The sequence below is a fragment of the Oncorhynchus mykiss genome, chromosome 5 (assembly GCF_057628025.1).
Source record: "Oncorhynchus mykiss isolate SJ-2025 chromosome 5, ASM5762802v1, whole genome shotgun sequence".
NCBI classification, from domain to species: Eukaryota; Metazoa; Chordata; class Actinopteri; order Salmoniformes; family Salmonidae; genus Oncorhynchus; species Oncorhynchus mykiss.
Window position 1 is genome coordinate 90605394 of NC_143026.1, and position 144179 is coordinate 90749572.

Consider the following 144179-nt stretch of genomic DNA (forward strand, 5'->3'; position numbering starts at 1 on the left):
CATGGGAACGAGTTTGGGGAAACACTGCACTAGGCCCTCCATGGAACGAGTTTGGGGAAACGCTGCACTAAGCCCTCCATGGGAACGAGTTTGGGGAAACGCTGCACTAGGCCCTCCATGGGAACAAGTTTGGGGAAACGCTGCACTAGGCCCTCCATGGGAACAAGTTTGGGGAAACGCTGCACTAGGCCCTCCATGGGAACGAGTTTGGGGAAACGCTGCACTAGGCCCTCCATGGGAACGAGTTTGGGGAAACGCTGCACTAGGCCCTCCACATGGGAACGAGTTTGGGGAAACGCTGCACTAGGCCCTCCATGGGAACGAGTTTGGGGAAACGCTGCACTAGGCCCTCCATGGGAACGAGTTTGGGGAAACGCTGCACTAGGCCCTCCACATGGGAACGAGTTTGGGGAAACGCTGCACTAGGCCCTCCATGGGAACGAGTTTGGGGAAACGCTGCACTAGGCCCTCCATGGGAACGAGTTTGGGGAAACGCTGCACTAGGCCCTCCATGGGAACGAGTTTGGGGAAACGCTGCACTAGGCCCTCCATGGGAACGAGTTTGGGGAAACGCTGCACTAGGCCCTCCACATGGGAACGAGTTTGGGGAAACGCTGCACTAGGCCCTCCATGAAACGAGTTTGGGGAAACGCTGCACTAGGCCCTCCATGGGAACGAGTTTGGGGAAACGCTGCACTAGGCCCTCCATGGGAACGAGTTTGGGGAAACGCTGCACTAGGCCCTCCATGGGAACGAGTTTGGGGAAACACTGCACTAGGCCCTCCATGGGAACGAGTTTGGGGAAACGCTGCACTAGGCCCTCCATGGGAACGAGTTTGGGGAAACGCTGCACTAGGCCCTCCACATGGGAACGAGTTTGGGGAAACGCTGCACTAGGCCCTCCATGGAAACGAGTTTGGGGAAACGCTGCACTAGGCCCTCCATGGGAACGAGTTTGGGGAAACGCTGCACTAGGCCCTCCATGGGAACGAGTTTGGGGAAACGCTGCACTAGGCCCTCCATGGGAACGAGTTTGGGGAAACGCTGCACTAGGCCCTCCACATGGGAACGAGTTTGGGGAAACGCTGCACTAGGCCCTCCATGGAAACGAGTTTGGGGAAACGCTGCACTAGGCCCTCCATGGGAACGAGTTTGGGGAAACGCTGCACTAGGCCCTCCATGGGAACGAGTTTGGAGAAACGCTGCACTAGGCCCTCCATGGACTGAGTTTGGGGAAACGCTGCACTAGGCCCTCCATGGGAACGAGTTTGGGGAAACGCTGCACTAGGCCCTCCATGGGAACGAGTTTGGGGAAACGCTGCACTAGGCCCTCCATGGGAACGAGTTTGGGGAAACGCTGCACTAGGCCCTCCATGAAACGAGTTTGGGGAAACGCTGCACTAGGCCCTCCATGGGAACGAGTTTGGGGAAACGCTGCACTAGGCCCTCCATGGACTGAGTTTGGGGAAACGCTGCACTAGGCCCTCCATGGAACGAGTTTGGGGAAATGCTGCACTAGGCCCTCCACATGGGAACGAGTTTGGGGAAACGCTGCACTAGGCCCTCCATGGGAACGAGTTTGGGGAAACGCTGCACTAGGCCCTCCATGGGAACGAGTTTGGGGAAACGCTGCACTAGGCCCTCCACATGGGAACGAGTTTGGGGAAACGCTGCACTAGGCCCTCCATGGAACGAGTTTGGGGAAACGCTGCACTAGGCCCTCCATGGAACGAGTTTGGGGAAACGCTGCACTAGGCCCTCCATGGAACGAGTTTGGGGAAATGCTGCACTAGGCCCTCCACATGGGAACGAGTTTGGGGAAACGCTGCACTAGGCCCTCCATGGAACGAGTTTGGGGAAACGCTGCACTAGGCCCTCCATGGAACGAGTTTGGGGAAACACTGCACTAGGCCCTCCATGGAACGAGTTTGACACCCCTGGTCTAGACCATGTATTTTCACGGAAGATTTAATGAATGTAGTGGCCATTACAATAAACAAACCGTGGCCCTACTGCAAATGTTAAAACTTCCAGGATATTTAGGAAACGAGTAAAAATAAATAAACACATATCCTTTGAAATAACACACAAAATTAAAAATGTACAAATCACATTAACCGACAACCAGTTAGCTAGTTACCTTCCCAGTTGAAAGTTAATCATGCTGGGAAATATGAGATGATAAATGGTTGTGTTCATGTGAGCCCAGTAATCCATACGTAATAAACACTTAAAAATCCCTAGCAAATAAAACAAACCCACAACACATAGTTTGAAAAACATTTATTCCTAAAAAAGCTGATTTCTCTAAGGCAGCAGTTTCATGCTTCTTTTAGGTCTCTACATCCGACGGTCAACAAACTACAACGGCACAGTAAAATCATCCTTGCTGTGTGCTGCTACAAAAAAGACTAAATAAAGACGGAAAGCGATAGATAAAAGTTAGAACCAACCTCACATTACTAAGCATTATTATTAAGGACATTCATTTCCCCTTCAAGTATGCTACTATCCAAAGTGACTCGTGGTAATTGGCAGTACACAACATGATCTTGGTTCTTTATGAATTACGGATCATCATACTTGTATCTGTAGAAACACACAAGCAAGGAAGTAAAACAACTTCTAGAAACCTTTCAGTTAGGCAATATTGATAACATTGACGGGGGTATTCTTTCTCTCGCTCTCACACACACACACACACACACACACACACACACGGCTCTCTTGTTCGAGTAAGACTCAAACTCAGATTCCAGTAGAGCTAGAGGAAATGTAAGACTTTAGAAATGGTGACATCTTTAAAAACATGGACCTCAGATGAATCATCTCTCAGACCAGTGACATCACATCTTTAAAAACATGGACCTCAGATGAATCTTCGCGTCATCTCCAAAAAAATAACATTTTCATATCAGTTTCAATAAGACACCATAAAGCATTAGGTCAAATATGAAAATGTCTTTGGTGAACCAGGTGAAATGAAATGTAAAATAAATGAGTCGCCAACTACTGCTACACAACGTCGGTGATATAACGGCAAAACAATGATTAGAGTACCAGTTCTTTACAGAACAAAAATATAACATGCAACATGTAAAGTGTTGGTCCGATGTTTCATGAGCTGAAATAAAAGATGCCAGAATTGTTCCATTACGCACAAAAAGCTTATTTCTCTCAAATGTTGTGCTCAAATGTGTTTATGTCCCAGTTTGTGAGCCCTTCTCCTTAGCCTAGACAATCCATCCACCGGACTGGTGTGACATGTCAGGAAGCTGATTCAAACGGCATGATCATTACACAGGTGCACCTTGTGCTGGGGGACAATAAAAAGGACACTAAAATGTGCGGTTTGTCACAACACAATGCCACAGATGTCTCAAGTTTTGAGGGAGCGTGCAATTGGCATGCTGACTGCAGGAATGTCCGCCAAAGCTGTTGCCAGATAATTAAATGTTCATTTCTCTACCATAAGCCTCCAACATCATTTTAGAGAATTTGTCAGTACGTCCAATTGGCCTCACATCCACAGACCACGTGTAATCACACCAGCCCAGGACCTCCACATCTGGCTTCTTCACCTGCGGGATCATCAGAGACCAGCCACCCGGACAGCTGTTGAAAGGAGTATTTCTGTCTGTTATAAAGCCCTTTTGTCGTAAAAACTCATTCTGATTGGCTGGGCCTGGCACCCACCCATGGTTGCACTCCTGCCCAGTCATGTGAAATCCATGTGAAAATGGTATTTCAATGTACTGATTTCCTTATTTGAACTGTAACTCAGTAAAATCGACGAAAATGTTACATGTTGCGTTTATATTTTTATTTAGTATAAAATAAGAGCCAACTTTGCCTTCATCGTTTCCAAAAAAACACAGGTTAAGAGATAAAACATCTGTACCACAAAACTGAATTATAGCTTATTCTTTTCTTGTGGAGTTATGAAATGTCACCGGAATCAGAATTAGGCCGGTGGTCCAATAGCTTTACATGTTGCTAACTCAGAGCACCAGGACTATCCATCACCACCCTCATGTATACTCAATGGCTGTCCATGCAGAGAATATACAGGTACCTGCCCAAATAAAGAGGTCCTGTTCTGTGAGACTGTGTGGCCTACCACTTCGCGGCTGAGCCGTTGTTGCTCCTAGACGTTTCCACTTCACAATAACAGCACTTACAGTTGACTGGGGCAGCTCATAAACTTGACAAACTGACTTGTTGGAAAGGTGGCATCCTATGGCGGGTGTCACGTTGAAAGTCAGAGGTTTTCAGTAAGGGCATTCTACTGACAATGTTTGTCTATGGAGATTGCATGGCAGTGTGCAATTTTTTTTTATACATCCGTCAGCATGGGTGTGGCTAAAATTGACGAAAATCCAACTATTTTGACATACTTTTGTATATATAGTGTACTTAGTATCCCTCATTTACTCAAGATGTCCTTTGTTTCGGCAGTTACCTGTATATCAGAAACACAGGGTCCAAAACAGAATGCACTTGAACAAGACTTGTTCCGAAAGGTCCGGCTAACAAGTGATCAAAATGATCACGTACCACTCAACCTGTCAGGGAATGCTTTGCCTTCCCCTATTAGAGACATGTATTTCACCACACACACACACACACACACACACGCGCCCAGCTATACAGACACAGAGGTAACTAAATAGTTAGTTTAGTAAAGAAACAGGGGAAAACGAGACACTCCTGCATGAGGCCCACTGCCTTCTTCAGACTAATGACCAGGCTGAAGGACATGTGTGGAAACCACGTTGTGATTCAGGACCTGCTGCTAATGCAAAATCACACCAAACTTAATCAATAAAAACTGAATGATACATCTTACATTTGTAAGATACTGGCTTGTTTAAACATGACTTAAAATGGTTTAACAGCTTTACAGTATAATCAAGCTTTGAAATCCTTCAGTGTCCGCACTACTGCTTATCTAACCATTCTGTGACACCCCCCCCCCTTCCATATTGTCATTATGTATGAAATGGTCCGTGTGCCTAGACATAAATTAGGAAGGGGATGCCATGAGAGTGGCCCTCGCCCTGGGACCCAGGCAGTGCTAGGGAGACGTCTAAACCAGTGTCACAGCATCCCTAAGTCATTGTTGGTTATACAGAATGGCTTCATGTTCAAATCATCTTCGCTACACAACAAGGTTGGTTGTATTTACACGCGTTGTATACAATTACAATGGAAGCGTTTAAAAAAAGCCGTCGATTCAAAATCTGGTATGAATTATAATGATGACGTTCTAAATAAGATAACTCGTCTATGGCTAGCGGTATTTAAAGTCAATTCTCTCAAATCAAATCAAACATTCTGTTTACAGTGAGATTAAAATAGAAAATAAAATGTTATTTTAAATAAGCCCGTCTGTCCCAACAGTGGACCGAACCAAGACATCCTCAACAAAAGGAGCCAATATCAATTACAACAACTGTTCAGTCTTTTCGAGAAACACATGATTAAGGGAAGAAAAAAAAACAACACTGAAATAAAATTAACCCTTCATAGTTACAACTTAATTGATGGGTCCACCCAAAGTCCAAAGCATCACAGTAACGTCACGTCGGCCTGTAAAAGGAGTATTTGGACTGTGCAAAATAAAACAACACACAGGACATTGAGCGATGCCATCAGTCTGACGCTTCCTGTGGCTCCACTGCTTCCAAAAGGTGTACATTATGTCAGGAGACTCTCCTCCTCTCTCTACCCAATCCCTCTCCTCCTCTCTCTACCCAATCCCTCTCCTCCTCTCTCTACCCAATCCCTCTCCTCCTCTCTCTACCCAATCCCTCTCCTCCTCTCTCTACCCAATCCCTCTCCTCCTCTCTCTACCCAATCCCTCTCCTCCTCTCTCTCCCCAATCCCTCTCCTCCTCTCTCTCCCCAATCCCTCTCCTCCTCTCTCTACCCAATCCATCTCCTCCTCTCTCTACCCAATCCCTCTCCTCCTCTCTCTCCCCAATCCCTCTCCTCCTCTCTCTACCCAATCCCTCTCCTCTCTCTACCCAATCCCTCTCCTCTCTCTACCCAATCCCTCTCCTCCCCTCGCTCCCCAATCTCTCCCCAATCTCTCCCCAATCTCTCTCCAATCTCGCTCCAATCTCGCTCTCCAATCTCGCTCTCCAATCTCGCTCTCCAATCTCGCTCTCCAATCTCGCTCTCCAAACTCGCTCTCCAAACTCGCTCTCCAAACTCGCTCTCCAAACTCGCTCTCCAAACTCGCTCTCCAAACTCGCTCTCCAATCTCGCTCTCCAATCTCGCTCTCCAATCTCGCTCTCCAATCTCGCTCTCCAATCTCGCTCTCCAATCTCGCTCTCCAATCTCGCTCTCCAATCTCGCTCTCCAATCTCGCTCTCCAATCTCGCTCTCCAATCTCGCTCTCCAATCTCGCTCTCCAATCTCGCTCTCCAATCTCGCTCTCCAATCTCGCTCTCCAATCTCGCTCTCCAATCTCGCTCCCCCCTCTCCTTTCTGGATTTGTCCAGAACGTCACGTGACCCCTTCATGTTTAAAATAAACCTTCATATTAATCATAGTCGTCTTTCTTCATATTCAACAATCGGCGGTTCAATAAAACAAATGATTCAAAACAATTATTGGAATTAGTTTTAGGGAGACGTGATTATATAGATTCTTCTAAGAATGAACAGAGTTATCTTTTTTAAATGTTTTAAATGACATTTTTTTTTTAAAGGAAACGTGTTGCGTCCCAGATCTGAACGGTTTCTAGAGATGTGACATCACAGGCCTCCCTTTGGTCCTTGACTGCCGTGGGGGGGGGGACGGGGGGCTCAGAAGAAGATTACATCCTCAGGGATCCTGCATGGCGGGGGCAGGCTGTGGCTGTGGACAGGGGCCTGTGCTGGAGGGGGGTTAGGGCTCTGGGTATGGAGGGGGTTAGGAGCCTGGGGCTGGGTGTGAATGTGCAGGGGGTTGGAGGCCTGGCTGGGGGGCTTCTGTAGGCCGGCGGGCTGGTTCTCTGGCCCCCTGTCTGGAAGGCTCGATGAAACTGCGGGGAAGAGAGCCAGAGAGATAGCACTCAGCCATTTGGTTTTAGATAGGAGTAGTGGTGTGTGCGTGAGTGTGTGAGAGTGAGAGAGAGCGAGAGTGTGTGTGTTACCTGTCAAGTGCATGGACTGGGAGTGGACTAGGGTGTGAGGAAGCTGCTGGTTAGGGCTGATGGAGCGCTTGGCTTTCAGAGTGCCGTCCTCTTTGGCTGACAACTTCATAGGCAGCATTTGCTTCATATCCAGAGAGGCTGGGAGAGGGGGGGGGGGGGGGGGCAGAGATGAGGGGGTTGGTAGAAAAAGAGCGCAACAGCGAGAGGGTAAGAGAGAGAGAACAGATACAGAGAGAGAGGGGGGGACAGAGAGAGAGAGGGGGGGAGGGAGAGAGAGAGAGGGGGAGAGAGAGAGGGGGGAGAGAGAGAGAGAACAGAGAGAGAGAGAGCGAGAGAGAGAGAGAGAGAGAGAGAGCGAGAGAGGGGGGGACAGAGAGAGAGAGAGGGGGGGACAGAGAGAGAGAGGGGGGGACAGAGAGAGAGAGGGGGGGACAGAGAGAGAGAGGGGGGGACAGAGAGAGAGAGGGGGGGACAGAGAGAGAGAGGGGGGGACAGAGAGAGAGAGGGGGGAGGGAGAGAGAGAGGGGGGAGACAGAGAGAGGGGGGAGACAGAGAGAGGGGGGAGAACAGAGAGAGAGGGGGAGGGAGAGAGAGAGAGGGGGAGAGAGAGAGGGGGAGAGAGAGAGGGGGAGAGAGAGAGGGGGAGAGAGAGGGGGAGAGAGAGAGGGGGAGAGAGAGAGAGGGGGGAAGGGGAGAGAGAGAGGGGGGAGAGAGAGAGAGGGGGGGAGAGAGAGGGAGGGAGGGGGAGAGAGAGAGGGGGAGAGAGAGAGGGGGAGAGAGAGAGGGGGAGAGAGAGAGGGGGAGAGAGAGAGGGGGAGAGAGAGAGGGGGAGAGAGAGAGGGGGAGGGGGAGAGTGAGGGGGGGAGAGAGAGGGGGGAGGGGGAGAGAGAGGGGGGGAGGGGGAGAGAGAGGGGGGGAGGGGGAGAGAGAGGGGGGGAGGGGGAGAGAGAGGGGGGGAGGGGGAGAGAGAGGGGGGGAGAGAACAAAGACAGAGAGAGAGGGGAGAGAACAGAGGACAGTCCCATTACATTCCATTCCATTCCAATTACTGTGGTATTGGCTAGTTCACAGCAGCTAATGTGATCATGATGGAGCACCATTAAGATCAGTAAGGCCAGAGACGTGTTTTCAGAAGCCAGGGTGTAGGTATCACACTGTTCGACCAGAGGCACCAGGCAGGCTTCGATTTGTACGGTCTTCTCACGTAGCAGAAAGTCCCACCTGATCCTGAAGTAACTAGCCTCACAGTGGTGTGTCTGCTTAGGATGCTTCAGGAGAGAGGTCACGTGTGTTTGAGAGGCAGACTTTCACCTGCATAGTCAGCCTTTAACCTACATAGTCAGCCTTTAACCTACATAGTCAGCCTTTAACCTACATAGTCAGCCTTTAACCTACATAGTCAGCCTTTATCCTACATAGTCAGCCTTTAACCTACATAGTCAGCCTTTAACCTACATAGTCAGCCTTTAACCTACATAGTCAGCCTTTATCCTACATAGTCAGCCTTTATCCTACATAGTCAGCCTTTAACCTACATAGTCAGCCTTTAACCTACATAGTCAGCCTTTAACCTACATAGTCAGCCTTTAACCTACATAGTCAGCCTTTAACCTACATAGTCAGCCTTTAACCTACATAGTCAGCCTTTAACCTACACAGTCAGCCTTTAACCTACACAGTCAGCCTTTAACCTACATAGTCAGCCTTTACTAGTGCAGGGTGTGGCTACCGTTTAATTTTATTTACATTTCCTGAGCTCAACAAAGAAAATACTTTTTTTTTTATTTATTTCACCTTTATTTAACCAGGTAGGCCCAGTTGAGAACATCTTTATTTAACCAGGTAGGCCCAGTTGAGAATAAGTTCTCATTTGCAACCTGGCCAAGATAAAGCAAAGCAGTGCGACAAAAACAACAGAGTTACACATAAACAAACACAGTCAAAAACACAAAAGAAAAATCTATGTAGTGTGTGCAAATGTAGAAGAGTAGAGAGGTAAGACAATAAATTGGCCATAGAGGTGAAATAATTACAATTTAGCATTAACACTGGAGTGATAGATGTGCAGATGATGATGTGCAAGTAGAGATACTGGGGTGCAAAAGAGCAAGAAGATAAATAACAATATGGGGATGAGGTAGTTGGGTGTGCTATTTACATATTGGCTGTGTACAGATACAGTGATCTGTGAGCAACTCTGACAGCTGAGGCTTAAAGTTAGAGAGGGAGATATAAGTCTCCAAGCTCAGTGATTTTTGCAATTCGTTCCAGTCATTGGCAGCAGAGAACTGGAAGGAAAGGCGGCCGAAGGAAGTGTTGGCTTTGGGGATGACCAGTGAAATATACCTGCTGGAGCGTGTGCTACGGGTGGGTGTTGCTATGGTGACCAGTGAGCTGAGATAAGGCGGGGCTTTACCTTATAGATGACCTGGAGCCAGTGGGTCTGGCGGCGAACATGTAGCGAGGGCCAGCCAACGAGAGCATACAGGTCGCAGTGGTGGGTAGTATATGGGGCTTTGGTGACAAAATGGATGGCACTGTGATAGACTACATCCAGTTTGCTGAGGAGAGTGTTGGAGGCTATTTTGTAAATGACATCGCCGAAGTCAAGGATCGGTAGGATGGTCAGTTTTACAAGGGTATGTTTGGCAGCATGAGTGAAGGACGCTTTGTTGCAAAATAGGAAGCCGATTCTAGATTTCATTTTGGATTGGAGATGCTTACTGTGAGTCTGGAAGGAGAGTTTACAGTCTAACCAGACACAAACAGTTGAAGTCGGAAGTTTACATACACCTTAGCCAAATACATTTAAACTCAGTTTTTCACAACTCCTGACATTTAATCCTAGTAAAACTTCCCCATCTTAGGTCAGTTAGGATCACCACTTTATTTTAATTATGTGAAATGTCAGAAGTTTACATACACTCAATTAGTATTTGGTAGCATTGCCTTTAAATTGTTTAACTTGGGTCAAATGTTTTGGGTAGCCTTCCACAAGCTTCCCACAATAAGTTGAGTGAATTTTGGCCCATTCCTCCTGACAAAGCTGGTGTAACTGAGTCAGATTTGTAGGCCTCCTTGCTTGCACATGCTTTTTCAGTTCTGCCCACAAATATAGGATTGAGGTCAGGGCTTTGTGATGGCCACTCCACTTTGTTGTCCTTAAGCCATTTTGCCACAACTTTGGAAGTATGCTTGGGGTCATTGTCCATTTGGGATGCCCATTTGCGACCAAGCTTTAACTTCCTGACTGATGTCTTGAGATGTTGCTTCAATATATCTACATAATTTTCCTTCCCCATGATGCCATCTATTTTGTGAAGTGCACCAGTCCCTCCTGCAGAAAAGCACCCCCACAACATGATGCTGCCACCCCCGTGCTTCACGGTTGGGATGGTGTTCTTCGACTTGCAAGCCTCCCCATTTTTCCTCCAAACATCATGGTCATTATGGCCAAACAGTTCTATTTTTGTTTCATCAGACCAGAGGACATTTCTCCAAAAATTACGATCTTTGTCCCCATGTGCAGATGCAATCCGTAGTCTGGCATTTTTATGGCAGGTTTGGAGCAGTGGCTTCTTCCTTGTTGAGCGGCCTTTCAGGTTGTCGATATAGGACTCATTTTACTGTGGATATAGATACTTTTATACCCGTTTTCTCCAGCATCTTCACAAGGTCCTGCTGTTGTTCTGGGATTGATTTGCACTTATCGCACCAAAGTATGTTCATCTCATGGAGACAGAACGCGTCTCCTTCCTGAGCAGTATGACGGCTGCGTGCTCCCATGGTGTTTATACTTGGGTACTATTGTTTGTACAGATGACTGTGGTACCTTCAGGCGTTTGGAAATTTCTCCCAAGGATGAACCAGACTTGTGGAGGTATACACATTTTTTTTTTCCTGAGGTCTTGGCTGATTTCTTTTGATTTTCCCATGATGTCAAGCAAGGGCCTGGGTTAACCTCTACATCACCAGAGGAACAGAGGAGGAGTATGATAAGAGTACGGGTAAAGGCTATAAGAACTGGTCGTCTAGTGTGTTCGGGAACAGAGTAAAAGGAGCAGATCTCTGGGTGCGGAAAAATATATTCAAGGCATAATGTACAGACAAGGGTGTGGTAGGAAGTGAGTCCAGTGGAGGTAAATCTAGGCACTGAGTGACGATGAGGGAGGTTTTGTCTCTAGAGGCACCAGTTAAGCCAGGTGAGATCACCGCATGTGTGGGGGGTGGAACAAAAGGGCATAAGGCATATTGGGCAGGGCTGGAGGCTCTACAGTGAAATAAGACAATCACTAACCAAAACAGCAATAGACAAGGCATATTGACATAAGGGAGAGGCGTGTGTAGCCGAGTGATCATTGGGTCCAGTGAGTAGCAATATATGAGTCAGGGAACCAATTCAGTAATCGCTACTATTCTAGGCGAGCTGGAGACACGACGATTCAGACAGCTAGCGGGCCGGGGCTAGCAGATGAGCCTCTGGGGACGTCGCAACAGAAGAGCCTGTTGAAACCACCTCGGACGGTTACGTCGGCAGACCGGTCGTGATGGATCGGCGGGTCTCCGTGTCGGCAGTCCAGGCCAATTGGCAAAAGAGGTATTGTAGCCCAAGAATTGGCTGATGGACCTCTTCGGCTAGCCTGGAGATGGGTCTAGCTCGAGGCTAGCTCCAGGCTAACTGTTGCTTGCGTCGGGACAGAAACGTTAGCCAGGATTAGCCACTCCTAGCAGCTAGCTATCTGCGATGATCAGGTGTGAAGGTTCAGAGCTTGCGGTAGGAATCCGGAGATGTGGTAGAGACAAGGCAGTCCGATATGCTCTGGGTTGATATCGCGCTGTGCAGACTGGCTGATGTTCAACGGTGATGACCGCTAGGTAGTGGCTAACTGACCGCTAGGTAGTGGCTAACTGACCGCTAGGTAGTGGCTAACTGACTGCTAGGTAGTGGCTAACTGACTGCTAGGTAGTGGCTAACTGACTACTAGCTAGTTAGCTGGCTAGCTTCTGGTGGGGGTTGCAGATCCGTACCACATTGGGCGAGGAGGGTTGCAGGAGAGTATGTTCAGTCCATAGATGGAAATTGAACTTAAAAATATATACGAAGAAAACGATATATACACGGGACGGGACAAGACAAAAACAGAAGTCCGACTGCGGCGCCATCTTGGATTCAACATTAGATCATCATCATTACATCATAGATCAACATTAGATCATCATCATTACATCATAGATCAACAGTAGGGAGTGACCTGCTATCCTACTGTAGGGTGGTGATGTGTTGTGGCTGGTCTTACCTGTGCTGTCGGTGCGGTGGGTGGCCTTGGCACTCTTCGAACTCTTTGAGCTCAGGGCTGCCAGCTTGGTGGGGATCTGCTGCTGGACACCCACCTGCTTGTGCTGCTGGTTGGTGGTGCTGCACAGGTGGAGGGGCACCTCCTTCTTCACCGGCAGCGCCGTGGCGTTGGCGCTCTGACCCCGAGCCAGAACCTCAGGACGCTCCAGGTAGTCTGCGGGCGCCACAGAAGGGCTAGAACGAACCAGGGCCTTCTGGGGGAGGGAGAGGTCTGAGCCGACGCTGCAGCTACTGCCCACGCCCAGAAGGAGATCCCCATTTAGACTGCCAGAGAAGGGCATCACCTGGGAGGGGGAAAGAGAGAGCATTCATTCATTCAGCAAAGACCAAGCCATGAGGTCGAAGGAATTGTGTCGAGGCACAGATCTGGGGAAGGGTACCAAAAAAATGTCTGCAGCATTGAAGGTTCCCAGGAACACAGTGGCCTCCATCATTCTTAAATGGAAGAAGTTTGGAACCGCCAAGACACTTCCTAGAGCTGGCCGCCCGGGAAACTGAGCGATCGGGGGAGAAGGGGCGTGGTCAGGGAGGTGCCCAGGAACCCGATGGTCACTCTGACAGCGCTCTAGAGTCCTTTCAGAGGAACAACCATCTCTGCAGCCAGAGCCCGGACTTAAACCCGATCTAACATCTCTGTAGAGACCTGAAAATAGCTGTGCAGCGACGCTCCCCATCCAACCTGACAGAGCTTGAGAGGATCAGCAGAGAAGAATGGGAGAAACTCCCCAAATACAGGTGTGCCAAGCTTGTAGCGTCATACCCAAGAAGACTGGAGGCTGTAAATCGCTGCCAAAAGGCTCTTCAACAAAGTACTGAGTAAAAGGTCTGAATACTTGTGTAAATGTGCAAAAATGTCTAAAAACCTGTTTTTGCTTTGTCATTATGATGTATTGTGATGTAATTATGGGGTATTGTGATGTCATTATGGGGTATTGAGATGTCATTTCCGGTCACGACTTGCAGACTTGTTTTTGAGTTGCTGTGCGTTTTGTTGCCAACCTGTTTTGCTACCTGACAAATTTACGGTTTTTACTTTTTAATTACCGTTTATATTTTTGTTTTTTCCTACTCAACTTTTTCACTCCGGACGCTTTATCTGGACACGGTTCGTCAGGACCTCCAACAGCCGAAGCTAAGTAGTAACATTAACATGATGCCTTCTAATTGCAGTCGCTGTACTCGCCTTACGGCGAGGATAGCTGTGCTACAAGCCCAGCTTCAGACGCAATCGCTAGGCAAGGGTAATTTCAGTGTAGGAAAGGATGAGACCGCGTCTGTGCCACCAGTAAGTACAGATAGTAGTATAAATCCCCTGGCACAGTCCCCGCAGCCGGACAACTTTCTCACTGTTTCTGGAAGGAAATGCTGTAGGAACGCTCAACCGGTGTCGCTCATTCAGCCGACAGAAACTTTCAACCGGTTTTCCCCATTAAGCAGCGGGTCGGAGTCAGAGGCCGAGTCTTCTCTGGTCTCTACTCCTCCCGTTACGGGGTCTGAGACGCCGAAGCTTCCCACCATTAGCTCTGACAAATTGAACACCCTACTCATTGGCAACTCCATTACCCGTAGTATTAGATTTAAAACGAATCATCCAGCGATCATACACTGTTTACCAGGGGGCAGGGCTACCGACGTTAAGGCTAATCTGAAGATGGTGCTGGCTAAAGCTAAAACTGGCGAGTGTAGAGAGTATAGAGATATTGTTATCCACGTCGGCACCAACGATGTTAGGATGAAACAGTCAGAGATCACCAAGCGCAACATAGCTTCTGCGTGTAAATCAGCTAGAAAGATGTGTCGGCATCGAGTAATTGTCTCTGGCCCCCTCCCAGTTAGGGGGAGTGATGAGCTCTACAGCAGAGTCTCACAACTCAATCGCTGGTTGAAAACTGTTTTCTGCCCCTCCCAAAAGATAGAATTTGTAGATAATTGGCCCTCTTTCTGGGACTCACCCACAAACAGGACCAAGCCTGACCTGCTGAGGAGTGACGGACTCCATCCTAGCTGGAGGGGTGCTCTCATTTTATCTACCAACATAGATAGGGCTCTAACTCCTCTAGCTCCACAATGAAATAGGGTGCAGGCCAGGCAGCAGGCTGTTAGCCAGCCTGCCAGCATAGTGGAGTCTGCCACTAGCACAGTCAGTGTAGTCAGCTCAGCTATCACCATTGAGACCGTGTCTGTGCCTCGACCTGGGTTGGGCAAAACTAAACATGGCGGTGTTCGCCTTAGCAATCTCACTAGGATAAAGACCACCTCCATTCCTGTCATTATTGAAAGAGATCATGATACCTCACATCTCAAAATAGGGCTACTTAATGTTAGATCCCTTACTTCAAAGGCAATTATAGTCAATGAACTAATCACTGATCATAATCTTGATGTGATTGGCCTGACTGAAACATGGCTTAAGCCTGATGAATTTACTGTGTTAAATGAGGCCTCACCTCCTGGCTACACTAGTGACCATATCCCCCGTGCATCCCGCAAAGGCGGAGGTGTTGCTAACATTTACGATAGCAAATTTCAATTTACAAAAAAAAAAATGACGTTTTCGTCTTTTGAGCTTCTAGTCATGAAATCTATGCAGCCTACTCAATCACTTTTTATAGCTACTGTTTACAGGCCTCCTGGGCCATATACAGCGTTCCTCACTGAGTTCCCTGAATTCCTATCGGACCTTGTAGTCATAGCGGATAATATTCTAATCTTTGGTGACTTTAATATTCACATGGAAAAGTCCACAGACCCACTCCAAAAGGCTTTCGGAGCCATCATCGACTCAGTGGGTTTTGTCCAACATGTCTCTGGACCCACTCACTGTCACGGTCATACGCTGGACCTAGTTTTGTCCCATGGAATAAATGTTGTGGATCTTAATGTTTTTCCTCATAATCCTGGACTATCGGACCACCATTTTATTACGTTTGCAATTGCAACAAATAATCTGCTCAGACCCCAACCAAGGATCATCAAAAGTCGTGCTATAAATTCACAGACAACACAAAGATTCCTTGATGTCCTTCCAGATTCCCTCTGTCTACCCAAGGACGCCAGAGGACAAAAATCAGTTAACCACTTAACTGAGGAACTCAACTTAACCTTGCGCAATACCCTAGATGCAGTTGCACCCCTAAAAACTAAAAACATTTCTCATAAGAAACTAGCTCCCTGGTACACAGAAAATACCCGAGCTCTGAAGCAAGCTTCCAGAAAATTGGAACGGAAATGGCGCCACACCAAACTGGAAGTCTTCCGACTAGCTTGGAAAGACAGTACTGTGCAGTACCGAAGAGCCCTTACTGCTGCTCGATCATCCTATTTTTCTAACTTAATTGAGGAAAATAAGAACAATCCGAAATTCCTTTTTGATACTGTCGCAAAGCTAACTAAAAAGCAGCATTCCCCAAGAGAGGATGACTTTCACTTTAGCAGTGATAAATTCATGAACTTCTTTGAGGAAAAGATTATGATTATTAGAAAGCAAATTACGGACTCCTCCTTAAATCTGCGTATTCCTTCAAAGCTCAGTTGTCCTGAGTCTGCACAACTCTGCCAGGACCTAGGATCAAGAGAGACACTCAAGTGTTTTAGTACTATATCTCTTGACACAATGATGAAAATAATCATGGCCTCTAAACCTTCAAGCTGCATACTGGACCCTATTCCAACTAAACTACTGAAAGAGCTGCTTCCTGTGCTTGGCCCTCCTATGTTGAACATAATAAACGGCTCTCTATCCACCGGATGTGTACCAAACTCACTAAAAGTGGCAGTAATAAAGCCTCTCTTGAAAAAGCCAAACCTTGACCCAGAAAATATAAAAAACTATCGGCCTATATCGAATCTTCCATTCCTCTCAAAAATTTTAGAAAAGGCTGTTGCGCAACAACTCACTGCCTTCCTGAAGACAAACAATGTATACGAAATGCTTCAGTCTGGTTTTAGACCCCATCATAGCACTGAGACGGCACTTGTGAAGGTGGTAAATGACATTTTAATGGCATCGGACCGAGGCTCTGCATCTGTCCTCGTGCTCCTAGACCTTAGTGCTGCTTTTGATACCATCGATCACCACATTCTTTTGGAGAGATTGGAAACCCAAATTGGTCTACACGGACAAGTTCTGGCCTGGTTTAGATCTTATCTGTCGGAAAGATATCAGTTTGTCTCTGTGAATGGTTTGTCCTCTGACAAATCAACTGTAAATTTCGGTGTTCCTCAAGGTTCCGTTTTAGGACCACTATTGTTTTCACTATATATTTTACCTCTTGGGGATGTCATTCGAAAACATAATGTTAACTTTCACTGCTATGCGGATGACACACAGCTGTACATTTCAATTAAACATGGTGAAGCCCCAAAATTGCCCTTGCTAGAAGAATGTGTTTCAGACATAAGGAAGTGGATGGCTGCAAACTTTCTACTTTTAAACTCGGACAAAACAGAGATGCTTGTTCTAGGTCCCAAGAAACAAAGAGATCTTCTGTTGAATCTGACAATTAATCTTAATGGTTGTACAGTCGTCTCAAATAAAACTGTGAAGGACCTCGGCGTTACTCTGGACCCTGATCTCTCTTTTGAAGAACATATCAAGACCATTTCAAGGACAGCTTTTTTCCATCTACGTAACATTGCAAAAATCAGAAACTGGCCCAGGAGTGGGAGGGTGAACGGAAAGGCTCTGGAGCAACGAACCGCCCTTGCTGTCTCTGCCTGGCCGGTTCCCCTCTTTCCACTGGGATTCTCTGCCTCTAACCCTATTCAGGGGCTGAGTCACTGGCTTTACTGGGGCTCTCTCATGCCGTCCCTGGAGGGGGTGCGTCACCTGAGTGGGCTGAGTCACTGATGTGGTCATCCTGTCTGGGTTGGCGCCCCCCCCCCCCCTTTGGGTTGTGCCGTGGCGGAGGTCTTTGTGGGCTATACTCAGCCTTGTCTCAGGATGGTAAGTTGGTGGTTGAAGATATCCCTCTAGTGTTGTGGGGGCTGTGCTTTGGCAAAGTGGGTGGGGTTATATCCTTCCTGTTTGGCCCTGTCCGGGGGTGTCCTCGGATGGGGCCACAGTGTCTCCTGACCCCTCCTGTCTCAGCCTCCAGTATTTATGCTGCAGTAGTTTATGTGTCGGGGGGCTAGGGTCAGTTTGTTATATCTGGAGTACTTCTCCTGTCCTATTCGGTGTCCTGTGTGAATCTAAGTGTGCGTTCTCTAATTCTCTCCTTCTCTCTTTCTCTCTCTCGGAGGACCTGAGCCCTAGGACCATGCCCCAGGACTACCTGACATGATGACTCCTTGCTGTCCCCAGTCCACCTGGCTGTGCTGCTGCTCCAGTTTCAACTGTTCTGCCTTATTATTATTCGACCATGCTGGTCATTTATGAACATTTGAACATCTTGGCCATGTTCTGTTATAATCTCCACCCGGCACAGCCAGAAGAGGACTGGCCACCCCACATAGCCTGGTTCCTCTCTAGGTTTCTTCCTAGGTTTTGGCCTTTCTAGGGAGTTTTTCCTAGCCACTGTGCTTCTACACCTGCATTGCTTGCTGTTTGGGGTTTTAGGCTGGGTTTATGTACAGCACTTTGAGATATCAGCTGATGTACGAAGGGCTATATAAATAAATTTGATTTGATTTGATTTGATATTGTGATGTCATTATGGGGTATTGAGATGTCATTATGGGGTATTGAGATGTCATTATGGGGTATTGAGATGTCATTATGGGGTATTTGGATGTCATTATGGGGTATTGGGATGTCATTATGGGTTATTGGGATGTCATTATGGGGTATTGGGATGTCATTATGGGGTATTGGGATGTCATTATGGGGTATTGGGATGTGATTATGGGGTATTGAGATGTCATTATGGGGTATTGGGATGTCATTATGGGGTATTGAGATGTCATTATGGGGTATTGGGATGTCATTATGGGGTATTGAGATGTCATTATGGGGTATTGGGATGTGATTATGGGGTATTGAGATGTCATTATGGGGTATTGGGATGTGATTATGGGGTATTGAGATGTCATTATGGGGTATTGGGATGTCATTATGGGGTATTGAGATGTCATTATGGGGTATTGAGATGTCATTATGGGGTATTGAGATGTCATTATGGGGTATTGGGATGTCATTATGGGGTATTGGGATGTCATTATGGGGTATTGGGATGTCATTATGGGGTATTGGGATGTCATTATGGGGTATTGAGATGTCATTATGGAGTATTGAGATGTCATTATGGGGTATTGGGATGTCATTATGGGGTATTGGGATGTCATTATGGGGTATTGGGATGTCATTATGGGGTATTGAGATGTCATTATGGAGTATTGGGATGTCATTATGGGGTATTGGGATGTCATTATGGGGTATTGGGATGTCATTATGGGGTATTGGGATGTCATTATGGGGTATTGGGATGTCATTATGGAGTATTGGGATGTCATTATGGAGTATTGGGATGTCATTATGGGGTATTGAGATGTCATTATGGGGTATTGAGATGTCATTATGGGGTATTGAGATGTCATTATGGAGTATTGGGATGTCAATATGGGGTATTGGGATGTCATTATGGGGTATTGGGATGTCAATATGGGGTATTGGGATGTCATTATGGGGTATTGAGATGTCATTATGGAGTATTGGGATGTCATTATGGGGTATTGGGATGTCATTATGGGGTATTGGGATGTCATTATGGGGTATTGGGATGTCATTATGGGGTATTGGGATGTCATTATGGAGTATTGGGATGTCATTATGGAGTATTGGGATGTCATTATGGGGTATTGAGATGTCATTATGGGGTATTGAGATGTCATTATGGGGTATTGGGATGTCATTATGGAGTATTGAGATGTCATTATGGAGTATTGGGATGTCATTATGGAGTATTGGGATGTCATTATGGAGTATTGGGATGTCAATATGGGGTATTGGGATGTCATTATGGGGTATTGAGATGTCATTATGGAGTATTGGGATGTCAATATGGGGTATTGGGATGTCATTATGGGGTATTGAGATGTCATTATGGGGTATTGAGATGTCATTATGGAGTATTGGGATGTCATTATGGAGTATTGGGATGTCATTATGGGGTATTGGGATGTCATTATGGGGTATTGGGATGTCATTATGGAGTATTGGGATGTCATTATGGGGTATTGTGTGTCGATTGATGAGAAAAAATGAAATACATTTTAGAATAAGGCTGTAAAGTAATTTTTTGGGGGTGAAAAGTCAAGGGGTGCGACTACTTTCCGAATGCACTGTGCATACACACAATTAATAACATAAAAGTGGAGGATGAGAAGCCATTTTGAGTCACATGTGCAAGTAGTTTCAACAAGTTCAACTCAAGATATAGATATTTCAGTTTCAGTTGGACACCAAAAATGTGCAGGACAATTACATCGCTTTAGATTGAGGTTGTCATGGAACCTATGGTAACAACATAAAAGAGAATACTGTTGTCATGGAACCCATGGTAACAACATAAAAGAGAATACTGTTGTCATGGAACCTATGGTAACAACATAAAAGAGAATACTGTTGTCATGGAACCCATGGTAACAACATAAAAGAGAATACTGTTGTCATGGAACCTATGGTAACAACATAAGAGAATACTGTTGTCATGGAACCTATGGTAACAACATAAGAGAATACTGTTGTCATGGAACCTATGGTAACAACATAAAAGAGAATACTGTTGTCATGGAACCTATGGTAACAACATAAAAGAGAATACTGTTGTCATGGAACCCATGGTAACAACATAAAAGAGAATACTGTTGTCATGGAACCTATGGTAACAACATAAGAGAATACTGTTGTCATGGAACCTATGGTAACAACATAAAAGAGAATACTGTTGTCATGGAACCTATGGTAACAACATAAAAGAGAATACTGTTGTCATGGAACCTATGGTAACAACATAAAAGAGAATACTGTTGTCATGGAACCTATGGTAACAACATAAAAGAGAATACTGTTGTCATGGAACCTATGGTAACAACATAAAAGAGAATACTGTTGTCATGGAACCTATGGTAACAACATAAAAGAGAATACTGTTGTCATGGAACCTATGGTAACAACATAAGAGAATACTGTTGTCATGGAACCTATGGTAACAACATAAGAGAATACTGTTGTCATGGAACCTATGGTAACAACATAAGAGAATACTGTTGTCATGGAACCTATGGTAACAACATAAGAGAATACTGTTGTCATGGAACCCATGGTAACAACATAATATAATAGTTTGATGATCTCTGTTCTATGGCTTTGAGCGAACTTGGTTTGCCATGTAAATTGGAACCCTCTTGCTTTGGAATTTTATGTTTGTGCACGGCAGCCGCGGTTTGCAGTGCACGGCAGCGAGAGAGAGAGAGAGAGAGCACTGCTTGTTATGTTTAAATGAGTGTTGAGGTATCTTTGAACCATGCTTCTAAAGGGCCAGCCCGGCACCCGGCGCCGTGCGACAGCAGCGTCTTAACTCAGCAGAGAGCCGCTGTACCATTAAAGGAAACACAATCCGTTGAAGAGCAATCAGAAACACATGCTGCTCTTTCTGCTGAGCAGGCATTTTGGCTTTTACAACACAATCCCAAAGCAACAAAAATAAAACTCTAAAAACTGTCTGCATTGTCACACTAATAACCACCTTCGAAGAAAGTTGAGTGAAGCAGCAAAGTGTAGGAGGTCGATCTCCAAAAAAAAGTGTATTAAGTCAAGAAACCACATCAGTTTATTGTCCTGCTGGCATATATCTGACACCCTGTGCAGTGACAGACAGTCCAGCTCCAGAATGATTGAGGAGTGTGGAGAAGGAGATGGGATGCTAGGGAGGGCCTGGGTCCCAGAGGGCTGGGAGGGTTTGGGTCCCAGAAGGCTGGGAGGGTCGGGGTCCCAGAGGGCTGGGAGGGTCGGGGTCCCAGGGGGCAGGGAGGGTCGGGGTCCCAGGGGGCAGGGAGGGTCGGGGTCCCAGGGGGCAGGGAGGGTCGGGGTCCCAGGGGGCAGGGGTCCCAGGGGGCTGGGAGGGCCGGGGTCCCAGGGGGCAGGGGTCCCAGGGGGCTGGGAGGGCCGGGGTCCCAGGGGGCTGGGAGGGCCAGGGTCCCAGGGGGCTGGGAGGGCCGGGGTCCCAGGGGGCTGGGAGGGCCGGGGTCCCAGGGGGCTGGGCCCGCGGGTAGGTCAGGCTGAGCGAGTGGGTAGGCCAGGCTGAGCGAGTGGGTAGGCCAGGCTGAGCGAGTGGGTAGGCCAGGCTGAGCGAGTGGGTAGGCCAGGCTGAGCGCGTGGGTAGGCCAGGCTGAGGGAGTGGGTAGGCCAGGCTAAGCGTGTGGGTAGGCCAGGCTAAGCGTGTGGGTAGGCCAGGCTGAGCGCGTGGGTAGGCCAGGCTGAGCGCGTGGGTAGGCCAGGCTGAGCGAGTGGGTAGGCCAGGCTGAGGGAGTGGGTAGGCCAGGCTGAGGGAGTGGGTAGGCCAGGCTGAGGGAGTGGGTAGGCCAGGCTGAGGGAGTGGGTAGGCCAGGCTGAGGGAGTGGGTAGGCCAAGCTGAGGGAGTGGGTAGGCCAGGCTGAGGGAGTGGGTAGGCCAGGCTGAGGGAGTGGGTAGGCCAGGCTGAGGGAGTGGGTAGGCCAGGCTGAGGGAATGGGTAGGCCAAGCTGAGGGAGTGGGTAGGCCAGGCTGAGGGAGTGGGTAGGCCAGGCTGAGGGAGTGGGTAGGCCAGGCTGAGGGAGTGGGTAGGCCAGGCTGAGGGAGTGGGTAGGCCAGGCTGAGGGAGTGGGTAGGCCAGGCTGAGGGAGTGGGTAGGCCAGGCTGAGGGAGTGGGTAGGCCAGGCTGAGGGAGTGGGTAGGCCAGGCTGAGGGAGTGGGTAGGCCAAGCTGAGGGAGTGGGTAGGCCAGGCTGAGGGAGTGGGTAGGCCAGGCTGAGGGAGTGGGTAGGCCAGGCTGAGGGAGTGGGTAGGCCAGGCTGAGGGAATGGGTAGGCCAAGCTGAGGGAGTGGGTAGGCCAGGCTGAGGGAGTGGGTAGGCCAGGCTGAGGGAGTGGGTAGGCCAGGCTGAGGGAGTGGGTAGGCCAGGCTGAGGGAGTGGGTAGGCCAGGCTGAGCGAGTGGGTAGGCCAGGCTGAGGGAGTGGGTAGGCCAGGCTGAGGGAGTGGGTAGGCCAGGCTGAGGGAGTGGGTAGGCCAGGCTGAGGGAGTGGGTAGGCCAGGCTGAGGGAGTGGGTAGGTCAGGCTGAGCGAGTGGGTAGGCCAGGCTGTGCGAGTGGGTAGGCCAGGCTGAGGGAGTGGGTAGGCCAGGCTGAGGGAGTGGGTAGGCCAGGCTGAGGGAGTGGGTAGGCCAGGCTGAGCGAGTGGGTAGGCCAGGCTGTGCGAGTGGGTAGGCCAGGCTGAGGGAGTGGGTAGGCCAGGCTGAGGGAGTGGGTAGGCCAGGCTGAGGGAGTGGGTAGGCCAGGCTGAGGGAGTGGGTAGGCCAGGCTGAGGGAGTGGGTAGGCCAGGCTGAGGGAGTGGGTAGGCCAGGCTGAGGGAGTGGGTAGGCCAGGCTGAGGGAGTGGGTAGGCCAGGCTGAGGGAGTGGGTAGGCCAGGCTGAGGGAGTGGGTAGGCCAGGCTGAGGGAGTGGGTAGGCCAGGCTGAGGGAGTGGGTAGGCCAGGCTGAGCGAGTGGGTAGGCCAGGCTGAGGGAGTGGGTAGGCCAGGCTGAGGGAGTGGGTAGGCCAGGCTGAGGGAGTGGGTAGGCCAGGCTGAGGGAGTGGGTAGGCCAGGCTGAGGGAGTGGGTAGGCCAGGCTGAGGGAGTGGGTAGGCCAGGCTGAGGGAGTGGGTAGGCCAGGCTGAGGGAGTGGGTAGGCCAGGCTGAGGGAGTGGGTAGGCCAGGCTGAGGGAGTGGGTAGGCCAGGCTGAGGGAGTGGGTAGGCCAGGCTGAGCGAGTGGGTAGGCCAGGCTGAGGGAGTGGGTAGGCCAGGCTGAGGGAGTGGGTAGGCCAGGCTGAGGGAGTGGGTAGGCCAGGCTGAGGGAGTGGGTAGGCCAGGCTGAGGGAGTGGGTAGGCCAGGCGGAGCGAGTGGTATGCATGTCTGTTTGTGAAAGGTAACACTGAGGCCTCTTCTGAGGCTGCAGCCCGCTCAGCTCTGGAGGATAGAAGTGCCCCGAGGTGATTACTCAGTTATGCAGTGGGGTTCTGTGCTGGCTAGCGCTCTCCCCTCTCTCAACACTCGCACACAGACGTTCCATTGTTTCCTCCCCAAGGTGCCCATGGTAAAGACATAGTAAATACAGGGAGCACAAAGACTTGACTGACAGCACATAAACAATTAGGCCTGACTGGGCTCTAGCAGCTCTATTAATGAGAGGGTGATGGGTTGCCTGCCGAATGGCTAATTATACATGGTGGCTTTTTCTCATCATCAGGCTCCTTGGATACTCATCACCAGCTGAGACAGGTGGGTTTCCTGTTTCCTGTTTACACAATGCCTTGGGAAGGGGGCTGCGAACCCATAACCCAAATAGCTAACAGGGTTCATTCCTGTTCAAGCAGGTGGGCCTAACTTGTCTGCTCTAAGAAAAGAAAACAGAAAAGCTTGTGGTACTAGCACCTCCACTCCAGCCGAAAACAAAACTTTATTTTTTTTAAAAGACACAAAATGCCTCAGAAATCATCCTCTTCTCAGTCTCAACGTAAGCTAGGGTCAGAGCACTGCACTGCACACTAACATGGGATTCCTAATACTCAAGACAACAGAATGTGTGCTCTGAGGATAGCAGGTCTGGTGTGAGTGAGTACAGGTTTACAGGCCTGATGTGAGGAACATAAGTTATTACCTGGAGGAGAGGAAGTGACTAAGAGCCCTGGCTGACCCCAGAGGCCTTGACCCCAGAGGCCTTGACAGAGTTAGCCGTAAAACCACTCCGACTGTCTGACAGACCACGACAACACTGCCAGAAAGCTGTATTATATCACAGAGGGCTACCAGGAAGTGCAGAGGATTTCAATCCCAGCGTCCACCCTTCCAACTGTTTCTCCCACCTCCAATTTCCTCACTGTCTGGATAAATGTCAATATGCCAAAAAACAAAATATATAGAAAAAGCAGGATCAAGAGACAGACAGGCAGAAAGATGTGGAGTTGATGAATGGCTTGAAAATGGAGTGGATATTGTGATTGAAACATTGTCTAAGTCCTTTTACATAGTAAGAAGAGTGGACTCATTGCAAAGGAGTAGGTGGTGAAGCACTCTGACCCACCTGAGTGATGCCACAGCAGTGTTTGTATGCCAGCAAGCTCATCACACATCACCTAGCTACTGTGTTATAGTGGGAAGGGTGAGAAGGAATGAATTATTCCATTTACAAAACATCATACAGTGACACTGAATGACTAGGATACAGTGAGACGTCAGACACGTGACCAAGCCTGGGGGGGGGTCAGGGGTTAAGAGGCACAGTTCTGGCCTCCCGGGTGGCACAGTGGTTAAGGGCACTGTACTGCAGCGCTGTGCCACCAGAGACTCTGGGTTCGCGCCCAGGCTCTGTTGTAACCGGCCGGTCCGTGGGGCGACGTACAATTGGCCTAGCGTCGTCCAGGTTAGGGAGGGTTTGGCCAGTAGGGATATCCTTGTCTCATCGTGCACCAGCGACTCCTGTGGCGGGCCGGGCGCAGTGCGCGCTAACCAAGGTTGCCAGGTGCACGGTGTTTCTACGTTAGAGTGCAGAGCAAAGTGTGCAGTGATGCGGAAATACTGGTAACCTTTACAGCAGTGGAGGAACGGGACAACAGAAGAATTTTCATAGTAAATAGATAACCTATTTAAAAAAAGCTGCTGGCTTGCTTCTGAAGCTAAGCAGGGTAGGTCCTGGTCAGTCCCTGGATGGGAGACCAGATGCTGCTGGCTTGCTTCTGAAGCTAAGCAGGGTTGATCCTGGTCAGTTCCTGGATGGGAGACCAGATGCTGCTGGAAGTGGTGTTGGGAGAGCCAATAGGAGGCACATTTAGCTTTGGTCTAAAAAAAAAAAAAAAAAATGATCCCAATCCCCCAGGGCAATGATTGGGGACACAAGATTCACAACTGTTTGGACTAATGCTTACAGCCCAGATCAGCTAGATGCAGGCTAGGCCGTATCGAATGTGTCACCCACCTTGATTACTCCAATTGGTCTCATTGACCTGTGCACCTGTGTCAAACTTCCATTCGTAGGCTAGGTTGTAGCAACCTCATGATGTATATAGGGCAAATTAGAGTATCATGTAGTATCCTAAACCTATCGCTGTTACACGGAAACTGGGTGAATGGAATATGAATGACAGTCATCCAATATGCTGTAATAGAAATAAGGCCACGCTCATTTAAATGAAGAAAAAAAAAAAAGATTCCTCCCTCATCTTAAACAGCACTGACCTCCACTGTTTCACAGGTTCTCAAGCCATACATGGCCTTATTAAATAACTTATTATTATTAGAATGTGGCAATATTTGTATTTTAGATAAGTTTTTCCTTTAAAAATGTTTTTTTTATTTTTTTTTTATCATTGGAAACGATTCCCATTCAGACCTGTGGTTTTACAACGGCATCAGCAGCCTTCACTGCAGAGTTCAGAGTTCAGACCCAAGGCCTTTTCGTGTTCCAAAAAAAGCACATGGTCCTGATAGTGGAGTGGGCGGAATGATAATTAACATATGCATTCCTTCTGGAGAGGTAACACTTCCCCCATTTTATCCAACGAACATTGTGAAGGGCCTGTGGGCCAAACCTGCCGGCTGCTGCTGTGGGTGATGGGATAGCTAGCTAGCTGGGACATCCCTACCTTAAATCCTAACCCTTAACCCCAACTCTGAACCAGAATCTGGGTTCACACAAGACGTTCTCAGGAAGCAGCCGTTCAAACTTCCCGTTAACCAGCTTTTCAAGCTTAATAATGTCAAATTAAATTTGGTGCTCATGAAAAGAACGGAGTGTTGCTGAGCAACGATCATCATTACTGCAATCCTGACTGTATGTACTTCCAAAAAAGACCTCAATAAAAAGTTACACACAGCTGGAAAAAATGCCTTGTCTGGAAATAATCTTAGTATAAAGCAAGAAGGAGACTTGCTTAGCAAGAAGGAGACTTGCTTGGGCCAAGAAACACGAGCACTGGACATTAGACCGGTGGAAATCTGTCCTTTCGGTTCCAACACGGCAGTTGGAACCAAAAATGTCAAATTTGGACTCATCAGGCCAAAGGACAGATTTCCACCAGTCTAATGTCCATTGCTCGTGTTTCTTGGCCCAAGCAAGTCTCTTCTTCTTATTGGTGTCCTTTCATTAGTGGTTACCTTGCAGCAATTTGACCATGAAGGACTGATTCACGCAGTCTCCTCTGAACAGTTGATGTTGAGATGTGCGTTACTTGAACTCTGTGAAGCATTTATTTGGGCTGCAACCTGAGGTGGAGTTAACTAATGAACGCATCCTCTGCAGCAGAGGGAACTCTGGGTATTCCTTCCCTGTGGCGGTCCTCATGAGAACCAGTTTCATCTTAGCGCTTGATAGTTTCTTCAAGTGCGGTCGCAGAAACATTCAAAGTTCTTTACATTTTCCGGACTGACTGACCTGTACATGTCTTTAAGTAACGGAGTGTCATTTCTCTTTGCGTATTTGCATAATTCCTTGCCATAATATGGACTTGGTCTTTTACCAAATAGGGCTATCTTCTGTATACCACCCCTACCTTGTCACAACACAACTGATTGGCTCAAACACATTGAGGAAAGGAATCCACAAATTAACAAGGTACACCTGTTAATTGAAATGCATTCCAGGTGACTACCTCATGAAGCTGGTTGAGAGAATGCCAAGAGTGTGCCAAGCTGTCATCAAGGCAAAGGTTGGCTACTTTGACAAATCTCAAATACAAAATATATTTAGATTTGTTTAACAATTATTTAGTTACTACATGATTCCATATGTGTTATTTGTTAGTTTTGATAGTTAGCTAGCTGGGTGCTGTGTATTGTGATAGTTAGCTAGCTGGGTGCTGTGTATTGTGATAGTTAGCTAGCTGGGTGCTGGGTATTGTGATAGTTAGCTAGCTGGGTGCTGGGTATTGTGATAGTTAGCTAGCTGGGTATTGTGATCGTTAACTAGCTGGGTGCTGTGTATTGTGATAGTTAGCTAGCTGGGTGCTGGGTATTGTGATAGTTAGCTAGCTGGGTATTGTGATAGTTAACTAGCTGGGTGCTGTGTATTATGATAGCACCGCCTAAGTGTGATCAGTTGAGATTAGATTTTAGACCTTTGAAGAGCAGACAACAGTTGAAATAAATACACATTTGAGTATCAAAATATGACAATATGGCCTCCCAGGTTTCGCAGTGGTCTAAGGCACTGCATCACAGTGCTAGCTGTGCCACCAGAGATTCTGGGTTCGAGTCCAGGCTCTGTCGCAGCCGGCCGCGACCGGGAGGCCCATGGGGCAGCGCACAATTGGCCCAGCGTCGTCCGGGTTAGGCCGGCAGGGTTATCCTTGTCTCATTGAGCACTAGCAACTTCTGCCGGGCGCAGTGCACACTGACCAGGGTGATAGGTGTATAGTGTTTCCTCCGACACATTGGCGCGGCTGGCTTTCGGGTTGGATGTGCATTGTGTCAAGAAGCAGTGTGGCTTGGTTGGGTTGTGTTTCGGAGGACGCATGGCTCTCGACCTTCGTCTCTCCCGAGTAAGTACGGGAGTTGCAGCGATGAGACAAGACTGTAACTACTACCAATTGGGGAGAAAAAAGGGGTAAAAATAAATAAATAAATAATAATAATAGATAAAAAGAGGGCTAAAGGATAGGTGAAGAGCAGTGATGTTATTGGCTTGACTCAGAGGCCAGCCTAGAGCAGAGTCTGTGTGTCACTGCTTTTCAAATGAAAAGGCTGTTGTGTTTACTGTCATCTGCCTGGGAGAAAAAAGCCAGGCCAAAACAAGCTCTTACTCAGAGCTGAAAAACATCACACACACAGTACATACCAGTACAGACACACAACAAGTAGGTCACATGGAGGAGAGGCGTGCGTGAGGCGTTGCTTTATTAGTTTATTAAAAACAGGTTTGCTGTTCTCTTGCGATACATAAGATGGAAAGGGAGTTCCACTCACTCACGGCTCTGTATAATACTGTACATTTCCTTGAATTTGTTCTAGACCTGGAGACTGTGAAAAGACCCCTGGTGGCATGTCTTGAGGTGTGTGTGTGTGTCAGTGCTGTGTGTAAATTGACTACGCAAACAATTTGGAATTTTCAACATTCATGTTTCTATATAAAAACAAGAAGTACAGTCAGCCAGTCTCTCCTCAGCTCTTAACCAGGAGAGACTGGCAGCATAGTATTTATATCAGCCCTCTGATTACAATGAAGAACAAGACGAGCCGCTCTGTTCTGGACCAGCTGCAGCTTAACTAGGTCTTTCCTTGCAGCACTTGACCACATGACTGGACAATAATCAAGATCAGATCAAACTAGAGCCTGCAGGACCTGCTTTGTGGAGTGTGGTGTCAGTAGAGCATCTCTTTATCACGGACAGACCTCTCCCCATCTTTACAACCATTGAATCTATATGTTTTGACCATGACAGTTAACAATCTAAGGGAACACCAAGTCATTTACTCTCCTCCACTTGTTCCACAGCCACACCATTCATTACCAGATTCAGCTGATGTCTAGCACTTAAGGAATGATTTGCACCAAATACAATAATGCTCTCATCACTTCACTCACTAACAACAAATTGTGTCACTCTGTCACTCTCTGCATTACACCACCACAGAGAGACCTGTTTCTAGCCACGGACATTGCCAAAGATCCTTATCATTAGGGACTCAAGGGAGATTCCCTCCACTTCCTGTGGAGTTGGCCAGGTCTTGATCTGACAAGTAGCCAGCCAGAGATGCCATGTCATACCTGAACAATGTCGTGGTTGTGGTAGTCAACTCCTCACTTCAGATGGCTAACCCAGTCAATTCAAGTCAAACCAAATAATACCCACAAGGCAGCTCTGGCTATCAGGGGCACCCGTCTGTCTGCAGAATGTTCCGGGTGAAACACAGTCCCGCCTGCCGGCGTGAAAGACCAGATACATTTAATGATATTTGGCTGTAATGTAGCAGGTAATTCACGTCAGCTGCATGCTAGTACTGTTCTGTGCTCAATGGCATGCTAGCTGTTCCTATAGACTTCCACTAGTTGAACAAACTCACACAATTCAAGTTTTTGTTGAAGAGTAAAAAGAGATGGAAAGAGAGAAGGAAAGAGAATATTTCCCTGTGTAGGTGGCTTCCTGGTTGACTAGTTAGAACTGTATTCAGATATGTGGGTGTGTTTCCCCCATTACTGTGCTACTGCTGTGGTTATCACACGGCCCATCAGTAAACAGTCTAAGGGAAGTGGCAGGTGTGTGTGTGTGTGCAAGTGTGTGGGCTGTTATAGGAATCCAGACAGACAAGGGGGGAGGAAGGATGGATGAAGGGAACAAAGGATGAAGGGAACAAAGGAGGGAGGGAACAAAGGAGGGAGGGGAGGGAACAAGGGAGGGAGAGAGTATCTTCAGTATTCGTGTGTCTGTTCTCCTGTTGGCATAGGGACAGAGCATAGGTAACACTGAAACACAGCAGAGGTGTTTGCTATGCTGGATGGGGAAGGATATGAGGGGCAAACAGAACACGATAGAGGCCTGTAGTGGACAAAAGGCAGTGTTAGCACAGGCAGCGCCATTAAGGGCTTCCGCCATTTTAATGTTGTCAACTGGGTGGGGCGTCCAACTTCCATTGGCTGATCCCTCCTGGTGACCCTGTTGGGAGTCATGTCCAACCGGGTCATCAGGAGGGATCAGCCAATCCCGAAGAAGAAAATGAACTACTTCAAAATTGAAGTACTAGTTACCACAGCCACAAAGTCATAAACACTGCCTATTTCCACAATTTATCGTCTAAAAAAAATGTGATTTTAAAACTAACCTTAACCCTAGCCACAATGCTAACCTTAAAAGAAGACCAAAAATATCAAAGAAAATCAAGTTTAGGATATAGCCCATTTTTACTTTGAGTTTGTGCCATCGAGTGGAATCCCTCATTCTTGGGTCTTGGCTTGATACTGGGACATGGCTTGGTGAAATGGGTTGGTAGGTCACCAGATAACTTCAAAGCTTTAGTTGTTAACCACCAATGAGGTGTTGGGTTGGGGCAAGTCGTGTTTTAGCCATATGCGACTGGTGCTGGTACGGATAGCAGAGCGATACCAATGGACACCGGGTGTAAGTGTAATGTGTGTGTGTGTGTGTGTGACAGAGAGAGAGACATCATCCCCACCTCAATGGTCTTCCTCTTGATCTTCCTCTGCTGCTCCAGGCGTTCCTTCTCCTTCTCCACTGTGCGGGTCGACTCCCTCAGTCTCTCCAGATCCTGTTGGTACGTCTCTCTCTGTCTCTCCAGGTCCTCCCTCTCTTCCGCCAGCTTCTCCTCCAGCCTCCTGCAGTCGTCCTCTCTCTGCCTCAGCATCCCTTCTGTGACCTCGGCCTGCAGCCGGTGGCGCTCCCGCTCCCTCTCCCAGCGAGCCTGGGGACAAACACAAGGTTCATCTCTACTTCATGCAGACTGGTATAATACAGTTGTTCTTCGAAGTGGCTGCGGTTCAGGATTTTCGGGAACCCAAAAGTTCAGTGGCTAAATATTTCTTTGCATATGTGTGTGTGTGTGTGTATATATATATATATATATATATTTTTAAAGACATCAAATTGTTTACTAAAAGTCCCCAAATGATCCAATGATGATCTTGTAATCCATTTGAAGGAATAGGCCCAGCCTATTTCAGCACCGTTTCACCCTGCTTTTAGACAAGCGTGGGGGAGGGGGCTCGTCTTTAATAAATCAATAAATGTTCTTTTCACTAAAATCTCCGTTTAGATATTGGTTAGGCTACAATACAATTAGGTTGTGGAAATGCTACGTTGATGTGAGTGCTGCTCATAATAGGTGGCTCAATTATCAGCACTGATCAGAACATTTCGCCAGAAATATTTTGTAGTTTAACAAGTGGATTATTTTGCTCTTGATTTGTAATTGCTTAGTAACCTAGGCCTACTCTTGACCAAAAGCCTGAAACTAGTCTTAAATTAACCATTGTGATTTTGCTTAACTGAATCTCTGTCTGTGTATTTGGTAAATTTAAGGCTACATGCCCAGAGCTCTAACCACTAGGCTACATGCCCAGAGCTCTAACCACTAGGCTACCTGCCCAACGCTCTAACCACTAGGCTACATGCCCAGAGCTCTAACCACTAGGCTACCTGTTCAAAGCTCTAACCACTAGGCTACCTGCTCAATGCTCTAACCACTAGGCAACCTGCTGTATAGCTCATCTATTCGTTTACTCATCTATTACTGAACAGAAGCATTTAGCTTGCGATAATGAAGCCTAAATCAAGTGTAGGTCTATTTTGCTTAATCTCGTAAAAGGCAACTCCAAAATCCCGCGGAGGTTGTGAAATATGAACACGAGACTCACACATCATGATGAATCACCTTTTAATTGAAAGACCCTACGACTGCTCCCTAACAAAGCAGAGTGAAGGTAGGAAACACACACATCATGATGAATCACCTTTTAATTTAAAGACCCTACGACTGCTCCCTAACAAAGCAGAGTGAAGGTAGGAAACACACACATCATGATGAATCACCTTTTAATTTAAAGACCCTACGACTGCTCCCTAACAAAGCAGAGTGAAGGTAGGAAACACACACATCACAATGAATCACCCTTTAATTTAAAGACCCTACGACTGCTCCCTAACAAAGCAGAGTGAAGGTAGGAAACAGATGAAACGGAAATCAAAAGCATGGCCTCGTCTTGGGCTCAGTTTAAAAACATCATCATTTATTTGTTAAACGACAGCGGTTCCACACGTTGCCATGACGCAAGTTGTGTGGGAAGAAATATTTGTATTTGATGATTCCGTTATATTTCATTATATTCTCAGCCTACTATAAAAATATACTATACTATATACTATAAAATATGTGTGTGACTGATCAGGGCAGACTAAAGGTTTCTTGTCAGTTGAACTATTGATTTCATTGGCTCAGCCATCTGACCTATCGGCTGCACACACCAATAACATCAACTCAAAACATGACTTTCTATGTTCTCTCTCCTTCTTATGGTGTATATTGATTGGATTTATTAAAATAGACATCCACCCTCATAAATGCATGTAGTTCTGTCCTTGAGCCGTCCTTGTCTATTGATGTTCTGTATTAAGGTTCTGTTATGTTTTGTGTTGGACTACAGGAAGAGTAGCTGGCCCGACCAACCAGTGCTCCTGCACATTGGCTAACCCGGGCTATCTGCATTGTGTCCCACCAACCCCTCTTTTTACACTACTGCTACTCTCTGTTTATCATATATGCATAGTCCCTTTAACCATATCTACATGTACATACTACCTCAATCAGCCTGACTAACCGGGTCTGTATGTAGCCTCTCTACTGTATATAGCCTCGCTACTGTATATAGCCTCTCTACTGTATATAGCCTCTCTACTGTATATAGCCTCTCTACTGTATATAGCCTCTCTACTGTATATAGCCTCTCTACTGTATATAGCCTCTCTACTGTATATAGCCTCTCTACTGTATATAGCCTCACTACTGTATATAGCCTCACTACTGTATATAGCCTCACTACTGTATATAGCCTCGCTACTGTTATTTACTGTTGTTTTTATTTCTTTACTTACCTAACACCTTTTTAAACACTATTGGTTAGAGCCTGTAAGTAAGCATTTCACTGTGAGGTCTACTACACCTGTTGTATTCAGCATTTCACTGTGAGGTCTACTACACCTGTTGTATTCAGCATTTCACTGTGAGGTCTACTACACCTGTTGTATTCAGCATTTCACTGTAATGTCTACTACACCTGTTGTATTCAGCATTTCACTGTAAGGTCTACCTACACCTGTTGTATTCAGCATTTCACTGTAAGGTCTACTACACCTGTTGTATTCAGCATTTCACTGTAAGGTCTACTACACCTGTTGTATTCAGCATTTCACTGTAAGGTCTACCTACACCTGTTGTATTCAGCATTTCACTGTAAGGTCTACTACACCTGTTGTATTCATCATTTCACTGTAAGGTCTACTACACCTGTTGTATTCAGCATTTCACTGTAAGGTCTACTACACCTGTTGTATTCAGCATTTTACTGTAAGGTCTACTACACCTGTTGTATTCAGCATTTCACTGTAAGGTCTACTACACCTGTTGTATTCATCATTTCACTGTAAGGTCTACTACACCTGTTGTATTCAGCATTTCACTGTAAGGTCTACTACACCTGTTGTATTCAGCATTTCACTGTAAGGTCTACTACACCTGTTGTATTCAGCATTTCACTGTAAGGTCTACTACACCTGTTGTATTCAGCATTTCACTGTAAGGTCTACTACACCTGTTGTATTCAGCATTTCACTGTAAGGTATACTACACCTGTTGTATTCAGCATTTCACTGTAAGGTCTACTACACCTGTTGTATTCAGCATTTCACTGTAAGGTCTACTACACCTGTTGTATTCAGCATTTCACTGTAAGGTCTACCTACACCTGTTGTATTCAGCATTTCACTGTGAGGTCTACTACACCTGTTGTATTCAGCATTTCACTGTAAGGTCTACCTACACCTGTTGTATTCAGCATTTCACTGTAAGGTCTACTACACCTGTTGTATTCAGCATTTCACTGTAAGGTCTACTACACCTGTTGTATTCAGCATTTCACTGTAAGGTCTACTACACCTGTTGTATTCAGCATTTCACTGTCAGGTCTACTACACCTGTTGTATTCAGCATTTCACTGTGAGGTCTACCTACACCTGTTGTATTCAGCATTTCACTGTAAGGTCTACCTACACCTGTTGTATTCAGCATTTCACTGTAAGGTCTACTACACCTGTTGTATTCAGCATTTCACTGTAAGGTCTACTACACCTGTTGTATTCAGCATTTCACTGTAAGGTCTACTACACCTGTTGTATTCGGCGCACGTGACAAATAAACTTTTGATTTGATTTGATCCTAATAAAACTGCAAAAACACCAAATCCATGTTTTACTCCTCAACTTGCCCGACATGGGAGATATAACCAAAGGCTCATCCCAGCAAGAATGTGCTAAAAATGGGGATTCTGAATTGGGTTCTAAAAGAGAACACTGACAGATCTTTTTTTATATTTTAAACAAGCAAAATACAGTAAAGTCTGTCTGTAAAGGGTACGCCATTCACCCTCTGTGTAGAGCTACGTGCTGCTCTGTTCTGGACCAACTGCAATTGAACTAGGTCTTCTATGCCACAACCGACCTCTGTGTTCCGCTGCTGCTGGCGGCTCCCCTGACGCTTCCTCCCTCTACTCGATCGCCCATGAATGTTGTACACAAAATACATGGTAGACATGCTCAAACTACTATAGATCGTGCCTACCAAAACACACCATTATTATGGCTCTCTATTGACGGGGGAAATAGCAACCTGTGATTGGTTAAAACATTTTATTTTGCCCCAATGCTAAATTCAAGTGGGGAGTTCCATGCAGCTATCTAGACAGCATATCAAACACAAGCAAGAGGCAAACAGCTGTATTACAGATGTAGTCATCACTCTAAACGTTGGCTATAGCAGGAGGCAGATAGCCAGTCTAATTAGAGATGTGATCATCATTGTAAACGTTGACTATAGCAGGAGGCAGACAGCCAGTCTAATTAGAGATGTGATCATCATTGTAAACATTGGCTATAGCAGGAGGCAGACAGACAGTCTAATTAGAGATGTAATCCTCATTGTAAACGTTGGCTATAGCAGGAGGCAGACAGCCAGTCTAATTAGAGATGTGATCATCACTGTAAACGTTGGCTATAGCAGGAGGCAGACAGCCAGTCTAATTAGAGATGTGATCATCATTGTAAACGTTGACTATAGCAGGAGGCAGACAGCCAGTCTAATTAGAGATGTGATCATCATTGTAAACATTGGCTATAGCAGGAGGCAGACAGCCAGTCTAATTAGAGATGTAATCCTCATTGTAAACGTTGGCTATAGCAGGAGGCAGACAGCCAGTCTAATTAGAGATGTGATCATCACTGTAAACGTTGGCTATAGCAGGAGGCAGACAGCCAGTCTAATTAGAGATGTGATCATCATTGTAAACGTTGACTATAGCAAGAGGCAGACAGCCAGTCTAATTAGAGATGTAATCCTCATTGTAAATGTTGACTATAGCAGGAGGCAGACAGCCAGTCTAATTAGAGATGTGATCATCATTGTAAACGTTGACTATAGCAAGAGGCAGACAGCCAGTCTAATTAGAGATGTAATCCTCATTGTAAATGTTGACTATAGCAGGAGGCAGACAGCCAGTCTAATTAGAGATGTGATCATCATTGTAAACGTTGACTATAGCAAGAGGCAGACAGCCAGTCTAATTAGAGATGTAATCCTCATTGTAAACGTTGACTATAGCAGGAGGCAGACAGCCAGTCTAATTAGAGATGTAATCATCATTGTAAACGTTGACTATAGCAGGAGGCAGACAGCCAGTCTAATTAGAGATGTGATCATCATTGTAAACGTTGACTATAGCAGGAGGCAGACAGCCAGTCTAATTAGAGATGTGATCATCATTGTAAACATTGGCTATAGCAGGAGGCAGACAGCCAGTCTAATTAGAGATGTAATCATCATTGTAAACGTTGACTATAGCAGGAGGCAGACAGCCAGTCTAATTAGAGATGTGATCATCATTGTAAACGTTGACTATAGCAGGAGGCAGACAGCCAGTCTAATTAGAGATGTGATCATCATTGTAAACATTGGCTATAGCAGGAGGCAGACAGACAGTCTAATTAGAGATGTAATCCTCATTGTAAACGTTGGCTATAGCAGGAGGCAGACAGCCAGTCTAATTAGAGATGTGATCATCATTGTAAACGTTGACTATAGCAGGAGGCAGACAGCCAGTCTAATTAGAGATGTAATCATCATTGTAAACGTTGACTATAGCAGGAGGCAGACAGCCAGTCTAATTAGAGATGTGATCATCATTGTAAACGTTGACTATAGCAGGAGGCAGACAGCCAGTCTAATTAGAGATGTAATCATCATTGTAAATGTTGACTATAGCAGGAGGCAGACAGCCAGTCTAATTAGAGATGTAATCCTCATTGTAAATGTTGACTATAGCAGGAGGCAGACAGCCAGTCTAATTAGAGATGTGATCATCATTGTAAACATTGGCTATAGCAGGAGGCAGACAGCCAGTCTAATTAGAGATGTAATCCTCATTGTAAATGTTGACTATAGCAGGAGGCAGACAGCCAGTCTAATTAGAGATGTGATCATCATTGTAAACGTTGACTATAGCAGGAGGCAGACAGCCAGTCTAATTAGAGATGTGATCATCATTGTAAACGTTGACTATAGCAGGAGGCAGACAGCCAGTCTAATTAGAGATGTAATCCTCATTGTAAACGTTGACTATAGCAGGAGGCAGACAGCCAGTCTAATTAGAGATGTAATCATCATTGTTAATGTGGAGGGGGGGGGGGGGGGGGGGGGGGAGTAAAGAGAGAAACGTGGAGGGAGGGGGGAGTAGAGAGAGAAACGTGGAGGGAGGGGGGGAGTAGAGAGAGAAACGTGGAGGGAGGGGGGGGAGTAGAGAGAGAAACGTGGAGGGAGGGGGGGGAGTAGAGAGAGAAACGTGGAGGGAGGGGGGGGAGTAGAGAGAGAAACGTGGAGGGAGGGGGGGGAGTAGAGAGAGAAACGTGGAGGGAGGGGGGGGAGTAGAGAGAGAAACGTGGAGGGAGGGGGGGAGTAGAGAGAGAAACGTGGAGGGAGGGGGGGAGTAGAGAGAGAAACGTGGAGGGAGGGGGGGAGTAGAGAGAGAAACGTGGAGGGAGGGGGGGAGTAGAGAGAGAAACGTGGAGGGAGGGGGGGAGTAGAGAGAGAAACGTGGAGGGAGGGGGGGAGTAGAGAGAGAAACGTGGAGGGAGGGGGGGAGTAGAGAGAGAAACGTGGAGGGAGGGGGGGAGTAGAGAGAGAAACGTGGAGGGAGGGGGGGAGTAGAGAGAGAAACGTGGAGGGAGGGGGGGAGTAGAGAGAGAAACGTGGAGGGAGGGGGGGAGTAGAGAGAGAAACGTGGAGGGAGGGGGGAGTAGAGAGAGAAACGTAGAGGGAGGGGGGAGTAGAGAGAGAAACGTGGAGGGAGGGGGGGAGTAGAGAGAGAAACGTGGAGGGAGGGGGGGAGTAGAGAGAGAAACGTGGAGGGAGGGGGGGGAGTAGAGAGAAACGTGGAGGGAGGGGGGGGAGTAGAGAGAGAAACGTGGAGGGAGGGGGGGGGTAGAGAGAGAAACGTGGAGGGAGGGGGGGGGAGTAGAGAGAGAAACGTGGAGGGGGGGGGGGGGCAGCTACATAGAAAACATTGTGTGTGTAAAATAACATGCGCAGAACGTGCTCTGGGTCCTTAGCATTGAGAAAGAGGCTTGGGGGGGGGCACAGCTTTTTGTTTGTGCAGAATGAATCATGATGCTCATACTAACGTGGTGCCTTTCTCCGAGCATTGTGAAGTTTAATCACCTGCACGCGGAGTTGGAATGAAGACAACCCGGGAAGGCTAGGATAAATCACATGAAGGACCATTTCCACTGAGTCCCACCTGCTCCTGACGGTGCTGTGACTGCAGCTTGTGGAAGCTGGCCAGCTCCTCCCTCTGCAGGGCCAGCGTCCTCTGTTTCTCCTGCTCCAGGAGAACGTTGCCGCGGTGACGGCCAGGGAAGGAGGCGCGCTCGGTGAGGGAGGCGCGTTGTAGCTCGATGTGGCTGTCCTGCTTGGCGATGATGGCCTGAAGGGAGGGGAGCATGGGATGGGAGGGGAGCACGGGAGGGGAGACAGGAAGGGAGGGGAGCACGGGAGGGGAGACAGGAAGGGAGGGGAGCACGGGAGGGGAGACAGGAAGGGAGGGGAGCACGGGAGGGGAGACAGGGAGCATGGGAGGGGAGCACGGGAGGGGAGACAGGGAGCACGGGAGGGGAGCACGGGAGGGGAGACAGGGAGCACGGGAGGGGAGCACGGGAGGGGAGCACGGGAGGGGAGCACGGGAGGGAGGGGAGACAGGAAGGGAGGGGAGCACGGGAGGGGGAGGGAGGGAGGGGCGAAGGGAGGGGGGCACGGGAGGGGAAGGGAGGAGAGATGTGGGTCAACCTTTTGAAAGGATAAGGCTTGTGGTCACAGACCATAACCAATCAAAAGGTGAGTCTAGCAGTCTCCATGTGATGTAATTTTAAAATGTTTTGTTCACATGCAAACAGACTAGTATTTGGGGTCTAGCCCTGGTAAGAAGACTGCAGTCCTGTTGACTGTTCATGGCCCAGTCACACACACAGACAGGACAGGACTGGACAGGAGGAGAGCTACATGTCATGTGGAGTATGTTGAGAGGGTACCTAGGAAAACGTGAGTGTTTACCTGCAGGCTGTAGAGTCTCTGGGACAGCATCAGCACCCGGTCAAAGAACTAGTTGAGGCAGAAACAGGAACGTTAGGAAAGAGCAGGTCAACAGACAACTGTAGGTTAGCGCCATAGATACACGACTGTTTTATACCGATGGTTTGGACACTCTGGGCACACCTTATAGAGGCCATAATAACGCATAAGGATTGAAGAAGCTTAACAGAGGTTAAAATACCAACTGAAATGAGCACATCTCCTACCTCAGCCTCAGGGAAGGTGTTAGACCAGATGGGGCTCCAGGTGGCTGGAGAGGCCTCTTCCTCATCATCATCAGCCTGTACATCACACATTATACACACCACGCCCACCATTACACACACACACACACACACACACACACACACACACACACACACACAACCCCCATTACACATATACCCCCCATAACACACCCACCCCCCCATCACACACACACACACATACATATCCCCCATTACACACACCATTACACACCCACACCCCATTACACACACAAAACCCCATTACACACACACACAAACCCATTACACACACACACAAACCCCATTACACACACACACAACCCCATTACACACACACACAACCCCATTAGACACACACAACCCCATTACACACACACAACCCCATTACACACACACAACCCCATTACACACACACACCCCATTACATACACAATTACACACTGTTGTGTAGGGTGTGTGTTTGTATATTTGACCCACCTGTGGCTGCTCCAAGGTCTGACTAGCCTGGATCTTCGTAAGCTGGGGGTCAGAGCAGCCTTTCTGGGTCTCGTCTCTGGCCCTGTCCCCTCCACTGTGGTTCTTCTTCTTCACAATGCCTTTTAACACGCACACAAACACAGAGTCAAACACCTTTTAGATCATAATACATGATTCTATGGACAGAGTTTAGATCAGCATTCGTACTCTAAGATGCTTTGTGGATACGGGGCTCAGAACAGGCAGACGGAGTGGACTCACTCTTGTTGAGGATGATGGGCCTGCTGTCATAGCCCCCGAAGGTGTCTGCTCTCCTGGGCAGAGCCCCGGATCCTGAACCCTCCTCTAGACGTGAAGCTGGCTCTCTCACACCAGACAGCAACAGGTTCTGAAGACTCTCCACTGTGGAGGGGGAGGCGGGGGGAGAGGAGAGAGAGAGAGATTAACAATGTTTCAAGGCTGTTTTTATGATAGGACAAGATTTGCGAGGAGCCGACCCTCCTGTAGTAACAGATGGGTGCAGCAAGGAGTCGACCCTCCTGTGGTAACAGATGGGTGCAGCGAGGAGCCGACCCTCCTGTGGTAACAGACGGGTGCAGGGAGGAGCCGACCCTCCTGTGGTAACAGACGGGTGTAGGGAGGAGCCGACCCTCCTGTAGTAATAGATGGGTGCAGCGAGGAGCCGACCCTCCTGTGGTAACAGACGGGTGCAGGGAGGAGCCGACCCTCCTGTGGTAATAGACGGGTGTAGGGAGGAGCCGACCCTCCTGTGGTAACAGATGGGTGCAGCGAGGAGCCGACCCTCCTGTGGTAACAGATCTAACACACCTGATTAAACTAATCGAGGTACTGTTCAGTTATATATATATATATATATATATATATATATATATATATATATATATATATATATATATATATATATATATATATATATATATATATATATATATATATATATATATATATTTTTTTTTAGATATATAAACCCTTGGCACTGTTATTATTAGAAAGCAACGCATTGATTTTCACCGTCACAGAGACGATACACAACTTAAAATCATCTGGTGACACAGTAAACGTTATCTCCACGGATAAATAAAAACTGCATTAAGTGATTTAAATATTTAAATGGCTCACAACTTCATCCAGCTGAATAAAAAAATAAAAAAAAGTTTCTTATTGCTGGAGTCAAAGTACAGAGAGAGAATCTGGCAGCACATTTTAATTCATGGGAAATAAAGATAAGACCAGGTAAAAAAAACAAACCTAGGCCTTATTTTAGATTCCGAACTAAATTTCAAATCACACATTAGGAATGTGACCAAAATAGCTTTTACCACCTGAGGAACATTGCCACGGTGTGGCCATTTCTCTCTCAGGCTGATACAGAGAGACTCATCCATGCTTCTATTACAAGCAGGCTTGACTACTGTAACGCTCTCCTGTCTGGTCTACCCATGAAAGCCATCAGCTGCAAAACATACAGAATGCTGCAGCACAGATACAGACCAAGACCAGACGGAGAGCACATATTACACTGGTTTAAAACACTGACTGCCTGTGAGTTTTACAATACATTTTAATATTCTTCTATTGGTTTTTAAATCAATCCATGATTGTGCACCACAATACATGTCAGACATGCTTTTATGTTATGTACCCAGTAGGTCCTTCAGGTCCTCTGGCCTTCTAACTATCCCAAAGCCTAGGACCAAGAGGCATGGAGAGACAGCCTTCTAACTATCCCAAAGCCTCGGACCAGGAGGCATGGAGAGGCAGCCTTTAACTATCCCAAAGCCTGGGACCAGGAGGCATGGAGAGACATCATTTTAACTATCCAAAAGCCTCGGACCAGGAGGCATGGAGAGACAGCCTTTTAACTATCCCAAAGCCTCGGACCAGGAGGCATGGAGAGACAGCCTTTTAACTATCCCAAAGCCTGGGACCAGGAGGCATGGAGAGACAGCCTTTTAACTATCCCAAAGCCTGGGACCAGGAGGCATGGAGAGACAGCCTTCTAACTATCCCAAAGCCTAGGACCAAGAGGCATGGAGAGACAGCCTTTTACCGATCCCAAAGCCTCGGACCAAGAGGCATGGAGAGACAGCCTTTTACCGATCCCAAAGCCTCGGACCAAGAGGCATGGAGAGACAGTATTTTAACTATCCCAAAGCCCAGGACCAAGAGGCATGGAGAGACAGCCTTTTACCGATCCCAAAGCCTCGGACCAAGAGGCATGGAGAGAGCAGCCTTCTAACTATCCCAAAGCCCAGGACCAAGAGGCATGGAGAGACAGCCTTCTAACTATCCCAAATCCTAGGACCAGGAGGCATGGAGAGACAGCCTAGGAACAAGAGGCATGGAGAGACAGCCTTTTAACTATCCCAAAGCCTCAGACCAAGAGGCATGGAGAGACAGCCTGGGACCAAGAGGCATGGAGAGACAGCCTAGGAACAAGAGGCATGGAGAGACAGCCTAGGAACAAGAGGCATGGAGAGACAGCCTTTTAACTATCCCAAAGCCTCGGACCAGGAGGCATGGAGAGACAGCCTTTTAACTATCCCAAAGCCTGGGACCAGGAGGCATGGAGAGACAGCCTTTTAACTATCCCAAAGCCTGGGACCAGGAGGCATGGAGAGACAGCCTTCTAACTATCCCAAAGCCTAGGACCAAGAGGCATGGAGAGACAGCCTTTTACCGATCCCAAAGCCTCGGACCAAGAGGCATGGAGAGACAGCCTTTTACCGATCCCAAAGCCTCGGACCAAGAGGCATGGAGAGACAGTATTTTAACTATCCCAAAGCCCAGGACCAAGAGGCATGGAGAGACAGCCTTTTACCGATCCCAAAGCCTCGGACCAAGAGGCATGGAGAGAGCAGCCTTCTAACTATCCCAAAGCCCAGGACCAAGAGGCATGGAGAGACAGCCTTCTAACTATCCCAAATCCTAGGACCAGGAGGCATGGAGAGACAGCCTAGGAACAAGAGGCATGGAGAGACAGCCTGGGACCAAGAGGCATGGAGAGAGCCTAGGAACAAGAGGCATGGAGAGACAGCCTAGGAACAAGAGGCATGGAGAGACAGCCTTTTAACTATCCCAAAGCCTCAGACCAAGAGGCATGGAGAGACAGCCTGGGACCAAGAGGCATGGAGAGACAGCCTAGGAACAAGAGGCATGGAGAGACAGCCTTTTAACTATCCCAAAGCCTGGGACCAAGAGGCATGGAGAGACAGCCTTTTAACTATCCCAAAGCCTGGGACCAAGAGGCATGGAGAGACAGCCTAGGAACAAGAGGCATGGAGAGACAGCCTTGGACCAGGAGGCATGGAGAGACAGCCTTTTAACTATCCCAAAGCCTGGGACCAAGAGGCATGGAGAGACAGCCTAGGAACAAGAGGCATGGAGAGACAGCCTTTTAACTATCCCAAAGCCTGGGACCAAGAGGCATGGAGAGACAGCCTAGGACCAGGAGGCATGGAGAGACAGCCTTTTAACTACCCCAAAGCCTCGGACCAGGAGGCATGGAGAGGCAGCCTTTTAACTATCCCAAAGCCTCGGACCAGGAGGCATGGAGAGACAGCCTTCTAACTATCCCAAAGCCTCGGACCAGGAGGCATGGAGAGGTAGCCTTTTAATTATCCCAAAGCCTGGGACCAAGAGGCATGGAGAGGCAGCCTTTTAACTATCCCAAAGCCTGGGACCAAGAGACATGGAGAGACAGCCTTTTAACTATCCCAAAGCCTCGGACCAAGAGGCATGGAGAGACAGTCTTAACTATCCCAAAGCCTCGGACCAAGAGGCATGGAGAGACAGCCTTCTAACTATCCCAAAGCCTCGGACCAGGAGGCACGGAGAGGCAGCCTTTTAACTATCCCAAAGCCCAGGACCAAGAGACATGGAGAGACAGCCTTTTAACTATCCCAAAGCCTGGGACCAGGAGGCATGGAGAGGCAGTCTTTTAACTATCCCAAAGCCTGGGACCAAGAGGCATGGAGAGACAGCCTTTTAACTATCCCAAAGCCTCGGACCAAGAGGCATGGAGAGACAGCCTTTTAACTATCCCAAAGCCTCAGACCAAGAGGCATGGAGAGACAGCCTTTTAACTATCCCAAAGCCTAGGACCAAGAGGCATGGAGAGACAGTCTTTTAACTATCCCAAAGCCTCGGACCAAGAAACATGGAGACATCCTTTAGTTACTGAATAGCCTGCCAGAGGGGGGCTGAAACTGTGGACGTAGGGGATTGGGCAGACTTGATACAACATTTTGAACAGTGATGTATTGTTGTCTCTACCTTCTTGCCCTTTGTGCTGTTGTCTGTGCCCAACAATGTTTATACCATGTTTTGTGCTGTTACCATGTTATGCTGCTACCATGTTGTTGTCATGTTGTGTTGCTACCATGTTGTTGTCATGTTATGTTGCTACCATGTTGTTGTCATGTTATGTTGCAACCATGTTGTTATGTTGCTACCATGTTGTCGTCATGTTGTGTTGCTACCATGTTGTCGTCATGGTATGTTGCTACCATGTTGTCGTCATGTTGTGTTGCTACCATGTTGTCATGTTATGTTGCTACCATGTTGTTGTCATGTTGTGTTGCTACCATGTTGTCATGTTATGTTGCTACCATGTTGTTGTCATGTTATGCTGCTACCATGTTGTTGTCATGTTATGTTGCTACCATGTTGTCGTCATGTTATGCTGCTACCATGTTGTTGTCATGTTATGCTGCTACCATGTTGTTGTCATGTTGTGTTGCTACCATGTTGTTGTCATGTTATGCTGCTACCATGTTGTTGTCATGTTGTGTTGCTACCATGCCGTTGTCGTCGTCTTAGGTCTCTCTTTATGTAGTGTTGTCTCTCGTCATGTGTGTTTTGTCCTATATTTTTATTGAATTGATTTTTAATCCCAGCAGGAGGCCTTTCGGTAGGCCATCTGGTAGGCCATCATTGTAAATAAGAAGTTGTTCTTAACTGACTTACCTAGTTAAATAAAGGTTCAATAGATAAAAAAATAAATACAAATAAAAATGTATTCCTTGGATCAGTCTGAAACGTTACACATACACTGCTGCAACCTGGTGGCCAACATTTAAATTGCACCTAGACTCCTAAGTGATATAATGGCCCATCTCTTGCATTTCAAAGATGGAACAAAAGAAATAGAAAACCTGCATGTTTTTCTCTTTATATTATCTATTACCAGATCTATTGTGTTATATTCTCCTACATTCATTTCACATTTCCACAAACTTCAAAGTGTTTCCTTTCAAATGGTACCAGGAATATGCATATCCTTACTTCAGGTCCTGAGCTACAGCCAGATAGATAAGGGTGTCATTTTAGGTGAAATGTCCCACCCAGCCTAGTGTGACTCGCTTCCCCATTTATTTATTTGTAGGCTATAGCCGTTAAATAATACAGCCTAAATAATTACATTTTCTTTCTTAAGCTCCCTGTCTGGCACCTGACCTATTTAGACTGTTAATTATATATATATATATATATATATATTTTTTTTTTTTGTTTTTCCTTTTTTAAATTTGTTTTATTAGATTTTTTATTAATATTACATTTACACAAGTATTCAGACCCTTTACTCAGTACTTTGTTGAAGCACCTTTGACAGCGATTACAGCCTCAAGTCATCTTGGGTATGAAGCTACAAGCTTGGGACACCTGTATTGGGGAGACATTTAGAGACTTGTCCTGAAGCCACTCCTGCATTTAATGTTTTCATTTCACCTTTATTTAACGAGGAAAGTCAGTTAAGAACAAATTCTTATCTACCAAAAGGCAAAACGGGTTCCTGCGGGGACAGGGGCCTGGGACTAAATAATATAAATATATTGGACAAAACACACATCACGACAAGGGAGACAACACAACACTACATAAAGAGAGACCTAAAGACAACAACATAGCAAGGCAGCAACACATGACAACACAACATGGTAGCAACACAACATGACAACATGGTAGCAACACAACATGACAACACAACATGACAACAACATGGTAGCAACACAACATGACAACACAACATGACAACAACATGGTAGCAACACAACATGACAACAACACAACATGACAACAACATGGTAGCAACACAACATGACAACAACATGGTAGCAACACGGTAGCAACACAACATGACAACAACAGGGTAGCAACACAACATGACAACAACAGGGTAGCAACACAACATGACAACAACATGGTAGCAACACAACATGGTAGCAGTACAAAACATGGTACAAACATTATTGGGCACAGACAACAGCACAAAGGGCAAGAAGGTAGAGACAACAATACATCACCAAAGCAGCCACAACTGTCAGTAAGAGTGTCCATGATTGAGTCTTTGAATGAAGAGACTGAGATAAAACTGTCTAGTTTGAGTGTTTGTTGCAGCTCGTTCCAGTCGCTAGCTGCAGCGAACTGAAAAGACGCGCGACCTGTTTAATATGACACACAGCCTATTTGAAATGAGAGCTTCCTTTACATGTTGTTTACTCAAATACTTTCGTTCAAATCACATGTTTTTCCTTTCAATAACATATGACAATGTGTGTGTGTGTGTGTGTTACCTTGTGTTTGTGTAAGTGTGTGTGTTACCTTGTGTTTGTGTAAGTGAGTGTGTTACCTTGTGTTTGTGTAAGTGTGTGTGTTACCTTGTGTTTGTGTAAGTGTGTGTGTTACCTTGTGTTTGTGTAAGTGTGTGTGGTACCTTGTGTTTGTGTAAGTGTGTGTGGTACCTTGTGTTTGTGTAAGTGCGTATGTGTGTGTGTTGTACCATCAGTGATGGTCCCCTTGAGCAGTGTCTCCCCCTGGTGGAGGTCTGAGGCGTCACCTCGCAGCATTAGGCGGGAGCGAAAGCTCGTATCCTCGTGACCAGACACCAGACACATGTCTGAAAACAGCTGCAGCTTCTCTGTCAGCAACGTCACAATCTGAGAGTCCTTCTGTCTCAGACGCTCTGGGAGAGGAGAACGGGGACAGAAAGAATTAACAGTTCATTACATGAAATGCCAGGAACAGAAACATTAAAGGTGAATGTTGACTGGAGCATGACCACCACCTAGTGGTCTAAGCATCAACATGACACTATTACAAAGACGAGGCCATTGGTCCTGTAAGTTACCTTGGAACTCGTTGAATCTGGCGGCTCGAGCCTCCTCCTGCTCACTGAAAAGTCTCTCCTCAGTGTGTGGACAACTATCGAGAGAAACAGAGAGAGAGGCGAGTTAGCTAGGACTCGAAGCCTTGGGTTTAGATACAAAGCAGAGTTTCAACTCCAGTACTGGGGACCCAACTGTGTATCGAGGTTCTCTTTTTAACTACTTAGTCCCATTGAGGAGCAGTATTAAACCACCTGATGTTCTACAATATGTTCAGCTGGAGTGAAAGATAGTGTGGCGCCGTGCTTAACAACCGTAGTTGACAGGCTGTGTGGTGGTGCTGGGAGAGGGAGACCCAGACCTCCATTAATTAGAAAAGTCCTTTACACAAGACAAACACTGCCAGAGTTGTTGAGTCTGTAACCGGGTCTGTAGAAGGTCATGGAAAATGAAAAATGAGAACGAAATGTGGACATTAAAACGACACAGGTCAGGCAGAGTAATGTGTTTTAATGAGCTGGGCCACGTACTCACAAAAGCATTTCAGAGTATGAGTGCTGATCTAGGATCAGTTGATTTTACGATCTTAGTAAGTAAGATAAATGGACAGATCTTAGATCGGCACTCCTACTTTGAGGGGCTTTGTGGATACGGGCCCTGGAGTGAAACACAGCATACACAAAATGGGTCCTCAGTGCTGCAGCAATACCTGTAAACGAGCTGTACGGCCGAGAGGAGGCGTACGTACGGCCAAGAGGAGGCGTACGGCCGAAAAAAGTAAGAGCGTTTATGTCCGCTTCCTCTGGACTTTTCTCTTCTGCTGTGACTGTACACCTTCCCATTTACTCTCTCACGCCAAGCCCCTCCCCTCCCCACACACGCCAAGCCCCTCCCCTCCCCACGCCAAGCCCCTCCCCACGCACGCCAAGCCCCTCCCCACGCACGCCAAGCCCCTCCCCACGCACACCAAGCCCCTCCCCACGCACACCAAGCCCCTCCCCAAGCACACATTAAACGTTTCATTCAATTTTGGTTCTATCAGGGCAGTCCAACCCTCTTCCTGGAGATCTACTGCCCTGTGGGTTCAGTCCAACCCTCTTCCTGGAGATCTACTGCCCTGTGGGTTCAGTCCAACCCTCTTCCTGGAGATCTACTGCCCTGTGGGTTCAGTCCAACCCTCTTCCTGGAGATCTACTGCCCTGTGGGTTCAGTCCAACCCTCTTCCTGGAGATCTACTGCCCTGTGGGTTCAGTCCAAACTTCTTCCTGGAGATCTACTGCCCTGTGGGTTCAGTCCAAACTTCTTCCTGGAGATCTACCGTCCTGTGGGTTCAGTCCAACCTTCTTCCTGGAGATCTACTGCCCTGTGGGTTCAGTCCAACCCTCTTCCTGGAGATCTACTGCCCTGTGGGTTCAGTCCAAACTTCTTCCTGGAGATCTACTGCCCTGTGGGTTCAGTCCAAACTTCTTCCTGGAGATCTACCGTCCTGTGGGTTCAGTCCAACCTTCTTCCTGGAGATCTACTGCCCTGTGGGTTCAGTCCAACCCTCTTCCTGGAGATCTACTGCCCTGTGGGTTCAGTCCAAACTTCTTCCTGGAGATCTACCGTCCTGTGGGTTCAGTCCAAACTTCTTCCTGGAGATCTACCGTCCTGTGGGTTCAGTCCAAACTTCTTCCTGGAGATCTACCGTCCTGTGGGTTCAGTCCAACCCTCTTCCTGGAGATCTACTGCCCTGTGGGTTCAGTCCAAACTTCTTCCTGGAGATCTACCGTCCTGTGGGTTCAGTCCAACCCTCTTCCAGGAGATCTACCGTCCTGTGGGTTCAGTCCAACCTTCTTCCTGGAGATCTACTGCCCTGTGGGTTCAGTCCAACCTTCTTCCTGGAGATCTACCGTCCTGTGGGCACAGTCCAACCCTCTTCCAGGAGATCTACCGTCCTGTGGGTTCAGTCCAACCTTCTTCCAGGAGATCTACCGTCCTGTGGGTTTTCAGTCCAACCCCTTTCCAGGAGATCTACCGTCCTGTGGGTTTTCAGTCCAACCTTCTTCCTGGAGATCTACTGCCCTGTGGGTTCAGTCCAACCTTCTTCCTGGAGATCTACCGTCCTGTGGGTTCAGTCCAACCCTCTTCCAGGAGATCTACCGTCCTGTGGGTTCAGTCCAACCCTCTTCCTGGAGATCTACCGTCCTGTGGGTTCAGTCCAACCTTCCTGGAGATCTACCGTCCTGTGGGTTCAGTCCAACCTTCCTGGAGATCTACCGTCCTGTGGGTTTTCAGTCCAACCCTCATTTAACACAGCTGATTCTACTTATTAGCTGCTCAACAAGACCTGAACTAACTTAAATCAGATATGCTAAATTAGAGTTGGACAGTATCTAAGGACAGTATCTCTCCATGAAGAGGGTTGGGCAGTCCTATAGGCCTGGCATATTCAAAGGTTCAAGGACCTTGATTGGGTTATTTGGCCTAAAAACCGTTAGGTCTACCTCTAGAAGAAAAAAGAACTCCTCTGCATCTCTTCCCAGCCTGGCCAAAACAGTGTTTAGCATCCCCAGTGGCTCTGCAAGCGAGAGGAGAGGATATTCTCCAGAAACCATCGCATGAGACTGCAGCCACAAACTACCCAAACTCGCGTTTCCAGAAATGAATTCAAAGTCATTTTTAGCTTAATTTGTATTTACTTCTAAGTAACTCAAAGCCTATATGCATAACTTATAGACTGTAATGATTTAATACAACAAAATGCTATTTAAATGCGGAGGACTTTATGTTCCTTCCAGCCTATTGTCGTAAATGCTTCACAATGTATTTCTTTGTAGGCTATAGCCTTGAAATAATTCATTTTCCTTCTTAGACTCCCTGTCTGGCTCCTGACCTATTTACAGTGTTTATATGCTGTTTAATATGACATGTGGCCTATTTGAAATGATAAGCACTTCCTACAGTCACCTTTTCATGTTGTTTATTAAAATACTTTTCATTACAATCATATGGTTTGGTTTCAGTACTTCAAAACCAAATGGTAGGTCCCAGTAGTCACAACAATAGATGGGTGTTGGTTAAATGGTAGGTCCCGGTAGTCACGACAATAGATGGGTGTTGGTTAAATGGTAGGTCCCGGTAGTCACAACAATAGATGGGTGTTGGTTAAATGGTACGTCCCAGTAGTCACAACAATAGATGGGTGTTGGTTAAATGGTAGGTCCCGGTAGTCACAACAATAGATGGGTGTTGGTTAAATGGTAGGTCCCAGTAGTCACAACAATAGATGGGTGTTGGTTAAATGGTAGGTCCCGGTAGTCACAACAATAGATGGGTGTTGGTTAAATGGTGGGTCCCAGTAGTCACAACAATAGATGGGTGTTGGTTGAATAGTAGGTCCCGGTAGTCACAACAATAGATGGGTGTTGGTTAAATGGTAGGTCCCAGTAGTCACAACAATAGATGGGTGTTGGTTAAATGGTAGGTCCCAGTAGTCACAACAATAGATGGGTGTTGGTTAAATGGTAGGTCCCAGTAGTCACAACAATAGATGGGTGTTGGTTAAATGGTAGGTCCCAGTAGTCACAACAATAGATGGGTGTTGGTTAAATGGTAGGTCCCAGTAGTCACAACAATAGATGGGTGTTGGTTAAATGGTGGGTCCCAGTAGTCACAACAATAGATGGGTGTTGGTTAAATGGTAGGTCCCAGTAGTCACAACAATAGATGGGTGTTGGTTAAATGGTAGGTCCCAGTAGTCACAACAATAGATGGGTGTTGGTTAAATGGTAGGTCCCGGTAGTCACAACAATAGATGGGTGTTGGTTAAATGGTAGGTCCCAGTAGTCACAACAATAGATGGGTGTTGGTTAAATGGTAGGTCCCGGTAGTCACAACAATAGATGGGTGTTGGTTAAATGGTAGGTCCCAGTAGTCACAACAATAGATGGGTGTTGGTTAAATGGTAGGTCCCGGTAGTCACAACAATAGATGGGTGTTGGTTAAATGGTAGGTCCCGGTAGTCACAACAATAGATAGGTGTTGGTTAAATGGTAGGTCCCGGTAGTCACAACAATAGATGGGTGTTGGTTAAATGGTAGGTCCCAGTAGTCACAACAATAGATGGGTGTTGGTTAAATGGTAGGTCTCGGTAGTCACAACAATAGATGGGTGTTGGTTAAATGGTAGATCTCGGTAGTCACAACAATAGTTGGGTGTTGGTTAAATGGTAGATCTCGGTAGTCACAACAATAGATGGGTGTTGGTTAAATGGTAGATCTCGGTAGTCACAACAATAGATGGGTGTTGGTTAAATGGTAGGTCCCGGTAGTCACAACAATAGATGGGTGTTGGTTAAATTGTCATTTGAAATGAATGGAGCGAATTTCAAGTTTTTTTGTTTGTTTTTCCTTCTTCCTGTGAGCACGGAGAGGAGCATTTCCAACCACTCAACTCTACTAACATGCTCTGGTGTGTGTGTGTGTGTGTGCGTACCTCTCCACGGCCTGCCGGATGTGTGTCATCCAGGAGTTGCGCTCCTCCTTGGAGGCGGTGTGGATCTCGTACATCTCCGGCTCATTGGAGGAGGCGCAGATCAGGAACATGGCCCTCTCCTCGTGGGCCACCTCCCTCACTATCAACTTCTGGAGGGAGATCACTGAGGGCTTGTTGTCCTAGGGAGTGGGGAGGGGGGGGGAGAGTCAAGGCAGCTACAAGTCCTACACCAGGGTTCTCTAACCCTGTTCCTGGAGAGATACCCTCCTGTAGGTTTACACCAGGGCTCTCTAACCCTGTTCCTGGAGAGATACCCTCCTGTAGGTTTACACCAGGTCTCTCTAACCCTGTTCCTGGAGAGATACCCTCCTGTAGGTTTACACCAGGTCTCTCCAACCCTGTTCCTGGAGACCTACCCTCCTGTAGGTTTACACCAGGGCTCTCGAACCCTGTTCCTGGAGAGATACCCTCCTGTAGGTTTACACCAGGTCTCTCCAACCCTGTTCCTGGAGACCTACCCTCCTGTAGGTTTACACCAGGGCTCTCCATCCCTGTTCCTGGAGAGCTACCCTCCTGTAGGTTTACACCAGGGCTCTCCAACCCTGTTCCTGGAGAGATACCCTCCTGTAGGTTTACACCAGGTCTCTCTAACCCTGTTCCTGGAGAGCTACCCTCCTGTAGGTTTACACCAGGGCTTTCCAACCCTGTTCCTGGAGAGCTACCCTCCTGTAGGTTTACACCAGGGCTTTCCAACCCTGTTCCTGGAGAGATGCCCTCCATACCCTTTACACCAGGGCTCTCCAACCCTGTTCCTGGTTACCCACCCTCCTGCAGGTTTACACCATGATGAGTAGTTCTCCAGGATCAAGGTTGGAGAGCCCTGGTCTAGACAGATAAACAGAAGCAGCTGTGTCTGACTTTCTGTTGAGAGTTGTACGACAGATTTGTTCAGTCGTTCCAGAGTGGAAAACAAAGCTTAGTCGGAATGAACTGACATTAGAATTCCCGACTCACCACTGTGGAGAAAACATATCTCTGGTCCTTGTCCTGGAGTAACAAAAGCACGTCGGACAGCAGCACAGCCACAATATCTGAAATGGAACAGGAGTTACATTTTTAGACCTGTGTGAGATCAACACAGACAGAAGAGAAAACAGAAGATCATTTTAGATTATCGGAGGCAGGGTTGGGGTCAATTTCATTTAAATTACAGTCAATTCAGAAAGAAAAACTTTTTCCCAAATGAAAAGCATTTGAATATAATTGGAATTTCTGCGCACTTCCTGAATTGACTGGTTTAAATGAAATTGAACCCTGACCCAAGGGTCATCCTGTCACCTTTGAGTCTGCCGGAGGCGGCCTTGTGGTTGGCCGTCCCCTCGTGCAGCAGCCTGCGTCGACCCTGGGACAGGTCCTCTCTGTGGAACACACGGCCATCTTTGATCTTGCCGAGGGACTTGGGCTCCATCTTGTGGGCGATGTCTCGGAGTCGCGAGGCCTTCTCATGCAGGTTGACCATGGCATCCACCTGGACGATGCAGTCTTTAATCAGACTAAGAGACCTGGTCAACTCCTCGTGTTCCTCCGTACCCACTGGAGGGAGGAAAGACCCAGACTGACTTCAGACCAACAGAATGTTACGGATAACTTGTATTCCTCTCAGCTCTTTAGGGTTTTAGGCTGGGTATCCGTAAGGCACTTTGTGACGACTGCTGATGTAAGAAAGGGCTTTCTAAAAATACATTTGATTGATTAGGTAAGGGAGATATCGTGTTGTTCTTTCTATTCCATTAGTCTAACAGAAAGTTGGGCCTAAACCTCAAGCGGTATCAGACAGGAGAGGACCAAGTACATAAATGCTCCGTCTACTGCCGTCTGTACCTTCTGTATTCTGCACAATACGTTCTACCAGCACAGGGTACTTGGTGATGCGTTGTGTCACCAGGAGGATACACTCAGTCACTCCTAATCTTCTCACAACGGACAAATTATTGACTTTCTGGAAGAAGAAAAAAAAAAGACCATTTAGTGCAATCACCAAATGTTTCTGGTTACACACAGGAGGCCACAATATCTGGATGTGAAAAAACCTCACCTTCATAAATAACCCACTGTCATGAATGTTTCACTTCCTCTTTAAAAAAAAAAAAGAGGCAATTCGCAGTTGTTGCATACATTCGTGGACTTAATGATATACTCATTGATTTTGAAGAATATAACTTGCCTCGTGAGCTTAAGAACAACTGTTGTACCCCATCGGAAACCAAACTATAAGCTTGTTTTTCTACATTGTAAATGTAAACAAACACTGTAGAACCTCAAATAATGCATAAAAAATATAAAATGTTGATTTCATGGATGGGTCAGTCCTTGCATCAATAGCTATTGTCTATGAATTCAAGAGTGGTTACATTTCTCCAGGCTCACCCCTCAGCTTTTGACCCAAAAAAAGGAGGCGGGGGTGACTGCTTTGTATCGTTTCAACTGCAGATAGTCCCTTTAAGTTAGCAGATGGGTCGACCATTTTTTGTCAATTTCTCAACTCCAGTAATGGAATCAGTAACAACCAACCCGTATGAGGTTCTGGAACTTCTTGTTGTTGTGTAGTTGCTCCTTGTAGTAGCTGACAGCCTCGGTGTGGTGGCTGCAGAAATCACCATAGTTCTCCTTCATCCGATCCCCTTTCTCACCTGAAAACTGGAGAGGAGACAGTGATGAGATCTGAGGAGACCTTATTCAGCTGATTACAACTCTCAGCACCGTTACTGTCGATAGTCTGCTCTGATCTCTCTTTGACAGGTTCAACCAAAGCAAAATATGGTTTGAATATATAGTATGCATTATCCTTTTGAATATATACAGTGCATTTGGAAAGTATTCAGACCCCTTGACTTGTTCCACATTTTGTTACGTTACAGCCTTATTCTAAAATGTATTAAATAGTTTCCCGCCCGCATCAATCTACACACAATACCCCAAATTGAAAAAACAAATCGTTTTTTTCAGAAATTGCACATTTATAAAAAATTCAAAATAAAACTTTAAAAAAAAAACTTTAAAAAAAAGTAAGTTAAGAACAAATTCTTATCTTCAATGATGGCCGAGGAACATCAGGTTAAATGCCTTGTTCAGGGGCAGAAGACAGATTTTTACCTTGTCAGCTCAGGGGGTTCGATCTAGCAACCTTCTGGCTACCTGCCCAACGCTCTAACCACTAGGCTACCTGGCCAACGCTCTAACCACTAGGCTACCTGGCCAACGCTCTAACCACTAGGCTACCTGCAGCCCCTCCGCCCCAACCACTAGGCTACCTGCCGCCCCTCCGCCCCAACCACTAGGCTACCTGCCGCCCCTCCGCCCCAACCACTAGGCTACCTGCCGCCCCTCCGCCCCAACCACTAGGCTACCTGCCGCCCCTCCGCCCCAACCACTAGGCTACCTGCCGCCCCTCCGCCCCAACCACTAGGCTACCTGCCGCCCCAACCACTAGGCTACCTGCCGCCCCAACCACTAGGCTACCTGCCGCCCCTCCGCCCCAACCACTAGGCTACCTGCCGCCCCTCCGCCCCAACCACTAGGCTACCTGCCGCCCCTCCGCCCCAACCACTAGGCTACCTGCCGCCCCTCCGCCCCAACCACTAGGCTACCTGCCGCCCCTCCGCCCCAACCACTAGGCTACCTGCCGCCCCTCCGCCCCAACCACTAGGCTACCTGCCGCCCCTCCGCCCCAACCACTAGGCTACCTGCCGCCCCTCCGCCCCAACCACTAGGCTACCTGCCGCCCCTCCGCCCCAACCACTAGGCTACCTGCCGCCCCTCCGCCCCAACCACTAGGCTACCTGCCGCCCCTCCGCCCCAACCACTAGGCTACCTGCCGCCCCTCCGCCCCAACCACTAGGCTACCTGCCGCCCCTCCGCCCCAACCACTAGGCTACCTGCCGCCCCTCCGCCCCAACCACTAGGCTACCTGCCGCCCCTCCGCCCCAACCACTAGGCTACCTGCCGCCCCTCCGCCCCAACCACTAGGCTACCTGCCGCCCCTCCGCCCCAACCACTAGGCTACCTGCCGCCCCTCCGCCCCAACCACTAGGCTACCTGCCGCCCCTCCGCCCCAACCACTAGGCTACCTGCCGCCCCTCCGCCCCAACCACTAGGCTACCTGCCGCCCCTCCGCCCCAACCACTAGGCTACCTGCCGCCCCTCCGCCCCAACCACTAGGCTACCTGCCGCCCCTCCGCCCCAACCACTAGGCTACCTGCCGCCCCTCCGCCCCAACCACTAGGCTACCTGCCGCCCCTCCGCCCCAACCACTAGGCTACCTGCCGCCCCTCCGCCCCAACCACTAGGCTACCTGCCGCCCCTCCGCCCCAACCACTAGGCTACCTGCCGCCCCTCCGCCCCAACCACTAGGCTACCTGCCGCCCCTCCGCCCCAACCACTAGGCTACCTGCCGCCCCTCCGCCCCAACCACTAGGCTACCTGCCGCCCCTCCGCCCCAACCACTAGGCTACCTGCCGCCCCTCCGCCCCAACCACTAGGCTACCTGCCGCCCCTCCGCCCCAACCACTAGGCTACCTGCCGCCCCTCCGCCCCAACCACTAGGCTACCTGCCGCCCCTCCGCCCCAACCACTAGGCTACCTGCCGCCCCTCCGCCCCAACCACTAGGCTACCTGCCGCCCCTCCGCCCCAACCACTAGGCTACCTGCCGCCCCTCCGCCCCAACCACTAGGCTACCTGCCGCCCCTCCGCCCCAACCACTAGGCTACCTGCCGCCCCTCCGCCCCAACCACTAGGCTACCTGCCGCCCCTCCGCCCCAACCACTAGGCTACCTGCCGCCCCTCCGCCCCAACCACTAGGCTACCTGCCGCCCCTCCGCCCCAACCACTAGGCTACCTGCCGCCCCTCCGCCCCAACCACTAGGCTACCTGCCGCCCCTCCGCCCCAACCACTAGGCTACCTGCCGCCCCTCCGCCCCAACCACTAGGCTACCTGCCGCCCCTCCGCCCCAACCACTAGGCTACCTGCCGCCCCTCCGCCCCAACCACTAGGCTACCTGCCGCCCCTCCGCCCCAACCACTAGGCTACCTGCCGCCCCTCCGCCCCAACCACTAGGCTACCTGCCGCCCCTCCGCCCCAACCACTAGGCTACCTGCCGCCCCTCCGCCCCAACCACTAGGCTACCTGCCGCCCCTCCGCCCCAACCACTAGGCTACCTGCCGCCCCTCCGCCCCAACCACTAGGCTACCTGCCGCCCCTCCGCCCCAACCACTAGGCTACCTGCCGCCCCTCCGCCCCAACCACTAGGCTACCTGCCGCCCCTCCGCCCCAACCACTAGGCTACCTGCCGCCCCTCCGCCCCAACCACTAGGCTACCTGCCGCCCCTCCGCCCCAACCACTAGGCTACCTGCCGCCCCTCCGCCCCAACCACTAGGCTACCTGCCGCCCCTCCGCCCCAACCACTAGGCTACCTGCCGCCCCTCCGCCCCAACCACTAGGCTACCTGCCGCCCCTCCACTCTAACCACTAGGCTACCCTGACGCCCCTCCACTCTAACCACTAGGTTACCTGACGCCCCTCCACTCTAACCACTAGGCTACCCTGCCGCCCCTCCACTCTAACCACTAGGCTACCCTGCCGCCCCTCCACTCTAACCACTAGGCTACCTGCCGCCCCTCCACTCTAACCACTAGGCTACCTGCCGCCCCTCCACTCTAACCACTAGGCTACCTGCCGCCCCTCCACTCTAACCACTAGGCTACCTGCCGCCCCTCCACTCTAACCACTAGGCTACCTGCCGCCCCTCCACTCTAACCACTAGGCTACCTGCCGCCCCTCCACTCTAACCACTAGGCTACCTGCCGCCCCTACACTCTAACCACTAGGCTACCTGCCGCCCCTACACTCTAACCACTAGGCTACCTGCCGCCCCTCCACTCTAACCACTAGGCTACCTGCCGCCCCTCCACTCTAACCACTAGGCTACCTGCCGCCCCTCCACTCTAACCACTAGGCTACCTGCCGCCCCTCCACTCTAACCACTAGGCTACCCCATAAGTATTCAGACCTTTTACTCAGGACTTTGTTGAAGCACCTTGGACGGCGATTAAAGCCTTGAGTCTTCTTGGGTATGACGCTACAAGCTTGGCACAACTGTATTTGATGAGATTCTCCCATTCTTCTTTGCAGATCCTCTCAAGCTCTGTCAGGTTGGATGAGGAGTGTTGCTGCACAGCTATTTTCAGGTCTCTCTAGAGATGTTCGATCGGGTTCAAGTCCGGGCTCTGGCTGGACCACTCAAGGACATTCACAGACTTGTCCTGAAGCCACTCCTGCGTTGTCTTGGCTGTGTGCTTAGGATTGTTGTCCTGTTGGAAGGTGAACCTTCACCCCAGTCTGAGGTCCTGAGCGCTCTGGAGTAGAGGTCGACCAATTAATCGGAATGGACGATTAATTAGAGCCAATTTAAAGTTTTCATAACAATCGGAAATCGGTATTTTTTGGGCGTCGATTTCCGATTATTAATTTTTTTTGTATACCTTTTATTTAACTAGGCAAGTCAGTTAAGAACACATTCTTATTTTCACTGACTGCCTAGGAACAGTGGGTTAACTGCCTTCTTCAGGGGCAGAACGACAGATTTTCACCTTGTCAGCTCAGGGGTTCCAATCTTGCAACCAGACAGTTAACTAGTCCAACGCTCTAACCATTGCACTCCACGAGTAGCATGCCTGTTACACGAATGCAGTAGAAGCCAGGGTAAATTGCTAGCTAGCATTAAACTTATCTTATAAAAAACAATCAATCATAATCACTAGTTATAACTACTAATCCAGTTTAGCAGGCAATATTAACCAGGTGAAATTGTGTCATTTCTCTTGCATTCATTGCACGCAGAGTCAGGGTATATGCAACAGTTTGGGCTGCCTATCTAATTGCGAACTAATTTGCCAGAATTTTACGTAATTATGACATACATTGAAGGTTGTGCAATGTAACAAGAATATTTAGACTAATACAAGAATATTTAGATAAAATACAGACGGTTCCGTGTTTCACTGAAATAAACGTTTTGTTTTCGAAATGATAGTTTAGAGATTCGATCATATTAATAACCAAAGGCTCGTATTTCTGTGTGTTATTATGTTATAATTAAGTCTGATTTGATAGAGCAGTCTGCAGCAGGCCCGTAATCATTCATTCAAACAGCACTTTCGTCTGTTTTGCCAGCAGCTCTTCGCAGGCACAGCGCTGTTTATGACTTCAAGCCTATCAGCCTAATGGCTGGTGTAACCAATGTGAAATGGCTAGCTAGTTAGCTGGGTGTGCGCTAATACTGTTTCTCTGTCACTCGCTTTTAGATTTGGAGTAGTTATTCCCCTTGCTCTGCAAAGGGCCGCGGCTTTTGTGGAGCGATGGGTAACGATGCTTCGAGTGTGGCTGTTGTCGATGTGTTCCTGGTTAGAGCCCAGGTAGGGGCAAAGAGGGGGACGGAAGCTATACTGTTACACTGGCAATACTATTGTGCCTATAAGGACATCCAATAGTCAAAGTTATATGAAATACAAATGGTATAGAGAGAAATAGTCCTATAATTCCTGTAATAACTACAACCTAAAACTTCTTACCTGGGAATATTGAAGTCTCATGTTAAAAGGAACCACCAGCTTTCATATGTTCTCATGTTCTGAGCAAGAAACTTAAACGTTAGCTTTCTTACATGGCACATATTGCACTTTTACTTTCTTCTCAAACACTTTGTCTTTGCATTATTTAAACCAAATTGAACATGTTTCATTATTTATTTGAGGCTAAATTGATTTTTATTGATGTATTATATTAAGTTAAAATAAGTGTTCATTCAGTATTGTTGTAATTGTCATTATTACAACAACAAAAAAAAATGTTTTAAAAAAAATGTCAGATTATGTCAGATTAATCGGTATCGGGTTTTTTGGCCCTCCAATAAATTGGTATCGGTGTTGAAAAATCATAATCTGTCGACCTCTACTGCAGGTTTTCATCAAGGATCTGTACTTTGCTCCATTCATCTATCCCTCAATCCTGACTAGTCTCCCAGTCCCCACAGCATGACGCTGCCACTACCAGGCTTCACCGTATGGATGGTGCCAGGTTTCCTCCAGACTTGACGCTTGGCATTCAGGAAAAAGAGTTCAATCTTGGTTTCATCAGACCAGAGAGTCTCGTTTCTCATGGTCTGATAGTCCTTTAGGGGCCTTTTGGCAAACTCCAAGCGGGCAGTCATCTGCCTTTTACTGAGGAGAGGCTTCTGTCTGGCCACTCTACCATAAAGGCCTGATTGGTAGAGTGCTGCAGAGATGGTTGTCCTTACGGAAGTTTGTAACTTTAGGGCTCTGTCAGAGTGACCATCGGGTTCTTGGTCACCTCCCTGACCAAGGCCCTTCTCCCCTGATTGCTCAGTTTTCTGGGCAGCTAGCTCTAGGAAGAGTCTTGGTGGTTCCAAACTTCTTCCATTTAAGAATGATGGAGGCCACTGTTCTTGGGGCACTTCAATGCTGCAGAATTGTTTTGATACCGTTCCCCAGATCTATGCCTCGACAGAATCCTGTCTCGGAGCTCTACGGACAATTCCTTCGACCTCATGGCTTGGTTTTTGCTCTGACATGCACTGTCAACTGCAGGACCTTATATAGACAGGTGTTTGCCTTTCCAAATCATGTCCAATCAATTGAATTTACCACAGGTGGACTCCAATCAAGTTGTAGAACATCTCAAGGATGATCAATGGAAACAGGATGCACCGGAGCTCAATTTCGAGTCTCATAGGAAAGGGTCTGAACACTTATGTAAATAAGGTATTCATTTATTTTTAATACCTTATCCAAACATTTCTAAAAGCCTGTTTTCGCTTTCTCATTATGGGGTATTGTGTGCAGATTAAAGAACATTTGTATGTATTTAATACATTTTAGAATAAGGCTGTAACGTAACAAAATGTAGGAAAAGTCAAGGGGTCTGAATACTTTCCGTGGGGCACTGTACATTATCTTTTTGTCTTATAAAAGGGGAAGAGGAATTCAGAGAGGAACACTGTTGACGTAATTGGGACACAGCGTCTGATTTGTGGCACTCAACCTGCAAAGTGAACCAAAACACAAGCTAATTCAGTCACTGTGTGTGTGTGTGTGCTTGTGTATGACTGTACGAATGTGTGTGGAGTGCGTTGTCTGTACCTGTGTGGTGAGGATGTCAGCGAGTCTCTGTATGTTGTAGTTCCTGTCGCTGCCGGGCTGCGTGGAGTCTCGGCGCCGCTCTTTTAGGCGGGACAGGAAGCTTGTGTGCAGCTCCAGCAGGCTCTCTAGGCGCGGGAACAGCTCGTCCATCTGGAGGTGCTCCTTCAGCTCCCTCATGTAAACACGCAGCATGATCTTCAGGGTCCGTACGTGGTGCATCTCTGTCTGCATCAGCTCTGTCGGGAGACGGACGGTTCAACATCTAGTTTGTCTTTAAAAAGGCATTTCCCTTTCAACCACTGGACCACCATAATTGACTTTAGGTGAAAAATAAAACAATGGCAAGTCCAGACAAACAGAAAAATGGTATGAGTTCCTCCATATCTCTACTGTAGCTTAACCACGGAAATGTAACTACATAAACACAACGAAAGCCTAAATATAAAAGACTAAATGTAACATGAAATGTCTAAAAACATAGAAGACGGTGAACTGTACCGTAGATAACGTCTTGTCTCTTGACCGTCTCCTTGGTGTATTTCTTCAGGTAGTGCTGGTCCACAGCCAGACTCCATGACTCCACCTATAATATACAATATATTAGATCATTCAATAAATAATAACATTATACACAAATATACAATATTAACATACAGTACCAGTCAAAAGTTTGGACACCTACTCATTCAAGGGTTTTTATTTTTTACTATGTTCTACATTGTAGAATAATAGTGAAGACATCGAAACTATGAAATAACACATATGGAATCATGTAGTAACCAATAAAAAGTGTTAAATCAAAATATATTTTATATTTGAGATTCTAGGGATTCTAGGTCTAGGGCACTGCATCGCAGTGCTAGCTGTGCCACCAGAGACTCTGGGTTCGCGCCCAGGCTCTGTTGCAGCCGGCCGCGACCGGGAGGTCCGTGGGGCGACGCACAATTGGCCTAGCGTCGTCCGGGTTAGGGAGGGTTTGGCCGGTAGGGATATCCTTGTCTCATCGCGCACCAGCGACTCCTGTGGCGGGCCGGGAGCAGTGCGCGCTAACCAAGGTCGCCAGGTGCACGGTGTTTCCTCCGACACATTAAATTAATGATGGACTGTTGTTGGCTTCTGGGTGGTTGGTTGTGTTGTGTTTCGGAGGACGCATGGCTTTCGACCTTCGTCTCTTCCAAGCCCGTATGGGAGTTGTAGCAATGAGACAAGATAGTAATTACTAACAATTGGATACCACAAAATTGGGAAGAAAAAGGGGGTTAAAAAAATTAAAAAAACATTGGACAGGCCATCACAAAGCCCTGACCTCAAACCTATAGAACATTTGTGGGCAGAACTGAAAACCCGTGTGCGAGCAAGGAGGCCTACAAACCTGACTCAGTTACACCAGCTCTGTTAGGAGGAATGGGCCAAAATTCACCCAACTTATTGTGGGAAGCTTGTGGAAGACTACCTGAAACGTTTGACCCAAGTTACACTCAATTAGTATGTAAACTTCTGACCCACTGGGAATGTGATGAAAGAAATACATCACTCTCCACTATTATGCTGACATTTCACATTCTTAAAATAAAGTGGTGATCCTAAATGACCTAAGACAAGGAATTTTTACTAGGATTGAATGTCAGGAATTGCAAAAAACTGAGTTTAAATGTGTATGTAAACTTCAGACTTCAGCTGTGTGTATATATATATATATACACACACACACACACACACACACACACACGGGACCAACGCTTTACATGATGCGTTTATATTTGAGTGTATCATAATATAATACCTCCAGGTCCTGGGCATCAGACTCCAGATCAGCTCGAAATGCAGAGTAGTACGCATCTGGTGAAGGGGAGGGGCACAGAACAACACAGCTCAAATGATTAGTGTGTGTGTGTGTAGCACAAAGCAACTCAAACTGTATTTTGAATGTAATCAATAGGTGATGTTTGTAATTGTCGCATCATATGATTTACCAATGTGTGCAATTCAATGTTAACAGTAATAATCCGAGCCACGCACCGGTCGGTAAAACCCATACTGATCTACCACGGTCTGTGTGGATGCCTGGTTGTCTTCCCACTGTATCAGCTCTAGGAGCTACAGGACTCCCAGACAGCCTAGGCTAGCAGTCTCTCCCCCACACACAACCAACCCCCCCCTTCCCTATTAGAGCTACCCCCCCTATTAGAGCCCCCCCCCCCCCCCCCCCCTATTAGAGCTATCGTCCTGCAGGCTCTCTCCAACCCACCTAATTCTACTAATCAGCTGCTCACCAGGATATTGATCAGCTGAATCAGGTTAGTTACAACAGGGCAGCAGTTCCCTCTCTAACCTACTCACCTTCTACAACGATGGAGTCAGTGGTGGATGGGGCCAGGGAGACGGCGTCCTCATTGAAGCGCCTGAGACCGGAGCGTAGGCTGTCCGGTTCGTCCATGTCCCCTGAGAGGGATCTGAAAGAGGAGCGTCACAGGTCTAGAGTGGCATAAATACTGAACATACTGAGAGAGACTGATGGACTTGTACAGACGACAGACTACTGTACACTCGCACTACAAACACAGCTGAAGACACAGAGAGACTACATTAACAATACGAGACCACGGGAGACAGGGACGGACGGCTAGGGCTAGACGGACGGCTAGGGACGGACAGCTAGGGCTAGACGGGCGGCTAGGGCTAGACGGACGGCTAGGGCTAGACGGACGGCTAGACGGCGGCTAAAGACAACAGCAGTCCAGGGGGTCATAGTCTACATGCTAAGAGAGACTACATTACAACCACCACTACCACAAATGACAACACAGCTTCAAGCCTCCCTCCTGCAGCCTGTCTACGACAGAGCTGGCTGTTTTCAGGGCCGTAGCTGCTGCATGGCATATCCCCATCAGACTGTTAAACAGCCATCATTAGCCGTGATGTAGACTTACACAAAACACAAGCTATCACACCCCCATCATACACCCACCCACCCTCACACACTCCTGCTGTAGAGACATTGAAACTCTGGTCACTTCCCATTTCACACTGCGAATTTAAACACTGTATCCTCGACGTAGCTCATCATAATATCTCTACTGGTGTACATTGTATTTTAATGACACTATTTATTACACTGGATTCTTAACATGGCTTAGTCTAATATATTGACTGCAGTACATATTCCTAGCTGATTATGTAAATTCTCCCGGTGTACAAACGCCGGCTTCCCTCTGGCCAGAGCAGACCGGGATCTAACCTTTACAGGGTAACAAGACGGGGTCGTCTGCCTGCTTGTCAGGGACCAGTGGTGTAAATGGATCCTGGTAAGAGAGACACTCTGTACCCCCCCGACATTGAACTGCTTTCTGTGTCACTGTGACCTTACTATCTGCTCCGTGAGTTCCCCCAATTCTTTGTTACAGTGCCTTGCGAAAGTATTCGGCCCCCTTGTACTTTGCGACCTTTTGCCACATTTCAGGCTTCAAACATAAAGATATAAAACTGTATTTTTTTGTGAAGAATCAACAACAAGTGGGACACAATCATGAAGTGGAACGACATTTATTGGATATTTCAAACTTTTTTAACAAATCAAAAACTGAAAAATTGGGCGTGCAAAATGATTCAGCCCCTTTACTTTCAGTGCAGCAAACTCTCTCCAGAAGTTCAGTGAGGATCTCTGAATGATCCAATGTTGACCTAATTGACCTAAATGACTAATGATGATAAATACTATCCACCTGTGTGTAATCAAGTCTCCGTATAAATGCACCTGCACTGTGATAGTCTCAGAGGTCCGTTAAAAGCGCAGAGAGCATCATGAAGAACAAGGAACACATCAGGCAGGTCCGAGATACTGTTGTGAAGAAGTTTAAAGCCGGATTTGGATACAAAAAGATTTCCCAAGCTTTAAACATCCCAAGGAACACTGTGCAAGCGATAATATTGAAATGGAAGGAGTATCAGACCACTGCAAATCTACCAAGACCTGGCCGTCCCTATAAACTTTCAGCTCATACAAGGAGAAGACTGATCAGAGATGCAGCCAAGAGGCCCATGATCACTCTGGATGAACTGCAGAGATCTACAGCTGAGGTGGGAGACTCTGTCCATAGGACAACAATCAGTCGTATATTGCACAAATCTGGCCTTTATGGAAGAGTGGCAAGAAGAAAGCCATTTCTTAAAGATATCCATAAAAAGTGTTGTTTAAAGTTTGCCACAAGCCACCTGGGAGACACACCAAACATGTGGAAGAAGGTGCTCTGGTCAGATGAAACCAAAATTGAACTTTTTGGCAACAATGCAAAATGTTATGTTTGGCGTAAAAGCAACACAGCTCATCACACTGAACACACCATCCCCACTGTCAAACATGGTGATGGCAGCATCATGGTTTGGGCCTGCTTTTCTTCAGCAGGGACAGGGAAGATGGTTAAAATTGATGGGAAGATGGATGGAGCCAAATACAGGACCATTCTGGAAGAAAACCTGATGGAGTCTGCAAAAGACCTGAGACTGGGACGGAGATTTGTCTTCCAACAAGACAATGATCCAAAACATAAAGCAAAATCTACAATGGAATGGTTCAAAAATAAACATATCCAGGTGTTAGAATGGCCAAGTCAAAGTCCAGACCTGAATCCAATCGAGAATCTGTGGAAAGAACTGAAAACTGCTGTTCAAATGCTCTCCATCCAACCTCACTGAGCTCGAGCTGTTTTGCAAGGAGGAATGGGAAAAAATTTCAGTCTCTCGATGTGCAAAACTGATAGACATACCCCAAGCGACTTACAGCTGTAATCGCAGCAAAAGGTGGCGCTACAAAGTATTAACTTAAGGGGGCTGAATAATTTTGCACGCCCAATTTTCCAGTTTTTGATTTGTTAAAAAAGTTTGAAATATCCAATAAATGTCATTCCACTTCATGATTGTGTCCCACTTGTTGTTGATTCTTCACAAAAAAATACAGTTTTATATCTTTATGTTTGAAGCCTGAAATGTGGCAAAAGGTCGCAAAGTTCAATGGGGCCGAATGCTTTCGCAAGGCACTGTACCGTTGTGTACATTCAACCAAAAGATAATATAACAAGAAGGCATCAGATTATATATAATCTGTCACAGAGACTGGAAACTCCCCCTGACGCACCCACATTTTTTGGAGTTTTATTTTTTAACAACTGTACTTTGCACAAAGTCCTGCGCACATACCACCAGAATGTGAAATGTCACACTAGGAAAAATGAGACACTTGATTTGTGCTATTTGGAAAATACCAAATGCGTTCTCTGCCACCACCAGAACTCCCCTGGGGAAATCAGACCACAATATTGTAGAAACCTACAGTTACAACTACCTCAGGCCAACCTACTGTCGGCTGCTAGAGAGGGAAAAACCTACAGTTACAACTACCTCAGGCCAACCTACTGTCGGCTGCTAGAGAGGGAGAAACCTACAGTTACAACTACCTCAGGCCAACCTACTGTCGGCTGCTAGAGAGGGAGAAACCTACAGTTACAACTACCTCAGGCCAACCTACTGTCGGCTGCTAGAGGGAGAAACCTACAGTTACAACTACCTCAGGCCAACCTACTGTCGGCTGCTGGAGAGGGAAAAACCTACAGTTACAACTACCTCAGGCCAACCTACTGTCGGCTGCTAGAGAGGGAGAAACCTACAGTTACAACTACCTCAGGCCAACCTACTGTCGGCTGCTAGAGAGGGAGAAACCTACAGTTACAACTACCTCAGGCCAACCTACTGTCGGCTGCTAGAGAGGGAGAAACCTACAGTTACAACTACCTCAGGCCAACCTACTGTCGGCTGCTAGAGAGGGAGAAACCTACAGTTACAACTACCTCAGGCCAACCTACTGTCGGCTGCTAGAGAGGGAAAAACCTACAGTTACAACTACCTCAGGCCAACCTACTGTCGGCTGCTAGAGAGGGAGAAACCTACAGTTACAACTACCTCAGGCCAACCTACTGTCGGCTGCTAGAGAGGGAGAAACCTACAGTTACAACTACCTCAGGCCAACCTACTGTCGGCTGCTAGAGGGAGAAACCTACAGTTACAACTACCTCAGGCCAACCTACTGTCGGCTGCTGGAGAGGGAAAAACCTACAGTTACAACTACCTCAGGCCAACCTACTGTCGGCTGCTAGAGAGGGAGAAACCTACAGTTACAACTACCTCAGGCCAACCTACTGTCGGCTGCTAGAGAGGGAGAAACCTACAGTTACAACTACCTCAGGCCAACCTACTGTCGGCTGCTAGAGAGGGAGAAACCTACAGTTACAACTACCTCAGGCCAACCTACTGTCGGCTGCTAGAGAGGGAGAAACCTACAGTTACAACTACCTCAGGCCAACCTACTGTCGGCTGCTGGAGAGGGAGAAACCCACAGTTACAACTACCTCAGGCCAAACTACTGTCGGCTTCTGAAGAGGGAGAAACCTACAGTTAAACGGTCTAGATCAGGCACGACAACAGTATCACTCATCTCCAGGGGTGTTTTGACTGTACTATGTGGGAGGTATTTGAGGACAGCAGCTCTGATCTGGATGAACTCACAGATGATGTTTCAGACTAATGTAAACGTCTGTGTTGAGTCAGTTGTGCCACTAAAACCTGTAAAATCTCCCCTAACAATAAGCCTTGGGTCTCAAAACATCTAAATCAATACTTAATAGGAAGAAGGCAATTTATGCTGGAGGTCATAGACAGGCTTTAAGAGATGTACAATGTGAGATCAGTTTATGCTGAGGGGGATGGACAGGATGTAAGAGATGTACAACGTGAGATCAGTTTATGCTGAGGGGGATGGACAGGCTTTAAGAGATCAAAAGACAGATACTGGTGGACAAGGAGGCATAGAAGCAAAGGGTGGAGAGGAGCCTCTCCTCAGGAAACTCAAGGGTGGCCTGGCAAAGGATTAAATCTATGGCTAGTTCTCCCCCACAAAGGCAGGGGAAAAACCAGTGCTGACCTTAGGCTGTCCTCCGGGATGTGTTTTGTCCCCACTCCACCACAGGGATGTGTTTTGTCCCCACTCCACCACCAACACAGGCTCTCCTCAGGGATGTGTTTTGTCTCCACTCCACCACCAACACAGGCTCTCCTCAGGGATGTGTTCTGTCCCCACTCCACCACCCACAGGGATGTGTTCTGTCCCCACTCCACCACCCACAGGGATGTGTTCTGTCCCCACTCCACCACCCACAGGGATGTGTTTTGTCTCCACTCCACCACCAACACAGGCTCTCCTCAGGGATGTGTTTTGTCTCCACTCCACCACTCACAGGGATGTGTTTTGTCCCCACTCCACCACCAACACAGGCTGTCCTCAGGGATGTGTTCTGTCCCCACTCCACCACCCACAGGGATGTGTTTTGTCTCCACTCCACCACCAACACAGGCTCTCCTCAGGGATGTGTTCTGTCCCCACTCCACCACCCACAGGGATGTGTTTTGTCTCCACTCCACCACCAACACAGGCTCTCCTCAGGGATGTGTTTTGTCTCCACTCCACCACTCTCAGGGATGTGTTTTGTCCCCACTCCACCACTCTCAGGGATGTGTTTTGTCCCCACTCCACCACTCTCAGGGATGTGTTTTGTCCCCACTCCACCACTCTCAGGGATGTGTTTTGTCCCCACTCCACCACTCTCAGGGATGTGTTTTGTCCCCACTCCACCACTCTCAGGGATGTGTTTTGTCCCCACTCCACCACTCTCAGGGATGTGTTTTGTCCCCACTCCACCACTCACAGGGATGTGTTTTGTCCCCACTCCACCACTCACAGGAATGTGTTTTGTCCCCACTTCACCACTCACAGGGATGTGTTTTGTCCCCACTCCACCACTCACAGGGATGTGTTTTGTCCCCACTCCACCACTCACAGGGATGCGTTTTGTCTCCACTTCACCACCAACACAGGCTCCCCACAGGAATGTGTTTTGTCCCCACTCCACCACTCACAGGAATGTGTTTTGTCCCCACTCCACCACTCACAGGGATGTGTTTTGTCCCCACTTCACCACCAACACAGGCTCCCCACAGGAATGTGTTTTGTCCCCACTCCACCACTCACAGGAATGTGTTTTGTCCCCACTCCACCACTCACAGGGATGTGTTTTGTCCCCACTCCACCACTCACAGGGATGTGTTTTGTCCCCACTCCACCACCCACAGGGATGCGTTTTGTCCCCACTCCACCACTCACAGGGATGTGTTTTGTCCCCACTCCACCACCCACAGGAATGTGTTTTGTCCCCACTCCACCACCCACAGGAATGTGTTTTGTCCCCACTCCACCACCCACAGGGATGCGTTTTGTCCCCACTCCACCACTCACAGGAATGTGTTTTGTCCCCACTCCACCATCCACAGGGATGCGTTTTGTCCCCACTCCACAGGAATGTGTTTTGTCCCCACTCCACCACCCACAGGGATGCGTTTTGTCCCCACTCCACCCCCCACAGGGATGCGTTTTTTTGTCCCCACTCCACCACCCACAGGAATGTGTTTTGTCCCCACTCCACCACAGCAAGCAAGGTACTTGGAGTCAAACAGACAGACCTGGATGAGATATTTAAGGTCAGGACCCTCCCCAAGGTACTGGGAGTCAAACAGACAGGCCTGGATGAAATATTTAAGGTCAGGGCCCTCCCCAAGGTACTTGGGAGTCAAACAGACAGACCTGGATGAGATTTTTAAGGTCAGGGCCCTCCGCAAGGCTCACAAAATCATTTTAGACCCAAGCCACCCCCTGTACCCGGACTTTGAACTACTCCCCTCTGGGCGCAGGTATAGGGCACCCCTCAGCAGGAAAAACACAATTAGACAATAATTTGTGCCAGGTGCGATATCTCTCCTAAATAGCTCGGGATAATGTTCCTATCCACCCAGTAAGGCCAGCAGGATAATGTTCCTATCCACCCATTAAGGCCAGCAGGATAATGTTCCAATCGACCCAGTAAGGCCAGCAGGATAATGTTCCAATCGACCCAGTAAGGCCAGCAGGATAATGTTCCTATCGACCCAGTAAGACCAGCAGGATAATGTTCCTATCCACCCAGTAAGGCCAGCAGGATAATGTTCCTATCCACCCAGTAAGACCAGCAGGCTAATGTTCCTATCCACCCAGTAAGGCCAGCAGGCTAATGTTCCTATAGACCCAGTAAGACCAGCAGTCTAATGTTCCTATCGACCCAGTAAGGCCAGCAGGCTAATGTTCCTATCCACCCAGTAAGACCAGCAGGATAATGTTCCTATCGACCCAGTAAGGCCAGCAGGCTAATGTTCCTATCCACCCAGTAAGACCAGCAGGATAATGTTCCTATCCACCCAGTAAGGCCAGCAGGATAATGTTCCTATCCACCCAGTAAGGCCAGCAGGCTCGTCTCGTTTTATTGCTATGTAACTGTTATGAAAGTTTTATTGTCAGTTTATTTTGTATTTAAAACGCCAGTTTAAAACGTGTACATGACACTGCAACAAAATGTCCCCGTAGGAACAAAGTCAGTAGAGTAAGTATTTTACATTCCATTTCATTACTGCTACAGTGCTATTTGGGTTCTTAAATCGGAGTCGTCACACCGTTCTTGATTTCTTGACATCTTTATATATATATTTTTTTTTTCCTTATATATTGTTTCAAATTTTACTGCATTGTTAGGAGCTAGTAACATAAGCATTTTGCTTCACCCACTATAACACCTGCTAAACTGTGAACACGACCAATAAACTTTAAAGTTAAACTTTAAATTTGTTTCAGGAGCTAAAAAAAAAAAAAAAAGTCAAAAATGTGTCTTTTCCTACTGCTAATTTAAACTGCATACTGTGTACTATTTAGGAAGTACTGTTAAGTAAAAACGAATGCAGTAAGCAACAAATAAAAGCACACTAGGCTCATCCTACTGAGAATGTGTCATCTATTGTGCAACTGCATTGATTGACGCCATTCGATAATTTTCTGATTATCGGCCGTTGTCAGACACGCGTGGGTCTCGAAATATGAGACGCTTCCATCAATAGTGTGCAGCGAATTCTACTAGATGAAAAGACTAAATAACTATGAGATCCTGTCATTTAAAGCACACTACATTTTTTAAAATTTCATTTGATATAAAAACACTTTTTTGTCTACCCAAAACACCTACAAGTATATGTAAGGGTATTCAGACACAACCAAATACAAAGACATCCTATGCAGCTCCTCTATTAGACATTAATTAAGGTCATATAGAACAGTGCTGTATAGAGCCTATAACTACTACAGCTGATATAGAACAGTGCTGTATAGAGCCTATAACTACTACAGCTGACATAGAACAATATGCATAGAGCCTATAGCTACTACAGCTGACATAGAACAGTATGTATAGAGCCTATAACTACTACAGCTGATATAGAACAATATGTATAGAGCCTATAACTACTACAGCTGACATAGAACAGTATGTATAGAGCCTATAACTACTACAGCTGACATAGAACAGTATGTATAGAGCCTATAACTACTACAGCTGACATAGAACAGTATGTATAGAGCCTATAGCTATTACAGCTGACATAGAACAGTATGTATAGAGCCTATAACTACTACAGCTGACATAGAACAGTATGTATAGAGCCTATAACTACTACAGCTGACATAGAACAGTATGTATAGAGCCTATAACTACTACAGCTGACATATAACAGTGCTGTATAGAGCCTATAGCTACTACAGCTGACATAGAACAGTATGTAAGGAGCCTATAACTACTACAGCTGACATAGAACAGTATGTATAGAGCCTATAACTACTACAGCTGACATAGAACAGTATGCAAGGAGCCTATAACTACTACAGCTGACATAGAACAGTATGTATAGAGCCTTTAACTATAGAGTAGAGTTGGGACAACAAACCTAAAACTTATATGCAGAATCTTTGGTTCTATGAACCATACACTTATTGACCAGCAGCATAGTTTGTGTTGCCTACTGATTAATTGGCCTGGTGGCGAGTTGTTCTTGCTACTAACCCGGTGTGGCTGTTGTGGCTGTGGTTGAGGCTGGCTGCAGCAGTGTGGCTGGATGAAGAGCTGTTGAAGGCGGCTGAGGCAGGCTGAGCACTGGGTCCCCGCGGGGTGAGGGTCATGCCTGGGATGCGCGGAGAACCGGAGGGGCAATCAAGGGCCGAAGAAGACTGGTCCCGATCCCTCAGGGCTGGGGAGACATAAGAGATGGTTAGAGCACTGCTGGACCCCCAGTAACGCTGCAGTCAGGCTCTACACTGAACCCTGCAGGAAGTGACTGGTGAGGTTGTCTCTGTGCATCAGCACCCAGACAGGGCCCCCTGGACATTGCAGCCCAGACAGACCCCACGAGGGCCCCCTGGACATTGCAGCCCAGACAGACCCCACGAGGGCCCCCTGGACATTGCAGCCCAGACAGACCCCACGAGGGCCCCCTGGACATTGCAGCCCAGACAGACCCCACGAGGGCCCCCTGGACATTGCAGCCCAGACAGACCCCACGAGGGCCCCCTGGACATTGCAGCCCAGACAGACCCCACGAGGGCCCCCTGGACATTGCAGCCCAGACAGACCCCACGAGGGCCCCCTGGACATTGCAGGGAGGTCTGGCCCTGTCAACCCCTTTATTAACTGCTACAGTAGTTTCATAGTGTCTGTCTGGTGGAAGAATGTGAGGTGATACTGCTTTAGAAGGGATGATGCTGAAGTCACGGAGACAACACACAGGGATATATATAACACCGGACTCCTGATCTAATACTCTGGACACCTCAGACTGGGGCGAAGGTTCACCTTCCAACAGGACAACGACCATAAGCACACACACAAGATAAACTCAGAAGTGGCTTCGGGACAAGACTCTGAATGTCCTTAAGTGGGCCCAGCCAGTGCCTGGACTTGAACCCGATCTAACATCTCTGGAGAGACCTGAAAATAGCTGTGCAGCGACGCTCCCCATCCAACCTGACAGAGCTTGAGAGGATCTGCAGAGAAGAATGGGAGAAACTCCCCAAATACAGGTGTCCCAAGCTTGTAGCTTCATACCCAAGAAGACTCGAGGCTGTAATCGCTGCCAAAGGTGCTTCAACAAAAGTACTGAATAAAGGGTCTGAATACTTATGTAAATGTGATATTTTAGTTTTTTTATTTGTAATAAATGTGCTTTGTCATAATGTGTGTGTAACATTTAGTCCATTTTTAGAATAAGGCTGTAACGTAACAAAATGTGGAAAAATTTAAGTGCTCTGAATACACAAACAACTCCCTGGAGTCTGTCGGCTCGCTCGAACACACGTCAGAGGTTTTAATAAAAGGCTAGCGCTGGCATTCGAGAAAACACCGGAAACTTCAAACTGAACAGAGATTTGTAAAAGGGCCAATATGAGAATCTTCGCATTAATGTTAACTTTATAAAACCAGGTGAGTTTCTTAAATGTTGTATTTAAAAATAAAAAAAACATAAATTCACAATGTTTCATGTCTCCAAAACCAAAACATTGAAATAAAAAATATTTGTGATGTTTTGAGATCTGATGTTTGGGGAAAGCTTGTATAAGGTCAAAAGAGCCAAGAGCTCCCACTTGTAGTATCTCAAATGACTTGAAGCCTTAAGTGGAAAGCTGTCCATTCTCCCCTGCCCGGCTGCAACGACTGAGTTCCGGGCGTGGATTCTCAATCCTAGTAACCCGTGGTGATAACAAAATATTAGCGATTTTAACTGCGCAACGTTCTATTTTCTACCGAGATTGCAAAACAACTCGCATGTTGTAGTGCCCATTTTTTAACCTCTGTGGTGAGAAATTATCTTTTTACCGTCAGTTTGTTTGAAAGAGCACCAAAACTTACACTAACCATGAGTCTTGTGGTCTGTATTGTCCAATCACAGAGCATACAAGTCATGTGATCATGTGTCATCACGTGTTCGCCATCAGATCACATGACTGGTTTTTCCTTATACTTCCAAATCCATATCCTCTCCTCCCTTGTACTCTTGCCTCCTCGTTGTCACCCCTCTCTATCCCCCATGTTCCTTCCCTCTCCTACCTTGCATCCATAGGCAAAAACAGGGCTGACCAATCACAGGGCAGCATGGTGGAGGTAAACAAACATAGTTATATAACTATCTCCAGGACCGGTCTATTTCTGGTTGGGATGGAGACAGCCTCCACGCTGCCCTGTTATTAGTCAGTTGAGCCAATCGGTTTGTTGCATATGGATGCCAAGCTGAGGAGGAGTGAGAATGGGGAGACAAGGAGGGAAGTAGAGGAGGGGGTATGGGGGGGAGAAAGTATGGGAGAGGGAATGGGGAGAGGAGAAGAGAATTGGGACAGGAGGAGAGGGGAGAGGAGAGAGGGAGATGGGGAGAGGGAAGAGGAGAGGGGGAATGGGGAGAGGAGAGATCTCTATCAATGACGGGAGATCTTGTTCATGTGATCATTCCAATGTTGTAGCTTTGAAGGGCGAAAAGTTAGCATGTGTGTGTGTTCTTGTTCTAACCTTGTGGGGACCTGAAATCCCCAAAAGACCCCACAAGGATAGTAAAACAAGTCAAATTCTCCCTCGTGGGGACATTTCCCACATCCCCAGGAGGATAAGGCTATTTTAAGCTTATGGGTTTAGTTACAAGTAGGGTAATAGTTAAGGTTAGGTTAGGGGTTTTTAGGTCCCCACGAGGATAACAAAAGTGTGTGTGTGTGTGTGTGTGTGTGTGTGTGTGTGTGTGTGTGTGTGTATTTTTTCCACTCACCGAGGTTCGGCGACGCTGTTGTGGAGGTCCTATGCAGAGAATCCTTCTATCAGGAGAAAAACATACGTTTCAAGCGGAGAATTATATACAGTGCCTTCAGAGTGTATTCACACCCCTAGACTTGATCTGAATGTTTATGGTTACAGACTTAAATGGACTAAATTGAGTTTTGGCACTAGCCTACACACCATACCCTAAAATATCAGTGGAATTATTTTTTACAAATTTTAACCAAAATTAATAAAAAATGAAAAAACAAAAAATGATTTCTTGAATCAATAAGTATTCAACCCCATTGTTATGGCCTAAATAAATTCAGGAGTAAAAATGTGCTTTTGTTTTAAGTTACAATTGTTTTATTTAACCAGGCAAGTCGGTTAAGAACAAATTCTTAATTACAATGACGGCCTCCTGCGGGGACCAGCGGCTCGGATCTAAAAAAAAAATTGTGTAATGTGGACTCTCAATAATAGTGTTTAACACGATTTTTGAATGACTACATAATCTCTGTACCACAGATAATTGTAAGGTCCCTCAGTCCAGCAGTGAATTTCAAACACAGATTCAACCACAAAGACCAGTGAGGTTTTCCAATTAACTCACAAAGAAGAACACTTATTGGTAGATGGGTAAAAATATTTTTTTTAAAGCAGACATTGAATACCCCTTTGAGCATGGTGAAGTTATTATTACACTTTGGATGGTGTATCAAAACACCCAGTCACTACGAAGATACAAGCGTCCTTCCTAACTCAGTTGCGGGAGAAGAAGGAAACCACTCAGCGATTTCACCATGAGGCCAAAGGTGACTTTTCAGGATGAAAAATAAACTGAATGGAGCGAAGCACAGGCAAAAATCCTAGAGGAAAACCTGGTTCAGTCTGCTTTCCATCAGACACTGGGAGATGAAGTCACCTTTCAGCAGGACAATAACCTAAACACGAGGCCAGATCTACACTTGAGTTGCTTACCAAGAACACAGTGAATGTTCCTGAGTGGACAAATAACAGTTTTTCCTTAAACTTGATAGAAAATATATGGCAAGACCTGAAAATGGTTCTCGAGCAATGTTCAACAACCAATTTGACAGAGCAGAATTTTGAAAGGAATAAACGGGCAAATGTTTCCCAATTCAGGTGACGGAAAGCTCTTAGAGACTTACCCAGAAAGGTGACTAACATGTATTGACTCAGGGAGTTGAACATTTATCTAAGCAAGATAGTGTATTTTTTTATTTTCTACATATTTTTTTATTATTTTTTAGTTGTTTTATACAAAATATTCGAATTTTTCTTCCACTGAAAAAAAAAAAGACAAATCAATTTGCATCCCACTTTGTAACAACAAAACGTGGAAAAAGCCTAAACGTTGTGAAAACTTGCCGAAGGCGCTGTAACGAAGCAAAGACATGGACAACGTTAAATTGGAGGGAGAGAACCACTTAGACGCTTCGCCTTGGCAAAACGAAGGACATCACCTTGCTTGTAAGTGCAAGACATTTGGGATCTGAATGAGAAGGTGTGAATAAATAAAAAAGTAAATCAGGAGTGCTGACCATTGGACACTTACCTTGTTCTTGCTGCTGTTACACTCAGCTAGTAGCGTCCGACAACTCTTGTGAACGTTCACTGCACAGTCTGCAAAACAGAGAGAGAGAGAGGAGAAATGAGTCTAATTTTTCAATGGGTCAACTTTATTTTCAGTTACAAAACAAATCTAAAAATGCATTTGAACAGCATTCGAGTTTTTATTTATTTCACCGTTATTTAACCAGGTAGACAAGTTGAGAACAGGTTCTCATTTACAACTGAGACCTGGCCAAGATAAAGCAAAGCAGTTGCGACACAAACAACAACAGAGTTACACATGGAGTAAAACAAACATACAGTCAATAATACAGTAGAAAAATAAGTATATATACAATGTGAGCAAATGAGGTGAGATAAGGGAGGTAAAGTTAAAAAAAAAGGCCATGGTGGCAAAGTAAATACAATATAGCAAGTAAAACACTGGAATGGTAGATTTGCAGTGGAAGAATGTGCAAAGTAGAGATAGAAATAATGGGGTACAAAGGAGCAAAATAAATAAATACAGTAGGGGAAGAGGTAGTTGTTTGGGCTAAATTATAGATGGGCTATGTACAGGTGCAGTAATCTGTGAGCTGCTCTGACAGCTGGTGCTTAAAGCTAGTGAGGGAGATAAGTGTTTCCAGTTTCAGAGATTTTTGTAGATCGTTCCAGTCATTGGCAGCAGAGAACTGGAAGGAGAGGCGGCCAACGGAAGAATTGGTTTTGGGGGTGACCAGAGAGATATCCCTGCTGGAGCGTGTGCTACAGGTGGGTACTGCTATGGTGACAAGCGAGCTGAGATAAGGGGGGGCTTTACCTAGCAGGGTCTTGTAGATGACCTGGAGCCAGTGGGTTTGGCGACGAGTATGAAGCGAGGGCCAACCAAAGAGAGTGTACAGGTCGCAGTGGTGGGTAGTATATGGGGCTTTGGTGACAAAACGGATGGCACTGTGATAGACTGCATCCAATTTATTGAGTAGGGTATTGGAGGCTATTTTGTAAATGACATCACCGAAGTCGAGGATTGGTAGGATGGTCAGTTTTACAAGGGTATGTTTGGCAGCATGAGTGAAGGATGCTTTGTTGCGAAATAGGAAGTCAATTCTAGATTTAACTTTGGATTGGAGAAGTTTGGTGTGAGTCTGGAAGGAGAGTTTACAGTCTAACCAGACACCTAGGTATTTCTAGTTGTCCACATAACATTGAGTACATTACAAAACATGCTAATTAATATCCTATTTTCCCCAAACTTAGAAATGTTTGCACATTTATTAAAACAAAAAAAATAGAAATACCTTATTTGCATAAGTATTCAGACCCTTTGCTATGAGACTCGAAGAGGGGAAAAGTTGGGTTGGTTTTATGACTTAGCAACCAATCGTAAATGGTTTCTAACTCTCAGTATCCAAGATTGGAATGTCTGAGTGGTATAGAGAGATTCTTGCCCAAAGAACTTCAACATCGAAAAGTGGATAATGAAACAATACTCCTAACACATAAAGAATGTGGGAAATGGTCGGTGGGGATCCAAACAATGATTATGTTGTATCATTTGTGATTTTGTGATACCATTAAAGACGTTATAAAACGGAAACATTGTAACTTTAAGAGCTTTCACAATGTATATGTCAGAGTTACATCTAAATGTTGTAAAACGTATATGATTAAATATGAAACTGTCAGAAGATAAAAATGTGATTTTTGCCTTGTAAATTATAATTATTTTTCATGTAAAGTTTTACCCAGTCAGTAACCACGCCCACGTGAACACAGACATTATGCCAAAAGGATGGAACACCCCTTTTTCCAGTGTGTTTATAAAAGGACTCCTAATGAAATGTACATTAAACCAGTACACGGACGGTAAGCCGGACATCACAAATGGTTTAAAACTACTAGACCAGAAAGCGTGGAGCTGTGACAACACGTGTAAAATAGTTCCTCTACCAGACCAGAAAATAGTAAGACCCTCTAAAACTCAACAGAGAAGACTAGACATGCACCGCCTACAGCTCTGCATGTAACGTAGTCTAGGACACTCAACCGAAGACGAGAAAATTACAAACCCGAACATTTCTCTATCAAACGACCATTGGAACGTCTGATGTATCCATTCTAAACAAACACTTCCAGAACGAAGGAAACCTACAACAACGACTAAGGAGATGGTGACCTCCGGTGGACAACCAGAGACTTACACAACCAGAGACTTTCTGTCTAACTATTCGTCACAGACTGATCGGGCGATTTCAACAGAGAGAGAGAGATGACAGACGTAAGCGTAAATATGTACATTGCAATTCTAAATCCGAATGAGTGGTTGTTAGGGTGCTAAATATCCACATAAACGATGAGCGTATTATTCAACTGTATGTACGATGGTTGAATTCCTTTGTCTCTCCTTCTCCTGCCCCTTCCCCACCACTTTTCATTGTGTAACCAGCCGTCAAATCGGGTTAGTCCATTTCTCATTGCATTATGTAGTAATCAATGTATAGTCTATCCTGTGTGTGTGTGTGTGTGTGTGTGTTGGTTTATGTAATTCTGTGTGATTATTTCGTTCGTAAATAAATAATTAAGCCAATCTGTGTATCGCTGAGTCATCGTGTAGACTAGTGTTGGTGCAGATTTAACAGACTATGCCACATCCAGAATGCGACTGATATGAGGTAATAGTAATGAATGGAGGCCTAAGATGATATATTCTGGTATCTGTGAGTTAATTCAGGAAACGGTAACTCATTAAATAAACCTTTTCCGTGGTGCCCCAAGATTGCTAATGAGTTCATTGTTACACGATTAATTTAATTGTCGTATTAAACAGTTAATTGATTTGATGATCGCATTCATGAGTCACGTCACGACAGGCATTTATGGTAGAGTGGCCAGACAGAACCCACTCTTCAGTAAAAGGCACCTGAAAGCCCGCTTGGAGTTTGCCAAAATGCACCTAAAGGACTCTCAGACCACGAGAAACAAGATTCTCTGGTCTGATGAAACCAAGATTTAACTATTTTGCATGAATGCCAAGCATCACGTCTGGAGGAAAACTGGCACTATCCCTACAGTGAAGTATGGTGGTGGCAGCATCATGCTGTGGGGGATGTTTTTCATTGGCAGGGACTGGGAGACTAGTCAGTATCGAGGGAAAGATGATCGGAGCAAAGTACAAAGATGGGGTATATGGGGTATTTATTGTGTGTAGATTGATGAGGAAAAATTTGTTTTTAATGAATTTGCGAATAAGTAACTTAAAATGTGGAAACAGGAGAGGGCAGTCTACGGCACTGGGTGGGATAGGCTGAGAGTAGCAGAGGGGTGGGATAGGCTGAGAGTAGCAGAGGGGTGGGATAGCCTGAGAGTAGCAGAGGGGTGGGATAGCCTGAGAGTAGCAGAGGGGTGGGATAGGCTGAGAGTAGCAGAGGGGTGGGATAGGCTGAGAGTAGCAGAGGGGTGGGATAGGCTGAGAGTAGCAGAGGGGTGGGATTAAAAGCTCACGATCTGCGATAGTTAGGACCCAAAATACCATATATCAAATCATGTATAACATATGTCTGAGTACCATTCCATGTGTAATGTGTATATCAAATTGTATTTCTGCCATGTAATACTGTGTTTAAATAAATTAAATTAAAAAAAAGGTTTAACTACACCTCCAAACAGAAAAAAGGAAGCAGGTCCTCTGTAATGTCAGCTGTGGTGGGGATACATGTGTAATGTCAGCTGTGGTGGGGATACATGTGTAATGTCAGTTGTGGTGGGGATACATGTGTAATGTCAGTTGTGGTGGGGATACATATGTGATGTCAGTTGTGGTGGGGATACATGTGTAATGTCAGCTGTGGTGGGGATACAGTTGAAGTCGGACACTTAGGTTGGAGTCATTAAAACTCGTTTTTCAACCACTCCACAATTTTCCTGTTAACAAAGTGTAGTTTTGGCAAGTCGGTTAGGACATCTACTTTGTGCATGACACAAGTCCTTTTTCCAACAATTGTTTAAAGACAGATTATTTCACTTATAATTCACTATATCACAATTCCAGTGGGTCAGAAGTTTACATACACTAAGTTTACTGTGCCTTTAAACTAGAGGTCGACTGATTATGATTTTTCAACACCGATACCGATTATAGGAGGACAAAAAAAAAGCCGATACCAATTAATCGGCCTATTTGTTTTATTTATTTGTAATAATGACAATTACAACAATACTGAATGAACACTTATTTTAACTTAATATAATACATCAATAAAATCTATTTAGCCTCAAATAAATAATGAAACATGTTCAATTTGGTTTAAATAATGCAAAAACAAAGTGTTGGAGAAGAAAGTAAAAGTGCAATATGTGCCATGTAAGAAAGCTAACGTGTATAGTTATTATAGGAATTATAGGACTATTTCCCTCTATACCATTTGTATTTCATTAACCTTTGACTATTGGATGTTCTTATAGGCACTTTAGTATTGCCAGTGTAACAGTATAGCTTCCGCTCCTACCTGGGCTCGAACCAGGAACACATTGACAACAGCCACCCTCGAAGCAGCATTACCCATCGCTCCACAAAATCCGCGGCCCTTGCAGAGCAAGGGGAATAACTACTCCAAGTGTCAGAGCGAGTGACGTTTGAAACGGTATTAGCGCGCACCCTGCTAACTAGCTAGCCATTTCACATTGGTTACACCAGCCTAATCTCGGGAGTTGATAGGTTTGAAGTCATAAACAGCGCAATGCTTGAAGCATTGCGAAGAGCTGCTGTCAAACGCATGAAAGTGCTGTTTGAATGAATGCTTACGAGCCTGCTGGTACCTAGCATCGCTCAGTCAGACTGCTCTATCAAATCATAGACTTAGTTATAACATAATAACACACAGAAATACGAGCCTTAGGTCATTAATATGGTCGAATCCGGAAACTATCATCTCAATGAAATACGGAACCATTCCGTATTTGATCTAACGGGTGGCATCCATAAGTCTAAATATTCCTGTTACATTGCACAACCTTCAATGTTATGTCATAATTATGTACAATTCTGGTAAATTAGGCGGCCCAAACTGTTGCATATACACTGACTCTGCGTGCAATGAACGCAAGAGAAGTGACACAATTTCACCTGGTTAATATTGCCTGCTAACCTGGATTTTTTTTTAGCTAAATATGCAGGTTTAAAAATATATACTTCTGTGTATTGATTTTAAGAAAGGCATTGATGTTTATGGTTAGGTACACATTGGAGCAACGACAGTCCTTTTTCACAAATACGCACCACATCGATTATATGCAACGCAGAACACGCTAGATAAACTAGTAATATCATCAACCATGTGTAGTTAACTAGTGTTTATGATTGATTGATTGTTTTTTTTATAAGATACGTTTAATGCTAGCTAGCAACTTACCTTGGCTTAATGCATTCGCGTAACAGGCAGACTCCTCGTGGAGTGCAATGCAATCAGGTGGTTAGAGTGTTGGACTAGTTAACTGTAAGGTTGCAAGATTGAATCCCCGAGCTGACAAGGTAAACATCTGTCGTTCTGCCCCTGAACAAGGCAGTTAACCCACCATTCCTAGGCCATCATTGAAAATAAGAATGTGTTCTTAACCGACTTGCCTAGTTAAATAAAAGGTGTACAATTTTTTATTTAAATAAATAAATCAGCCAAATCTGTGTCCAAAAATACCGATTTCCGATTGTTATGAAAACTTGAAATCGGCCATTCCGATTAATCGGTCGACCTCTACTTTAAACAGCTTGGAAAATTACAGAAAAAAAGACGTCATACCTTTAGAAGCTTCTGATAAGCTAACTGACATAATTTGAGTCAATTGGAGGTGTACCTGTGGATGTACTTCAAGGTCTACCTTCAAACTCAGTGCCTCTTTGCTTGACATCATGGGAAAGTCAAAAGAAATCAGCCAAGACCTCCCCAAAAATTGTAGACCTCCACGAGTCTGGTTCATCCTTGGGAGAAATTTCCAAACGCCTGAAGGTACCACGTTCATCTGTACAAATAATTGTACGCAAGTATAAACACCATGGGACCACGCAGCCGTCATACCGCTCAGGAAGGAGACGCATTCTGTCTCCTGGAGATGAACGTACTTTGGTGCGAAAAGTGCAAATCAATCCCAGAACAACAGCAAAGGACCTTGTGAAGATGTCCGATATCGACTTAACCTGAAAGGCCGCTCAGCAAGGAAGAAGCCACTGCTCCAAAACAGCCATAAAAAGCCAGACTACAGGCCTCCCGGGTGGCGCAGTGGTTAAGTGCCATCAGAGTCCCTGGGTTCGCGCCCAGGCTCTGTCGTAACCGGCCGCGACCGGGAGGTCCGTGGGGCGGCGCACAATTGGCCTAGCGTCGTCCAGGTTAGGGAGGTATTGGTCGGTAGGGATCTCCTTGTCTCATCGCGCACCAGCGACTCCTGTGGCGGGCCGGGCGCAGTGCGCGCTAGCCAAGGTTGCCAGGTGCACGGTGTAGCCTCCGACACATTGGTGTGGCTGGCTTCCGGGTTGGACGCGCGCTGTGTTAAGAAGCAGTACGGCTGGTTGGGTTGTGTATCGGAGGACGCGTGACATTCAGCCTTCGTCTCTCCCGAGCCCGTACGGGAGTTGTAGCAATGAGACAAGATAGTAGCTACTACAACAATTGGACACTACGAAATTGGGGAGAAAAAGGGGTAAAATTCAAAAAAAAAAAAAGCCAGACTACGGTTTGCAACTGCACATGGGGACAAAGATTGTACTTTTTGGAGATATGTCCTCTGGTCTGATGAAACAAAAATAGAACTGTTTGGCCATAATGACCATCGTTATGTTTGTAGGAAAAAGGGGGTGGCTTGCAAGCCGAAGAACACCATGCCAACCATGAAGCACAGGGGTGGCAGCATCATGTTGTGGAGGTACTTTGCTGAGGAGGGACTGGTGCACTTCACAAAATATATGGCATCATAAGGATGAACAATTATGTGGATATATTGAAGCAACATCTGAAGACATCAGTCAGGAAGTTAAAGCTTGGTCGCAAATGGGTCTTCCAAATGGACAATGACCCCAAGCATACTTCCAAAGTTGCGGCAAAATGGCTTAAGGATAACAAAGTCAAAGTATTGGAGTGGCCATCACAAAGCCCTGACCTCAATCCTATAGGAAATGAGAAGGGAAAAACCGAAAAAGAGTGTACGAGCAAGGAGGCCTACAAATCTGACTCAGTTACACCAGCTCTGTCAGGAGGAATGGGCCAAAATTCACCCAACTTATTGTGGGAAGCTTGTGGAAGGCTACCCGAAACGTTTGACCCAAGTTAAACAATTTAAAAGGCAATGCTACCAAATACTAATTGAGCGCATGTAAACTTCTGACCCACTGGGAATGTGATGAAAGAAATAAAAGCGGAAAGAAATAATTCTCTACTATTATTCTGACATTTCACATTCTTAAAATAATGTGGTGATCCTAAATTACCAAAGACAGGGAATTTTTACAAGGATTAAATGTCAGGAATTGTGAAAAACTGAGTTTAAATGTATTTGGCTAAGGTGTATGTAAACTTCCGACTTCAACTGTAAATGTGTAATGTCAGTTGTGGTGGGGATAAATGTATTATGTCAGGGTCAGGGTTCAGCTCGGGTCAGAGTTGACCCATCAGGGTTCAGCTCGGGTCAGAGTTGACCCATCAGGGTTCAGCTCGGTCTGTGTTTGGCAATAGCTGAGTGAGTACCAGGGTACTCAGCAGCTGAAAAGGCCTGCCAGACAGGGTTAGCAAGAATGATTCAGTAATGGTGTGGTGAGGGGCCGATAGTGAGCCAACACTGAACAGCCAGCCAGTCAGTCAGTCAGCCAGCCAGCGCACCAAGTCTGGAACCAACAGGACCCTGAACAGATTCTACCCCCAAGCCACAAGACTGCTAAACAAGACTGCTAAACAAGACTGCTAGACAAGACTGCTAGACAAGACTGCTAGACAAGACTGCTAAATAGCTAATCAAATGGCTACCCGGACTACCTGTATTGACCCTTTATTCTCCAACTCTCTTGCACTGCACACCCACACACCACACCCACTGACACCCGAACCCACACTGACACCCCAACCCACACACACACACCCCAACCCACACACCCCAAACCACACAAACCACACTGACACCCCAAACCACACAGACACCCCAAACCACACCCACTGATACCCTAACCCACACACACTGACACCCACTCATGTTATTACCTCGTACCCCTGCACATCGACTCAGTACTGCTACTCCCTGTATATAGCCATGTTATTACCTCGTACCCCTGCACATTGACTCCGTACTGCTACTCCCTGTATATAGCCATGTTATTACCTCGTACCCCTGCACATCCACTGGGTTCTGCTACTCCCTGTATATAGCCATGTTATTACCTCGTACCCCTGCACATTGACTGGGTCCTGCTACTCCCCGTATATAGCCATGTCATTTTACTCGTTAGTTATTCACAGTTTATTTATTCCTCGTGTCACTATGTATTCTTTTGTTTATCTTCAAAGCTGTTATATATAACTTTTTGGGCAACTCAATCAAATTCACATAGAAATGTGTGTTATAGATCTGTCATTTTCATTGAACGGCAGTCAAAGAAGGGGTAGATCTCTTCTGTGCGTGTTATTTCTATGCTTCCTGTTCTTAAAGTTTCATTTTTGCGTCTTTTCCTTTTGGGTTTGTACACGAGCTTCCAACAACTGGTTATGGAAAATATATTTCACAGCTGGTACAATGATAATTGCTTGTTTTGTAACAAATTGAAATTAGGCAAACTATTTGAATTTTAGCAACCAGGAATTGGCGGATCAATTTCGGCATAGGTGCACCTAACTCTGCATTGTTGGAAAAGGACCCGTAAGTAAGTAAGCATTTCACTGTTAGTCTACACTTGAAATGTACAAAGCGAGAGACAAATAACATTGTATTTCGTTTGATTCAGCCAGTCAGTCACCACACCCTCCCTTGCACCTGTTGGCTGGCCCAGCAGTGAACACAGGATAGCAACTGAGGGTGCAGCCAAGTGCATAGTGCTGCATACTTGACCGACAGTGCGAGCGATGTGTTTTGAGGACGGTTTGATTATAAAAAAAATCTATATTTTTTTCGGGGGGGGGGGTTAAATGCACAATGCATTGTGGGTTGGATTCCAAAACACAGAAAACAATTAATAAAAGCCCCATGTTGGTAGTGACTGCCCATTACTGCTTATTAACCATAATTTATTCATAGTACTTTATTTTCATATATTTTAGTTGTGTATATTATATTTGTTTTATGACTATTTCATTCTAAGTCATCTGTTCTCTAGAAAGCTGCTGCCTGACAAAAATCCCTATTTTAGTAGTTATTCAAAGTAAATAAGGCATATACTTTTATGACTGCTGAATACCAACTAGGCCATCAATGACTAAGATGATGTATTTTCAGGTAGAGATGCCTCGCGAAGCAACTGCTCTGTATCCCTCTATCATGCGTTCTTCTCTCTTACGTAGTAGGTGTAAAAGAAACAAACAGACAAGTAGGCGCGCAATGGTTTATGGTCATTGTAGTTAAATACCACGTTTTCTGCTCTAAACTATGTAGAATATTGGCCTGTTGGAAACTACAACATCGCATAGTTCGGGCTTGATCGGATTTCTCGCTACAGAAACGGTGCAATATGCGCATTGAGCTCACAGAAAAAGAAAAAAAAAATGAAATGGAATTCAAATAATTGAACGTACATTGGTCAATTAGTTGTTTAAAAAAACACAAAAAAACAACCAAAAGGTCAATGAATCACTCAGCACTAATGACCAACTGACTTAATGGTGTGTACAGAAACACAGCCCTCTCGAGACAGGAGCCACCGCTACGGCTGAAACGGTCATTGTATAATTGTGTAAATTGACAATTATTCATGAAGACAGTCAATAAAAATAAAATTAGCATCATTAAAATAATATAACTGTCATTAACCGCTTTAATACATATATATATATTTTTTATTTATTTAAGTTTTACATCTTTAAGTCAACAAACTTTACCCAAAAGCACCAAAGTTAAAGCCTGGTTCACGTCAAACAGACCATATAAGGAGACCAAACTACCCCGTTTCAGAAGAAGGTTGTGTTATTGAACGAACAGCTGACTGACGAACGCTTGGTATTCAGACAAAGGTGAGGTTGAGTCTGTTTCCGCGGTAACATGGACTCTGTTTTTCGGCGAGGTGTTGTAGCAAAGGAGTATCGTAAAATACACGCCCCCAATGTCTTACCAAAACAGGCCACGCTGGCGAACCAACACAGGAGACGGAGGAAAAAAAATATCGCTTTTTTTTTAAACCAAATGTTTGCTATTCAAACAATTATAAAACAGTGACCGTGGTCACTTGGTTGACATTCTAAATTCCATGACCCACCACAACAAGAGAGGTGGAGGCAACAGGCAGCAAGCTAGCAGACACTCCTCAATATAAGCCTGCCCTGAAGAATGCAAGGCCTTGTGTTATCTTTATTAAGGGAGAAACCGCCACACAGATTGCGATAGTGAAGGGATTTCTTCTGAAAGTTATTTAGTTTTCCCTGGAAGAGGATCCTTACTAGTAGTAATACATAATGTTTAATAAGCACAAGTCCTAGACATATTTGTCAGTTTTGGTATTTACTGTTAGTTTTATTTGTAGCACAGGAGTCAATTGAACTTTCTGGCATGAAGATAGATAGGGGAGGGGCTAGGGATGGGAAGCCAAGCTTCTCACCTGATAGTACAGCCTCACCCAAATGTAACCAATTAACACCATCAAGTGTGTGTGTGTGTGTGTGTGTGTGTGTGTGTGTGTGTGTGTGTGTGTGTGTGTGTGTGTGTGTGTGTGTATGTATGTATGTATGTATGTGTGTGTGTGTATATATATATATATATATTATATTCACACTGGTATCTTAAACAATCTACCCACAGCAGCACTCCAATTTTCTAACATACGTCAGGTCCTGCAGTCGTCGTACAGACGGCTGTTGGAATGATTTGACTCATAAATGTTACAAAATGACACATCTAATACCGACTGAGAGAAACCACTTCCGGTGTGCTACGTCGTCTACTCCTGCTGCGCTGCTGACAACCGTCTGTGCACCTGACCTAGGACTAGGCTAATTCACAGTTCTCCCAGGACAGAAGCCTCAGCACTAAAGATCACATATGACATCGTTAGCCAAACAAGTTTCAAAAAAGTTTTTGTTTCTTAGCCTAATATTGCCCCAATGCATCAAAACAAGTTCATATTCCACAACACAGAAAACTGTTCTTTCCATAATATATTGTCCATCTGCAGCTTTCTAAAATATGCCAACCTACTGAATAGGAACTTGGTGAGAGGAAGCTGGTCTGCCCTGACTGAGTAGCATAGCCTGTTCAGTGCACCTGACTCATCCCTGGGTAGAGGCAGGGTAGGAGGGTGGGTAGAGGCAGGGTAGGAGGGTGGTCAGTCAGGTGTGAAGAAGCAGTGTCCTAACAGGGGTAGACTCAGAGGCACTGGGGTGAGCTGTTACATATACACTGGCAGACCTGCCAAGCACAATTATTACCATGTGACCCCGACCCAGTGAGCTCAGAGAACTGAGAGAGGTTGGTGGGAAATGTGACCACCTAGTCCAGACCTGGGCTTATGTACTGCAGTGTTTGAAGAAATGGGACAAGGAACCATCCATGTTTCACTCCCAAATGAAGCATGCCAAATATTGATGATATACTTATGCTGTAGTGCATTCGTTTGAGATATAACGTTACTGATATACTTATGCTGTAGTGCATTCGTTTGAGATAACGTTACTGATATACTTATGCTGTAGTGCATTCGTTTGAGATATAACGTTACTGATATACTTATGCTGTAGTGCATTCGTTTGAGATATAACGTTACTGATATACTTATGCTGTAGTGCATTTGTTTGAGATATAACGTTACTGATATACTTATGCTGTAGTGCATTCGTTTGAGATATAACGTTACTGATATACTTATGCTGTAGTGCATTTGTTTGAGATATAACGTTACTGATATACTTATGCTGTAGTGCATTTGTTTGAGATATAACGTTACTGATATACTTATGCTGTAGTGCATTCGTTTGAGATATAACGTTACTGATATACTTATGCTGTAGTGCATTCGTTTGAGATATAACGTTACTGATATACTTATGCTGTAGTGCATTCGTTTGAGATTATATTTTGATCTAAGAAAGTTACAATGCAGTTTAGCAGTGATTTTCAGACGGATATTTTAAATAAAATTTAGAAAATTAACAGGCAAAAATATAAACAAACCATGAGGGACAAGCCTGCATATTGTAGGCAATTAAATTGTTAGGTAGGCTTACTTGGTAGTAGTTTGAGAGTAAACAATAAGCAATATAGTACATTATTGAAACATAAGTTTATGTAGCTACTGTTAAACTCTATTGAAAAATGGCTTGCTATATTTGCTAAAAGCTAAACAAAACTATGAGATAATTAGCGCTCACTTGCTGTAGATAGCTAGATGATTGACTTTCTAGTAAAAACATATACTGGATAACGTTAGTAGTAAACTTGGCTCGATCACCTGTTGCAAGAGGATCTCAAATCACAAATCTTAAAGATAGCTAGCTAAAATAGTTATACGTTGTAAAGGAACAGTAGCAAATTATAGATAATTGGTGTTAAATCTAACGTTAGCTGGCTAAGTTAGCTTGTTTATGTTCTATAGGACTGTAGCTAACTAGCTTAGTTGGCATACTTAGCTCGCTAAGTTAGCTACTGTAATTAGCTCTTAACTTGGATATCAAGCTACCTAGCTAAGCCAACGTATTTAAATACAGTATTGAAATACGGTACGCATTTCAGGTCTGCAGGTAGCTAGCTACTAAAACATCTCTACGTGTATTTTGTCTCTGAACTCTGTACCTTTTTCAGTTAGTTAGCTAGCTGGCCTATAGATGGCTAATTTACCGGTCAACTACCTTAGCATACTGGTTAGCTAACTACTGTAGCATCTAAGTAGATCTCTGCAACAAGTGAGAGAGAGAGAGAGAAAAGAAAAACGGCGCATCCACCTGTTTTGTTCGAGAGCTTACCGTGAAAGAAAAAACACAAGTCTGTGATCTAATTCAAAAGAAATCGGTATGTCGTGTAAAATCAGTACATTCCCACTGTTTTCTCCGTCCAGCTCGGCTTCCCTACACTCTCCAACAAGCAAGAATTATGGGAACAATCCCTGGTTTACAAACGACGCATTCCACAGGCTGATTCTAGGCTGATTATCCTAGGCTTGGGTTCAGAATTAAAGGGACACTCACTTCTTTTCTCACGCCAATAAGTAGGCCATTAATGATGGTTGTTTATTTTTCCTGCATTTGTTAAACATTTGGAGGAGGTTGGAGTGGAATTCATTTGGCTTGTAGTGTTTTAGAAGATTCCAACTAAAAACAAATATGTAATATCTTTACTCAAATGCAAGTCATGCCACAGTATGTCTTTCTGTCCTGTGTTTGTGTGTGTGTGTGTGTGTGTGTGTGTATGCCTGGCTGCCTGCTTGCATGTGTGTGAGTGTGTTTTGCACTACCGCCTGCTGCCTGTCTGTCACTGGTTAGTGTTGAATCATAAGGCAGCCCAGTCCTAAGCATCCTGATTATTTGGTGCCTTGTGAGATATATCAGTATGATTTGTTTCATGCTTAATAAGCCAACTAAAGTAAACAGTCATTCATAATATTCCCCAGCAGTCTTGTCCTGCTGTCCGATTTATGCCTGTTTTTTGGTGATTGCGGGCTTTGTCGCTCTACTCAGGTCTGTAAACACTTCAAGCCCTTTAATAGTTTAATTTAGGATAATGTACTACAGTAGACTATATACTGTAGCTATCTATTATGTCTCCTAGACCTCGACAATGAACTCAACGAAAGAGACCAGGCAGTAGTTTCCTCATTCCAGAGTGAAAATATAGCATAATATGAAATTGGACACTGAGACTACAAGTTCCCCATGCAGTTTAACAATGAAAAACCCATGAGTGAGAGAGTTTGATAGTGTTTGCCCATGTGTTTACAGTCACACTGTTTTCCAGAGGATTCCCCTCCCAACTAATCACTGCAGACCATGTGTGCGAAGAGAAGGGTCTGTGAATTCCATTAACACGAGATGTGACATTAACGTATACAAAAAAAAAGACAGACCCAAATGTCGTTCTATCCAGTAGCTGGGCACTAGATACTATAAGTGATGTGTGTGGCTTGAGGACCTACCTACAGTTTTAAACAATGGCGTTTGAACTTGAGCTAATAATTATATGGTAAGAGGTAAGGGGTGTGTGGTAAGAGGGAAGGGGACACACACAGTGTGTGTGTGGTAAGAGGTTAACACGTTTTGTCTCAACTCCTTCAATATCATAATAACAAAAGGTACAAAGCAAATGGCAACAAAGCAGCACGTAAACAAACATCCTCTGTAAACAAACATCCTCCCTTATTTGCAGCCAGGGGAGTTCTACTTCAACCGCAGCTCAATTACATTCGGAAAAACAAAGAGAGAGTATATTTTGGTTTAAAGATTAAAATCAGTGACTGACATACCTTTCCCTGTGGGCTCTGTCCTTGTTATTCCAAGAGGTTAGGATTTTGTCTCAGGCCATTACTTGGGCCACCCAAACGTAAAGAGCATGCGGTTGGGTGAAATAGTGAGAATAAGTGTCTGTGGGTGACACAGTATTCCACTGGGTCCCAGGGCAAGTCATTCAATAAGAAGCCGGTGTTAATATTTCAGTCATCCTTTTCCCTTAACGGCTATACTGTTGTATCCGTATGTCCATGTCAACGTCCAAAGAAAAGGCTGTTATGTGGGAGTGATTTAAAAACAACATTTAAAACCACCTCCCTCATACACTGGTATTAGACCATTGTTCTACTCTTCTCCTGTCTGCGTGTGTTTAGTGTTGCGTTGCCCTATCATCTGCTGACACTGCCTCACCCCACAACAAAGACAGGGCTACTTCGTCATCAGGCTACATAATGGAGTGATTTCAGTGCCAACAGAAATTGTATTTGAATTCAATATTAAGTCTATGCAGTTTCAAATCATGAAATATATCATATCTTTTTAATTATGGAATTCAAAATACAGTTTCTATTGGCGCTGAAATCACTCCCTGTGTTAATACATCTTATCGTCTGGACTGCTACCGCACAGGGGTGAGGAAAGAGTGTCAGAGGGAGAAGCCCCATTGGTGGTGAAACATGTTGTACTTCTATTGTAGCTGTAAGCATTATCTGGTGGCAGAAATGTATCTTACTGGCGGTACGGAACATTCCAGGCATTTACTCAGAAAGTACATGGCGAAATAGCAATTACACAGTAATGGAGGTATGAATTACGTGTTCATTTCTTTGGTAGTTGCCAGTTCTGTAGAATTCTACAAAGTTAAGTGCCATAAAACTGCCATTGTTACCAGATACTTTCCTAGTGGGCCTAAATATCATGTTAACAGTTGAAACAGTCACTTAAAAAAGTGTTGACTGCAATGTCTTGTTTTGCCTTCGCACCAGTTTGATGTTCTCAGTGTTTACGGCAAAACTTGGGAGGACAGGTACTGTAAAGACCAAACAGACAGAATGGCGTGCACATGACCTGACAGTTCAAGTAAATGTATTTGTTCTGGATTCACTCCAACTGTCCATGTAACCAGTTCAAGGTTCTGTGTGACAGAGATGGTCGTTACTATCTGACCAAGTTGCAAAGTCAGAAGCCCCGCCCAGTTCTACAATTCCTCTTTTTAAAATCGTATTTTAAACCTAACCCTAACCTTAACCACACTGCTAACCTTATGTCTTACCTACACCATAAATTGAGACCAAAAAGCATATTTTAGCTTTCATACATTTGTTTTGTTGATGTAGCCTATTTTGACTTTGCAGCTTGGCCATCTAGTGGGAACTATGTCCTTCCTCCATTACACAAGCACATGCTATCAACAGGAAGTGAAACGAAACACTTGCATAGTTGTCTAAGAAAGGAGCAGAGGAGTGTGTTGATTATAAGTCATAAACAGAGAGTAGTAGGTTCCACTGGACACAAACTTTGGACCCATAAATAAAAAATAAAAAAAAACAAGCCTCATTGAATTTGGGTAAAAAAAAAAAGGAAGATAAGTCGATATAAAATGTGGAAACAACGTTGATTGTTTCCAGTGGGGAAAGTGCCCAGTGGGAAAAGTGTGTGAGGTACACTTGAAGAGTGTGTGAAGGCCGAGTGTACACTGTGTTAGAGTGTGTTAGTTAGTGTCTTACTCACTCAGGCACTGCAGACCATGCTTTTTCTGCAGGGCCTTACTGCACAGTGAGCAGGTGGCACAGCTGGAGAAGGAGCCTGGCACCAAATTATGCCCACTGCTAATACTGTGATGCAGTTTCTCTTTGAGTTCCCTCTCCTTCCCCTTCTGCTGCTCTTTCTCTCGGTTCTTACCCTGCTGGGGGAACGAAAGAGAAACAGGGAGAAAATAATGTCACCTTTCATCTTTGACACTGTACTTTTAATACTGTACTGTGGTGATTTGTTTTTTTTTAATACAACATAAGAAGTGACTGTATCATGGGGTAATATAACAGGACAACAGGGCTGACTCAGAAGATGAGGATGAAGAGAGACATTCTGTGCCCACACACTAAAATGATGACATTAGGATGTAAATGAACAATAGCTTTCACATCACTGTCTGACAGTAATATTGCCTAACACCCCGAGGATTTGATCCTTATAATGACATGATGTTGACATCAACGTATCCTAGCTAAAAAGGCAATGTGGGCAATGTAACAAACATGGGACAGTAACAGACTAGTTATTCCCAAGTTATCAAAAAAAGTTGCTCAATGCTCACACAGCTACTACTTATCATGCAAGCTCACACCACACCCTAACCAGTTGTTAATATGTGGAGTGTGTGTGTGTGTGTATATATACACTGTACTAATATGTTGAGTGTGTGTGTGTATATACAGTACATCATGTGTTGTTTTGGTTCACCTTGTCTTTGTTGAATGAGCCAGTCATTCTGCTCCTAAGCGAGCTCAGGGTGCGCTTCACTTTGGTCCCCTTCTCCACTTTCTCTGTTCGGTCCTCTTCTTCCTCATTTCTACCAAGTAGAAGACAAATGACTGATGGCAGACGTGGCCCATGTGATCAATTAAATTACAAACTAATATGAAATCAATTTTCAGAGTAAAAGAAGAAATGTCAACCTCCATAAACGTGTAAACTAAAATGAGTGTGAAATCCTCTGGCCATGGACGACTTACTCGTTGGAGAGAAATTCATACCAGGTGACACTACTTCCAGTCTCCTTCCCCTCTGGCCTTGTGGTCCTCTGCCTGGCTCTGTGGAGGAGAAGACATCGGTTGGACAGTTACTCCGGGTTCAATAACACAGCGCTTTACTATTGAGATAAACATTGAGCATAATAATAGGCGACTACAGCCTGTGGGCACGCTTCATCCAGGCAGATGAATGTCATTCTCAGGTAAGTTCACAAACAGAGGAAAAGCTCTAAATCAGGTGGCCATGCAGTTAAAGTTAAAAACCAACATACATCTTCATCAAAAACTGTGTCGTTGTACAGAACCAAGACTGTCGCTGTACAGAACCAAGGCTTTCGCTGTACAGAACCAAGGCTTTCGCTGTGCAGAACCAAGACTTTCGCTGTGCAGAACCAAGGCTTTCGCTGTGCAGAACCAAGGCTTTCGCTGTGCAGAACCAAGGCTTTCGCTGTGCAGAACCAAGGCTTTCGCTGTGCAGAACCAAGGCTGTCGCTGTGCAGAACCAAGGCTTTCGCTGTGCAGAACCAAGGCTGTCGCTGTGCAGAACCAAGGCTTTCGCTGTACAGAACCAAGGCTTTCGCTGTGCAGAACCAAGGCTTTCGCTGTACAGAACCAAGGCTATCGCTGTACAGAACCAAGGCTATCGCTGTACAGAACCAAGGCTATCGCTGTACAGAACCAAGGCTATCGCTGTACAGAACCAAGGCTATCGCTGTACAGAACCAAGGCTGTCGCTGTACAGAACCAAGGCTGTCGCTGTGCAGAACCAAGGCTTTCGTTGTACAGAACCAAGGCTTTCGTTGTACAGAACCAAGGCTTTCGCTGTGCAGAACCAAGGCTTTCGTTGTACAGAACCAAGGCTTTCGTTGTGCAGAACCAAGGCTTTCGTTGTACAGAACCAAGGCTTTCGTTGTACAGAACCAAGGCTATCGTTGTGCAGAACCAAGGCTTTCGTTGTACAGAACCAAGGCTTTCGTTGTACAGAACCAAGGCTATCGTTGTACAGAACCAAGGCTTTCGTTGTACAGAACCAAGGCTTTCGTTGTACAGAACCAAGGCTATCGTTGTACAGAACCAAGGCTTTCGTTGTGCAGAACCAAGACTGTCGCTGTGCAGAACCAGATGCTGTCACCCACCCAGAGTAACCTAGCATAAGCGCATGCTAATTCCACACCATTGATGCAAAGGCCAGTGATTTCCCCATGCTTTGCTAGGCTATAGGATTCGATGGGATGGGGGTGCATCAGGGCCAAGCAGGCCTCCTTGGCCTGTTTACTTACCCGTGGTACTGCTTGAGCTCTTGCAGAACTTTTTGTATCATCAGCCTAAGACAAACAAGACACTGAGACTGACAATGGGTCTGGGCCTGGGGGTAGCGAGCGCTGAGTGTCAGACTGAATGGATGTGTGATTTAGAGAGAGAGACACACACACACACACACACACAGACACAAACACACACACACAAACATACACACACAGACGCGAAGGGGCCATCTAAGGAGCTGGGAGAGAGAGGACTGGAGGAGGAACAGTCTGAAGACATACGACATGGAGCAGAGATGTCAAAACGGGAACAGGGAAAGCCCTGTAGACTCTGTGGGAGTTGGCTGCACTGAAGAAGAGGAGGGGTGGAATGCAGTACACAAACATACCTTTCAAAAAGGGATTTGTATGTAAGTTAACCCAGCAACGTTTCATGTAAATTACTCTACCTAAAAATAAGTACACAATGTCAATGCCGAAGGAAACAAACGTTTACAGAAGTGTTGGTCTGAGCCAAGGAGGGAGAGAGAGGGGGAGAGGGAAAGGGAGAGAGAGAGAGAGGGAGAGAGAGAGAGAGAGGAAGAGAAGAAGAGAGAGGGAGAGGAAGAAAGGAAGAGAGAGGGAGAGGAAGAGAGGGAAAGGGAGAGAGAGGGAGAGGAAGAGAGGAAGAGAGAGGGAGAGGAAGAGAGAGGGAGAGGAAGAGAGAGGGAGAGGAAGAGAGGAAGAGAGAGGGAGAGGAAGAGAGAGGGAAAGGGAGAGAGGGAAAGGGAGAGAGAGGGAAAGGGAGAGAGGGAAAGGGAGAGAGGGAAAGGTTGAGAGAGAGGGAGAAAATAAGTTGCAACCTTCCAAGACACACTGTAAACATACATTTGACTGTTAACTAACTTACATATGAGTCTGTCCTTCTGCAGTGTGCAAGTTGGGTTCCTCTGGGTCCAGCTCCTCTGCAATACAACAGTAGCACTAAAACAATGGCAAACCATGTTATGGGCGATTCCATGTCAGCATGGCCCAAAAACATTTGGGGTATCTCAGATTGGTCTGGAAATTCTCACATTAAAAATTTATTGGGGGGGGAATGATGTTTGACATGCTTTTTACATTTCTATCATGAACTATTTTTTGTGAAAATCATGATGAAAGTGGCCATTTTAGGCTCTTTTTTAGACCTATACAATGCCCGCTGTAAGACTCTATGACCTGTGAACCGTACATGATACAGACGACATCTTGGTGTCCTACTACTGTAAGTCAAATCCCATTTTTATTGTCACATACACATGGTTAGCAGATGTTAATGCGAGTGTAGCGAAATGCTTGTGCTTCTAGTTCCGACAATGCAGTAATAACCAACGAGTAATCTAACCTAACAATTTCACAACAGCTACCTTATACACACAAGTGTAAAGGGATAAAGAATATGTACATAAAGATATATGAATGTGTGATGGTACAGAACGGCATAGGCAAGATGCAGTAGATGGTATAGAGTACAGTATATACATATGAGATGAGTAATGTAGGGTATGTAAACATTATATTAAGTGGCATTGTTTAAAGTGGCTAGTGATACATTTTTTACATCAATTATCCATTATTAAAGTGGCTGGAGTTGAGTCCGTATGTTGGCAGCAGCCACTCAATGTGGTGTGATTGCTGTTTAACAGTCTGATGGCCTTGAGATAGAAGCTGTTTTTCAGTCTCTCGGTCCCTGCTTTGATGCACCTGTACTGACCTCGCCTTCTGGATGATAGCGGGGTGAACAGGCAGTGGCTCTGGTGGTTGTTGTCCCTGATGATCTTTCTGGCCTTCCTGTGACATCGGGTGGTGTAGGTGTCCTGGAGGGCAGGTAGTTTGCCCCCGGTGATGCGTTGTGCAGACCTCACTACCCTCTGGAGAGCCTTACGGTTGTGGGCGGAGCAGTTGCCGTACCAGACAGTGATACAGCCCGACAGGATGCTCTCGATTGTGCATCTCTAAAAGTTTGAGTGCTTTTGGTGACAAGCCGAATTTCTTCAGCCTCCTGAGGTTGAAGAGGCGCTGCTGCACCTTCTTCACCACGCTGTCTGTGTGGGTGGACCAATTCAGTTTGTCTGTGATGTGTACGCCGAGGAACTTAAAACGTACTACCCTCTCCACTACTGTTCCATCGATGTGGATAGGTGGGTGCTCCCTCTGCTGTTTCCTGAAGTCCACGATCATCTCCTTTGCTTTGTTGACGTTGAGTGTGAGGTTATTTTCCTGACACCACACTCCGAGGGCTCTCACCTCCTCCCTGTAGGCCGTCTCGTCGTTGGTAATCAAGCCTACCACTGTAGTGTCGTATGCAAACTTGATGATTGATTTGGAGGCGTGCATGGCCACGCAGTCGTGGGTGAACAAGGAGTACAGGAGAGGGCTCAGAACGCACCCTTGTGGGGCCCCAGTGTTGAGGATCAGCGGGTTGGAGATGTTGTTACCTACCCTCACCACCTGGGGGCGGCCCATCAGGAAGTCCAGTACCCAGTTGCACAGGGCGGGGTCGAGACCCAGGGTCTCGAGCTCGATGACGAGTTTGGAGGGCACTATGGTGTTAAATGCCAAGCTGTAGTTGATGAACAGCATTCTCACATAGGTATTCCTCTTGTCCAGATGGGTTAGGGCAGTGTGCAGCGTGGTTGCGATTGCGTCGTCTGTGGACCTATTGGGGCGGTAAGCAAATTGGAGTGGGGTCTAGGGTGTCAGGTAGGGTGGAGGTGATAGGGTCCTTGACTCGTCTCTCAAAGCACTTCATGATGACGGAAGTGAGTGCTACAGGACGGTAGTCGTTTAGCTCAGTTACCTTAGCTTTCTTGGGAACAGGAACAATGGTGGCCCTCTTGAAGCATGTGGGAACAGCAGACTGGGATAAGGATTGATTGAATATGTCCGTCAACACAATAGCCAGCTGGTCTGCGCATTCCCTGAGGACGTGGCTGGGTATGCCGTCTGGGCCTGCAGCCTTGCGAGGGTTAACACGTTTAAATGTTTTACTCATGTCGGCTGCAGTGAAGGAGAGTCCGCAGGTTTTGGTAGCGGGCCGTGTCAGTGGCACTGTATTGTTCTCAAAGCGAGCAAAGAAGTTGTTTAGTCTGTCTGGGAGCAAGACATCCTGGTCCGCGACGAGGCTGTTTTCTTTTTGTAATCCGTGATTGATTGTAGACCCTGCCACATGCCTCTTGTGTCTGAGCCGTTGAATTGCGAATCTACTTTGTCTCTATACTGACGCTTAGCTTGTTTGATTGCCTTGTGGAGGGAATAGCTACACTGTTTGTATTCGGTCATGTTTCCGGTCACCTTGCCCTGGTTAAAAGCAGTGGTTCGCGCTTTAAGTTTCGCGCAAATGCTGCCATCAATCCACGGTTTCTGGTTTGGGAATGTTTTAATAGTTGCTGTGGGTACAACATCGCCGATGCACTTGCTAATGAACTCGCTCACCGAATCAGAGTATTCGTCAATGTTGCGGAACATATCCCAGTCCACGTGATCGAAGCAATCTTGAAGCGTGGAATCAGATTGGTCTGACCAGCGTTGAACAGACCTGAGCACAGGGGCATCCTGTTTTAGTCTCTGTCTATAGGCTGGAAGCAACAAAATGGAGTCGTGGTCAGCTTTTCCAAAAAGGAGGGTGGGCGAGGGCCTATATGAAGTTAGAATAACAATGAATGCAGCCTCAGGATATGTGGTTTCCAGTTTACATAGAGTCAAATAAAGTTCATTCAGGGCCATCAATGTGTCTGCTTGGGGTGGAATATATGCGGCTGTGATTATAATCAGAGAATTCTCTTGGTAGATAATGCGGTCGACATTTGATTGTGAGGAATTCTGGAAGTCAGGTGAACAGAAGGACTTGTGAGTTCCTGTATGTTGTTATGATCACACCACGTCTCGGTAATCATAAGGCATACCCCCCCGCCCCTCTTCTTACCAGAAAGATGCTTGTTTCTGTCGGCGCGATGCGTGAAGAAACCAGCTGGCTGTACCGATTCCGAAAAACTCTATGATGTGTGAAACGTACCAGATACAGACAACATCTTGGTGTTTTTATACTCCTAATATAGTGTGCTCTAAACCAATATTGCTACATTCTGAAATACAATTTTCCACATGAAATGTATTCAACATTAAATCTCAAAAGTACCCTTTTATATGGTAGTGTACACTATAAGGAGTATAATGACTCTAACATGTTGTTCCTTATGGTAGTGTACACTATAAGGAGTGTAATGACTCTAACATGTTGTTCCTTATGGTAGTGTACACTATAAGGAGTATAATGACTAACATGTTGTTCCTTATGGTAGTGTACACTATAAGGAGTATAATGACTAACATGTTGTTCCTTATGGTAGTGTACACTATAAGGAGTATACTGACTCCAACATGTTGTTCCTTATGGTAGTGTACACTATAAGGAGTATAATGACTAACATGTTGTTCCTTATGGTAGTGTACACTATAAGGAGTATAATGACTAACATGTTGTTCCTTATGGTAGTGTACACTATAAGGAGTATAATGACTCTAACATGTTGTTCCTTATGGTAGTGTACACTATAAGGAGTATAATGACTAACATGTTGTTCCTTATGGTAGTGTACACTATAAGGAGTATAATGACTCTAACATGTTGTTCCTTATGGTAGTGTACACTATAAGGAGTATAATGACTAACATGTTGTTCCTTATGGTAGTGTACACTATAAGGAGTATAATGACTCTAACATGTTGTTCCTTATGGTAGTGTACACTATAAGGAGTATAATGACTAACATGTTGTTCCTTATGGTAGTGTACACTATAAGGAGTATAATGACTAACATGTTGTTCCTTATGGTAGTGTACACTATAAGGAGTATAATGACTCTAACATGTTGTTCCTTATGGTAGTGTACACTATAAGGAGTATAATGACTAACATGTTGTTCCTTATGGTAGTGTACACTATAAGGAGTATAATGACTAACATGTTGTTCCTTATGGTAGTGTACACTATAAGGAGTATACTGACTCCAACATGTTGTTCCTTATGGTAGTGTACACTATAAGGAGTATAATGACTCTAACATGTTGTTCCTTATGGTAGTGTACACTATAAGGAGTATAATGACTAACATGTTGTTCCTTATGGTAGTGTACACTATAAGGAGTATAATGACTAACATGTTGTTCCTTATGGTAGTGTACACTATAAGGAGTATAATGACTAACATGTTGTTCCTTATGGTAGTGTACACTATAAGGAGTATAATGACTCTAACATGTTGTTCCTTATGGTAGTGTACACTATAAGGAGTATCATGACTCTAACATGTTGTTCCTTATGGTAGTGTACACTATAAGGAGTATAATGACTCTAACATGTTGTTCCTTATGGTAGTGTACACTATAAGGAGTATCATGACTCTAACATGTTGTTCCTTATGGTAGTGTACACTATAAGGAGTATAATGACTCTAACATGTTGTCTGTATCATTTGGTTTGTGATAGAAATTTAAAACGCATGTTAAACATCCTTCCTCCCAATAACGTTTCTATCTGAGAACAATCTGACATACCAAAAATATTGTCGGGTCATGCTGGCATGGAATCACCCTTTATGTAAAAGATGAAGAGTAAAATCATGCATTTCTTTATGGTGGGGGGGTGGGGTGGGGGGTGGGGTGGGGTGGGGGGGTGGGGGGGTGGTGATGGACTGAGCTTTGGCCTCCCACAGTCTCATTGTGTTATGTTCAGTTCATACATTCTGACAGCAGGATGTTGGTCTGTGGCCCTCTGGGGGTACAGGAAGGGGTGGGGGGGGGGGGGTCAACGGCAGCTTACTCTACACACTGACCTCCTGCTGCCCTCTTCGATGTCTCCACTACGTGAGACACGTGTGCGACGTGAATGTGCTCATCTGTGGCCAGAATCTCTGTTCTGGAGTATGTCCTTCCAGACCGACTGTACTCCTCCTACAAGGATGTCAGACATAATGTATTTATTTATATGTTATTTACCTTTATTTTACCAAGTTGGTTGATTGAAAACATATTATTACTTTGTTTCTTTTGTTGAGTTTTTTTTGTTGTAGAGAAGAGTGAAATCACAGTACTTAGTGCATCCTATACTAGTTATCTTCTTATTTTTTTTAAACATGTGTTTATGCCCTCCAAGCTGAGTGCAATGTTCAAAACACGCCGTGGTGTGGCATCAATACCGTTTCTGTCTCCTTGGCTTCAGATCTGGAGAGGTCTGTCCCATCGGACTCCTCCACTTCCTGCTCAGGGCATCCTGGGTATATAAACGCCTGTAGGTGGGAGGAGCGGAGGAGAGAGTCATCCCTCTCTCCATCGCTGTCTATGGCGTCCAGGCTCAGCCTATAGAGAGAGAGATGATTCAACTCCATTTAGCGGGCACCACTAGCTTTTCTCCAAAGTGACTTATAGTAGTGCGTGCATACATTTCTTTTCTTTTTCGTTGTTGCATTGGTGACCCCAGCGGGAATGGAAACCCGCGACGCAGACGTCGCTAGCGCCATCCTCTATCAACTGAGCCACAGAGGATCATGTGTAGGAGCTGTTCATGCTAGCAGTAATATAAAGACATGGACACGGTTGTTATTGCAACTTTGCATGATATATCAAGACTCTGATCTATTGTTATACTTATTATTATTTAAGGGTGGCTTTTGGTGCCTAAAATAAAACGGCAAGTGAAAATGACATTTATTAAGTGTCTTATGAGAACGTGAAAATTATGTCCGCCAGAGCAGATGACTCATTCTATAACGCAATGGCTATTTCAATGCACTGCAGTGGGCTAAATCAGGGTCACACAGATTGTTTCTGGGTAGTCTTAAACAAATCTACATAGAAACAAGTATACACTTCACACACATGGTTATGGGCTTTTAAAAAAGAAGACACCTGTACCACGTCGGCAGGGTAGCCTAGTGGTTAGAGCGTTGGACTAGTAACTGGAAGGTTGCGAGTTCAAACCCCCGAGCTGACAAGGTACAAATCTGTCGTTCTGCCCCTGAACAGGCAGTTAACCCACTGTCCCAGGCCGTCATTGAAAATAAGAATTTGTTCTTAACTGGTTAAATAGAGTTGAAATGTATCCAATTTTCAGTTTGCAACTACACGGAAATTTTACAAAACCTTTTGACATAGAAACACTGAATATTCGGCGGATTTAAAAAAAAATGATGTTGATTAATTATGAAATTATGAAAAACATGAATAACATGAAGCCGCTAAGTCATTTGACTACAGGAAAGGGCTACATGTCAAATAAATGTATTTTGCCACGTGAGCCAAATTACAACAGACCTTACAGTGAAATGCTTACTTGCCCTTATCCACCAATGCAGCTTTAAGAACAATAAGAAAATACAAAAAGAATAAGAAATAGAAGTAACAAATAAGTGGGAAAGTTGAAGAGGAAAAAGTTGAAGTTGAAAGTTGAAATGTATGCTGTTGTGGTGTTTGGGTGTTTCGCTAATCGTTTATCTTATCGTGGCCTTGTCTACACTGCAATTTTTAACCCAAGCTGTTATGTGTTGAAGTGTCAAATTAAACCACAAGAGAACTTTCAGAACTCATTTAAGGACACAGAGAACTAGAAGCAGAAGTTCTCTGGCCTCCGAGATGGAACCACTCATGTTACTGGGGATAATTCTAGTCTAAGCCAAAGGGCTTATTTGTTGTCAAGAAAGTGAAATGTTAAAGTAAGAAACCAAAATACAGAGATTATCTGAAAACATGCCTTTTGTACAGTTACATTAAATATAATTATTATTCTATATATATATATATATATTTTGTTATTTACTTATATTGTCATTACAGAAGTACACATTAAAGGTGCTTCACCTAGAATTTCTTAGAATTGGAAGCAAGGTGAATTGCAACAGCAGGAGGCTGCAGTCAAAACAAATATACCCCTCCCCCACAACCCCTTTTCACAGTGACACGGTGGAGACTCTCGCCTGAGCCTTTTACTTTCGGTTTTAGTCCACCCGGTGGTGGACAGCCAATCAGACACTGGTGGGTAAGTAACACTGTGAAACACTATCATTCCACTATTACTGCAGATATGTTATGGACATTTTCTGAAAAATTACATATGTAGCAACTTTATTACATTTTTTTGGGGGGGGGGGTAAATGTAAGGAATTTACAGCAATTAGCATAAGATTTTTTTAGACAGTTATATCATTGATTAACATGATCAGACTAATAGACAGGTTGTTACCATACTATTCACACAGACTGACTTAACATGTGTGTTTTGTCCTATATTTATATTGTATTTATTAATTTGTTTTTTTTCATCCCAGACCCCCGTCCCAGCAGGAGGCCTTTTGCCTTTTGGTAGGCCGTCATTGTCCATAAGAATTTGTCCTTAACTGACTTGCCTAGTTAAATAAAAGGTTAAATAAATAAATAAAAATAGTGAGTTGAGTGGAGAGAGAGGGCCTTACCTCCTCCCCAAGTCGATGGGAGACATGGGCATGCCCAAGCTGTGTCTGCGTGATGTAGACATGGACCTGATCAGGATAGGGAAGCTCTCTCTGTCAGAATCCATCATGTCTCCTTGTCCTCCTGGTCCATTCAGATTCACCATAGTGCTCACCACACCCACAGGGTCCACAGGGTCCACCGACTCACTGTTATAGCCGTCCATGGCACTGCCTGACTGCAACAGGTTAGGGTTGAACTGGGTGACCACAATAGTGTGATGGGGTATGGATTTGTTTTCAGTCTCTTGATAGGGATATGGATAGGGATGTGGATAGGGATGTGGATTGGGATGGAGCTGGGAGCTGTGCTGGGGACTGTCGCTATATCTACTGGGAAAGCCCAGGGTAGAAGGGCTGGTTTCTGGGGCAGCCGATACGGAGTGTACCCCTTGATGGTCTTTGTAATAGTTTGAGTCTATGAAGGAACAGCTTAAACCCAGCAGATCCTCCACACTGCTGTCTACATCCTCATCCAGGCTTGGGTTCTCATAGTCACTTTCATCATCCTGGGGGGAGGGAGGGCGGGAGATGGGGGAAAGGGAGAGGGCGAGGGAGGGAAGGAGAGGGGAGAGAGGGGGAGGGGGAGGGAGGGAGGGAAGGAGAGGGGGAGGGAGCGAGAGGGGGAGGAAAGAGTGTGGAGGGAGAGAGAGAGGAGTTAGGGCTTGTTGTTTTGACACGTTCAGATGTGGATGCACTGAGTGTGAAAGCAAGACAGAGAATAGAAGAAGAAAGCCTTTCTACCTTTTCCTCAGTGGCGATGTTGAAGAAGACGTCCTTAGCGACGGAGGCTGGGGACAGGGACGAGGACAAGGAGGATGCCTCTGAGGCACTCACACAGGGCTGCAGGGTAGAACATGGCTTACCTTCTGATCCTGTCACAGGAACAAAACACATCTGTCGTGTCAGATAGCAATCAATCAATCACACAATCAATCAATCATAGCCATGATGACTTCACCCCCGAAAACAAGCTAGCTGTCCTGTGCTACAGGCATATGCCCTGACAGCATGAGGATAGCCTTGCTATTAATGAAATTGAGTACGGAGGAACTGTTTGAAACACCGTGAGGATAGCCTTGCTATTAATGAATTGAGAGCAAGGCGTTCCTCATGGTGTTTCATACAGTTCCTCCGTCCTCCATTCGTTATTGCTCTCAGGCCTAATTAATTAGGGTGGTGCATGGCAACCATTTTTTGCCAGAACGCTCACCATACGTCAGCTATCAGGTGGAGAAGTGAGGAGTGACGAGGAAGGAAGTGAGGACGAGGGAGACAAAAATCACCCCATACCTGAACCCTATAGGCGTATAGGTCAGGCATCAAAGCCTGGTTCCTATTTAGGTTTATTCCTAGGTTCCTTGCCTTTCTAGGGAGTTTTTCCTAGCCACTGTGCTTCTACACCTGCATTGCTTGCTGTTTGGTGTTTTAGGCTGTGTTTCTGTACAGCACTTTGAGACATCAGCTGATGTAAAAAGGGCTTTATAAATACATTTGATTGATTGATTGACAGTGGTATTATATGGCCAAGTACAGATATCAGTTTACTGAGATAGAAATCATCCTTGAGTGTGTTATTAGTATGAGAGGAACCAGTAAACCCTACCAATGAGATACAGACATTGGAGGCCACTGAGTGGAGGACGGCTCATAATAACGTCTGGAACAGAGTGAACGGAACGGCAAACAATGTGTTTGATGTATTTAATACCGTTCCACTGATTCCGCTCCAGTCATTACCAAGAGCCCGTCCTCCTCAATTAAGGTGCCACCAACCTCCTGTGGGTATAGAGACAGGTACCGGAACAGGCATAACCCAGACCAGCTGTGAAAGCTCTTTTACAATGCTGTTGCATAAAACAGATTCTTCACATATTCACGTGATGTCACAAACCACCGTTGCCAAGGGGAACTTGTTATGATGCCACGGGCAACTTGTTATGATGTCATACGCAAAAAAAAGCTGCTTATTATTATTTTTCATATAATTGTATCTATTGGTCTGTAATATTTCAGATCAAACATACAACTTTTTGTGTTTCTGTAATTCAAAATGACCAAAGCTACTGTGTACTCATTAACTATCAGCCAATTATGTCTTATTAGTCTACTAAGTTATTAGTTTGATCTCTGAGCTGTTCATGTTCAGTCTCACAGAGATGCCTATCTGTAGAAAGGCTGCCGGGACCACTGGACGGTTGACACATTCAGACGCAGCCAGCCCCAGTCTGAGGAGAGGCTCTGTGGTTAAACTGAACTGGGGATAAGTCCCATAGTGTTGAGCCCAGGAAAGACGAAAACCAGACCACACAAACCCCAGCCACACTGGAGACTGGAAACAACCCACTCCACACGTCCTGCCTGGTGATGCTATAAACCAGGGCTCTGCTCTCTGCTCCTCTCTACTCCCCAACGGCATGGCCAACAAATGATCGTTGTGATTGCTGAGTGCAACGTGGATGTATTTTCTAACGTAAATCACTCTCTCAGGCCAGAGGAATGACAATGTCCCGGGCGGGTGACAGAGAGACAGACAGAGAGAGAGACAGACAGACAGAGACAGAGAGACAGACAGAGCGGGAGTGAAAGAGAGAGAGACAGAAACAGAGAGAGAATTGATAGGCCACAAACGAGCCAATGCATTCATAAACATTGATGAGAGAGAGAGAGAGAGAGAGAGAGAGAGAGAGAAAATAAGTGTTTGCTTCATCCAGATCCAACTGGCTAAGTGTAAACCTGCCTGGGTTTGGGCTTTAGTTTGAGGCTTGTAGCACCAGCAGCCATAGCCTTTTATGGTTGGCCTCTCATATCTTTAATGCATCTAGGGAGATTAAACAAAGGGCCTCCCAGGCTCTTGGAGTGCTTTGGCTCAATCACCGCCAGCCAGGTCTGTCTGTTCTGTATTCACCCCCCCCCGTGTCGACAAAGTACACAGACCTCTACAGGGCGAGTGCGAGCTGTTGACCAACTAGCAATATGTTTAACTACAGTTGTAATAGTTGAGTATGAAGCACTGCGTTGTGGTGTTGTAAGGATTACAGAGACTATTCAAAGCCTGTTTGTTTCTGTACACTGATTTGTTCTCCTCTACTTTGACCTGATCCTTTAATAACGGCATTTTAGTAGTTCTATTTCTTAACCATTGAGTTGGGCGGCAGCTAACCTGGAGGTTAACAGCATTGGGCCAGAAAACCGGAAAGTTGCTGTTGATATCTATTGATGTGAAACAACGTAGACTTTCCTCAGCCTCTTCCTATTGATAGGGCCACAAATGAGGTCAATGCATTCAGAAACACTGATGCCAATGCTGTGTCCGTGTCTGTTCAGTCCAGACAGAGACTGTGTAAACAAGGAAACGGTGGCTAACAGTGTTAACTACACCCCAAAGACGGTCGCTCATTTCTACACAGTCATCATAGTCAATTTTATCACCAATGACCTGACAAAAAAAAACATGAAGAAACAGATTCAATCAGGCTTGGTATGGCAGTTGACTTGTTTATGACGACCTTATTACCACCACACCGGCAGTCACGAGTCATGACCTCAGTCAAACGCCATGTGACAGTTGAGTCACGGTCACTAGGCTTCTCCAAACCTGCATTCGGATGCCGCTGATGGTCATTAGTAGCCTACCAAACAAGCTAACGGCCAGTCGCTAATGGCCTGGTACTCAGGGCTCTATTGTCCCTCCATCAGGTTACAAATGGCCTGGTACTCAGGGCTCTACTGTCCCTCCATCAGGTCACACTAATGGTCTGGTACTCAGGGCTCTATTGTCCCTCCATCAGGTCACACTAATGATCTGGTACTCAGGGCTCTGCTGTCCCTCCATCAGGTCACACTAATGGTCTGGTACTCAGGGCTCTATTGTCCCTCCATCAGGTCACACTAATGGTCTGGTACTCAGGGCTCTATTGTCCCTCCATCAGGTCACTAATGGTCTAGTACTCAGGGCTCTATTGTCCCTTTAACCACTCTGACGTCAATGCAAATGCAATAGAAAATCAAATCAAACCCTTCCTTAAAGCCCCGGCCTTCAGAGTTTGAGCGGAATAGGATCAGCTGATGTGCAGTGAGAGGCAGCTCCTCATTGCTGGTTGACGCATGGAATTAAATAACTGTTGCTATAAACCCATGTTGTGTAACATTTCGATAGGTTAGGCTATGCTATGCAATTGCGTGAGAAAACAGAGTTCTGATGGCCTCTATTAAAAAGAGGAGGATCCCATCAGCATTCTATAGGCTAGGCCTATTATATTTATTTCTGAACTATTCTAATATGAAGCACATTGCTTCGCTTTAGAACCGGAGTAGGCTACCTGGCAGGCATGAAAATGAACCGCGGGAAAAGCGTCCCCCATTCGATATTCAAGTGCTTACAAGTGACGTTTACATTTCCCCCGTCCCTCTTCTCTTCCGACAGGTGCATGATGATGGCCCATTCTATATCAAATCTAATTTCACACATATTTTTAGTATTTGTAAAAATTTAATTGAGAATAGTCTGATGGGTGAGAATATCATCACTTGTGAATGATGCCCGGTTTGTGCAAACTAAGGCAAGGAAAGGTGCTTGCATTTTTTCTAATCGTAGTCGCACGTATCATGTAGCCTAGCTAACCTACAGGCCTGAATGTTTTGATAAGGTTTGTATAACAACTAAAGTATTTTATAGGCCTAGGACCCCTGGAAGAGGGTTGGGAGAGCCCATCGCCTACAGAAAATAGTGAAACACATGAACAATGCTACTTAATATAATGTTTACATACCCTACATTATTTATCTCATATGTATACGTATATACTGTACTCTATATCATCTACTGCATCTTTATGTAATACATGTATCACTAGCCACTTTAAACTATGCCACTTTGCTTACATACTCATCTCATATGTATATACTGTACTCGATACCATCTACTGCATCTTGCCTATGCCGCTCTGTACCATCACTCATTCATATATCTTTATGTACATATTCTTTATCCCTTTACACTTGTGTGTATAAGGTAGTAGTTTTGGAATTGTTAGTTAGATTACTCGTTGGTTATTACTGCATTGTCGGAACTAGAAGCACAAGCATTTCGCTACACTCGCATTAACATCTGCTAACCATGTGGATGTGACAAATAAAATTTGATTTGAACAGTTTAACCCTCTGCCTCGGAAATAGTTTGGGGAAAACATCCTTTCTACTTTATTCCGCTATGGTCAATTGTATTTTCTTACTATAAAATAATGTAAAATAATGCCACGGGAATTATAAGCGAGTCTGTCTGCTAAATGAACTAGTGTAGCCCACAGCCATTTTGGCATCTTTAAAGATATGTGACAGATGTATTGTTTAGGTGAAAGAAGAAAAAAATACACTGAATAAAAATATAAACAACATTTAAAGTGTTGTTCCCATGGTTCATGAGCTGAAATAAAAGATACCAGCATGTTGTGCTGGGGACAATAAAAGGCCACCAATGTGCAGTTTTGTCACACAACACAATGCCACAGATGTCTCAAGTTTTGAGGGAGCCAGCAATTGGCATGGTGACCACCAGGGGCTACACAAGCGGCATAGAGGTCTACGGTACTGCATCGCAGTGCTAGCTGTGCCACTAGAGGTCCTGGTTCGAGTCCAGGCTGTGTCGCAGCCGGCCGTGACCGGGAGACCCATGGGGCAGCGCACAATTGGCCCAGCGTCGTCCTGGTTACGGGAGGGTTTGGCCGGTAGGGATGTTCTTGTCCCATTGCGCTCTAGCGACTCCTGTGGCGGGCCGGGCTCAGTGCACACTGACACGGTCGCCAGGTGTACTGTGTTTCCTCTGACACATTGGTGCGGCTGGCTTCCGGGTGAAGTGGGCTTTGTCTCAAGAAGCAGTGCGGCTTGGCTGGGTTGTGTTTCGGAGGACGTATGGCTCTCGACATTTGCCTCTCCCGAGTAAATGTAAATTATTATTAAAAAAAAAATTAAAAAGCGAATAAATATTAATAATAATAAAAAGGAATCTCCACCAGAGCTGTAGCCAGATAATTTTATTTCTCCATTTCTCTACCATACCATTTTAGAACATCCAACTGGCCTCACAACCGCAGACCACATGTATGGTGTCAACGTTGTGAACAGAGTGCCCCATGGTGGCGGTGGGGTTATGGTATGGGCAGGCATAAGCTACGGACAACGAACACAATTGGATTTTATCGATGTCAATTTCAATGCACAGAAATAACGTGACGAGATCCTGTGACAATATTTTTTCAAAGGTTTCTGTGACCAACAGATGCATATCTGCATTCCCAGTCATGTGAAATCCATAAATTAGGGCCTAATGCATTGATTTCAATTGACTGATTTCCTTTATATGAACTGTAACTCAGCAAAAATCTTTGAAATTGTTTCATGTTGCGTTTATATTTTTTGTTCAGTATACATCCGATATGAAATCTGTGACACACATCAACACCTGTCATCTCACATCCCTTAGAGACAGAAAGGCACTATGATCATCCGTTTATTACAGTGTGAAAGCACTGAGCCTTCCTCCACACCAAAGGAAATACACAAAACCTCACTGGGTCAACAAAAAATCATTATTCAACATCAATATAAAACACATGCTGATATATAATATAACTATTAGTTAAAGATAATAACAAAAAATAAAAAATAAAAAAAATATTCCAAAAGTGAGAATGATTTCATTGCATGTTTAGACAGAACCATTCAGGGACAATCATATTAAGAACCCTAGGATATATAATGTAACTAAAATTACAAGACACAAACCTCAAGATTCCACATCTGAAGAAACTGTACGACCACTGTAACGTATGATAACAAAAACAATTTTTAAAGTGTGTTTAGGAGAAAGGCAGAGAAAGGAAGACAGAGAACCACATGCAGTAGCAAACAAACAAAAAAAAAGTGATGGTTGTAGCTACCTCTCTTGAAGGACCAACGTTTCATCCAGAGTTTGGAGAAAGAAGGCCAGGAGTTGTTTAAGGGAGAATCTGCCATAGAGAAGGCTAGCTGGAGCTGGTCAGCTCGCCGTGCAACACCGAGACTTGGTCTGAGCGAGTGAGCGAGTGAAAGAGTCCGAGAGAAAACGAGAGGGGGGGGGGGGGGGGGGGGGGGGGTGGACGAACGAGTATCCCAGGCAGAGTCGGATCAGGGAGCTGCTGGGGATTACCTAACCACAGATAATGTGCATTCCAAATGGCACCCTATTCTGTATATAGTGCACTATTTTTAACCAGGGCGCTATGCTCAAAAGCAGTGCACTACATAGGGAATAGGATGCCACTTGGGATGCACACATTGAAACCCAGGGGCTCCTGAATAGGGGCTGGCTGGGAGAGAACAGACACAGTGAGGGGAAGTGATAGAGAGAGAGAGGGAGAGAGGGGATGAAAAGAGGCGACGGAGAGAGGGAAGACTTTGATGAAGAGGGGAAGGGAAAGGTGTGAGGGCGGAGTGGCTGAAGAGGGGTAGGAAAGAGTTTAACAGTCAAGAAGTCTGGGAAAATGAAGGGATGTGAGGGAAGGGATGAGTGGTAAAAAAAAGGACAGAGGGCAGCAGCAAGCTGAGCGTTAGGAGGGTTAGCGGAGCGTTAGGAGGGTTAGCCGAGCGTTCGGAGGGTTAGCCGAGCGTTCGGAGGGTTAGCCGAGCGTTCGGAGGGTTAGCCGAGCATAAGGAGGGTTAGCTGAGCATAAGGAGGGCTAGCTGAGTATTAGGAGGGTTAGCTTAGCATTAGGAGGGTTAGCTTAGCATTAGGAGGGTTGGCTTAGCATTAGGAGGGTTGGCTTAGCATTAGGAGGGTTAACTTAGCTGAGCGTTAGGAGGGTTAGACGAACATAAGGAGGGTTAGCTGAGTGTTAGGAGGGTTAGCTGAGCATTAGGAGGGTTAACTTAGCTGAGCTTTAGGAGGGTTAGCTGAGCATTAGGAGGGTTAGCTGAGCATTAGGAGGGTTAACTTAGCTGAGCTTTAGGAGGGTTAGCTGAGCATTAGGAGGGCTAGACGAACATAAGGAGGGTTAGCTGAGTGTTAGGAGGGTTAACTTAGCTGAGCGTTAGGAGGGATAGCTGAGCATTAGGAGCCTTAGCTGAGCATTAGGAGCATTAGCTGAGCATTAGGAGGGTTAGCTGAACATTAGGAGGGTTAACTTAGCTGAGCATTAGGAGGGTTAACTTAGCTGAGCATTTGGAGGGTTAGCCAAGCATTAAGAGGGGTAGGTTAGCTGAGCGTTAGGAGGGTTAGCTGAGCATTAGGAGGCTTAACTGAGTGTTAGGAGGGTTAGCTGAGTGTTAGGAGGGTTAGCTGAGTGTTAGGAGGGTTAGCTGAGTGTTAGGAGGGTTAGCTGAGTGTTAGGAGGGTTAGCTGAGTGTTAGGAGGGTTAGCTGAGTGTTAGGAGGGTTAGCTGAGCGTTAGGAGGGTTAGCTGAGTGTTAGGAGGGTTAGCTGAGTGTTAGGAGGGTTAGCTGAGCATTAGGAGGGTTAGCTGAGTGTTAGGAGGGTTAGCTGAGTGTTAGGAGGGTTAGCTGAGCGTTAGAGATGTTCAGGACGACGAGGGCTTTGCAATCACAGTTCATCAGGTGCTTGATTTTAAAAATTGTCATACCTCAACATATTCAACGTAATAAATCCATCAGACATTGCTCATGTCCAAGGAGGACTCTGCTAAAAATGTGTCTGTTATTACACAATGGACAGGAGTGATGTGATATATGATTTGTAAAAAAAAAAAAAAAATGTACTCACCTTCAATATATATATATGAAACCCTATCCAGACAGCATCCAGACGAAGAACCAAAAAAGCAACTGGAAACCAGAGTATAGAGATGCCTTCAACCAAAAGGTTGTTGTGTTCTAACCATGTTCTCTTGACGAGTGTGTGCAGTTCGTCCTCTGACTCCGCACAGTAAAAAGACAATGAACGGGGAAGAGTACAAATCAACCAAACCACAGGTCACTCACAGCTTCCTCTTTTCAGCTTCTCTGTGCCATTTTATCTGAGGACAAAGTGGCACACTCATGTACAGCCACACAAGCCTTGCTCCGATATTACACAATCACTCATTTCATGCATTTTTTTCTTTCCTCAGTTCATATACACTTTCAAAAGCGTCGAGTATAACTTTAATAATCATTTCTCACATGACTCTTTTAAACAAGCTTCAATAGTTAATTCAAATTGAAACTATAAAGCCAATCGTTCTGATAAGATTTCTCTACTTGTGTTTGTGTCGTCTACCCTGATGAGTAGATGATCCGTTTCTCTGTTTGTGTCATCATAACGCTGTTCTGATCTGGGAAACTGTTGAGCGGAACTTGTGCGCTCTGAAGTGGTTTCCGTGGTGAGATTAGACCTTTACGTTGACACACTGTTTATTGTATTTCAGTGTGAAAATACAGAGCGTGTTGATGAAGAGATTGCAACAAGACAGTCGTTCTAAGTTCAGTGGCAATCCAGGAAGGGGCAACATATCTGAACTTTCAGATAGAAATATGTTCAATTTTGGTTTCATCTGACCAGAGCACCTTCTTCCACATGTTTGGTGTGTCTCCCAGGTGGCTTGTGGCAAACTTTAAACAACACTTTTTATGGATATCTTTCAGAAATGGCTTTCTTCTTGCCACTCTTCCATAAAGGCCAGATTTGTGCAATATACGAATGATTGTTGTCCTATGGACAGAGTCTCCCACCTCAGCTGTAGATCTCTGCAGTTCATCCAGAGTGATCATGGGCCTCTTGGCTGCATCTCTGATCAGTCTTCTCCTTGTATGAGCTGAAAGTTTAGAGGGACGGCCAGGTCTTGGTAGATTTGCAGTGGTCTGATACTCCTTCCATTTCAATATTATCGCTTGCACAGTGCTCCTTGGGATGTTTAAAGCTTGGGAAATCTTTTTGTATCCAAATCCGGCTTTAAACTTCTTCACAACAGTATCTCGGACCTGCCTGGTGTGTTCCTTGTTCTTCATGATGCTCTCTGCGCTTTTAACGGACCTCTGAGACTATCACAGTGCAGGTGCATTTATACGGAGACTTGATTACACACAGGTGGATTGTATTTATCATCATTAGTCATTTAGGTCAACATTGGATCATTCAGAGATCCTCACTGAACTTCTGGAGAGAGTTTGCTGCACTGAAAGTAAAGGGGCTGAATAATTTTGCACGCCCAATTTTTCAGTTTTTGATTTGTTAAAAAAGTTTGAAATATCCAATAAATGTCGTTCCACTTCATGATTGTGTCCCACTTGTTGTTGATTCTTCACAAAAAAATACAGTTTTATATCTTTATGTTTGAAGCCTAAAATGTGGCAAAAGGTCGCAAAGTTCAAGGGGGCCGAATACTTTCGCAAGGCACTGTATATTTGCATTGAACTAATTTGGAATGACTTTGTGATCGAACATTTGAGGAACACTGCTCTTAACAATGTAGACATGTGACACACCCATATTCTGAATCACATGTGGCTTGACAGTGTATATGTGCAGTGTGAAGTCAATAGTTGGTGGCCTACTGACATTGATGTACATCAGTGTTTAGTCCAGAGGGGTATTCCTACAACACAGAAACAATGACTTAGCCAGACAGCTCACTTGCCTAAAAAGTCTGAAGTAATTTAAGTTCGAAAGATAAGGCTTAAAATGAACATGGTCTCAAACAACCAAAATCGCATATCCAAGTTAAGCTTTCTTAATGAATCAGAAAAATCTAAAGTATTTTTTTTTTTTAAATATATTTTAAAAACTGGCTAACTCATCAATCCTTCTTTTAGTAAACACCCCTCTGATTCTACAGGACTGTATTTACATGAAGGTCACACCATGATCATATTCAGTTATGTGTCTTTTGGTCCGGTTAGTCCAAGGTGACCTTTATGCACAGATCCAGGATCAGCTTACACTTTCCAAATCCCACCAAGGGAGGAGGAAATGCAAAACTGACCTTAGTTCAGTGTCTAAAGTGAATAGGAAACCATGGAATTTGAGAAGAGCTAATGTTCGATTGTTCCACCTGTGCGTGTTAGTCATTTAGCAGACGCTCTTATCCAGAGTGACTTACAGTAAGTTAATTCATCTTAAAAAAAGGTAGCTTGGTGAGACAACCACATATCACTGTCATAGAAAGTAAAAACTCCCCAGGTTGTACTCCTGTAGCAAAATCCTAGTACCGAAACAAACAGATACGAGCAGATCAGGTCAAAACGGAAAACATTACTGCGGCAGCTGGAGAGGGATCGTTACATTTGAACTTACACTTGTTCATTCGACCAGGCTGACATTAAAAATGTGAAAAAATGTGCTGATTTAGTGTCATAATGAGCAGGACACAAGAGTTCACTATGCCTGAAACATATTCCTCAAATACACTAAGGCTAAGGAGCATAACAAGAAAAACATTCTCCAATAAATGTATTCATCATTTTAATATTAAACATAATTGTTAAATTGTTGAATAAATTTACACAAAGAAAGATTTTCATATTATTACAACATTTACTGTACATGTCACTGCTTGGCTTTCCTTGAAAACAGAAAAAAAATAATACATTGTCAAGCGTTATTTAATCATGGCACATTTTGATCCTGTACGTGTGTGTGTGTGTGTGTGTGTGTGTGTGTGTGTGTGTGTTATCGTGACAAGAGAGTCAATATGATATTTATATATGTGATATACATAAAGGCAATGGTACATGTGAATCCAGTGTAGGGATGTAGCCATCTTGGTGGTTGTACGTGGGTGTGATACACAATTCTATTAGCACCTGAATACGCATCTATGTGACAAATGATGTAGCTATGGATACAGCGTCTTCGGAAAGTATTCGATAGCCCTAGACTTATTCCACATTTTGTGGAACATTCAATGTTGGTAAGCCACTGCAGTGTAGATTTGGCCTTGTGTTTGAGGTTATTGTCCTGCTGAAAGGTGAATTCATCTCCCAGTGTCTGGTGGAAAGCAGACTAAAATCAGGTTTTCCTCCCTCTAGGATTTTGCCTGTGCTTAGCTCCAGCTGTTTTTTTTATCCTGAAAAACTCCCCAGTCCTTAACGATTACAAGCATACCCATGACATGATGCTTGAAAATATGGAGAGTGGTACTCAGTAATGTGTTGTATTGGATTTGGTCCAAACATAACACTTTGTATTCAGGACAAAAAGTTTGCTTTGCCACATTTTTTGCAGGACTACTTTAGTGCCTTGTTGCAAACAGGATTCCTTCTTTTCACCCTGTCAATTAGGTTTGTATTGTGGAGTAACTACAATGTTGTTGATCCATCCTCAGTTTCCTCCTATCAAACCCATTAAGCTCTGTAACTGTTTTAAAGTCATCCTTGGCCTCATGGTGAAATCCCTGAGCGGTTTCCTTCCTCTCCGGCAACTCAGTTAGGAAGGATGCCTGTATCTTTGTAGTGACTGGGTGTATTGATACACCATCCAAAGTGTAATTAATAACTTCACCATGCCCCAAAGGATATTCAATGTCTGCTTTTTTATTTTTTACCCATCTACCAATAGGTGTCCTTCTTTGTGAGGCATTGGAAAACCTCCCTGGTCTTTGTGGTTGAATCTGTATTTTAAATCCACTGCTAGACCCCCACTTACAGATAATGGTATGTGTGGGGTACAGAGGTGAGGTAGTGATTCAAACATCAGGTTAAACACTATTATTGCACACAGAGTGAGTCCATGCAACTTACTCTGACTTTAAGCACATTTGTTGTCCTGAACTTATGTGGACTTGCCCTAAGAAAGGGGTTGAATATTTGACTCAAGACATTACAGGGTTTCATTTTTAATTAAATTTGTAAAAATGTCTAAAAACATTTTCTACTTTGACATTATATACGAATTCGTATATATATATATTTTTTTTTATTAAATCAATTTTAAATTCAGTCTAACACAACCAAAAAGTGGAAAAAAGTCAAGCAATGTGAATACTGACTGAAGGCACTGATGTATCAATGAAGAAAACATCACTATATCTTCTATAATGGCATAGGCTCAAAGAGGCATGTATCCTGTCAGCCTACACACAGCATTCTGGAGCCATCTATGTGCACAGAGGGCGAAGGAGCAGCAGTCACAACACATGGCAAGACTTCAACCAAGGACAATAGCGAGACAACTCCACCTACAGAGACACACAGGGGCTAGAGAGACTAACATCTAGCGAGCTGTGTAAACTAGAGCAGACTACCGACAAGATAGCATGACTCCCCTTTACCCCCTAAACCCTCAATAATCACCCCCACCATTACTATACTGAACCCCTTTACCCCCTAAACCCTCAATATCATCATGGCCACCCCCACCACTACTATACTGAACCCCTTTACCCCCTAAACCCTCAATATCATCATGGCCACCCCCACCACTACTATACTGAACCCTTTTACCCCATAAACCCTCAATATCATCATGGCCACCCCCACCACTACTATACTGAACCCTTTTACACCCTAAACCCTCAATATCATCATGGCCACCCCCACCACTACTATACTGAACCCCTTTACACCCTAAACCCTCAATATCATCATGGCCACCCCCACCACTACTATACTGAACCCTTTTACCCCATAAACCCTCAATATCATCATGGCCACCCCCACCACTACTATACTGAACCCTTTTACACCCTAAACCCTCAATATCATCATGGCCACCCCCACCACTACTATACTGAACCCCTTTACACCCTAAACCCTCAATATCATCATGGCCACCCCCACCACTACTATACTGAACCCCTTTACACCCTAAACCCTCAATATCATCATGGCCACCCCCACCACTACTATACTGAACCCCTTTACACCCTAAACCCTCAATATCATCATGGCCACCCCCACCACTACTATACTGAACCCCTTTACACCCTAAACCCTCAATACCACCACTACTATACTGACCCCATTTACTGATCCAAACAGATGTGCTAGAAGGTAACCTTGTTGACTTGACACTGAATAAACAAAAACACCAACAAAAACTGTTTCATCAAGGGCAAATATATCATTATCACACCTGTAGATAGATGTATGTAGAGGTAGACTAGTTTGGCCGAATCAGTAAAAAAGAAGAATGGCGACTCTCTTTAAACACACGTACATTTCCTTTCACAGACGTTCACAGACAGACGTTGTACAAAATACACATCGCTTACAGTGGTTCTCTTCATACTGCTCCATGATCATGTTAAATGGCTTGGCAGTCTTTAAATGTAACTTTTATTTTATTTAACTAGGCAAGTCAGTTAAGAACAAATTCTTATTTACAATAACAGCCTACCGTGGAACTGCCATTTTTTTCAGGAGCGGAAAGACAGATTTTTTTTTTACCTTGTCAGCTCGGGGATTCGATCCAGCAACCTTTTGGTTACTGGCCCAACGCTCTAACCACTAGGCTACCTGCCCAACGCTCTAACCACTAGGCTACCTGCCCAACGCTCTAACCACTAGGCTACCTGCCCAACGCTCTAACCACTAGGCTACCTGGCCCAACGCTCTAACCACTAGGCTACCTCGCCAACGCTCTAACCACTAGGCTACCTGCCCAACGCTCTAACCACTAGGCTACCTGCCCAACGCTCTAACCACTAGGCTACCTGCCCAACGCTCTAACCACTAGGCTACCTGCCCAACGCTCTAACCACTAGGCTACCTGCCCAACGCTCTAACCACTAGGCTACCTGCCCAACGCTCTAACCACTAGGCTACCTGCCCAACGCTCTAACCACTAGGCTACCTGCCCAACGCTCTAACCACTAGGCTACCTGCCCAACGCTCTAACCACTAGGCTACCTGCCCAACGCTCTAACCACTAGGCTACCTGCCCAACGCTCTAACCACTAGGCTACCTGCCCATCGCTCTAACCACTAGGCTACCTGGCCAACGCTCTAACCACTAGGCTACCTGGCCAACGCTCTAACCACTAGGCTACCTGCCCAACGCTCTAACCACGAGGCTACCTGCCCAACGCTCTAACCACGAGGCTACCTGGCCAACGCTCTAACCACGAGGCTACCTGGCCAACGCTCTAACCACTAGGTTACCTGCCCAACGCTCTAACCACTAGGCTACCTGGCCAACGCTCTAACCACTAGGCTACCTGCCCAACGCTCTAACCACTAGGCTACCTGCCCAACGCTCTAACCACTAGGCTACCTGCCCAACGCTCTAACCACTAGGCTACCTGCCCAACGCTCTAACCACGAGGCTACCTGCCCAACGCTCTAACCACGAGGCTACCTGCCCAACGCTCTAACCACTAGGCTACCTGCCCAACGCTCTAACCACGAGGCTACCTGCCCAACGCTCTAACCACTAGGCTACCTGCCCAACGCTCTAACCACGAAGCTACCTGCCCAACGCTCTAACCACGAGGCTACCTGCCCAACGCTCTAACCACTAGGCTACCTGCCCAACGCTCTAACCACGAGGCTACCTGCCCAACGCTCTAACCACTAGGCTACCTGCCCAACGCTCTAACCACGAGGCTACCTGCCCAACGCTCTAACCACTAGGCTACCTGCCCAACGCTCTAACCACGAGGCTACCTGCCCAACGCTCTAACCACTAGGCTACCTGCCCAACGCTCTAACCACTAGGCTACCTGCCCAACGCTCTAACCACTAGGCTACCTGGCCCAACGCTCTAACCACTAGGCTACCTGGCCAACGCTCTAACCACTAAGCTACCTGCCCAACGCTCTAACCACTAGGCTACCTGGCCAACGCTCTAACCACTAGGCTACCTGCCCAACGCTCTAACCACTAGGCTACCTGCCCAACGCTCTAACCACTAGGCTACCTGCCCAACGCTCTAACCACTAGGCTACCTGCCCAACGCTCTAACCACTAGGCTACCTGCCCAACGCTCTAACCACTAGGCTACCTGCCCAACGCTCTAACCACTAGGCTACCTCCCCAACGCTCTAACCACTAGGCTACCTGGCCAACGCTCTAACCACTAGGCTACCTGCCCAACGCTCTAACCACTAGGCTACCTGCCCAACGCTCTAACCACTAGGCTACCTGCCCAACGCTCTAACCACTAGGCTACCTGGCCAACGCTCTAACCACTAGGCTACCTGTCCATCGCTCTAACCACTAGGCTACCTGGCCAACGCTCTAACCACTAGGCTACCTGTCCATCGCTCTAACCACTAGGCTACCTGGCCAACGCTCTAACCACGAGGCTACCTGTCCAACGCTCTAACCACGAGGCTACCTGCCCAACGATCTAACCACTAGGCTACCTGCCCAACGTTCTAACCACGAGGCTACCTGGCCAACGCTCTAACCACTAGGCTACCTGGCCAACGCTCTAACCACTAGGCTACCTGCCCAACGTTCTAACCACGAGGCTACCTGCCGCCCCACATTAGATTAGAACCTTTCATTTTATATTTATTTACCAGGATTTCCTCTAGTGGTCGTTTCCAGTTTTTCACATCGAAAAAGCTATATGCCTTTTCTGTAAGCTGTTGGTCTGAAACAAGGACATTTAATTCCATAACATTACAACGGGCGATATTTTGAGATATAATAATAATAATAATAATAATAATAATAATAATACATTTAAAAAAGAAGAAGATAAAACAGATGACATGTTATTGTGATTCTGGGAGGGGGGGGGGGGGGAAACCATGGCAACATGTATTTAGAATGGGAAAGAACATATTCAAATGAACATTCCAGAACACCTATGTCAAGATACACACGTAGCCCCCATCTAGTCAGAGTTATGCTGCTCCCTTATACATGTACAGATCTTTCATCTGCGATGTGGGGTCGTGTCATGAGCAAAAAAATGTTGATTTTTTTTATTTAGAAAAAGTTATATACATTGATAACAATGTTAAAATTCAATCATGTACAAGAGTAGTAAATGTTTACAGTCAGAAAAGTAATTGTATTTGCCCTCTATTTTGGCACAAAATTTAAAATATTAAATCAACATCTCTAAATGTAATACTTTCTTTAATTTTTGGAAACAATACACAGAATGATGGTTAATCTGTTGCTGGATTACCAGCGTGCTCTGGCAAACCGCATGTTTAGGTTATCAGAGTTTAAACTAAAACTACATTTTCCTAAATCAAGTGCTTATATTTTTCAGGGATCTCTGCCGCTATTTACAGTTAAAAGTTTTGATTAGTTTTAATACAAAATTAACAGTATGCATTTTAAAAATGGGAGTTCTATTCTCCCATGTCATGCATTCAATTGTTGCTAATTATAGATGATCCCATGTGTTTTGGGTGTTGTGTTTTAATCAACAAAGCGAGTTGGCCGAGACACACAATTCTATTAGCATCAAATTAACAAACTATCAGCTTGGGGTTTGGATTCATGCACAAAACAAGTCAGAGCTTCGCCCCGGTAGTAGAGACAAAAAGTTCAACATTTTTAGTTAAACCATGAATATCGTTTACATAATTATCCCAACACAGTATAATATGATGAATCATCAATCCAGCCAAGCTGGACGTGTTACCTCCTGACTGGAGCCATGGGTTACAGAAGGACCCCTCTCTCCTGTCTTAGAATACATAATGTGTTGATACTCCAGTATTCTCCTGCTGTGGGGGTTCGTTGGGGGTTTATTCCTTGACTATTGGTGATGAGCGAGGAGAGGAGACAGTCTAGTCCAGTCCAGAGCAGTCTAGTCTAGTATAGACCAGTCCAGTCCTAGGGCAGTCTAGTCCAGTCCAGACCAGTCCAGTCCCAGGGCAGTCTAGTCCAGTCCAGACCAGTCCAGTCCTAGGGCAGTCTAGTCCAGTCCAGACCAGTCCAGTCCCAGGGCAGTCTAGTCCAGTCCAGTCTAGTCTAGTATAGACCAGTCCAGTCCCAGGGCAGTCTAGTCCAGTCCAGACCAGTCCAGTCCTAGGGCAGTCTAGTCTAGTATAGACCAGTCCAGTCCCAGGGCAGTCTAGTCCAGTCCAGACCAGTCCAGTCCCAGGGCAGTCTAGTCCAGTCCAGAATAGTCCAGTCCAGGGCACTGAGGGTCTGGCTGGCTGTATAGTCAGGAGGGAGGAGGGCGGTCAGTCTGAGCAAGGCACTATGGGACAGAGCCCTGGCTACGAGCGCCGGTCCAGCTGCTACACTTTCACATCCAGCCAGCTGGTGGCAGTGAACACCACAGATCACAATGATAACAAGCATTCATTTAATCATCATGTCCATAATCTTGAAGAGCTGAAAAAAATATTGATTAACAAAGGGTCAGTTGTTTGTTAATTTGCTAGGATGACGAGAGAACTTCAACTTCAGGTCAGACAGGTAAGCTTCTTTCCACCACTCAAACACACCCGCCGCACAACTCACGCCCTCCCGGAGAAGTTACAATCTAGAATACATTTTTCTGTTTATTATGGCACACAGGATTGTCCAGCTCTCTCATGGAACAGTCCTTTAACCAGCGGAGGCATGCAAGCGTCCACACAGACCGCACCGGTGACGTTGATATAACAACATATTTTCACAGTAGAAAAATAATACATACAACATTAATGCAAACTGACGACAGAGAAGAAAAAAAAAAAAACACACTTCTGGAAGATACATAAAATGTAATAAAAAAAAATAAAAAAAATGTATAGCCTCAAGTCTGAATGCCGTGCCATATTTTACTGACTTGAGCAGACAAGGAACTCAGGAGAGATACACCTCCACCCACCAAAAAAAACAACCACTGAGGAGATCATCTATTCTGTCCATGATGAACAGCATGACCAAGACATAGCTGAGCCATAGAAGACTTTGGCTGTATGTATGTGATCAAAGAGATATGCATTCATGATTTGGACGACTCGGTCTTGATGCAGAATCCCCCCCCCCCCCCTCCAAAAAAAGCTCAAATGAATCAAGTCTTCACTAGAACAATGTATGTAGATAAGTAGAGCAACTATCAGAGAGCTAAGTGGGTATGTTAAACTAAAGGACATCAAAACCAAACCTGATGCTTGGGGATTCTGCACTTCTACGCAAATAAAGGGAGCAGGAACCTAACCTTTCGTGCATAATAATCACCAGTCAAATAGGTTGTAGCCATAACACCACATTCTGGCCCGATTTACACCTTCCAATACTAGCTAACATTACTACTTAAATCAGAGTTTGTGGCAATGTTTAAAAACCCTTTGAGGTTGTGCTTCACACTACACTGGGGATTAATCTACTTGGTTGTAAAGATGACCGACTCAACATGGGAGGGAAAACTTGCCGTTTGAGTTGGACCCCGTGGGATTCTATATTGTGATCGGAATCTTGTCACGGTATGATGATGTCACAGCAGTGGTCACGGGTGGGCAGTGTCCCGGTCCTCTGATTGGGCTGCAGAGACAACGACTGATATACGGAGAGAGATGCTGTAGTGATTCCTCCAAAAACGCCTGAGGTAGACTGTGGTCAAACACACAGACCAGACAACTACCAACTCATTCTGACATTTATAGCTCTACTGTTAACAAAATAGTCTGTTTTTTTACCTGACTTTCAACATTTAAAAAAAACTTTTGACTAAAAAGCTAACTGGGTTTTTTTTTGTACAATGACAACGATCATAATAAAATAAATAAAATATGATTTATCTATAATTTGGTCATATGTAGAGACAGATCTGGACTGGTCATATGTAGAGACAGATCTGGACTGGTCATATGAAGAGACAGATCTGGACTGGTCATATGTAGAGACAAATCTGGACTGGTCATATGAAGAGAGAGATCTGGACTGGTCATATGAAGAGACAGATCTGGACTGGTCATATGTAGAGACAGATCTGGACTGGTCATATGTAGAGACAGATCTGGACTGGTCATATGTAGAGACAGATCTGGACTGGTCATATGTAGAGACAGATCTGGACTGGTCATATGTAGAGACAAATCTGGACTGGTCATATGTAGAGACAGATCTGGACTGGTCATATGTAGAGACAGATCTGGACTGGTCATATGTAGAGAGACTCCCAACCTTTAACTATCTGGACTGGTCATATGAAGAGACAGATCTGGACTGGTCATATAAAGAGACAGATCTGGACTGGTCATAAGTAGAGACAGATCTGGACTGGTCATATGTAGAGACAGATCTGGACTGGTCATATGTAGAGATAAACACCCACCAAAAGATTGGAAGATATACAGTGCCTTGCGAAAGTATTCGGCCCCCTTGAACTTTGCGACCTTTTGCCACATTTCAGGCTTCAAACATAAAGATATAAAACTGTATTTTTTTGTGAAGAATCAACAACAAGTGGGACATAATCATGAAGTGGAACGACATTTATTGGATATTTCAAACTTTTTTAACAAATCAAAAACTGAAAAATTGGGCGTGCAAAATTATTCAGCCCCTTTACTTTCAGTGCAGCAAACTCTCTCCAGAAGTTCAGTGAGGATCTCTGAATGATCCAATGTTGACCTAAATGACTAATGATGATAAATACAATCCACCTGTGTGTAATCAAGTCTCCGTATAAATGCACCTGCACTGTGATAGTCTCAGAGGTCCGTTAAAAGCGCAGAGAGCATCATGAAGAACAAGGAACACACCAGGCAGGTCCGAGATACTGTTGTGAAGAAGTTTAAAGCCGGATTTGGATACAAAAAGATTTCCCAAGCTTTAAACATCCCAAGGAGCACTGTGCAAGCGATAATATTGAAATGGAAGGAGTATCAGACCACTGCAAATCTACCAAGATCTGGCCGTCCCTCTAAACTTTCAGCTCATACAAGGAGAAGACTGATCAGAGATGCAGCCAAGAGGCCCATGATCACTCTGGATGAACTGCAGAGATCTACAGCTGAGGTGGGAGACTCTGTCCATAGGACAACAATCAGTCGTATATTGCACAAATCTGGCCTTTATGGAAGAGTGGCAAGAAGAAAGCCATTTCTTAAAGATATCCATAAAAAGTGTTGTTTAAAGTTTGCCACAAGCCACCTGGGAGACACACCAAACATGTGGAAGAAGGTGGTCTGGTCAGATGAAACCAAAATTGAACTTTTTGGCAACAATGCAAAACGTTATGTTTGGCGTAAAAGCAACAGGGTGATGAGCTGTGAACACACCATCCCCACTGTCAAACATGGTGGTGGCAGAATCATGGTTTGGGCCTGCTTTTCTTCAGCAGGGACAGGGAAGATGGTTAAAATTGATGGGAAGATGGATGGAGCCAAATACAGGACCATTCTGGAAGAAAACCTGATGTAGTCTGCAAAAGACCTGAGACTGGGACGGAGATTTGTCTTCCAACAAGACAATAATCCAAAACATAAAGCAAAATCTACAATGGAATGGTTCAAAAATAAACATATCCAGGTGTTAGAATGGCCAAGTCAAAGTCCAGACCTGAATCCAATCGAGAATCTGTGGAAAGAACTGAAAACTGCTGTTCACAAATGCTCTCCATCTAACCTCACTGAGCTCGAGCTGTTTTGCAAGGAGGAATGGGAAAAAATGTCAGTCTCTCGTTGTGCAAAACTGATAGAGACATACCCCAAGCGACTTACAGCTGTAATCGCAGCAAAAGGTGGAGCTACAAAGTATTAACTTAAGGGGGCTGAATAATTTTGCACGCCCAATTTTTCAGTTTTTGATTTGTTAAAAAAGTTTGAAATATCCAATAAATGTCGTTCCACTTCATGATTGTGTCCCACTTGTTGTTGATTCTTCACAAAAAAATACAGTTGTATATCTTCATGTTTGAAGCCTGAAATGTGGCAAAAGGTCGCAAAGTTCAAGGGGGCCGAATACTTTCGCAAGGCACTGTATATATTTTTTTAACATCTTGAATTGTCGAGAATCAAAATGGTGGTTTTAACAGTTTCAACTTGGAACGCCATTAGTACTCTGTGGACTTGCCATTCAAACCTTTACAACAGACCAACATCTTTCCCACAAAGCCCTCCCACTAGCCGAAGTTCCCCATGGCAACAGATAGATAGAACTTTAAGTAGCAACGGTCATATCTTTTCCAACATCTCTAAACACCTCGTCATCTCTAAACACCTCGTCATCTCTAAACACCTCGTCATCTCTAAACACAACTTGGTATTTACGCGTATGGATTTAGCTCCCATCTAAGAGTCATATTTCTCTCCATCTGTCTAATAGGTACACACACACACACACACGTGGGGATTCATCTACTTGGTTGTAAAGATGACTGACTTAACATGGGAGTGAAAACTTGGACCTCGTGGGATTCTATATTGTGATCGCATTCTTGTCACGGTATGATGCTGTGTGTGTGGGTGTGTGTGTGTGTGTGTCAAACAAACAGTAACCAGCCTGTACAAATGTACATCCATCTCTCTGGTCTGTGGTTGGTAGAGAAGGCACTGGGTGGAGTCTGACAGGATAACGGTTTCACCATCTCAGACACAGGCAGACAGGTTAACAGAGATAACTGGGCGATGACGAATGGGCGGGTTTGGGTTAATAACACCAGGCCCATTACACTAAGCTTTAATGCAGACCAGATTGACTTGCCCTTAGCTCCAGTGGGTTTTTCTGTCCCTTATCGATGCTTCTGACAACAGACAATGAGCATCGCTGCCTTAGGCCAGAGGGAGGGATAAATGCGTGTAAACCACTAACGATTCGGATTATTTGTGCTTCTATGTAGACACTTCTCAATCAACCTCTGTCGTTAACACCAATGTGTGGTTTCCATCAGATAGAATGTATGTCTATGTGATTCTGTGTGTGGACTTAATTATTAATATTATTATTATTATTATTTTTTTAAATCAGTACTTAGTCTTGTGCTGGAAAAAGCTGACAGGAATGTTGTGATGTCTGTTTGGAACATAGCAATATGACTGTACCCGGACAGAAGTTAACAACTTCATGACCCATCTGTAGATATTGGAGCGAAAGGTCACAAAATGGAAACTGTGGTGTGATGTCTTCTAAAGGAGGCAGGTAAAGGGATTGAGTTCAATATCTTCTACATTTAGGGAGGGAGGGAGGAAGGGTTGCGAATAAACGGGCACATGGCGAGGCCTAATAGAACGCCACGGACCACATCGTCGATAGCGGAATGCCGGGGGGGGGGGGGGGGGGTACAGCATTTCCTGACTCAAACACTACGTGTGATAGAGGGGATGTAATAGGATGAATAGTCACAGCCCTCCTCACCACCACCACCACCACCCCCACCACCATCCCAGCTTCGCTCCACTAACCCCAACACATACACCGTCTAACTGCTCTTCTCTCTCTCTCTCTCTCTGCCGCCTGCAGTAGTCTCGGAATGCAATAGGAACTTTCCAGAACGTTCCGATCAAAAGCACTCAACCACAGTAACACGGTAAATTCCACCAGCAGCCTGATTGTGACCTCCTTCCTGTGTCAGCGAGCAGTACAGCCAATAGGCTGTCAGAACTTTCTGTTGTTATGTGTGTGTGTGTGTGTGGGGGGGGGGGGGGGGGGGGGGGGTGAAGGGTGATGGTAGGGTCAGAACAAAACTAGACGTATGAGGACACAGGGCTGTGAAAGAGTAAAGATGATGCCAGGTAGCCACTCACGGGGCGGCAGGTAGCCTTGTGGTTAGAGCGTTGGACTAGTAACCGAAAAGATGCAAGATCGAATCCCCGAGCTGACAAGGTACAAATCTGTCATTATGCCCCTGAACAAGGCAGTTAACCCACTGTTCCTAGACCGTAATTGTAAATAAGTATTTGTTCTTAACTGACTTGCCTAGGTAAATAAAGGTAGAATAAAAACACAAAGTACTGCAGGGGGATCTCTCTCTCAAGAACTGATGCTACGGGCTCTTGTCATACATCCACCTATATAGGCTTCTGCCCCAATCTCCAGTCAGCTCAGGCTGGTTACAGATCAAATAGATGAGCCTCCTCTGACCTATAACCCTACAAACGCCCCTACCAATAGAAGATGACAATGAAGCACAATCGTCACAGGACGAGACGAGCGGTCTGTCCAAGAAAGCCGACATCACATCTCTAGCCCCACTGATAATACCAACCAATAAATAGATCGCTAATGATCAACCATAGATAAGAGAAATTAATATAGTCACATCAATGTTCAACAACAGATAACATGACGTCTAGACCATAGTTCCATCAGACCAAAAATACAGACAGACAGGAAACCAAGGAGTTTCAGTTGGAGCAGAATTACCACACAAACTCTTCCACTGACCGATGAACAGCATTTGAAAGATGCCATGATTTTTCTAAAATGGCGGGCTGCCCTTTGATGCCGAGGAGAAATGGGTTCTCCTGAGGGTTGGACAGAGAAGTAAAATCCCGTGTGACGGTCTAAGACACAGAGCATTGACCATCTATTAGTGTCATTTCCAGGGTTAGAAACGTTAAGAATAAAATAAGAAAAATAATATCTTACAGGAAAGCCTCAGATGAAAACGTCAACTATTTACAAGAACATAAATATTGTATATATTATATATAAAATATTGATATTAAAAACAAACAATATTCCATATATACTATATACAAAACCAGTCAAAGTTTGAACATACCTACTCATTTCAGAGTTTATTTTCTTTAAAAAAAAAAACGATTTTCTACATTGTAGAATAATAGTGAAGACATCAAAACTATTAAATAACACATATGGAATAATGTAGTAACCAAAAGTGTTAATCAAAATATATGTAATATTTGACATTGTCCAAAGTAGCCAACCTTTGCCTTGATGACAGCTTTGCACACTCTTGGCATTCTCTCAACCAGCTTCATGAGGTAGTCACCTGGAATGCATTTCAATTAATAAGTGTGACTTGTTAATTTGTGGAATTTCTATCCTTCTTAATGCGTTTGAGCCAATCAGTTATGTTGTGATAAGGTAGGAGTGGTATACAGAAGATGGCCCTATTTGAGAAAAGACCAAGTCCACATTATGGCAAGAACAACTCAAATAAGCAAAGAGAAACAACAGTCCATCATTATAAGACATGAAGGTCAGTCAAAAAGGAAAATTTCAAGAACTTTTAAAGTTTCTTCAAGTGGGGTCGCAAAAACCATCAAGCACTACGATGAAACTGGCTCTCATGAGGACCGCCACAGGAAAGGAAGGCCCAGAGTTACCTCTGCTGCAGAGGATAAGTTCATTAGAGTTACCAGCCTCAGATTGCAGCCCAAATAAATGCTTCACAGAGTTCAAGTAAGAGACACATCCCAACATCAACTGTTCAGAGGAGACTGTGTGAATCAGGCCTTCATGGTCAAATTGCTGCAAGGTAACCACTAATGAAGGACACCAATAAGAAGAAGAGACTTGCTTGGGCCAAGAAACACGAGCAATGGACATTAGACTTGTGGAAATGTGTTCTTTGGTCTGGTGAGTCCAAATTTGACATTTTTGGTTCTAACCGCCGTGTCTTTGTGAGACGCAGAGTAGGTGAACGGATGAGCTCTGCATGTGTGGTTCCCACCGTGAAGCATGGAGGTGGTGGTGTGATGGTGCTTTGCTGGTGACACTGTCAGTGATTCGTTTAGAATTCAAGGCACACTAAACCAGCATGGCTACCACAGCATCTTGCATCGATACGCCATCCCATCTGGTTTGCAATTAGTGGGACTATCATTTGTTTTTCAACAGGACAATGACCCCAAACACACCTCATGCTGTGTAAGGGCTACTTGACCAAGAAGGAGAGTGATGGAGTGCTGCATCAGATGACCTGGCCTTCACAATCATCCGACCTCAATCCAATTGAGATGGTTTGGGAAGAGTTGGACCGCAGAGTGAAGAAAAAGCAGCCAACAACTGCTCAGCATTTGTGGGAACACTTTCAAGATTTTTGGAAAAGCATTCCTCATGAAACTGGTTGAGAGAATGACAATAGTGTGCAAAGCTGTCATCAAGGCAAAGGGTGGCTACTTTGAAGAATCTCAAATATAAAATATATTTTGAATTGTTTAACACTTTTTTTGGTTACTACATGATTCCACATGTGTTATTTCATTGTTTTGATGTCTTCACTATTATTTTACAATGTAGAATATAGTAAAAAAAAATAATAATCCCCGGAATGAGTAGGTGTCTCCAAACATTTGACTGGTACTGTATATTCTATATATATATATATATATATATATATATATATATATATATATATATATATATATATGATAGGATAGATATATATATATATATTCTATACCCACTAAAATATATCAAAGCAGCAGCTATTGGTCAGTCGGAGGAATTGTTTTGTCCAACTTTAACTGTTTAAATATCCTTCAGCCATAACGAGGACACAGAAATAAAACAAAGAGATGAGACAAAAAAAAAAAAAGCGAATAAATTACAACTATTCATTCACCAAACACCACAATAATCTGTGAAGTTTAGTATTCTGCAGAAAAAAAAGAAAATAAACGTTCCTCTACAAATAGACATTTGTTCTAGGAGAGAGTCTATGCCGTCCCACATTTCCAAACTGTTTAGTCATTGTTCAAAGGAAAAGAACACAAGCATTGATACACTTCTCTTTGTTTATAAGCCATATATAAAAAGGCCACTATCTGAAAACATTTTCACTTGAAAACGAAACAGGAGAATGGAGGAGAGATGGGACAGCCTGGGGAGGAGAGATGGGACAGCCTGGGGAGGAGAGATGGGACAGAGAGACAGAGACAGAGAGAGAGAGAGAGAGAGAGAGAGAGAGAGAGAGAGAGAGAGAGAGAGAGAGAGAGAGAGAGAGAGAGAGAGAGAGAGAGAGAGAGAGAGAGAGAGAGAGAGAGAGACAGAGAGAGAGAGACAGAGAGAGAGAGAGAGAGAGAGAGAGAGAGAGAGAGAGACACACACAGAGAGAGACACAGAGAGAGACACAGAGAGAGACACAGAGAGAGACACAGAGAGACAGAGAGAGACAGAGAGAGACAGAGAGAGACAGAGAGAGACAGAGAGAGACAGAGAGAGACAGAGAGAGACAGAGACAGAGAGAGAGAGATCTGGAGCAGCCTTATGGTTCTTTAAGCTGTGTGTTCGCAGTTTTTTTTTCTTTTTTTCCCAGCGACCAGTCCTGGAAACTTGGCAATTGTGAAAAACAAAATAAAGAGAGTAGAAAGTTGTAGTAGATGATTCTGGATAAATGCGAAAATGTCTCAACATATACCAAAACGTTTGCATCCTGTGCCGCCATGCTTGGCAGCTGTGAGGAAGAAATGAAAAAAAAGTCCTGAGATCTGTTTTTTGATTTGTTTTTTTGAAGGGCTAGGGAAAGAGTAATACAATAAAAAATAAAAAAATTAGAAAACGACAGAATCAAAGGAGCTGAAGAGAAGAGAAAATGTTAGGAAGGGCTGGATCTGGGCAACGATAAGATTCGTCCGTTTTTCTTGCCACCGTTCATGTGCGTGTAGGGCACGTGTTCCTCGTAATTGCCCCTCAGGCCTTGACTAGGTCCCTCATCTCTGGACAGACTGTCTCTGTCCTCTCTCTGGGAGTAGGACGACGGGTCCAGCGGGATGCTCTCCATGTTCTCCAGGTCCAAGTCAAACTCCTCCGTCTCCGGGGGCTTGTTCTCCTCGCTGTAGAAGAAGGACACCTCCTGGAAACTGGGGTGAAGGTCCTCCTTTAACATCTCGATGATTTCCTGGAAGGTGGGACGCATCTTGGGGTTGTACTGCCAGCACATAGACATCAGGTTGTGGCTGAGGGAGGAGGAGAGGGAGAAAGATGGTGGAGAAGGAGAAAGATGAATGAACGAGAGAGAATCTATGTGCTATATGCACAAGCAGCTCACCTCGGTTAGTCCCCATTGAAACACAACTAGCCCTGGAATATTGTATGCATGTAGTAGTTGGTAACTCAAACTGTTAACCAATTCAAAATAATATACATTGTGTACTTTGTATGCTTGGTAGTGGATATCAACGTAAAAGACAACTGAGACTTGGTCACTACACTACAGACAGAGAGAGTTAGTCACTACACTACAGAGAGAACAGGGAGACTTAGTCAATACACTACAGACAGACAGAGAGAACAGGGATACTTGGTCACTACACTACAGACAGAGAGAGGACAGGGAGAGTTGGTCACTACACTACAGAGAGAACAGGGAGAGTTGGTCACTACACTACAGACAGACAGAGAGAACAGGGAGACTTGGTCACTACACTACAGACAGAGAGAGTTAGTCACTACACTACAGAGAGAACAGGGAGACTTAGTCAATACACTACAGACAGACAGAGAGAACAGGGAGAGTTAGTCACTACACTACAGACAGAGAGAGTACAGGGAGAGTTGGTCACTACACTACAGACAAAGAGAACAGGGAGACTAAAAGTCTAGTGTTTGAGACACTTACATCCTCTGTTCACAGTTCTCTGGTCTGTCCAGGTATCCTCCGTCCATGACGAACTTGAGGACCTGTTCATTGGACAGGCCCTGGTACGGCTGCTCTGCCAGGGTACTGACCTCCCACAACACCACGCCAAACGACCTGGGGTCAGACAGACAGACATGACCGGATAGATATTATCTCAAGACAAAAAAAACCACAAAAAAAAACAGGATGTGAATAAGGAAATAAAAGACTAGTGGCCTCAAATTCAACTCTGGACCTTGAAACCAGTTAATCTGTTTTATTTTAATCGTCTACGGGGCTGATTTAGACCTGGGACATTAGGTGGCTACAATTAATCATCAGGTAGAACAGCAAACCAGCAGTAGTCTGGATGTCGCAGGCCATAGCTAGGGTTAGATTTGAATCCCCCCCTGGACTAGTGTAACAACAGAATAGAACAATGCTGACAGAGTTACTGTAGACACAAAGGGGGCTGTAATGGGGGGGGGTTCTTGCTCATCAAGAGATTGAATAGAGTGGCTGAAACAGGTCGAGTAGACAGGCCTTTATGACATCAGCGACAGCCCAGGTGTATCCTCTTCCTCACCAGCAGTCTGAATGAGCGGTGAACACTCCGTCCTTGAGCGACTCAGGAGCCATCCACCTGACAGGAAGCAGACCCTTCCCTCCCTTGCGGTAGTAGTCCGTCTCGTAGATATCTCTGGTCATACCAAAGTCTGGAGAAACACAGTCGTGTATATATATATATATACATACATAAATATCAACCACAGGCACACACAAGCCGCTTTGTTACAATACAGCATTCTACCACTCCTGAAATATTAACCCAAGTCTCATACACCAGGCATGATGTACTTGTTGAAATAGTACCATCACAGAGAGAATCACATGTTTGGTACCATCACAGAGAGAATCACATGTACTGTACTGTCTTAATGTACTGTACCATCACAGAGAGAATCACATGTTTGGTACCATCACAGAGAAAATCACATGTACTGTACTGTCTTAATGTAGTGTACCATCACAGAGAGAATCACATGTTTGGTACCATCACAGAGAGAATCATATGTACTGTACTGTCTTAATGTACTGTACCATCACAGAAAGAATCACATGTTTGGTACCATCACAGAGAGAATCACATGTACTGTACTGTCTTAATGTACTGTACCATCACAGAAAGAATCACATGTTTGGTACAGTCTTAATGTAGTGTACCATCACAGAGAGAATCACTTGTTTGGTACCATCACAGAGAGAATCACATGTTTGGTACCATCACAGAGAGAATCACATGTTTGGTACAGTCTTAATGTAATGTACCATCACAGAGAGAATCACATGTTTGGTACAGTCTTAATGTACTGTACCATCACAGAGAGAATCACATGTTTGGTACCATCACAGAGAGAATCACATGTTTGGTACAGTCTTAATGTAATGTACCATCACAGAGAGAATCACATGTTTGGTACAGTCTTAATGTACTGTACCATCACAGAGAGAATCACATGTTTGGTACCATCACAGAGAGAATCACATGTTTGGTACAGTCTTAATGTAGTGTACCATCACAGAGATAATCACATGTTTGGTACCATCACAGAGAGAATCACATGTTTGGTACAATCTTAATGTAATGTACCATCAATGAGAGAATCACATGTTTGGTACCATCACAGAGAGAATCACATGTTTGGTACAATCTTAATGTAATGTACCATCACAGAGAGAATCACATGTTTGGTACCATCACAGAGAGAATCACATGTTTGGTACCATCACAGAGAGAATCACATGTTTGGTACCATCACAGAGAGAATCACATGTTTGGTACAGTCTTAATGTACTGTACCATCACAGAAAGAATCACATGTTTGGTACCATCACAGAGAGAATCACATGTACTGTACTGTCTTAATGTACTGTACCATCACAGAGAGAATCACATGTTTGGTACCATCACAGAGAGAATCACATGTACTGTACTGTCTTAATGTACTGTACCATCACAGAGAGAATCACATGTTTGGTACAGTCTTAATGCACTGTACCATCACAGAGAGAATCACATGTTTGGTACCATCACAGAGAGAATCACATGTTTGGTACAGTCTTAATGTACTGTACCATCACAGAGAGAATCACATGTTTGGTACAGTCTTAATGCACTGTACCATCACAGAGAGAATCACATGTTTGGTACCATCACAGAGAGAATCACATGTTTGGTACAGTCTTAATGTACTGTACCATCACAGAGAGAATCACATGTTTGGTACCATCACAGAGAGAATCACATGTTTGGTACAGTCTTAATGTAATGTACCATCACAGAGAGAATCACATGTTTGGTACCATCACAGAGAGAATCACATGTTTGGTACAGTCTTAATGTACTGTACCTCCGATCTTGACGGTGTTGTCCTCAGCCACCATGCAGTTCCTGGCAGCTAGATCTCTGTGGACAAACTTCTTGGCGTTGAGGTAGGCCATGCCGTCTGCTATCTCTCCTGACATCTGGATCATCTCTTTCAGTGTGGGAGGGGGCTTCCCTGTGGGGTTACTCTCGGAGTCTGGACGGAGGGCCCGCAAGAAGCTCTTCAGATCCCCGTGGGTCATCAGCTCCATCACCACCAGAGTCGGCTGGCCCTTAGACACCACACCCAGCAGACGCACCTACAGACAGAGAGAACAGGGAGAGTTGGTCACTACACTACAGACAGAGAGAGTTGGTCACTACACTACAGACAGAGAGAGTTAGTCACTACACTGCAGACAGAGAGAACAGGGAGAGTTGGTCACTACAGACAGACAGAGAGAACAGGGAGAGTTGGTCACTACACTACAGACAGACAGAGAGAACAGGGAGAGTTGGTCACTACACTACAGACAGGGAGATTTAGTCACTACACTACAGACAGACAGAGAGAACAGGGAGAGTTGGTCACTGCACTATAGACAGAGAGAGTTAATCACTACACTACAGACAGAGAGAACATGGAGACTTAGTCACTACACTACAGACAGAGAGAACAGGGAGACGTAGTCACTACACTACAGACAGAGAGAACAGGGAGACGTAGTCACTACACTACAGACAGAGAGAGTTAGTCACTACACTACAGACAGAGATAATTAGTCACTACACTACAGACAGAGATAATTAGTCACTACACTACAGACAGAGATAATTAGTCACTACACTACAGACAGAGAGAGTTAGTCACTACACTACAGACAGAGATAATTAGTCACTACACTACAGACAGAGATAATTAGTCACTACACTACAGACAGAGATAATTAGTCACTACACTACAGACAGAGATAATTAGTCACTACACTACAGACAGAGATAATTAGTCACTACACTACAGACAGAGATAATTAGTCACTACACTACAGACAGAGATAATTAGTCACTACACTACAGACAGAGATAATTAGTCACTACACTACAGACAGAGATAATTAGTCACTACACTACAGACAGAGATAATTAGTCACTACACTACAGACAGAGAGAACAGGGAGAGTTAAGAACATTAAAATATATATGTACACATTTCTCTACATAATAACTTGAGAAAATCTACTCAATTTAAAGATGGGCTCCACAATAGGGGAAACAGCGCCAACGTCCGCCCCTGTTATTGTTTTTGTTGCCCAAGCGGAGGGGAGGAGCGTCGTGTCACGTGCAGTACATATTCTGACAGTAATATATTATATAGTGAATGAATAGGTTTCTTACCACATGGTGGCAGCTGAAGGCCTTCATGACGGAGGCTTCGTTGAGGAACTCGATCCTCTCTCTCAGACTGGCCGACTCGTTGACCGTCTTCACTGCCACGCGCGTGTCCGGCTCGCCCTTCACGATGTCCTTGGCGACGCCCTCGTAGACCATGCCAAACGAGCCCTGACCCAGCTCCTTGAGGATGTTGATCTTTTCCCTCGCCACCTCCCAGTCATCCGGTATGTATACTACACCACACAAAGGGAACAAAGTTATCCTATTAGTTCACTACTTAATACCTAATGTACTTAATACCTAATGTGCTTAATACCTAATGTGCTTAATACCTAATGTGCTTAATACCTAATGTGCTTAATACCTAATGTGCTTAATACTTAATACCCAATGTACTTAATACCCAATGTACTTAATACCTAATGTACTTAATACCTAATGTACTTAATACCTAATGTACTTAATACATAATGTACTTAATACATAATGTACTTAATACCTAATGTACTTAATACTTAATGTATTACACTGTTTGTTTTTTAGCACATACACCATCTCACAGGAAAACAGACCGGTTTGAGGTGGGGTTCGTGGTTGTCCTTACCGTCGCTGGCGCTCAGGTACTCCGGGTTGGACGAGGCGATCAGAGGTCCAGTGGGTCCCTCAATTTGTCTGATACACACGGTCAAAAGAAGAGTCAAAGATATTCTTGCATATTTGTTTATTTGTCTTGCCAAGCCATCATTGTAAATAATTACCTGGCTGGTAAAAATAAAAGGCAAAATAAATAAAATGATACCAAAAAAAAGTCTTACTTTTTCTTATAGACCATGAAGACTCCGCCTCCCACGAAGAGCAGCAGGATGAAGCAGATGACTGGGCCAATGATAATGTTCAGTGAAACAATGTCCTCTGCAACAAACACAGCAAGCAGCCATTGGTCAGTCACGGTCATGGCAACATGATCTGTTCAAATGTGTCCAGAGTATGCTGTACTCCCCCATGTGTGGGGGGGTGGAAGTGATGTTCTTTTATTGTCATGTTTTTCTGACGCGTGTGAAAAAAAACAAATAATTTGCAATAAATATATCGCAAAACAATATATATAATTTCAGACAAAGTAAGTACATTGGCCCAGGTGGGCAGGACCTACTGTCGGGCATGAAGAAATAGGTGGGTTTAGTCCAGGAGCCATTTCCTGCCAGCGAGGTGGCACGGATCTTCACAGTGTAGTTCCCAGGATGCACCACACGAAGCCTGCAGCCTCCGATCTGGGCGTAGGTCTTCCTGGACACGCAGTGATGCAGCTCCTGGAACGCAGATTAATACAGGGTTATAGAGTGGTTATAGCAAGGTAATTCCACTAAATCACACGCAGTGATGCAGCTCCTGGAACGCAGATTAATACAGGGTTATAGAGTGGTTATAGCAAGGTAATTCCACTAAATCACACGCAGTGATGCAGCTCCTGGAACACAGATTAATACAGGGTTATAGAGTGGTTATAGCAAGGTAATTCCACTAAATCACACGCAGTGATGCAGCTCCTGGAACACAGATTAATACAGGGTTATAGAGTGGTTATAGCAAGGTCATTCCACTAAATCACACGCAGTGATGCAGCTCCTGGAACGCAGATTAATACAGGGTTATAGAGTGGTTATAGCAAGGTAATTCCACTAAATCACACGCAGTGTTGTATAAAGGGTGTGACTGTGAGTATCAGGGTTTATAATAGACGAGGCGTCGCTGGCCGTAACAACAAAGTCTGCGAATCAAAGCTTTCAACCTAGCATACTAACACTCAATCTTGTCAATATATTATCTTACATACAACAACAAAATAAGAAGCATATATGATTACCTTTCACAATTAAATATTTGTCCAGATTTCTTTAAACCACTGTCCGTGTCAGTAAAAAGTACAGAGCATTGTCATTGTCATTGCAGAGGAATCAAAGCTCTTAATTCCTTGGTTACTGAGACATCTATTTGTTTACACGAGGGGAAGGGAGGGTGGGTGCAGTTCCTGTTTCAATCGCCATGGTAACAGATCTACTACAGGCTCCCTGGGTAAGACGGTGCAGTAGTGAATACCAATGAGTGATGAGTCCACACATTCAGCACACACACACACACACTACAGGGGGTGACAATCAGAACTATAGACAAACCGTAGATTTTCTTTCATAATTGCTGTGGCTGTTTTTCAGCATAATGCACAAGACCATGATTATGAGCCCTGACAATATGGTTGAAAAACAACTAGCCAGTATCAAATTCAGACTGTAGCAACCAGGTATGCACCTAATAAACTAATCCTGGCCCAAATAATAGGAACGGTTTGTAACACAAACCTAATAACACCCCGTCACTGCCCTTTCCGAGCCAAACACCTACAAATGACTACTACTGTAAACTCAAGTCAACAAACATCCAAAACAAGTAAGAGCAAGGGGGAAATGGATTGATAGAAACAGTTATTTGATTCTAGTATTAGTCCTGACCTCAGGGTCACCTATCTATCCTCCTGTAGCTGAATCTAGTATTGGTACTGATCTCAGGGTCACCTATCTATCCTCCTGTAGCTGAGTCTAGTATTGGTACTGACCTCAGGGTCACCTATCTATCCCCCTGTAGCTGAGTCTAGTGTTGGTATTGCCCTCAGGGTCACCTATCTATCCTCCTGTAGCTGAGTCTAGTATTGGTACTGACCTCAGGGTCACCTATCTATCCCCCTGTAGCTGAGTCTAGTATTGGTATTGCCCTCAGGGTCACCTATCTATCCTCCTGTAGCTGAGTCTAGTATTGGTACTGACCTCAGGGTCACCTATCTATCCCCCTGTAGCTGAGTCTAGTGTTGGTATTGCCCTCAGGGTCACCTATCTATCCTCCTGTAGCTGAGTCTAGTATTGGTACTGACCTCAGGGTCACCTATCTATCCCCCTGTAGCTGAGTCTAGTATTGGTACTGACCTCAGGGTCACCTATCTATCCTACAGTATTTGATTCTAGTATTGGTACTGGCCTCAGGGTCACCTATCCTACAGTATTTGATTCTAGTATTGGTCCTGACCTCAGGGTCACCTACCCTCCTGTATTTGATTCTAGTATTGGTACTGACCTCAGGGTCACCTATCCTCCTGTAATTGATCTCGTACAGGATGATCATGCCGTTGGGGGCTTTGGGTTCCAGCCACTTGATGTGGACAGAGTCTGGGTTCTCCAACACAATCTCATGGCTCACCTGGCCCACAATGTCATCAGCTTTCTCTGCAGGGAGAGGAGAACACAGGCAGAACCATCATTAGTGTGTGCGACTGTGTACAGCCTTACCCTCGGGCATGCTGTAGTCTGTTAGTGTGTGTGACTGTGTACAGCCTTACCCTCAGGCATGCTGTAGTCTGTTACTGTGTGTGACTGTGTACAGCCTTACCCTTGGGCATGCTGTAGTCTGTTACAGTGTACAGCCTTACCCTTGGGCATGCTGTAGTCTGTTACTGTGTACAGCCTTACCCTCGGGCATGCTGTAGTCTGTTACTGTGTGGGACTGTGTACAGCCTTACCCTCGGGCATGCTGTAGTCTGTTACAGTGTACAGCCTTACCCTTGGGCATGCTGTAGTCTGTTACTGTGTACAGCCTTACCCTCGGGCATGCTGTAGTCTGTTACTGTGTGGGACTGTGTACAGCCTTACCCTCGGGCATGCTGTAGTCTGTTACAGTGTACAGCCTTACCCTTGGGCATGCTGTAGTCTGTTACTGTGTACAGCCTTACCCTCGGGCATGCTGTAGTCTGTTAGTGTGTGCGACTGTGTACAGCCTTACCCTCGGGTATGCTGTAGTCTGTTCCTGTGTACTGCCTTACCCTCGGGCATGCTGTAGTCTGTTACTGTGTGTGACTGTGTACAGCCTTACCCTCGGGCATGCTGTAGTCTGTTACTGTGTGCGACTGTGTACAGCCTTACCCTCGGGCATGCTGTAGTCTGTTACTGTGTGCGACTGTGTACTGCCTTACCCTCGGGCATGCTGTAGTCTGTTACTGTGTGCGACTGTGTACAGCCTTACCCTCGGGCATGCTGTAGTCTGTTACTGTGTACAGCCTTACCCTCGGGCATGCTGTAGTCTGTTAGTGTGTACTGCCTTACCCTCGGGCATGCTGTAGTCTGTTACTGTGTACTGCCTTACCCTCGGGCATGCTGTAGTCTGTTAGTGTGTACTGCCTTACCCTCGGGCATGGTGCGCGCGCTGACGTAAGTGGCCATGCTGCAGCGTTGTGAGTCCGAGGGGTGGTTACAACCATGGATCTCTATCTGGTAGCTGGTGAAGTGGCGCAGGTTGGAGATGACGGTTGACTCCTTGGCGAACACCACAAGTGTCACCTTGGAGCCCTCCGCCCCCTCGCCCTCTGGGCTGGGCGTGGTCGACGCGTTGGGCAGGGTGGGGGGAGTGGTCAGGAAGCGAGGCAGGGTGGCGTTGGCCACACCCACTGAGCGGCGTCGACGAGACGGTCTGAAGAAGAAAAGGCCAGGGGAGATGAGGCGTGTTACACAGGAAACAAAGAGCGAAGACTAAAACAGTTCTAAGCAGAAGGAAAGTCATTGATAACTTTCACAATAATCAAAGACCTGGTTGTCCTATGGGACTAACCTACCTACCATACAGACCTCTGCTGAAGCTCCACGTTGGTTTCTCCAACCTAGAAAGCCCATTTTAACAACCCAACACAGCACCTAAATCAAAAAGTGTTTGACCAATTGTCATGAATTGACCTACTCTTCTCCATGCAAGGTTAGGTGAAGAGAGAAAGAGGCGTTGCGAGTTAAGAGTCTATAGTAAGTAGTCTTGTCCTCTGGTCACAAGGTCCTTTAACTTAAGCCTGACTTTTACAACACCAATCTACTGACTCGGAGCGCCAAGTCTAGGTCCAAGAGGCTTCTAAACAGCTTCTACCCCCAAGCCATAAGACTCCTGAACGCCTAATCAAATTGCTACCCAGACTATTTGCATTGCGCCCCCCCCCTCTTTTACACCACTGCTACTCTCTGTTGTTATCATCTATTCATAGTTACTTAATAACTCTACCTACATGTACATATTACCTCAACTAACCAGTGCCTACCACACATTGACTCTGTACCGGTACCCCCCAGTACATAGTGTCCACATTAACTCTGTACCGGTACCCCCTGTATATAGCCCCCACACACTGACTCTGTACCGGAACCCCCCCTTGTATATAGCCTCCACATTGACTCTGTACCGGTACCCCCTGTATATAGCCTCCACATTGACTCTGTACCGGTACCACCTGTATTTAGCCTCCACATTGACTCTGTACCGGTACCCCCTGTATATAGCCTCCACATTGACTCTGTACCAGTACCCCCTGTATATAGCCTCCACATTGACTCTGTACCGGTACCCCCTGTATATAGTCTCCACACTGACTCTGTACCGGAACCCCCCCTTGTATATAGCCTCCACATTGACTCTGTACCGGTACCCCCCTGTATATAGCCTCCACATTGACTCTGTACCGGTACCCCCTGTATATAGCCTCCACATTGACTCTGTACCGGTACCACCTGTATTTAGCCTCCACATTGACTCTGTACCGGTACCCCCTGTATATAGCCTCCACATTGACTCTGTACCAGTACCCCCTGTATATAGCCTCCACATTGACTCTGTACCGGTACACCCTGTATATAGCCTCCACATTGACTCTGTACCGGTACCCCCTGTATATAGCCTCCACATTGACTCTGTACCAGTACCCCCTGTATATAGCCTCAACATTGACTCTGTACCGGTACACCCTGTATATAGCCTCCACATTGACTCTGTACCGGTACCCCCTGTATATAGCCTCCACATTGACTCTGTACCAGTACCCCCTGTATATAGCCTCCACATTGACTCTGTACCGGTACACCCTGTATATAGCCTCCAAATTGACTCTGTACCAGTACCCCCTGTATATAGCCTCCACATTGACTCTGTACTGGTACCACCTGTATGTAGCCTCCACATTGACTCTGTACCGGTACCACCTGTATTTAGCCTCCACATTGACTCTGTACCGGTACCCCCTGTATATAGCCTCCACATTGACTCTGTACCGTAATACCCTGTATATAGCCTCCACATTGACTCTGTACCGTAATACTCTGTACCGGTACCCCCTGTATATAGCCTCCACATTGACTCTGTACCGGTACCCCCTGTATATAGTCTCCACATTGACTCTGTACCGGTACCCCCTGTATATAGCCTCCACATTGACTCTGTACCAGTACCCCCTGTATATAGTCTCCACATTGACTCTGTACCGGTACCCCCTGTATATAACCTCCACATTGACTCTGTACCGGTACCCCCTGTATATATAGCCTCCACATTGACTCTGTACCGGTACCCCCTGTATATAGTCTCCACATTGACTCTGTACCGGTATCCCCTGTATACAGCCTCCACATTGACTCTGTACCGGTACCCCCTGTATATAGTCTCCACATTGACTCTGTACCGGTATCCCCTGTATATATAGCCTCCACATTGACTCTGTACCGGTACCCCCTGTATATAGTCTCCACATTGACTCTGTACCGGTACACCCTGTATATAGCCTCCACATTGACTCTGTACCGGTACCCCCTGTATATAGTCTCCACATTGACTCTGTACCGGTACACCCTGTATATATAGCCTCCACATTGACTCTGTACCGGTACCCCCTGTATATAGTCTCCACATTGACTCTGTACCGGTACCCCCTGTATATATAGCCTCCACATTGACTCTGTACTGGTACCCCCTGTATATAGTCTCCACATTGACTCTGTACCGGTACCCCCTGTATATAGTCTCCACATTGACTCTGTACCAGTACCCCCTGTATATAGCCTCCACATTGACTCTGTACCGGTACCCCCCTGTATATAGTCTCATTATTATTTTACTGCTGCTTTAATTACTTTAATTCTAATCCATTTAAAAAACTGCATTGTTGGTTAGGGGCTCGTAAGTAAGCATTTCACTGTAAGGTCTACTACACCTGTTGTATTCAGCATTTCACTGTAAGGTCTACTACACCTGTTGTATTCAGCATTTCACTGTAAGGTCTACCTACACCTGTTGTATTCAGCATTTCACTGTTAGGTCTACTACACCTGTTGTATTCAGCATTTCACTGTAAGGTCTACCTACACCTGTTGTATTCAGCATTTCACTGTAAGGTCTACTACACCTGTTGTATTCAGCATTTCACTGTAAGGTCTACAACACCTGTTGTATTCAGCATTTCACTGTAAGGTCTACAACACCTGTTGTATTCAGCATTTCACTGTAAGGTCTACTACACCTGTTGTATTCAGCATTTCACTGTAAGGTCTACTACACCTGTTGTATTCAGCATTTCACTGTAAGGTCTACTACACCTGTTGTATTCAGCATTTCACTGTAAGGTCTACTACACCTGTTGTATTCAGCATTTCACTGTAAGGTCTACTACACCTGTTGTATTCAGCATTTCACTGTAAGGTCTACTACACCTGTTGTATTCAGCATTTCACTGTAAGGTCTACTACACCTGTTGTATTCAGCATTTCACTGTAAGGTCTACAACACCTGTTGTATTCAGCATTTCACTGTAAGGTCTACTACACCTGTTGTATTCAGCATTTCACTGTAAGGTCTACTACACCTGTTGTATTCAGCATTTCACTGTAAGGTCTACTACACCTGTTGTATTCAGCATTTCACTGTAAGGTCTACTACACCTGTTGTATTCAGCATTTCACTGTAAGGTCTACCTACACCTGTTGTATTCAGCATTTCACTGTAAGGTCTACCTACACCTGTTGTATTCAGCATTTCACTGTAAGGTCTACTACACCTGTTGTATTCACCATTTCACTGTAAGGTCTACTACACCTGTTGTATTCAGCATTTCACTGTAAGGTCTACTACACCTGTTGTATTCAGCATTTCACTGTAAGGTCTACCTACACCTGTTGTATTCAGCATTTCATTGTAAGGTCTACTACACCTGTTGTATTCAGCATTTCACTGTAAGGTCTACCTACACCTGTTGTATTCAGAATTTCACTGTAAGGTCTACTACACCTGTTGTATTCAGCATTTCATTGTAAGGTCTACTACACCTGTTGTATTCAGCATTTCACTGTAAGGTCTACTACACCTGTTGTATTCAGCATTTCACTGTGAGGTCTACTACACCTGTTGTATTCAGCATTTCATTGTAAGGTTCTCATCCACAGTCAGCCAGGTGGAAAGGCTGCAGTTACACTCATCACCAACAGATGGAGCCACAGAGTCTTCTGCTAGCCTAGCAGCCAGCCAGTCAACTAGGTTTGTTTAAGTTTGAGTTGACTACAGACTGAGCAGTGTTGAGAACAGAACAGGTTGTGGCTGATAAGAGGAGAAACCATATAAAAATACATCTATTTCTATGGCAGCTACAGTTTAGTTGTATTGTTTGTACATCGTTATATTTTTGATTTGTGTGACTGTTCTTGTCTATCAGTGTATCAAGTGCTTAGTTACTTGTCATGTCCTGTGTTTATGTAGAACCCCAGGAAGAGTAGCTGCTTCTTCTATAAAAGCTAAATGGGGATCCTGATAAACAAGCAAGTATGACCCTACTACTACAGAGAGTTGAAGGAAGTTCCAACTTCCCCCTGGGCCCAAAAATCAGCTTTTTATTTTCTTATCTTCCTAATAGTTGAGGTTCACATTTTGGGATGGTAATCTGATGCTTGATCAGATCACGTGGTTCGACTGAGGCAACTTCTTCCTCAGCAGGCAGGGTGACATCAGCATAGAGTGACTTTATCCATCTGTCACCGTGAGTGGGCTGAGCCCACAGTTATGATGTCACAGTGAGCCTTCAGAATGCTGGCTGCCTGGCTGAGCACACAGTTATGATGTCACAGTGAGTCTTCAGAACGCTGGCTGCCTGGCTGAGCACACAGTTATGATGTCACAGTGA

General features: G+C 45.4%; 3 protein-coding genes across 14 annotated transcripts in view; 1 reads left to right on the forward strand and 2 right to left on the reverse strand.

Annotated features, from left to right (window-relative positions):
- Positions 1-3801: 3801 nt before the first annotated feature.
- Positions 3802-112425, reverse strand: arhgef18b (Rho/Rac guanine nucleotide exchange factor 18b). 10 transcript variants are annotated; one of them, XM_090236337.1, is made up of 33 exons: positions 111820-112425; positions 103810-103940; positions 103030-103574; positions 100762-100921; positions 100399-100516; positions 95433-95487; positions 94559-94603; positions 93261-93338; positions 92989-93097; positions 92257-92431; positions 75927-75994; positions 74358-74403; positions 71618-71801; positions 62943-63055; positions 62386-62441; positions 61101-61185; positions 60603-60838; positions 53959-54084; positions 53269-53386; positions 52726-52980; positions 52402-52478; positions 51388-51566; positions 46935-47008; positions 46587-46769; positions 40046-40186; positions 39785-39903; positions 39287-39361; positions 39042-39089; positions 38233-38418; positions 30834-31079; positions 12442-12784; positions 7145-7282; positions 3802-7033 (listed from the first exon to the last, which is right to left on the reverse strand). In XM_090236337.1, the coding sequence occupies exons 3-33, from the start codon at positions 103230-103232 to the stop codon at positions 6816-6818; spliced, it is 4257 nt and encodes a 1418-aa protein (XP_090092463.1). In that variant the 5' UTR covers positions 103233-103574; positions 103810-103940; positions 111820-112425; the 3' UTR covers positions 3802-6815. The 10 variants fall into 10 exon arrangements, with proteins under 10 accessions (XP_090092463.1, XP_090092459.1, XP_090092458.1 ...); XM_090236333.1 differs by lacking the exon at positions 111820-112425 and adding an exon at positions 110004-110268 and having other exon boundaries at positions 92257-92428; XM_090236332.1 differs by lacking the exon at positions 111820-112425 and adding an exon at positions 110004-110268.
- On the forward strand, positions 13510-14717 carry LOC149983623 (uncharacterized). Its single transcript, XM_090236341.1, has one exon. It carries the CDS (start codon positions 13651-13653, stop codon positions 14569-14571), a length of 921 nt encoding a protein of 306 aa, XP_090092467.1. The 5' UTR covers positions 13510-13650; the 3' UTR covers positions 14572-14717.
- Positions 112426-129574: 17149 nt separating the features above from the next.
- The window catches only part of LOC100135870 (insulin receptor), a 178037-nt gene continuing 163432 nt past the window's right edge, over positions 129575-144179 (reverse strand). For 2 of the 3 annotated variants that reach the window (XM_036978849.2, XM_036978848.2), the window contains 10 exons: positions 139392-139675; positions 138290-138438; positions 136320-136476; positions 135982-136078; positions 135771-135838; positions 135170-135399; positions 133821-134094; positions 131996-132125; positions 131410-131544; positions 129575-130747 (listed from right to left, as the gene is read on the reverse strand). In XM_036978849.2, coding sequence (XP_036834744.1) covers positions 130387-130747; positions 131410-131544; positions 131996-132125; positions 133821-134094; positions 135170-135399; positions 135771-135838; positions 135982-136078; positions 136320-136476; positions 138290-138438; positions 139392-139675 — 1885 coding nt within the window. In that variant the 3' untranslated portion in view covers positions 129575-130386. Of the gene's footprint in view, positions 130748-131409; positions 131545-131995; positions 132126-133820; positions 134095-135169; positions 135400-135770; positions 135839-135981; positions 136079-136319; positions 136477-136625; positions 136793-138289; positions 138439-139391; positions 139676-144179 lie in introns of those variants that run through there. The other variant, XM_090236342.1, reaches the window with a different exon arrangement.

Bases quoted from the DNA above. Each gene is read 5' to 3' on its own strand.
- LOC149983623 (XM_090236341.1), top strand. From the start codon at position 13,651: ATGATGCCTTCTAATTGCAGTCGCTGTACTCGCCTTACGGCGAGGATA.
- arhgef18b (XM_090236332.1), bottom strand. From the start codon at position 110,079: ATGGCAGATTCTCCCTTAAACAACTCCTGGCCTTCTTTCTCCAAACTC. The intron at 61,186-62,385 runs GTATTATATTAT...TGTATATTATAG, and splicing joins CTGATGCCCAGGACCTGGAG to GTGGAGTCATGGAGTCTGGC. The intron at 39,090-39,286 runs GTAGGAGATGTG...TGCCTCAACTAG, and splicing joins ACACCTTCCCTGAGGCTGAG to TTCTTTGACCGGGTGCTGAT.